This window comes from Myotis myotis, unplaced genomic scaffold (assembly GCF_014108235.1).
Source record: "Myotis myotis isolate mMyoMyo1 unplaced genomic scaffold, mMyoMyo1.p scaffold_m19_p_6, whole genome shotgun sequence".
Taxonomy (NCBI): domain Eukaryota; kingdom Metazoa; phylum Chordata; class Mammalia; order Chiroptera; family Vespertilionidae; genus Myotis; species Myotis myotis.
The window spans coordinates 14,063,888-14,208,066 of record NW_023416368.1 but is presented as its reverse complement, the minus strand read 5'-3'; the positions used below and the strand labels follow the sequence as shown (position 1 = coordinate 14,208,066).

Here is a 144,179-nt window from a genome sequence, read left to right as displayed (position 1 = left end):
TTCTCAACACTTCCCTTAGGCACCGCCCCTTCCTCAGCCTACCAGGTGCCCATTGCCTTGCACCTATATTTTCTCAGGTTAACATCCAGTTCTTCCCAAGTGCAGTTTCTTTTTCAGGAGAGACTCAGCTCCACCATGAATTAATTCTATGACACTGAGAGAAGTTCCTTCATCCACTTGGGCGTCAGTTTTCTCCTTGATAGAATGGGCATGCCCAGCCTATTTTATAGTTAGTGTGGGGATGAAATCAGTTTGTGTCCCCCTAACCCCTCAATACCCTGTGATGGGCATGTAATTGGAAGGGCTTCTCATGATGATGCAGAAGTGACTCACAGTCAGAGGCTCAAGCCCTGCCCAGGGACAGTGAGCACCCAGGAGGTCTCCACAAATAGGTTTGAGCAAGAGGTGCCTGCACCAGGGGCAACTCAGTACCTTCCAAACTCTGCTGGCAAAGCTTGCTCTTGGCCCTTTCCACGGAGAGAGGTCACATTCCACAGCCCGCAGCCCAGCACAAGGGAACAGTCCTGCCAGACACATTGGAAAAGTGAACATTAAAGGGGCTCTGTTTGTTTATAAAGGGTTATGGGCCTCCACGCTCTCGTGTTTGTTGCCAAGGAGAAGAGACAGGAGAGGAGGAAGATAGGGTCCAAGGGAAGCATGGAAACTCCTTGCTCTCAGCGCATAAACAGAGGCACTGGTCTCGCCAGGGCTGGGGCCAACAGCTTTCCCTGCAGGCCAGCTGCGCACTGCTGTGTTCAGAGCTCAGACTTGGGTCTAAGGAGAAAGGAGTCTGGAAGCAATAATCCTGGGTTCATGTTACTTCTGCTACATTGGTTTCCTGGAGCTTTTGTGACAAAGAACCACAGAGTGGGTGGCTTAGAGCAAGAAAACTTCATAATAAATTTCTAGCTCTGGAGGCTGGAAGTTCAAAATTGAAGTGTCAGCAAGGCCATGTTCTCTCTCAGACCTATAGGAGAAAGATCCTCCCTGGCCTCTTTCAGCCTCTGATAGTACTCAACAGTCCTTGGCTTGTAGCATCATCCCTCCAGGCTCTGCCTCCCCCTTCACATACGTTCTCCTTGTGTCTTCACATTATCTTCTATCTATGAGCTTTTGTGTGCAAATTTCTCCTTCCTAGAAGGACACAAGTCATTTGAATTAGGGACCACCCTAATATTAGACCGTATTTTTACTTGTTTACCTCTGAAAAGGTCCTATTTCCAAATTAAGCCACATTGCAAAGTGATGGGGGTTAGGCTTTAAAATATTTTTTTGGAGGCACAATCTGACCCATGATGCCTGCCTTCCTCAGACTGTAAGAAGGGGGGGGAAGGTCCAAAAGCTTTGGATTTGAATTTCAGTTCTGCCCATAATTTGCTTCTTGGTTTTGTTGAATGATTTCAAGTACAATTCCTCATCTGGCTGACTTAGGGAAAAGATTAAATGAGATCATAGAAATCACTAGTTTTATAGCTTGAAGTAGCCTCTGAGATCATCCAGTTTCCCAAAGTGCTCCTGAGAGTACTAATCCTACAAAGTCCTTTTGGAATAACAATGGGGACTATGCATCCTACTCAGAAGTTTTCCATGTGCATTAGTAGGGTGAAGGTCCTGAGAAGTCCTGCAGTAGAAAAAAGCCTTTTTGTCCCAGCATTTCCCAAGCTTATTTCACATGAAACCCTGTTTTTTTGGGTAATCCCTGCTAACACTCTTTGATCACTAATCCACACTCCAGATATGTTCATCTAGAATCTAGATTAACCCTTCTAGTTTGTTAGGAAACCAGGGACTTAGACTTTGTCACCTCCTATGTAAACTACCCACTTCCAAATCTTCATTTGAGGCTCAGCTTTGAATGGAATGCAAACTGAGACAGATCTTGGTTTCCCAGAATGAAAACAGCTTTACTACTATCTAAAGTTTTCTAAAATTATTTTTATGTCCTCAATAAATTTTCAAACACAAGAAAGATAGTTGAAACTCCCTTGAATCTTCGTACCCCAAAATAACCTGCTAATGTGAGATCTTATTACTTCTGCCATCTTTGATTACACAAGGCGGTGATGAAGTTTAGAAATGGAATAGGAGCTGGCCCCAGAATCAGTGAGCTCAGAAGCACATCCTGATGTTAGTTCTTGCTCATATTTTATGCAAGTCCCTTGGTCCCTTTGTGCCTCTGTTACCCCTTTAGGGAAAAAATGTGTCAGTCTATAGCAGAGCCTAACAAATGGTAATATTAATGGCTACCATTTATTGGGTACCTGCTAGGTACACACAATATTAAATTATACTAGAGACCCGGTGCACAAAATTTGTGCACGAGGGTGGTGGGGGGGGGTCCCTTAGCCCGGCCTGCACCCTCTCTAATCCGGGATCCCTCGGGGGATGTCCGACTGCCTCTCGCAATCTGGGACCTCTGGCTCCTAACCACTCGCCTGCCTGCCTGATCACCCCTAACCACCTCTGCCTGCCTGCCTGATTGCCCCTAACTACTCCCCTGCTAACCTGATCGCCCCTAACCACCTCTGCCTCACCCCGCACCAGGGACCCAGGCTTCCCTCCCTCTGACTGGCCACAGGCACCCAGGACTTGGGGCAGCTGCAGCCGCAGCTGCAGGAGACTGTGGGCGGGTGGCTTCACCTGGGATGCAGCCGCAGGCGCTGGCACTTGGGACCGTGGGGACTGCTGGGAATGCAGCTTGCCCCTCTCCCAGGCCACAGGCGCAGACATAGCCGCTGGCGCCCGGGACCGTGGGGCGGGCAGCTTGTCCCTCTCCCGGGCTGCAGCCCCAGCTGCTGGTGCCCAGAACTGCAGGGTGTGCGGCTTGTCCCTCTCTCGGGCCGTAGGCGCAGGTGCAGCTGCTGGCACCGGGGACCACGGGGCGGGCAGCTTGTCCCTTTCCTGGCCCACAGGCACAGCTGCTAGGTCTGGGACCGTGGGGCAGGCAGCTTCTTCCTCTCCTAGGCCCGCAGCCTGGCTGGTCCCCATCCCTCTCTCACGAGCTCATTTGTGCCTGGTTGGTCCCCATTCCTCTCTCCCCAGTGTTGAGTGTCTGAGCTGTTACGGCATGAGGGCATGATGGCATGAAGGCATGACAACTATTTGCATATTAGCTCTTTATTATAAAGGATGTTATCATCATCCCAGAAATTAACTTAATACCTACCCAAGAAGGCTGATGAAATCACTGAGGCTTTGAGAATTCAAGTGTCTTGCCTAAAGTCTTAGCTATAGCTGTTAGCAGCAACAGAGCCGATTTCCTATGAAGAGAGCAACTCAAGGAGATTTTCTGGGAGATCTATTTTACTGGCAAGAATGGTGCCAGGGGTCTGTCTGACTTTGGGGGTGAAGATGTTTGTAAGGTTGAAATCTTGGCAGCGAGGCAGTGGTGGCTTCCGTAAGGGCTTGGTGGGACAGCAGCAGGGGCAGTGAGCCCCGATCAGTCCAGTTCGATGAAGTGTTCTCATTGCTCCTAGAAGCTTAGCTTCAAGCCTGGCTCTCCATTCTCCTAACAATTCTGAGAGCTCCCAGTATCCTCTTGGTAAACAACTTCTCTGCCTTATTAGCCAAAGTCAGCTTCTGTTGCTGCCACCAGAAACCATGACTGATAAGTGCTGTGTCAGTGAGACAGGTACTTCTCACTACACACAACTCCAGTGGCTTTTTATGTCTACAAAGTCATGAACAGAGACAGTCAGATTCTGATCAATTACATTTTATCCCAAAGGGAACTTCTGGCCAAAGTTGTACAAAATTGGTTAAAACCATATTACCCATCAGTGGCTGAATCTCCAGTTCACATTGTATTTTGTACCTGGAGTCCAGGTGTCCAAAGCCAAAAGGCAACCAGACTTGCCTGAATAAGTCTTCTGACAGCAGTTTAATTGAAAATAGTACGTATCCTTTAATCCAACAATTCTCAAACTTTATGTCCTCAAAACACATTTTCATCTTAAAAATATTGAGGATCCAAACAGCTTTTTGTCTATGTAGATTATATCTACCCATACCTACTGTCTGCAAAGTTAAAACTGAAAAATGTTTAAATTGTTTATTATAAATTCATTTCAAAAATAATAAAAATATTATTTATTAATATAAATATATTTTAATGTATTTTCTGAACAACAACAACAAATAGTAAAAAGAGTGGCATTATTGGACATTCCTGGAAATCTCTTTAAATTTCTGGCTTAATAGAAGACAGCTGAATTTTCATATTTATTTCTGCACCAATTTGTTATGTGTCACATGTCATGTAGCCACTAGAAAACTCCACCATATACTTATGAGAGAATGAGAATGGAAGACCAAATATTTTGACACTACTGTGAAAATAGTTTCAACCCTACAAACCTCTTGAAAAGATATCAGGAGCCCCCAGGGGTTCCCAGACTACAGTTTGAGAACCACTGCTCTAACCTCTAAATTTTTTCATCCTAAGTTTCAGATCCAAGATACAGCTGATTCAGATGACAGACCACCTTTACATCCTAATTGTCAGCCTAAAAATGTGGCCCTATCCTTTAGAATTATTCTATTTACTGGTCCATAACCTCTCTGTCTTGAGGTGTAACTGATTATTAAAAGCTCTGCTCAAAAAGTCAAAAAGCCTGGTTCTGCCACTACCTACCTATGAATATATCAGTTGTCCCCTCTGGGCCTTAGTTTATCCACTTGCCAAATAGATACTTGTTTACTTCATAAGACTGCTTAAATATTAAATTGGATAGTAGGCATGAAAATGCTTTTAACACATCCATATAATAGGATATTATATCATTATTTTAAATAATTGTATTATTTAGATTGCTTTGGGTTGTCAGGAACAGATAATATGACTCAAATAGGCTTAGATTTATTGACTCATTTAATTGAAATGTCTAGAATTGGCACCAGCCTCTGGCATGCTTTCATCCAGAGGTTGGTGATGGAGTCCAGACTCTGATTTGTGTTTCTGCCACACTCTCAACTCTGCTCTGTATAGCTTCAGTCTCAGCTGGTCCCACCCACTCCTGTTAGTAACAATGACTGCTGAACTTCTAATCCCACCCTCTCATGCCACACCACCTGAGGTAAAATAGAGCGTCAATTCCAGAAGCTTCTATGAAAGACAGAAAAGCATTCTAATTCAGAGGTCCTCAGCAAATATCTCCTCTTCTTGGATCCAAACTGGGTCAACTGCTCACCCCTGAACCAATCACCAAAGTCTGGGTAATAAAATAAGTTGATTGGCTCAATCTAATCAAAGCCCACTCTGAAGCCAAGGTTCAGATGACCCACCCAAACCATTTGGCTTGGAAATTCTTCATTTTGTTAAGAAATGAAAGGATAGGAATAGTTGTTTGGAAAGCAATCAATGTATGTCCAGTGCAACATCACAGATCTGTATCTATTGACCAAGGAAGATGATCACAGCATACTGTTCAATAAGAAAAAATAGATTAAAGAAGGATATGTCTACTAAAATTTTCATCTACAAAATTCATATGTATGCATATATGTGTATAAATATCTTTAGTGGTATAATGGCTAAGGGATGGGATTACGGGTGACTATGCACTTTTGTTTGTTTATTAGTTTGTTTCTGGTCATCTAGCTTTTATATAATAAGTGTAATACTTTATTTTTTTAATATAGTTTTATTGATTCAGAGAAGAAGGGAGAGGGAGAGAGAGCTAGAAACATCAATGAGGAGAGAAAATCATTGACTGGATGCCTCCTACTGGGGATGGAGCCTGCAACTCAGGCATGTGCCCTTGACCAGAAATTGAACCTGGGACCCTTCAGTCTGCAGTCCCACGTTCTATCCACTAAGCCAAATCAGCTAGGGTGAAAGTGTAATACTTTATATAAAATTTCCACACTGGGACAAGTCTAAGATCCTGTACATTTATGAAGCATAATCACCGACCATCCCATTCTTCACTCTTAACACCTGCTGGTCTTCCATCCCAGCACTTGAGGCTGGCCTTAGCTCATGTCACCCAGTGGAACCCTGGGCAAAGGGCTGAACCAGTGCAAGAAGCTTCCAACTGTGTACATTTGCTTCAATACCCCTAAAGAATCATAAAACCAGGATCTCTTGCTCGGAATAGAAAGCAGTCTATTTTCATTCATATGCAATTCTAATTTTTATTGGTTCTTTTCCCTATCTCCTCCTCCTCTACCCAAATCCTCCATCAGCTCCCATGACCTCATCATGATATTCAGAATAATACTCTTTTCCCACAGGTCATCAGCTTCTAAAATAAATATATTTCCATCAACGGAAGCAGCAGTCACCAAAATTATTATACCTCGGTTCAGAGTCACAAGCTCATTAAAGACTGATTATTGTGCTTTTCAAAAAAAAAAAAATGAAATTGGAAGGAGCAGGATGATTCTTTTTTTTTTAACTAGGAAAAAAGACGCATAGGCAGATTAATGTAAAAGGCAGCCTTTGGAGGAGGTAGATGAGATAGCTAGTAAGTAAGAAAATGAGGGAACAACAACAACAAAATACCACCAAAGTCTTGGTAAACATTTCCCTGGCCTCTGAATTCCCCTGGAGGACACCAACAGCAGTGAGGCAGCTTGGTCAAAAGGAAAAAAACTCAAGAGCAGAAATCAGGAATTCTAGATCCCATACTGCACCTTATTCCAGGTGGGACTCGTCCGCCTCTCTGGGCCTTTGAAGTTGAATAAAATCAGAGATGGCAAATGATTGACATCCTTCCACCACCCCTTCTTCCTCTTCCTGGCAGGCATCACTAATCCTTTCCCAGGGAGCCCAGATGCAGCCTGGGAATCAGCGCCATGCTCCAAACAGCCTCCATTTATCAATGGACACATGAGGCTATCTGATTTCCCTGGGCTAATCTCTAAAATGCCCAGAAAATTCTGATGCTCTCCTTTCTCTTTGCTCACCCAGGCTTCCTTCATTTGCTAAATGCTCACAGCTGGCATTTAATAATCAGTCATAACATTAGCATCATTCATAAAAACAACAGAGTTATGAGTGCTTGCCATTGAGAGGAGATTAAAACAGCGGCAACACATCTGACTACTGTGCTTGTCAGAGGAATTGTCATGTGCAAGAGACAGGAAAATCTGTGTAACCCCAAGAGATGGGACTGAGGTGTTTCAAGGCCACACAGGCTGGCCCGTATGAGAGCATTTCTCTACCTCGGGATGTACTCTATTACAGGCAAAGCAGGTTCAGCCACATCCCAAGTAGGCTGTAGAAGAGGGTCACTATTATGTGAGATGGACCCAGTGTAAGTGATGCAGGGCATAGTGAGGCCAATGGCAACCAAGGAGCACATGTCTAGTCTGAAGGAGACAGGTACAAAGATGCTCCAAGCAAATGCAGCCCCACGTTTATCTCCTCCCTCCTCCTCCAGCTTCCAGCTGTCCTCCCCTCTGTCATGCAAGCCCCCTCTTATTGTCTCCCCACTAGGCAACTAGCACTTCTGCCACAGATTCATGTGTAAATAATGAGGAGGTGGCATAAGTGGCATAAACAAGGAGCCATAGGAACACAGAGCAAAGAGAGATGGGTTTGGTATGATGGGGTAGGTGGAGGCCTCCTGGAGACAATGGCATTGCCCAGTGGTTCTCAACCTTCCTAATGCGGCGACCCTTTAATACAGTTCCTCATGTTGTGACCCCCAATTTCATTGTTGCAAATTGAACATAATTAAAGCATAGTGATTAATAACAAAAACAATATGTAATTATATATGTGTTTTCCGATGGTCTTAGGCAACCCCTGTGAAAGGGTCGTTCGACCCCCAAAGGGGTCTCAACCCACAGGTTGAGAACTGCTGGCATTGGCTCTGGACTCTGAAGGGGGTTGGAGTCCAACATGCAGAGATAAAAAGGAAAATGCCCTCCAGGCAGGAAAATAGCATGAGCAAAGGCCTGGGGTAAGGATATGTTGGAGCAGAGGGAACATGAAGAGATAAAACCGGAAACATAGGTCCCAGGCAAATCACAACGGTGCTCAGATGCTCCACCAAGGAAGTTGGACTTTATGATTCCATTTAAGAAGTTTAACTCCTCAGCTTCCCAGAGCAACCCTCCTGGTCTCTTCCTCATTCTCACTCAGGCCTCCCCTGGAGGGCAAATGGGGAAGAGGCAAAACTCATCTGATTCTGTCACCTGCTACTTAATCTAATCCCAACTGATACACAAGGTTTATGAACCAACGTGTATTTTAATCATACCACTTCCTGTGTTGGGCTTATTCAGATTATATAGTCAGTCAACAAATTGAGGCCCCATAATGTACCAGGAACTGGGGACAAAAGGAGGGACAAAGCAAACTAGGTCCTGCCCTCTTATTGCATATATTCTATTGGTGGATAATTAAGGAAATAAATAACAAAATAATTATGAACTGTAGGAGGATCAATAAAAGAAACAATTATGGTGCTGAGACAAGGAATGGGGGAGGTGGCAATGATTAGAAGACCTTCAGTAAGCATGATAGAAAAAGGTTTCTGGGGATGTAATATTAAAGGGACCAGAAGAATGAAAAGGAACCAGCCAGGTGAAATGGGGGTGGAAGGAGGAGATTTTCAGACAGAAGGGATGCCATATGCAAAGGCCCTGGGGCAGGAAAGCATCTGAAAAAAAGAAACTGAAAATGGACCAGGGTAGCAAGATCATCAATGGAGCAAACACAGTGATTCTCACAGCAACTAGTATAGACCCATTGATAAGCAGAACAAATCTACTTGAACATGTGTCCTGTTGGCCCTCCTTTTATATTACATCTTATAGATACTTCCGTGAAGCCAAATGGCATGCATTCATGGCCAAAAGGAAAGGGCAAACAAGCTTTCATATACTATAGGCTGAGGGTGGTGGTGGAAAAACAGATGGTTTTCATGTTGGGAAATAAACTTTTAAGGCAAGAAGAACATGTCCTTTGAGTTTATTCATGAGTCCACAAAGCTCTGCTTTCTTAGCCAACACACCACACCCCAGGAACCTCAAGATACCAAATATTAGCATCTTTCAGGAATTTCCACTGGAAGGGCAGTGCTCAGTGTGGTAGCTTCTCAGGAGGGAAGGGAAAATTTTTTTTTTAATAAAAAAGGAAAGTTCCTGCCCTAACCGGTTTGGCTCAGTGGATAGAGCATCAGCCTGCAGACTGAAAAAAGGAAAGTTCCAGTGCCAATCAGAAGAAGAATGACATGGAACAGACAGACAAATCTTGGGGAAAGAGATTAACCAAAGAACTTATATGCATATATGCATTACCCAAGGACACAGACAATAAATAGGGTAATGAAGGCCTGGAGAGGGGTGGGATCTGGGTGCAGGGGGCAATGAGGGGAGGAAAAGAGAGGGACCATCTGTAATACTCTCAATAATAAAGAGAGATAATGAGAGAGGGGGGGAGGGGAGGGGAGGGGAGGGGAGGGGAGGGGAGGGGAGGGGAGGGGAGGGGAGGGGAGGGGAAGGGAAGGGAGGAGAGGAGAGGTGGGAGAAAGGGGAGAAGGAATGGTGAAAGAAACAAAACTTCCTGGCCATTTCTCCAAACCAAGTAGCTAATATGACCTAGAGCAGAGAATTAAGTGAATATTCCTTTTAAAAGCAAGCTGATGCTTCTAAGCCATTGACTGGGGGTACTAGGGCCCTTGCTTCATGTACAGACACTGAGCTCATCCCCAAAGATTTGGATTCAGTGAGATGGTGATAGGGCCCAGAGATCTGCCTTTTCAACCAGACCAAGTGTTTCTGCCATCACTGAAGAACGCTGCCTCACTTGGACTGGGGGAGAGGGCAGTTTGGGTAAGAAGGGAATGGGGCCAGAAGGAAGCCAGAGGTACAGAGAGACTCCTCAGGAAGTCTGCACAACTCTGAGCTGTGTTGCTGTGAGGCTGGGGTCACAGCTGCCTCAACACCTCAGGCTCCTCACTTCCTCTTGCCCTGCCTGTGATCTTTCTTGTCACCCCCTGCAGACTCAACTGCTCGGGGGGCACTCCCACTCTGTCAAAACCTCCTGGCAAAACCTCAGCCCTGAATACATGTATCTCCAACTTCCTTCCACGCACATTGTAGCTTGAAAAGAAGACACAGAGAAGACTTTAGGCCCACAAATCTCAAATTCCTACCCATGACCTGACTAAGGCCAATGCCTCCATCTGTTCAGAGAGCCCCATTGCTTCTCTCCTACTCAGGAATTTTCTGACATCTTTGACCCTGTGCTGTCCTGTATGAACAAGAGGTTCTTCTTCATTGGATCATTCCCTAGGCCTACAGACTCACTGCAATGTCTCCCATCACCTTGGCACCCACAGCTCCTCCAGTGACCACCCCCATTCCTCTTTCTTAGATCAATCTTTTTGGAAAAAGTTGTCCCTGCCCAGCTAGCATGGCTCAGTAGTTGAGCATTGACCTATAAACCAAGAGGTCATGGTTCCATTCCCAGTCAGGGCACATGCCCGGGTTGCAGGCTCAATCCCAGTGTGGGTTGTGCAGGAGTTAGTCGATCAATGATTCTCTCTCATCATAGATGTTTCTACCTATCTCTATCCTTTCCTTTCTGAAATCAATAAAAATTATAAAGAAAAAGTTGTTTCTGGCCACCTTCCATCCCTCCCCATGCATCATCTGTGTCATTCTCTGCAGTCAGGCTTCCAACCCTCCACTCTACGAAATGGGTTCCTCTAATATCCCTAACTGCTCCTAATACCATTGCATTGGGAGTTAGGATTTCAGCATATGAATTATGAAGGGAAACAAACATGTATCCAGTCCATAATATATGGGAATTTAAGCATCCAGATGTATCCCCAGACACATCTTAAAACAGGCAAAATTACTTTGCAAGGTTTCAGTTCAGTAGCCATCTTGTACCCACTGTGGACCTGCCAGGTGGTAGGTGCTCGGTGTTCAGGTGGAAGTCAGACCCAGGCCCCCTCCCCCACAATCGGACTTAGAGCCTCGCCTCTTGTTCCCATAGTGTGATTTGAGAAGACCTCTTATGGAAAGTGGTCTTTTTAAAAAGGTGAACACACTGTGTACTATTTTTCTTCCTCCGCAAGGATTCATGAACTTAGCTTAATAAAGTCATAAATACTAGGGTAGGAAAACCTACTCAACTTTGTTTAACCCAGTGTTTCCCCAGTTTATTTGCCTGCAGAATCCCCATTTTGAAGAATACCTATTTGCAAACTTGTATTCCAAGGTACAACCTGATATAAACAATACCCCACCCTGCTGTTTACACCTCACCCCAATCTGGCCAGTCATAGGGATGGGGCATGGTCTCCAAAACTCCCCCTTTCAAAATTGGCTAGGCCTGGAGTCCTTCTTTCCTCTGGTCCCCTTTTTCATTTCCACTAGCCTGGTGTCTTCGTCTGGGCTCAGGGGATCCTAGAGGGGAATAGTTTAATGTCGATCTAGCACCAGCCCTGGGTAAGTGGACTCATGTTCACCAGGAAGGTGCTTCCTGCAGCAGACCAGGAGATGGGGCTGTTTGGGTCCAGGCAGGCGATAAAGCTCAGCGAGGAGACAGCTGTCCACTCCTCCTCCTGTCAGGCTGCCCTGTGAGATGTTCTCACTCTCCGCTGTCCTCCTGCTGTTCTTCTCGAATGTCACCCTAACTCTGCAGTGTTGAAATAGAGCTGGGGTTACACAACTTGCCTGTGTAATGTATGCTGCCGCCCTTCTTTGTACTTTCCTTCTGCCCACAGTTACAAGAATCCAGAAGTAAAAAGAACTTACTTATGTCTAGAGTTCATAGATCCTAATTCCTTCACTGAACAGATGAGAAAACTGAGGCACAGAAAAGCCCAAAGTCAGTAATTAGGAGCAGTAGCCCAAGCTTGTGGGCCCCAAGTCCAGAACAGTTTCTATCCTATAATGGAGAGTCAGTAATAGCAAAAGGCTGGAAACCAGCTATGCCTGCACAACTGTGTGTGTGTGTGTGTGTGTGTGTGTGTGTGTGTGTGTGTGTGTGTATCTATATATATAAAAGGCTAATATGCAAAGTGTCCCCTGGGGAGTTCAATCACTCACTATGACATGCGCTCACCACCAGGGAGCAGCATGGGACAAAGGGAGGTCCCAGCTGGCAGCTGACAGCTGGGGAAGGGAGGCCCTGGCTGGCAGCCAGAGGCCCCGATCAGCCCTGATCCCCGGCCAGGCCTAGGGATCCTACCTGTGCACAAATTTTGTGCGCTGGGCCTCTAGTATGTGTGTGTGTGTGTGTGTGTGTATAGTGAGAGAGAGAGAGAGAATATATGTACATATCTGTGCATATTCTTTTTTAAAATATATTTTTATTTCAGAGAGGAAGGGAAAGGGAGAAGAGCTATAGAAACATCAATGAGAAAGAATCATTGATTGGCTGCCTCCTGCATGACCCCCTACCAGGGATCGAGCCTACAACCCAGGCATGTGCCCTTGACCCTTCAATCCACATGCCGATGCTCTATCCAATGAACCAAACTGGCTAGGGCTATGCATATTCTTTATAAAATTATCTAAAGAATTATACTTATGTTTCTGTGATTATTTTTGGTTTTTTTACTTACTAATGTTTTGAACATCTTCCTTCCCCCATGATCACAGTTAGATCTACCTCCGTACACAATCCTGGTCTCTCTGCCTCGGCTTTGCCTTTTCATTATCCTGCTAAAATGTAAATCAGATCCTGTTACCTCAGGCTCAGAAACCTTCAGTGGCCTCCTATTACTCTTAAAACAAAGGCCAAACTGCTCAATCTGATCTCCGAGGCCTTAGGTGACCTAGCTCCTCACTTCCTTCTTGGCCTCACCTCTGGCAGCCATATAGGACTTCTTTCAGTTCCTTAAAGACACCGGCTCCTTCCCCAACCCCCTTGACTAACTCAGGGCCTTTAAGAATGCTCTTCCCTCTCATTGAAATACCCCCATACATGCATATACATGTACACACATATGCATGCATGTGTGTTCACTTTTGCTCACACACACATACTTCATCTAATCTTGAAAGCTCAGCTCAAACATGACTTCCTATTTTTCCTGAAACTCCCTCCACTTCAACCCCACCCAGACTATATCAGATCTGTTACTACTCACCCTTATAGCAGCATCTATTTCCCTTTAAGTCTTTGTCCAAGTGTATACTTGCATTTGCATATTAAATATTTGCAGAACTATGTGGTGAACATATGTCTCCCCTGTGATACAGTAGGTCCATGTGGGGCAGGAGCCAGCTTTGTGCATCGTTGTATCCTCCATGCTTAACCCAGTACCTAACAAAGAGCAGACCCTCAATCAATATTATAGAATGAATGAGTAAATGGAAATGCCAAAGAAAGAGAGGATGGGTGCAAGTTGTAAAGGAAATGTTGTCAAAAGAAAAGATGAGTCTTTCCCTGGAAATATGAAGGCAAGTACACATTGCAGGCCTCAAATGCAATTTGACAGGAATACTAGTATCACCTTCTTTATTTTTTAAAATCAGCTTCCTTCCTATTCTGAGCCCTCAATCTGCCAGGGTAGAAATGGAGGGGTCAAGTCTTTATTGGAGGGTGGGTTCCTATTCCCTCCCGCCCATGAATAAGAACACAGTGCATTGCTATAATGCTCCAGAAACAGGAAAAGGTTCTGTAACCTTCAGCCTATCGTGGACACCACTGATATCTTAAAGGTCCACCGCCACAGTGATCCTTTAAAGCATGACAGGCTGCTTGGTCTCCATGCCCTGCATGGGGCACAGAACTCCCCTGTGACTCAGGTACCCAGTCTTAGGGTCCTGCCTTCCTGGGAGAAAGGGGGGGAGAGGTTATAAAGCTGCCATCCCCAAAAAGTCTTATCTCCTTAGGGAGTTGCCACAGGACCTCCCCATAGAAAAGCACCACTCTGAGAATGTGCCTAGAAGAAGTATCCCCTGCTCACTACCTCAGTCTGCCCCTGAACCAGACCTCTCTTCCCTTTTGTTCCAGAGGACACTTGCTCATTGCCTCCCCTTCTCCATGGAGATTCCATGGGGATTCCATGGACATACCATTGGTATCTCCTCACAAGATGCAGATGAGCTGTGGGCTGCAGGCTGCTTCTACTGACCGGAATCCCTGAGGTAAGAAGCCCAAAAGAGCCAAGCTACTTGCATAAAATAAGGATGGAAGAAGATAATTGACGGAGCTGGAAAACAAATTAATATTCCAATAAGTCAACTCACCTCACAAGTCACTTTGATGCCTTATACCCCCCCACACACACTTACTTCCTGTCTGAGCTGCAGCCAGCTGTCATTTGCAAAAAGGTTCTGATCACTGGGTTCAGACCTTATGTGGGGAGGCATGTCTGTCCCCCAAGGGAGAGGGTGAGTATCTAAGGAAAGGGAGGAATTTGAAGAGGGACTGGGGAAAAGGGAACTAAAAATATTGAGAGGCAGGAGGTGGAGCATCTGGTGGACCATTTCCCAGACACCTACACTAGCACATTCTTTCCTTCCTCATAGTCACAGTGCCGCACTGCCCTCATCCCTACTTCCTTCCTGTCTTGCTTTAAGGCACTCTTCTAAGATCTTCATGGTAGAAATGCTTACACCACCCTGGAAATCCAGTTGAGTTTAGCCTAAGAAGAGAAGAATAGCATAACTCAAGGACTCTTGCAAAGGCGGGTGGTGGGTGGTGGGTGAAGCTGGCTCTCCCGTTATTGGACTGCAAGACAGAATGCACCACAGGCCAGCTCCTTTACAGCTAATCAACCAGAGGATCTTCTCACCACCATGGAACAGAAAAGAGGGTCCCTGCTCACCTGAGTTACATAAATGCACCCAATGGGGAAATTCTTTTGAGTAAGCTAGGCCTCTCAGTAACTGGAAGATAAGCCAAGGGGTGGACTGTGACACCACGGTCTGAAGATAAGAGAGAGTCACACACCCTCAAGCCTAGGCATCCCCATCCAGAAAGCTTTCACTTGAGCTCAGCTGTTATCTCTGGCAGCTCCCAGCCATCCTAGGAAGATCTGCCCAGTTCCTATTCTGGCGCCAGCTCTTGGGTGAACCACAAAGGCTGGGATGACTTTTTTCTTAGCTAATCTGTAGCAGCCATTCAGTTGGCTCGTGCCTCAAAGGCAGAAATTCCTCCAGTAGTTCATCAACACTGGTTTCTGCCAAGAAGCAGGGAAGGGGACAGGCTCTTGTCTCCCACAGGTCCCTGCCTGGCATATGAGCCCAGACACAGACTGTGGCTAATGGAGCCACTGATTGCACAGGACCTCAGGCTTAGTCCAAGATATCATGTAAGGTGCAGGGTCTCCTTACCACAGGTCCTCCTTAGCTGGAAATCTGCACCTGGATCCTGGTGGTGATAAACAAGGTTATAAGGGCTTCACCTCACCTTGTCCTAGGCGGGGATAAGAACCCCAGAGAACTAAATACCAATGGCTCTGTCAGCCCTCAATGAATGATCGTTGAGTGAATGAATAACTGAGGAGAATATGTGGCTTTGCACCAGTAAATACTAATGATCTACACTGTTCCAGAACATTTTATGTGCTGTGGTTTGGGGTAATCTCCTTACAGGATTATGGCCCAGAAGAAGACACCAAACTCATGGAATGACTGAAGTTCATTTAATAAACATTTACTGAGCACCTACTCTGGACTGGTCACTGCTGGGACAATGTCTGTGACCAAGAAGACGTGGCCTCTGCCTCCATGGAGCTCACACTCTTATGAGCATGATGAGAAAGTAAATGAGTAATTTATAATAAAGTACAATGAATATTCCTAGTTCTATGAAATGCAAAAACAAGAGAACTTCACAGGAATGTGCTATTCAAGAAAAGTCTTCCTGTAGAGAAGGCAGAAGCAGGGAAGGGAAGACACGGGGCCTGTGCTACAAAGACTTGGAGAACAGACCATGGTGGACAGACCAGCTTAGAAGCTAGTGCAGAAATTGAGATGTGACCAACATGTCACATTCAAATCCCAGCTCCACTTCTCACCCTCGTTCGATCTCAGATGATGAGCCTCAGTTTCATCATCAGTGATAAGATGGGGATAATAATGGTACCTGTTTCCTAGGGTAGCAAGGATGAGTAAATGAGTCAGGTAATACAAGGAAATATCTTAGCAGAATAAATCTCAATACTCAATAACTAATATTGTTACTTTATCACAAGAGCTTAGCTGAGGCTGGAACCAGGAAAATTATAACAATAGGCTCAGCCCAAGACATCCTCATGGAATAAAGTCATAGGACTTAGTGACAGGCTGTCTCTAGGTATCAAGGAAGAGAAAGAATTGGCAATGATTCTCTCATTGTTGAGGAACAGTGTGGAAACTGCACAGAGCCTTGAATTAGGATGTCAGAAGGACTGGGCTCTAACATTTGGTAGCTGGTAACTCTGAAACATCACGTAAGGCTCTGAGCCTCAGTTTTCATATCTGGAAAATGAAGATAACACTGGCTTCTCTGTGTACCTCACAAGGTGGTACTACAGAGCAAGCAAAAGGTGGGTGTGAAGGCCCTTTAATCAAATTGTAAAGTGCCACTGATGTGTGAATTATTATTATCCTAAAGGTTCTAGCTTGCAGAACCAAAAGTACATTTTGGACTGAATGACTGAATCTCCAACAAAGAGAAGATCCTAGATTTCTTTTTCTTTGCTTTCAACTTGACTTTAATGGCTCTAAAGCTGTGATTCTCAAACTTATCTGTCTCTGCAAATCACCTGGGGATCTCAATAAGTGCAGGGTTTGTTTCAGTGGGTCCAGGGTGGGGCCTGAGGTTCTGCATTTCAAACAAGCTCATGACTGATACTGCTGCTGGCCCATGGACCACACTTGAGTAGCAGGTTCACTAGGGGGCCATTCCTCAGGACAGCATAGTCTAAAGGGAGAGCTAGGACCCTGTGAAAATACTTAGGATCCACAACTGTCATGGTTCAACCAGTCACCCCTCCTTTGGTGACAGTCACTCTATGGTGCTTGCACAGTGTCCAGCTCTGTTCTAAACGCTTGGCAAAAAAATTTAATCCCCATGGCATCCCTATTTTTGCCCCCTATTTTACAGATAAGGAAACTAAAGCCAAAGAGGTAAAATTATTTGCCCAAGGACACAGCGCAGAGTCTTTATACCTCCAAGTCCAGAACACAGAATAATAAAACAGCAATTCTGTGAGCAGTTGTCCCTCTGAACCTCAAAGCAGAAAAGCAGCTGCTAAAATATCATCCACTACGAAAGCTGGTTAAAGCTGAGTCCCTCAGTGGCAGAGGCCTAAAGGAACAGGCCCAGATCTGCCCTGGTTCCTGTCCTGACTGATGTTCCTCTCCCTTCCATCCTGTGAGCTGTAGAGGATCTGTCCAATAAACCCTTTGCTTTTGCATATCACAGGGCCTGCCTGGCTTCCAGTCCTCACTTCACCAGTTCCTAGTTACTTCACTACGCCAAGGCTCAGTTTTTTTATCTGTAGCATGGGTAAAATAACAGTATCCACCCCGTCGAGTTGTTGAGAGGTTTAAAAGTGATCATGCTCATTGAGCACTTAAGCCTACTGCCCAATCCACAGCATGGGCACCATAACTGTAATTGGTATAATTATTAAGGCAAAAGTAAGAACAGACCCTTAGCCCCTGTACTGTGAATTCAGCCCAAAACCACCTGACTCTCTTCCTCAGATGTAGCAGAAGCCACCCAGGGTGTCAGGGCGCAGACAGTGTGAATAGCTTGTGCTTCTGGCAGGAAGTTACAGGCCAGGCACCTGCCAGCCACATTCAACACTGCTTCTCTTAGAAAATGGGGAATGTGTCACAGTTGTGGGGGCCCTTTATTGCACATCAGGGAAGCGCTTTGCACAAATGGTTGGATCAACTCTTCATGTCACTGGCCCTGTGCCCACTATGAGTCAGCCTTGCAGTCCAACTCAGCACCACACTCCTCCAGAGGTGACCCTAAGGCGACTCTCTTCAGTGCTGCCTGCCTCCCACTCCTTCCCCTCCCTCCCCTCCCACCTGCCATCACCAGCCACCACCCTGAACCCCAAAGGAACCCAGGATGAAAGAGAGAGATGTTGAGTGATGTGAATGACAATTGTCCAGGAGCCACACTGGATTTGTTACCTGCTATTAAAAGATACTCCAATCAACCCAAACCACTATGCTCAATTAATATTTGACAAAGGAGTCAAGAACATACAATGGAGTTAAGACAGTCTCTTCAATAAATGGTGTTGGGAAAATTGGACAGATACATGCAAAAAAATGAAACTAGACCACCAACTTACACCATACACAAAAATAAACTCAGAATGGGTAAAGGACTTAAACATAAGATGGGGAACCATAAAAATATTAGAGGAATACACAGGAAGCAAAATCCCAGACATATGCCAAAGCAATTTATTCACCAATACAGCTCCTAGGACAATGGAAACTAAATAGAAAACAAACAAATGGGACTGCATCAAAATAAAAAGCTTTTGTACAGCAAAAGAAACCATCAACAAAACAACAAGAAAGCCCACTGCAAGGGAGAACATATTTGCCAATGTTATCACTGATAAGAGTTTAATCTCCAACATTTACAGGGAACTCATACAACTTAACAAAAGAAAGATAAACAACCCAATCAAAAAATGGGCAATGGACCTAAGTAGTTTTCGAAAGAAGACATAGGAAGACCAAGAGATATATGAAATGTTGCTCAAAATCACTAATCATCTGAGAGATGCAAATCAAAACAACAATGCAGTACCATCTCACAACTGTCAGAATGGCTATCATCAACAAATCAACCAACGACAAGTGCTGGCGAGGATGTGGAGCAAAAGGAACACTCATGCACCGCTGGTGGGAATGCAGACTGGTTCAGGCACTGTGGAGAACAGTTTCCTCAAAAAAACTAAAAATGGAGATTCCTCAAAAAATTAAAAATGGAACTCCCATTCAACCCAGTAATCCCACTTCTGGGAATTTATCCCAAGAAACTAGAAACACCAATCAGAAAGGATATATGCACCCCTATGTTCATAGCAGCACAATTTATCATAGCTAAGATTTGGAAACAGCCTAAGTGCCCATCAGCAGATGAGTGGATTTAAAAACTGTGGCACATCTACACAATGGAATACTATGCTGCGGTAAAAAAGAAGGAATTCTTACCATTTGCAACAGCATGGATGGAACTGGAGAACATTATGCTAAGCGAAATAAGCCAGTCAGGGAAAGATTAATATCACATGATCTCACTCATTTATGGAATATAATGAACAACAGAAACTGATGAACAAAAACAGATCCAGAGACAGAGAAGCATCGATCAGACCATCAGACCTCAGAAGGAAGGTAGGGGAGGGTGGGTGTAAGGGGGAGAGATCAACCAAAGGACTTGTATGCATGCATATAAGCATAACCAATGGACATAGACAACAGTGGGGTGAGGGCATGAGTAGGGGGTTGGGGGGCAATGGGGGGATAAGGACACATATGTAATACCTTAATAAAGAAAGACATTTTTAAAAAAATAAAAGATACTCCAAGTCATTATTGTGACATTATGGGGACTTAGCTGATTGCAGCTAATCTCAGACTTCCTTTGTGTTCTTAATAGAAGGGAGCACCCCATGTGAAAAATCCCATTTTGTGCCTATTTTCTAAAATTTCGTTTAAGAAAAATAACTAGAGCAAAATGTGATATTCAACCATTGAAAATGAGTAAGATAAGGGTTTGGGTACAAAGCAAGGGCATGACGGGATAGAACTATTTTCAGTCAGGTAGACACTAGGGACAACAGACACACAGGGTGAATTAAGGAGTAAGGCATATTGAATCACTTGGTGAGCACATCATCCTCTTTTGATTCTCTTCCATGCCTTCCTATTACAACAGTGAGAAACTCTGTTTTAGAGTAGTGTGTCTTTAATACCCTCTGACGCAAGCTAATCTCTCTTTTTAACAGAGAACTGCCCACAGGTAATAGGCAACACAGCACAGCCTACTTGGAGTAAAATCCCAGCTAAGGCACACACTGACTCTGGGACTTTGGGCACGTGGATTAACCTCTCTGTGGCTCAGCTTCTTAATCTGTAAAATGGGGATAATAATAGTCCCTCCTTCACAGTTACCTTGAGGACCGAATGAGTAATATCATAAGAATCACACTTGGCACAGAGCACTTGGCTGATACCATTATTTGGCAGTCAACAGAATCCCACTAGACTGTAATAGCTTTGTTCTTATTGTACTTATGTTTAATGTTCAATTCTATGTGAAGACACCATATTTATTTTTTATTATTAATAGTAATATAGAATATATTTGTAAATGAGAGGTACTTAAAATTTAAACAAAACCAGCATATTAACAATAAAACAGACAATATGAGGCTGTAAAAATATCACTGAAAGTGGTACTTGAACAACTGAATTTTGGGAAGCTTGATCCAGTCAAATTCATTCATTTTACAAGTGACAACCTGAAGCCCAGAGAGGGAAAGTGAGTTCCCTGAGGTCACACAGAAAGCTAGAGGCAGAGTGGTACTAGAGTCTAGAACCCTAACTTCCAGCCCAGTGATTTATCCAACATAATGTGTTCAGGTCACTAAATTGATAGTGACGAAAGAAAGGCAAAATTAAAAGGTAACTTAGAAATGAGTGGCTACTCCCTTTGAAGCCCTAGAACTGGGACTATTATTATGGAAGGCCTTAGCTGCAATGAACCACTTTGCTCACACACACACACACAAAGGAAATAATATGATATCAGGTTTTCAAAAACTTAAGGCAGGACACAAAAACAACTCAGAACCCAGGATACTGTTTTCATTGGATTATAGGCAAGATATGCCTTTGAAATCCTTTTTTTTTTTTCCTCATAAAAGCACATTTATGCCAAAGCAGAAAATACTGTAATGATTTTTTTTATAAAAGCAAAAAGAGCAGGCAAGACGGTGTCTGCCTCGTTGGAAAACAAAGGTGGAATTTATGTGGCCCAGAGTAACCACGGCATGAGGCGTGACAAGATTACGTCACTGGGGGAAGATCAGCCCACTGGCAATTGGAGAACAAAAAACAAATTGCTCCTCCGCCCTGGCCTGAGTGGTAACTGGCTCCAAAACTGAATATCAGACTTCCAACCTTCTTTATCCTTTCTCTTCTGTAGGCAGGCCTAGAGGTGTCTTTTCATTGCTAACTTTCCTTGGCTCTGATTATTTGCAAATGCTCTAGAGCCTAGTGAATGAGTGTCATTCTGTTAGCAGAGGAGAATACCCACGTCCACCAGCATCCACTGCAGTGAGCAACATACTGAATCTTGCCATGCAGAGGTCCTTTCCTTCAGGAAGATCAAACTCCCATCTTATGAATAAAATCGGAAGCAATGAAGAAGTGGACGTGACACCAGAGGAAAAGATCTCCCTTGGAGTACATTAAACTAAGAACATGAGTGTCGCAAACTGAAAAGTCCTCATGGAAATGAGAGGACCAGGCCCTCTGGGGACAGTGGGGACCTAGAGGTTGTGTGCCTTTCTAAAGGGGCAGCAGCAACTCAGCTCCGATGTTGATTGTAATGGGGACCTAATATTGCCAGGTCTTTTCATCATTAAAGAGACACCAGGAACCTAGATTTTATATAATTTTTTTCCTAATTTTTAAATGTCGATGACTACTTTGCTTTTTATCCAAAATTCCCTCTAGGCTCAACACAAGCATCTGAGCAGCAGACCCAGCCTCTGGGCACCTTTGGTCTGTACTCTCTCCCTGTGCAGCCTCTTTCCTTTCAGACCTTCAGGCACAAAGCATGAGCAATGACTCCCAGACTACCCTCCAGCCTGGCCCTCACCAGGACTCTATGTGATTCAGCCCCAGCATCTGATTTTATTATTTTGGACCAACATTTAAGGCGTGGATGGTGAAGGAGGCAATGAAGGAAAGATACAAGAAGAACCTAGTCAATGGCATCCAACATGGCAGAGAGGTCAGGATGGCTTCTTGTTCTCCCTTATAGCCTCAACCCTGAACACAATGCCTGATACACAGTAGGTGCTTAATAAATGTTTGTTGCTGGATGACAATATGAAGGGCTACACTGGAAGAAAAATGGAGTCACTGTGTTGTCCATAAGGAATAATGACCAGTGTCTGAAGCAGACATTACCAATCACTATAATGGAATCAGAAATGAAAAGACTTGAGCTTATGAAGTCAGAGGTCAAACAAGGAGAGAAAAGAAAGGTAGAGAATTTTAAATCCCATAAGAGCCTGAGCCAAAGTTGGATATATCATTCGGAGGCAGAAAGCTGGACTTGAGTCATTGTTCTGCTAGTTAGTAGCCACATGATTTGGAGAAGTCATGGGACCCCACAGGGTCTTGGTTTCTACATTTGGAAACTGGGGCCAGGATTATCTAGCTCCTAGAGGGTATTTGAGGATCAAGTGAGATAATGGATTTTGAAATGCTCTGTAAACTGAAAAATACCCCAGAAGTGGAAGAGGGGACAGGAGAGTCAAGTCACGTAGCGGATTATGAGTCAGAAGGACAGTGCAGAGCCAACATGTTTCTTGAGCTGTCTGCATCATGTAACGTGTCAAGACAGCTGTTGGCCTAACCCTTGGCTTGAGTCATCCTGATTGGCAGGTTCCTGGTTAGCCAGGAGTTTGACTCTAAGATGATTGGATGACTGAGTGAGGAGGAACTCCCTCCTGAACTTGACCAGTGATGGGAGAAAGCTAAGACAACAGCCAAAAGGGAAAGCAACCTTCCCCACCCAGCCCAAGGATGACTGGGTCATCTCTAAAACAGTCTGTCTCCAAGGGAATACATGTAACAGTTCTTCCAGGGTCTCAGTGGTGATGAAGAGGGCACTCCAACAAACACGCTCACCCAGGGTGTGAATTATTTATGTTCGTAACATGCAAGTTTACACAGACCCATTAATAAAAGTTACATCTGGCAACCACTTCTAAACAATTACAGTTAACTATGGTTTTAAGTAGTGACTGATACAATAAAATAGAGCAGCCATCTCAAGCCTGCAGAGTATCACTCCTTGACCTCAGCAGCTGGAAGCTAGATAAATGGTTAAGCACATGGGCTCTGGGGACAGACCTGATTCATTGTAGCGGCTGCCCTTTTAGAAAGGCACACAATCTCCATGGAGAAACATTACAGTTCCTCCAACTGAAAAATAGGAATAATAATTGTCGCTGCTTTTGAAAGAAATTGTTAGGATTAAAGGAGATGACTTTCACAAGATGCTAAGCATAGTGCTTCTCCCAGAGAAAGCAGTCCAAAAGTGGTAGATAGCATGTCTACTTCTAGAGCCACTTTAGAATTCCACCTTAGATTTAGGCCCCTTGTGACTGGCGCCTAGGGTACTCTGGACTGTTAAAGGAAGCACCATTAATTAAGGCTCCTGGAGACAGAAGGCTGATGTTTCGTTGGAGCCAGGGGGTATCTTGAAGATCCACAAGAAGCTCTTTTGGAAGAGAGAGAAGGTCCCAAATTAGAAAAGCTCTAGGTCACCCATGAGTTCTTCAACCAAAATGGGTCCATTTTTATCTGATTTCTTATATTGGAGCTTGGTGTGGGATTTTGCATGATGAAAAATTTTCACTAGTAAAAGTAATTAAACTTCATTTTATGAAGGGAGAAGTTGAGGCCCCAAGAGAAGTGGCTTGTCCCAGGATGCCATGTGACTATATAACAGACACAGGACTGGCTTTTATGTCTCCAAACATTTCTGAAGCTTAGTAGTAATTAATCTAAATTTTAATTATTAGATAATTAATATCCCTAATGCAACTACTCCATCCTTAATCATATCAAAGTTACACTCAGTCCAATATGCTTCTTTTTCTTTGAGAGCTAGGATAAAAAGACAGCCTCTCAAGTCCAGAGAAATGGAGAATCTCACTTAGGCATGTATACCTTGTGCCTTGATCTGCAGTATAACCCAAGAACCTTTACCTTCTGTAAGGTTTTTATTGGCCTAACCCTTGGCTTGAGTCATCCTGATTGGCAGGTGCCTAGTCAGCCAGGAGTTTGACTCTAAGATGATTGGATGACTGAGTGAGGAGGAACTCCCTCCTGAACTTGACCAGTGATGGGAGAAAGCTAAGACAACAGCCAAAAGGGAAAGCAACCTTCCCCACCCAGCCCAAGGCTTTTATTTTCAAACTAGTGGCCTGGTGCATGAATTTGTGTACATTAAAAGGAAATTAATTAGAAGAAATATTTTAATATTTGGCTTTTATTTTCAAACTAGTGGCCTGGTGCATGAATTTGTGTACATTAAAAGGAAATTAATTAGAAGAAGTATTTTAATATAGCTATTTGCCCTTTCTCTATAATAGAAGTGTCAATAAAATTCACAATCCACAATGACAGATTGAACCACACCCGTCTGATTGGCGCCAGTGAGAGCTCTATATGTATCACATGTGCACAAGTCAACTTAGCATTTTATCTATACAGAATAAACTTGCTTAAATAGACCTTCTTTTCTGATGTAGCTAACCTTTTTCCAGCCCAGTGAAGCACCCCAACTTCTCTTTCAGGTAATTATCAGCAAGACAGCAATTAATATCAACACAAAGCACATTATTATTATAGATCACACAGGAAGAACAAAGGGTAAAATATTTAACTACAGCTGAGTTTGAATATATTCTGTGCAGTGAGAAAACCTGAAGTCATTTTCAAGGTCCACCATTTCTTCTTTTCAGTTGGGTCAAGTTTTTAAGTTTTCTAAATCTCCATTTTTGGCTAATGAAGAGAAAATAGGATTCCACCGAGTCTCCTATCTACCTACTCCAGGACTTCTGTGAGGATTAAATGAGATGAGGCACAGGAAAATGCTTCACAGACATTTGGTTAAAGTGTGAAATGTTTCCACCTGGCTATAAAGCAAGCCATGTTCCTGGGCTGAAGAAACTGCAAGGAGAGGAAGGGACAGGAAGCTGAGCTTTGCTACATGACATCATTACCCAGATGGACACTTAGCATATTAGCCTTTTATATATATACTAGAGGCCCGGTGCACAAAAATTTGTGCACTCAGGGGGGAGGGGGGCCCCTCAGCCCGGCCTGTGCCCTCTCGCAGTCTGGGACCCCTCGGGAGATAACGACCTGCTGGCTTAGGCCTGCTCCCGGGTGGCAGAGGGCAGGCCCAATCCCTAGGTGCAGCCCCTGGTCGGGCTCAGAGCAGGGCCGATTGGGGAGTTGGGGCGCCGCCCCCTGTCATGCACAGAGCAGGGCGGATTGGGAGGTTGCGATGCCACCCTCAGTCACGCTCAGGGTAGGGCCGATTGGGGGGTTGGGGCACCACCCCCTGTCACACTCAAGGCAGAGTCGATGGGGAGGTTGCAGCGCCATCCCCTGTCACACACAGAGCAGGGCCAATCGGGGTTGGGGCGCTGCCCCCTGTCACTCACAGAGCAGGGCCCATCATGGGGGTTGGGGCTCCGTACCCTGTCACGCACAGAGCAGGGTCGATCAGGGGGTTGGGGAGCTCCCCCCTGTCACGCACAGAGCAGGGCCCATCAGGGGGTTGGGGAGCTCCCCCCTGTCACGCACAGAGCAGGGCCGATAGGGGAGTTGGGGCACCGCCCCCTGTCACACACAGAACAGGGCAGATCAGGGGGTTGGGGTGCCACACCCTGTCACACTCAGGGCAGGGCCAATGGGGAGGTTATGGCTCTACCCCGTCACACACAGAGCGGGGCCCGTGGGCGGGGTGGGGGTAGCGGGGGGATTGGGGCGCCACACCCTGTCATGCACAGAGCCACAGGGCGATCAGGGGGTTGGGGTGCCTTCCCCTGTCATGAACAGAGCAGGGTGGATAGGGTGGTTGTGGCCCCGCCCCCTGTCACAGAGCCACAGGGCGATCAGGGGGTTTGTGAGCTGCCCCCTGTCACGCTGATCCTGGTGCCAGGAGGCCTCGCAGCTCCGCTGATCCCGGTACTGGGAGGCATATTACCCTTTTACTATATAGGATAGAGGCCTGGTGCATGGGTGGGGCTGGCTGGTTTGCCCTGAAGGGTGTCCTGGATCAGGGTGGGGGTCCCCATTGGGGTGCCTGGCCAGCCTGGGTGAGGGGATGATGGCTGTTTGCAGCTGGTCACACACCCTTCAGGGTGGGGGTCCCCACTGGGGTGCCTGGCCAGCCTGGATGAGGGGATGATGGCTGTTTGCAGCTGGTCACATACCCTTTAGGGTTGGGGTCCCCACTGGGGTGCCTGGCCAGTCTGGGTGAGGGGCTGAGGGCTGTTTTCAGGCTGGCGGGTGACTGAAGCTCCCAACCGCTCCTTTTTTTCTTTTTTATTCTGGGCCAGCTTTAGCTCTGAGGCTTGGCTCCAGCTCTTAGGCCTCTGCTGCTGAAAGCAGGTATCTGGTTTGTTTGGGTTCTATAATCAAAACACTGTTTCAACTCCAGCTCTGAGATCCTGGCTGGCTGAAAGCAGGTTTCTGGGGTTTTGTTTAGCTTCTATATTTGTAACGATGTTTCAAACTGCAAGCTCAGAGGCCGGCAGCAGCAGGCGGGGAACATTGGAGTCTTCCATTGGAGTCCTCCATCACTGAAGCAAGCAAGCCTCATGTTCGCTTCAAGCTGCCTGGCTGCCGGTCGCCATCTTGGCTGGCAGTTAATTTGCATATTGCCCTGATTAGCCAATAGGAAGGGTAGCGGATGTATGGCTAATTATCATGTTTCTCTTTTATTAGATAGGACAGGTTGATGCAAGAGCAAACCAAGCCAATTTAAAATAAATAGGAAATAAATAGGGTAGGTGAAACAAGAATGCATGAAATCTCAAATTATAAGAGTTGTGGATGTACAGAGAGTGTCTAGCCCCCAGGAACACCATTAAATTATTATCCCCCTGTCCTCATGTGCATCCTCAGAACTGGCATCTATTGAGTGTTTATCTGAGCCAGGCCCCATGCCAAGCCCTTTGCACATGTTTTCTCATTTGACTCTCTCAAAAACCCTATGAGGTGAGTATTATTAGTCCCATTTTACAGATGAGAAAAGAAGTACAGAGATATTAAGTAGATGGACAAGATCACAACACAGGGGCAGAGCCAAAATTAGAATTCACATCAGTATGACTCCAAAACTCTTGCTCTTAACCATGGTATACTGTGGACTCATAAACCCTATAGCCATATGTAACTTGCATGGATTCAGCTAGATACATTAAACAAGGAAGGAAGAAAAACAACTAGAGAAAGAGAGAGAGAGAATCCAATAGTGTAGGTGGTTCCAACTGTCCTTCTAACCATTGACCATGACCTCCAAGGTGAGTGTCAAATTGAAAATGTGCACTGATGGTCAGTCCATGGCCAACTTTTCTAGCATTATCACCACTACATAGGAAAAGTGATTCTAGATACTTTTTTTTTATTTTACCTAAATGTAGGTTAGCTATGTCATCTGAAGCTCCAAGAAACAGCAATGGTCTGGTCCAGTACTGGGAGAAAAATGGCTGTGTTTTGACTCTTACATTGTCCAACAAGGACAAGTTGTTCTAAAGTATGTTCAAGGGAAATTGCAACCACACCCAATTTTTCTCACTTTAGAACACAATCCCTTTAGAAGTTATGCCTCCTGTCTCTGAACTGACAGAGAGCCTAGTGGAAGGCAGGAGAGCCAGCTTCAGGCCTTCACTATGCCACCAACCTGGAGGGAGACCCCTTGTAATTTTCTGCCAAATGAGGGTTGGATTAAGCTGATCACTGAGGAGCCAAATGTAAGGAAGATGGGACCTGGTGTCTGGGTTAGTTTCTGAAGGCTGCAGGAACTAGGTTAAACCAAGTTGAGGTCTACAGGAGGACTGTCCAAACCTGCAGGAGATTCTGGATTGTCACACAGTGGACACCCACTAAGCCACCCTTCCTGAGAACTCCATATTGTTTAAGGGTTGAACCTCTTCCTGGGTCTGTGGGCATATGAAAAGAGACAGCTTCTTGACCTGGAGACACCATTGCAGCTGAGCTGAGCTGCGCTGGGGCTCAGACTTAGACCTGAGGAAACAAAGACAGGCTGTGGAGCCTTTCTCCATCCAAACTGGCCCCCCTCTGTACCCCGGCAACCAGCCACTGATAGTTCATCTCGATGACAGAAAAGAGGTGGAGAGCCAAGAGAAGGAAATACATCCTTTCCAACAAACTGGGATCTAAGCTGTTGCATCCAGAAGTTTATTTTATTAAAAATAAAAAGGAACAAGAAAAAACTTGACCAAGTGTGATTATAGAATCTGAGACTACACGTGGCTGGGCTGCCTGGTGAAAGATGAGGACTTCCTCCTTCAGCCAGTGGTTTTGTCTTCATTTTTCCAAATAGCCAGCCATGTTGACTTGTTTTCTTTAAATGAATCAACCTGTTTTATTTGCACAAACAGACCAATTGATTGAGTGTCATTCAACATAGCCTTCATATTCTCCTGCAGCTTAGCAAAGTTTCTCACATAACAGCTTTGCACGCCTGCTCAAGCTGATGAAACATTCAACTTAATCATTGAGGGCCCTGAGCCAAGGTGGTTGCTGGAGGAGACAAACACAACAGTCTATGTGTAATGAAGGTCCACGGCCCCACGAAACTCAGTAGAAAACAATGCTCTTTTGGACTGAAACCTGTTGAGGAATTTGATCCTCCCCCAGTGGAGTTTCAATAATAAATGCTGGAAGGACCTAGAAACAGGCAGTTCTAGACTGAACCATTCTGCTACCCACTCAGACTCTGTAATGCAATACATCCAGCTCCTATGGTCTGCCCCTTGGAGAGGTACCTCTGTTCCCTAACCAGACATGCTCTGAAGACCAGCCTGCTTCAGAAACCAAAAGTTAAAGCTGGTACCCATTTGCTACTGGTGTACTTACTCTGCAGTTTTAGGACGTTTGTGTGTGTGTGCGCGCGTGCATACATATATAATTAATATTAATGTTATATTTTATACCTGTGAACTGTCATATTACCCAAGAACCTTCTTCTTTTTCTTGCTTTTGTTCTCAAACTGTTTTAGGGGGGTCATTTTTTCCTTCTCTTTCCAGTCTAGGAATATCTCTTGTTTCTCTAAATCAAGAGTATACCAGTGGGTCTTAAAGGAGGCCTTGTAAAGGTCCATTTTGCCATCCAGTGTTTAGCTCCCTGTCCCAGAGCCCAGTACAGGACTGGCTCACAGTTGCCACTCGGTAAATATTTGACCACTTAATCAGGAGTTTGGTTAAAAGGCTGACTGGGGCCTGCCCCGATCAAAGGCAGCTTCAGGTCCTTGGCTCTGCTTCCTTGACCACACCAGGGCCTCAAAGACCTTCATCATCATCTAATAAACGAGTACATACACAATTATACGCTCCACAAAGATAGTTTGGAATTCCCTCCTTTTCCAGGGCATCCCCTCAGCCGAGGACTCCAGGGCCAGTGGTTTATTTCAGAGGTTATTCCAGAAAAACTCCTTAGGGGGTCGGGGAGGTAAGATGGAAGGGAAGGAAGCCGAGACTGGAAGTGTTAATGAGCAACTAAGTCATATTCCCAATGGGAACCTCTGGGATAAGATGGAGAACATGCTCTAGAATTGCCCCCACTAAGGGGATATTCTCCCAACTCCCATCTGTGAATTCAGGGCTCTTCCTATAGATATCAGTCCTCAACTTGCCCTGCTCATGAGCTGAGCATGTGGCTGCAGCCCAGGAAAGCCCTGAGGCAGAGGCAGAGGTGCCACAACAAGAAGCTGGTGAGCAAGGGAAGGATCATTCCTGGGGATGAGGAGTAGGACACAGTCATTGTTACAACTAGACTCCCTTGGCCTCTAGCAGTGTCCGGCATATAGCTGGGGCTCAAAAGCAAAGTTGCACAAATGAGTGCAGTCATTCTATTGATTTTATAAAAATTTTTTTCCAAAGGAGGACACTTTCTTCCAAGGAAATCTTATGAGAAAAGTTCGGAATGTGTAAGAGATTACAGAGGAGTTGCCTGATTGAAGAACTGAAACCCCATCACTTCCCTCGACCATACACAGACAGCTGTGAAAAACAGCCAGGGTGCCTCGGATGATAGGAAATCCTGATTTACTTCATCCCATCCCCCTCATTTTACAGGCGGGATCATTAACGTGCCACCGTGGCGACACCCTGAGTTGGTGTTAGAAGCCAAAGGCAGCCCAGGAGAGTTGGTCAGTGGGGATGGACACCACTCAGAGCACTAGCTCGGTCTCAGCAGGAGCCTCCTCTGGGAGCACCTGGAAAGCCTTTGCTCAGGGATGGATGCACTTCCTTCAAGACTGGCAGGGGAGGAAAGAACCATCTATTGCAATATCATGACACCTCAACTGTCTCCAAGAGCACAAGAGGTTAAGTTTATTGTCATTCACAGCGCATCTCTGAGATATGGGGGTTGCCAGCAACTTCCATTGTCACCACCACTGAATCTCCGTTCCATAGCTGCCAGAAGGACTGTCATCACGGACAGGTACGCTCTATGCCCCATGTGGAACTGGGTCCCTTCTTCCCTGGGAAGACGTGCCAGACACATCTTGAGGGGGTGACTGAGAGCAAATATCCCAAAGAACTTAAAAACATATTTGTGCTAGAAATTCAAGTTGGAGGCCACTAAACTGGAGCAAAGTCATGGTTTGGACAGAGAAAATAACTGAGATGTGGAAGGAAAGATTTCAGCATTAACTTCCAGAAGCTCTTGAATTTCCTATGGCAACGTTTGGATCCATGCGGCCACCCCTCTGAGTCTAGGTCTCTCTCAGCAAACACTGAAAACTCCCAGTTCAGCCACCTTCCTTTAGTCTTGACATCAGTCAGAAAAAACCAGGTGAGGTAGCCAGGGCCACCTACTGGTTTTACCAATGCAAGTGGGAAATCCCCCTCTGGAAAACCTGGGCCTTCCCTCTGCTGACCACAAAGAGAAAATAAATAATAAAGAATGGTTTAATGTGAACCCCAGTGGAAATGAGCTCTCCTTCTTGGTCCATTCTCCAAAGAGGAACACTCAACGGATCATTCCAACCAGGGCAATGTGCCCACACTCCTCATTTTCACAGATGAAAATCTGAAGCCCACAGAGGGGTAAGTAACTTCATTAAAATCTGTTATTTAATAGAACATTTACAACTGAAGTAGCAGTTTTTCCTCATTCCTGATCCAGTGTCTTTTCTTCTATACTAATTTTAAGTACAATCAACCATTTTTTTTCTTTTGCTCTACGTTTTTTCTTTTCTTTCTTGTTTATTTTAATTTTAATATTTGTTTATTTATTTAATTTTTATCTCTGTGCCTGGTACATAAACCCTATCAAATATTTGTTGAATGGTTCTGGCCGAGTGGCTCAGTTGGTTGGAGCATTTCCCATACACTGAAAGGTTGTGGGTTTGATTCCACATATACCTATGTTGTGGGTTTAATCTCTGGTCAGGGCATGTATAGGAGGCAACTGATCAATATGTCTCTCTCACATCAATGTTTCTCTCTCTGTGTCTCTCCCTGTTCCTTCTACTCTAAAACCAATTGGGGGGAAATATCCTCAGGTAAGGATTAATAAACATATATATGCCGTTTTTATGCCTTTGTTATATGCCAGAAGCTGTGCTAAATGCCTTATATACATTATCTGAGACCTTTACAGCCAGTTGATAAAGCAGCTATTGTTGGGAAATGTGAAACCTATACAGAGGGGTTAAGTGACTTGCCCAGAATCACACAGCTGGTAAAAGGCAGAGCCAAAAAAGCAAATTCAGGATTTTTGAGTCCTAAGTCCATGCTCTCGACCAGGAAACTACGTGGTACCCTCCATTCCACTGGTTGAGGCAGATTTATGCACACATGGAGTCATACTCTGTACACTGTTCTGTAACTTGTTTTTTTTTTCATAGGTAAGGACATTGAGTTCTCAATCCTTGCCTTTAAACTTAAAATGACCTGACCCAATCCTGATCCCTAAGACCAACAGTTGGCCCCTGCCCCTCCTGGTGGTCCCTGCTACTTTGTCATAGCCCACACTCTGACCACTCGTCTCAGCCTTCTTGCTCCCTGTCACTCCTCAACTCCTCACATTGCTTTCACCTTCATGTTGTCATTTTAAACCTACTTCTCAAACCAGGTACTGTATACAGACCCACTGACCCAGACCTCAGGTTTCAAACCCTCACTCCCAGGATTAGGCCATCTGACCACTCTGGTGAGCCATCTTGCCCCATTCAGCCTGCTCCCCATTACTCGAACCCTCAACACAAGTTTTTGCCTTGCAAGTACTTGTCACCTTCCCAAGACTGGCTCTGGCTGAATAAACAAGTCAGCAACATGAATTCTACCCAGTAACCACTAAATTAGTTAAAAATAATGCCCAGTGTTACCACCTCCACTTAAATAAGGAGATGAGGATTTCTTGGTTAATATCACGGACTAGACTACCTTGAGGTTGGATTCTGTCCATTGCTCTGCTTGAAGTATCTTGCTGTGGGACTTTGAGCAAGTCACATTAGCTCTCTTGCCATTAATGTCTCTAGCTGTCAAAAAGCAGGTATAAAAAGATGGTCCCGGGCCCTGGCAAACTCTGAAATTCTATTATCCTATCATAAAGAAATGACAAGCCTGGTAGATATTACTCCCATCAGTGTTTTTGTCCAATCATTAACCAAACTAACGAGACCGTTTATGCAATCCAACTGCAAAGTTCACGTTGGGGGAGAAAGGGAGGAAGCAGGGAAGTGGGACATTCCAGGACTTCACTGGGGGCCAAATGTGAAGTTGATGGTAGAGTGCCGGCAACCGAGAAAGGAAATCAGGGGGATCCTTGCAGAAATGGGGAGCATTTTGGAATGAGGAAGCACTTTTGGTGAGTAAAAAACTGTTGTCTGGCTGAGGCGACAACAAAATCTGCTTTTTGAAAATGTTTGTTGTTTTAAGTTTGGCTCAATCACTTGTTTTTCTCTGTTCCTTATGTAATCTTGTGGGATGCGGCGTCGATAGTCATAAATCATTCATGATGCTCTGAACAAAAAATCACTTAAGCAGATGCAACTTAAAATGAAATGGAAGAAGTTTTTGCACAAAACACAAAGAAAAATAGAACTCATGTGGTTCATAGCCCACGCTGATCACTAATTCCCACAATCACTATGTGGCTTGCTTTGGATTCTGGCTTCTTGATGTGCTTCATTTTAAATGGAGGCTGGATTAAAGATATAGCTTGTCATAACTAAACTGCATTTTTTGAGGAGTCTGAGAAAAGATGTTGTAGTTGTGTATTTGCAGGTACGACTGAAACTGGAAGATTTTATTTTCTGCTTCAAGAAACCAAGAAAGCCCCTTCTTTGTCCAAAAATCCCTTTTTCAATATGCCTGTCACTGAGGTCCATAAGTCCATGGGTTAGTTATATCCCCTTTGTAAATATAAATACTCTTCCCCAAAACTCACCAAAAAAAATACCAACTAGCCCCCAGCAGAGGTATCCAATAAAGCTAACTCCCAGATACTAATGCCTTAAGTAAATGGTCTAGCTTTATAATTTTTAATATGGCAGCTAGCTATGAGGAGATTTCTAATAAACAAGAAAATTATGGGTTTCTAGAAATCTCTTTCATATTCATGAACCTGTTCGAGCTTCACAGGAGTAGCAAGGACAAGTATATGTTCATTCATTAATTCATTCCCACAACAAGTTTTATGCTGAGGTGCCAAAGGTACAGACAGACAAGATAAAGCTTCTTGCCCTTGAGCCACTCACAGTAGATGGGGAAACACTTAGCAGAGTTGTATGGGAGAGACTAAAGTTCTTTTAAGCTGCTGAGGGCAGAACAGCAGCCATAGGTACCGTGGAAGTGGGTTTCAGCTTTGTGTAAGGAAGAGAATCCCAATTGTTCAAGTTCCCCAGTTGGAAAAGTGAGTGAATCTGCATTGCCAGGAATGCTTCAGAAGGATCTGGAGAGCTAACTCTCAGAGTAGCTGTAAGGAGACATTTTTGCACAGGCTAGGAAGTTAGCCCAATAGAGATAGATAGATAGATAGATAGATAGATAGATAGATAGATAGATAGATAGATAGATATCCACCCAGCTCTGAGTCCCCGAAATCCCTCAATATTTATCATGTTTCATTCATTTATCCAACAAATATTTAGTGATAGGTAATGACTTTGGAGCCATCTTGGCTGGGTGTAAATCTCAACTCTGCCACATTCTCACTGACATGTTGGACAACTCAGCTTCTCCATATCTCAGTTTCCTCATCTATAAGATGGGAATAATAATAGTTCCTGGTCCTAGAGTTGCTGTGAAGATTGAAAAGAGGTGATTTATGTAAAGCACTTTTGAGCAGTATCTGGCACATAATACACAGCTGATTAATATTAGACATCGGTAGCAATAGTAGCATGTATCAGGCACTGAGCTGCACACTAGGTCACCAGGGTTAAGAAACAGAGACGAGCCCTACCTTTCTTGTGTTTAAAATTAGCCAGAATGTGGTAGGATACAAAAGAGATAAAAATCACAAAAAATACAAATATAGCTTCAAACTATGACAATAGCTATGAAAGGGGAAAAGAGAATGCCATAAGAAAATATGATAGAGAAAAGGGGGTCTCATTAGATTGGGAGGTGCATGGAGGAGTTCTTTGAAGACCTGTCATTTAAGCTGAGTTGTAATACAAATGTATTCCAGTCTGCAATGGTGTAGAGCAGTGCCTCAGTGCCAGGCCTTATTTTAGTCAGCAGAGAAAGGAAGCCAGGTAGCTCTCTGCAAGAGTCACCTGTCGATCTGAGTTCCAGTTTGTGCATTAAGCCTCACATTGTGCAATGTAGATGGGCTCTCTTTGCTTTAGCTATTAGTTTCCATTTGATGTTTCTCTTAACTCTGTAAATGCATCAGTTTATCCGTCCTTGTATTCATTTATCCAGTCTATGGAGGGCTCAAAGATATGTAGCCCCCAATCTCAAGGAGCTCCTATGAGGGAGGCTGACACGTACACAAGTTCCTATAAGAAAAGATACATCGGGGAAGATGGAGGGAAATGTTACGGAAGTGTGAGGAAGCTAGAAATTCAACACAGGTGAAGGGGTAAAGGGAGAATATTTTTAAAAGATAGCATGATGAAGCATGCCAAGGAATTCTAAGCAAAGTGACTTTGATGGAATCCAATCTTACTCAGCATTTGGGTTCTAAAAATCAATGCATAAAGCCAAAAAAAAAATCATGACTAGATGATAGTCAAACGTACCCTTGAAAATTCTTTCAGCAGTGACTGTGTTGGAAAAATGACATAATATCTTTCAAGAAATCCAGTACAGTGTTTCTTCTAGTTCTGAAACCAATTGCTGTTGCTTCAGTTGAGCATCAGACAAATGTGTGAGCTTGCCTTGAGGTGCCAAGTTGTGTGAAAAAATATGAATTTCTAAATGCAGAACTCACACATAGTGCAAAGTCCATCAGAGAGGAGAGAAGGAGCAGTCATTGCCAAGCCTCCTGTGTCCCCCCGGGCAGGCACTCACCATGTACCATGTGGGAAGTGAGCAGAACTGTCCCCAATAGCCTCACTATTAGTTCCCTCTTGCTTTCTGCCTCTCTCTGTCAATCTATCAATTAGCCTGTCTCTTTTTATATTTGCCAAATAGTTAAATATGCATGCATTAAATATAAATATGCATGCATTAAATATAAATATGCATGTCCAATATAACATAATCAAAGATCTGAGGTCAGCAAAGAGCTAGACTTTCAGAAAATAGCTCAGTGACACAATATAGCTGAAATTTGGGATCTGTGTTAGTTTCTAGAGCTGCCATGACAAACCACCACAAACTGAATGGATTAAAGAAACACATACACAGAAATTTATTCTCTCACAATTCGGAGGCCAGAAGTCTGTAATCAAAGTGTGAACAGGACCATACTCCCTCTGGAAGCTCTAGGGGAAATTTTATTATCTCTTCTAGCTTCTGGTGACTCCATGTTCCTAAGTTTATGGCAGCCTACCTCTAATCTCTACCTCCATCTTCAAATGGTTTCTCTGTATCTCAAGCCTCTCCTTCCTTTCTCTTAAAAAGACACCAGTCATTAGATTTAGGACTCAGTCTAAATCCAGAAAGACCTCATCTTGAGATCATTAACATCTTCAAAGACCTCATCTCCAAAAAAGGTCACATGCATAGGTACCTGGAGTTAGAACTTACACATATCTTTTGAGGATCACCATTCAACCCACCACAAGTTTCAAGAAAGAGTAATAAAAATGGGTCTAAGCTCTATTTTGACAGGCTTAGAATGCCAATTTCAGATGTCTTTGAGGGTCTAGTTCTTTGCAGAGTTCTGATGCTAACAACCTTGACTTCCATTGCTGCTTAAATGCCTTGTAATGTAGGGTCTCCTCCTCTGCCTCCCTGCCACCCTGAAGCCTTTCTCCCCCTACTTTACTCACCAGAGCCCCTGCAGCATAATAAACCTTGACATACTTTATCATCTACTTTTCCATGTCCTAATCAAAATTCCCATCTCATATCCCATCCTCTACATGAGTGATGGTTAATCAACCAAAATAATCTTTATTAAGGCACTGGCTTGTCAACATTGTTAAAACCTATACACGTAGCCCTTCAACTGTCATCATGTTAATACCAGCTCCACACTATGAGGATGCAGCTGCTGCCTGAGACGCACCTGAAGCTGATGGGAAAGGAGAAATGCTCCCACCTAGCCCCTTCTTCTTGTCCCCAGATCTCCTACAATTGGCCAAACTCAGCTAGAAGCCAGCCGATTCAGGAGCCTGGGAATAGTAGCCTGAGAGATCAGCTCCCTGTAACACAGAGCAGAGGAGGGGGGATAGGCATGGATCTGAGGACAAGGAGGCTCAGGATCCACACATATTCTTAATCCTCGTTTTACAGAGTAGGACATGGAGCTCAGAGAACGTTATTAACTGCCCAGAGTCACATAGCTAGTAGGTATTAGTGTGGACTCTGAATCCAGGTCAATCTGAATCTAAAGGCTGCGTTCTTGCTCTGCTCTCACTACTATTGCATTCATTTCAGTGGCTTTGTCCAACTGCCTTGGTCAGTGACATAGCTTGGGGTTCTGAGAGGCCTGTGTGGCTATCATATCAACAAGAGGACCTTCTTTGGGCTTAAGATTTGGATCTTGTGAAAGACACAAAGATGCTCCACTAGGATCTCCCTTCAAGGAAGAACTCACCATGCCCAACTCTGTGAGTGCTGTGAACTCATCTTGGCCCATCAATCTACACATACTAGTTGATGATGGATCACTGTGCATCATAGTGGAAGCAGTGGGGATGGTGTCACCTCCCTTTCTCTTAGACACTCTGCAGGCTTCCAAACCTGCCTTCACTGAGATTTTTCTGGATAATTTAGACAAGCAAGTGAAGATACTGTCAGATGGTGAGGCATTTGGTCATTTTCTTAATGATCATCCTTTGCTGATTCCCCCCAGAAATGGTCGCCAAGAAAGTGTTTCGTCTATGGAAACATACCACCAACTCTAACCTCCCCTCTGTTTCCTATGCAGAGGCCAAGAAATGTCTTCATAACCACTTACTATCTTGGTGGCAGGGACTAAAACACATCCTAACACTCTTCAGCACTTCTGGGATGTTGAAGTCTACCTAGAAGTGGCCAAGGTTAGGCTTTGCCTTTCTGCAGAATGTTCCTTCTGATGTGCCTGGAATGCTTGGAGAAATGCCCAAATTCACTTATTTCTGACTGACTGCCCCCTCTGCCGTGATAAAGGCCTGGAGCTTGAAGGGGCTTCTGAAAGCTATCAAGTCCACTATTCTTCCCTTGAAGAAAGACCCCTCTCTCCAACACATCCATAATTTTTTTCTTTAAAAAAAATGAAAGAAATTCCCTATTTTCTTGGCTAAACAATCAAATGGAAATGAGCTACAGAAGCTGGCCTCCCCCACATACTGTTTTCTTCCCTGCCAACTAATCCTGCCCTTAACCTTCTTAGGTGTCAGTACAGCACCTATTATTCATCCTTCATTGACATTTCTTCTCAATCCTGAAGCTGGTGGTGACTCACCTCTTGTTTCATCAAAGGGCAGCAGTGGGCTGTACACAGTACACTGCATGAAGTTCCTGTTAGCTCTTTTCTGATGCCTTTTAGCAGAAGTGCTCTAAAAACTTTCTAATTTGATGGTCTAGAGATGCAAACATGAAGATTTCCAATTTTACAGCCTGTGGACTTTAATTAAGCAACCTATCTGGGTCATATAGCCACCAGGACTCTGGACTTGCCCTTGGGGAGCATAGTCCCCAGGTCCATGGAAAGTTAGTTTAATAAAGGTTAGTTTGAACTTAACCACCCCTCAAAATTCTCTTAGCACAGAAGGGGAATGATATCTCAGTGCAAGTCTCTGTCTGAAAACAGTGTCCTTGGGTTTTCCATGGAATATTTTTACTTTGCTGAAAAGAACTGAGCACTTATTGGGCTAAATGGAACTGAAGAGGCTTGCTCACTGACAAAGCTTGTGTTTCTGTAGCACTAATAAAGTCATATAGAATGGCACTTTCCTAAGAGGCTGCATCCAACTTCCTAGCCTCATGGCTGTCTGGTGGAATAGACTCTCATCATCTCTGTTCTTAGAGCCTAATGGACTTAGTAGAGAAAGTCACAGTTACCCTTTTAGTAAAATCACACACAAGATTTTACCAATTTTGTGTGAAGAGAAGGTTTATCCTGCAGGGTAAAGGTTTGATTGTCCTTCAGATGCCCCACCTTAACCACTAGCCAGAGTTTTGGTCTTTGTCTTCCCTTTCCCCATCTTCTGTCTACCATTTCTGTTTCACCCGAGCCCACAACCACAACCCCACCCAACAGCAAAATCTGAAAGAACTCACTGACAGCCCACACTTGAGATCAAGCCCAGGAAGAGAGAGAACTCTGGGATTAAAGCCAGGTCACAAATATGTGCCCTCTGAACTATACACAGTGCTCAGAAGGGCTCGTTTGGTCCATGCAGTATATTATTTAAAATTTAAATGCTTATATAAAATTGAAAGATTCCACATAAGAATACAGTTTTTTATTTCAGTTAAAAAGTAAAAACACCTGGTCATGCCCTGCTAGGACTCCTGCATGGCCATCACCAGTTGGAGCTAAGTAGCCAGCACCAGTCCCTTTACAAGGAGTACTTACTCTCCAATTTGCTTCTCTTAAACTGGGCAGTTTCACCTTTTTGTATTACTTCCCTGGTCCCTGCAGGCAACCAAGTTTGAGTGCCTTGGATTATGGTAGGGAAGGGAGAAGGGAGAGAGATAGTCAAATAAAGAGGTTTCCCTGATGTATTACTTTGAACACTTTGGTATATAAGTAACAGAATATCTGACTAAAAGTTACTTAAACAATAAGGACTGTTAATACTTTAATAGAAAGTCTACAAGTTGGCTGTTGGAAGCAGGGTTAGATCAGGCACTCAACAATTTCAAGGATCTGGGTCAGCTTCTCTGCAGTGTTCTTGGCCTTCTCCTCATGGTGGCAAGTGGCTGCCACAGCTCCAAGCAGCACATCCTCACCCAATGACATTCAAAAGAAAGAAAAGAGAGGCCCAAGTTTCTCCTCCCATGTCTCTCTCATATCAAAGAGCAAAATCTTTCTAGAAGACTCCAAAAAACTTTTCCTCAGGTCCCATTGGCTAGAGCTGGACCACATGACCACCCATAACATTGGCAGTGGGGATGGAATTATTATGTTTAAGTAAGAGCAAACATGGTTCATCTCTGGATCTAGTGGAGGTGTCTGCCTTAGTACATTGCTGCCTACACAGTTCTACTAAAAAGGAAGATGGAGAGGTGTGGCCAGCCAGGGCATCATAAGATTCTACTATAATGGCCCCATGTCAACTGGGATATTAAAGAACTAGAATGTGGCTGAGGGGCATCGCCCACTGTGGTGTTTTAGGGGATATAAGTCTGGAATACAAAGTAAAGGACTATTGATCCCTTCTTCTGGACTCTCTGTAAGCCCAGCTGACAATAAGACCATTTTATTATGAACTCATTTAATGCTTTCAACAGCCCTATGAGACAGGAACAACATGTTAGTGATCCCATTTTATAAGTGAGAACCCAAAGTTCAGAAAGATGGTGCAACTCGCCCAAGGCCACACAGTTAGCAAGCAACAGAGCCAGGTTTCAAGTTCAGGTCTGTCTGGTTCATAAGCCTGGACTTTGAATAACAATTATAGTTTTCTCTCTGTTTAAGAAGTGGTGTTTTAATGGTGGCTTTATCTCTAGAACTAGAGGCCCAGTGCATGGATTCATGCACTGGTGGGGTCCCTCAACCTGGCCTGTAGAGATCTGGCCAGAATCAGCTCTCCGACATCCCCTGAGGGGTCCTAAATTGCAAGAGGGAGGTTCTCGGGTGACACACCCCGGAATCGGGCTCCCTCCTCTCTGGTTCTGGGTGCATCACCTGAGAACTGCAACTGCTAAGTCACCACAGCTCCGAAGCTCCTGCATTGAGTGTCTGCCCCCAGGTAGTCAGTGTGCGTCATAGCTACCAGTCAGACGGTCACTTAGGCTTTTATATATATAGTTAAGGCCGGGTGTTATACCATTAAGGTGACTGTCCTCCACTTCTTGATTCTTCCTTCTCTCCTAAGCCTCACTTCCTGCTGCTCTCTTTCGCACTCTGACCTCCTCCCCAGGAATAACTTCAGAATTGAAGTGCTGGATTTGGTGCTCTGTATCCTAGAAGATCAGGTTCAGTGTGCTTCAGCATGGTTCCATCAGGACTCCAAGGCAAAATTAGGCCCAAGAAATCAGAGGTGGAAACGGATAGGTGGGACCAAAGGGCAGGCCAGTCTCAGGCAACCCTGGCATGTTGGGGAGGTCAGGACCAGCAGATCCAGAATGGCCCACTTGAATCAATAGAGTTCAAAGACAAGTGGTGGTTGTTACCTAAGCCATGTCCAGAGCCAGGAGTCAAGGGCCAAGAGGAAGTGCATGTGTGGGTGGAGCACAGAGTCTGCACTGACAGATGGGGTGGAGCACAGAGTCTGCACTCAAAGAGCTCACTGACCCCACCAGCACCACCACCAAATTTTGCTGGTGTCCCTCAAAGCTCAGCAAAGAATCAGTGCCTCTTCCCACCCTGTGAAGGAAGGTTGAGTCCAGTGACATTTTCTTCATGCCACTTGCTCTGCTCATTACAGAAACCACATTGTTGACAAAGGCAGGACCGCTGGGCCAGCAGATTAGACTGTACCATTTTGAATCTAAACTGCGTCCTTCGTGATCAGTGTCCCCTGCCACCCCAGAGAGGTTTCTGTTTGCTTGGAGCTGGGAGGATTTGCCAGGATTAGCATAGAGATTGCCTGTGCACTGGGGAAAGGGGCCCAGCGGCTGCCGGTGGACCAGCTGGAACGCAGTCAGCTCAGTTCCTCCCCATGGACCACAGTCCTGGAGTGATACAGCACTTCTCTGGGCTCCTGCAGCAACAGGCACCTGCCCCTAAGGAAGCACGATGGTGGGAATGACGTCTCTTGGTTATCTTATCACTCACCATCACTGAAGCTCCTTAGGAATGGTTTCAGCCCCCTTTCCAGCAGCCGGGGCTATAAATAAAGGTTCCCCAGGGATGCTGAATCCTGCCCTTCATCCCAGGCGCCTGTGACTCATCCCACAGACAGATTCATCTTCCATCTTCTTGATTACAGGGAGAGGGAAGTGAACATCTGCCTGTCATTGTGCATGGGTGTGCATGGCCATGCTTGTCCGCATGCCATGTTGCATTTACTTAGGTGCAGTCTGTGTGCATGCACGTGTGTCTGTGCATGGAATTCTGCATGTACACATGTCTACTTGTGACCCAGTGTTTCAAAGGGTAGAGGAGAGGTGCCTTCTCATCCAAGCTTTGGTGTGGGGACTGTGACCCAGTGTTTCAAAGGGTAGAGGAGAGGTGCCTTCTCATCCAAGCTTTGGTGTGGGGACTGTAGCTAAGACTCCAGGTTAAATCTCATCTAATAGTATTTTTTAAGTCCCTTCTGTGCACAGTCCTATACTAAGCAAAGAAGACAAGACACAAGTTCTAGCATCTTTATGGGCTACAGCCACTTAAAGCAAATAAAATGCCTGAAGTGGCAGCAGCAATTGAGAAAGCAGCATTTCATGAAAAGAAAAGCCTGACTTATAACAGAAAAATCAAGAATACACTCACTCACTTACTGACCTCGCCTCTGTGCCAGGCACCAATGAAGTGCCGCACAATTTACTTCTCAAAACAACACAGCAAAAGAGAGTTTCTCATTCCAGTTTTCACAGATGAGAAAACAGCCCCAGAGAAGTTAAATAACTTGTATAAAAGCACATGAGCTCTGAAGATCCAGGGTAAAATTAGAATCCAGGCCTCTGTGGCACAGTCTTAAAGGTCTTCTCATCTGAACCTTCTTTTAATGTTTTATCTACCCTACAAAATCCCTGAAAATTGGTCATTTGGCCATTCCGTAGGAGAAACTCAACTCCTGAGCCAAACTGTTCCATCTTTAGGCAGTGCCAAACTGCTGGAAAGCTCTCATTTCGGCACAACAACTCCCTTATGTCCTCTGAGGCTAACAAGGCAAGTCTAATTCCTCTTCCTGTCACTTCCCTTCAAATAAAGATGACAGCCATCATCGTGCTGTTTCCTCACCAAGCCAGGCCCTTCAACCATTTCACACTTGAAATAATTTTAAATCCTTAAATATTTGTATATCACTGTATCCCTCCTGCTAGTACCTACAGTGCTGGCACATTTAGGTTAAGTAAATATCAGTTGAGTGAATAATAAGATGAATGGGCCTTGCAGAGTAGATGGTGCCATGACTTGTTTCATTAAGACTTTTGTCTTAATTAAGGATTGTCTGGTTGCCAGGAACAGAGTCTCTGGCTAGTGCAAGTAAAATTTCAGGTTTGAGAGAAGGATCCAAGGGACTCTAAAGAAAGCTAAATGTACGAAAATTGAAAGGCCTTGAGAAATGAAAACAATATTAGAAACCTCTCGCTCTCTTTATATTTTCTACTCTCTACATTCTTTTTGTGTGTCTGCTATGTTCTCCTCTAGCTGTACTGGTCGCTCTCCTGCTCAACTCAACATGACAGCTGTCCCAGCTGTTCCTATTTGGCTCCATGTCCATCAACATCTAAATGATAAAAGCTCTATTCCCACTATAGAGGAACTGATTGCATCAAGTGGCCACTCCTAGGCCAGTCCGTGAGAGCTGGCAGGCAAAGGGGAGTCATCTAGAAAAATACGCATCCTTCAATCCCTCTTTAGCAAGGACTTAAAGGGTTTGTCAGGGAGGAGAAAAGATTCTCTGGAATGGAGTATTAGTGAATAAAAATGCTGGCGTCTCTTGTACACCTTTAAGTACCAGTATTATGAATCCACCTGAAAGACTCAGAATGCTCTCAGAGAAGCATTTTATCCTTAGGATGTCCAAACACGGATGCTAGAACTTTAGGCCTTCAGAACTTCTTGTGCTTCTATAATTCAACCTCAGGACCGTGGAGCCATTAAAGGCCTGATCAGTGCCCACAGGTGGCCTGAAGAAGGCTCAAGGTTCCCTCCTGTGGGAGGTGTGCCACTGACATTAGTAATGACTCATTAGCATCTTGTCAGTGATTCTGGTCATTTCCAGGTTGCACCAGCAAGTGCTAGACACATAAGCAGCCCATTTTCTTCTTCCCTGTTTTCATGGAGAAGAATGATGTGTATAGAGTGATGAGGGTTATGATTAGGGAAGGGCTGGAGAAATGAGGGATGTGACTGTTTTGCAAGAGAAATTCATTGATTGTAGACTAGGGAGTCCCCTAGAGATCATCTAGCCATGTAGGTATCAAACCGTGTTTCTCGGACCTCTAGGATTTCCCAGAAGTACCTCAAGAACTGAAAGAGGAGGTAACCAGGGAGACTAAGTAGGCAGATTTCCACCCACTGCCACCACCTGGCCCACCAGTATTCTTCCAGCAACCAGAGCCATTCTGCTATCCTTAATATTATTTGTTGGATTGCTGTGTGTTATTTACTCTTTTATAGGTGAGGAAGTGAAGCAGGGGGTCCCGCGGGGGTGAGGCCGACGGAGTCCTAACGAAGCATGCCCGACTCCAGAGACCAGGTTCAGTGACGCAGATCTAAGTTTATTGTGTAAGTGCAGCAACATATATAACTTTTTGGACCAATCAGAAGTTTACACCATCCTTAGGGCAGCCAATAGTAGGAAAGATCAGGGTACTATGTAGGGGCTCTAGGAGGTTTGCTCAGGCGGGCGCCGCCACTTCCCGGTGTGCCGAGGAAGCTTGTATAGGCGGAGTGTGCTCACACCATTGCATCTGCCACTGCACTGAGATAAATCTCCTGAGCTCTTCCCACAAGGAAGCTGCAGGGGAGTGAAGTGACTTTCCCGTGGTCACATGGCTAGCCAAAGTCTGAACTTTGCTGGTTGCCCACTATGCTGACTCCCAGAGCCCTCCTTCCGCTGGCATAAGTCATATTGAGACAAGAAAGAGAGCAATGATTTTTGACAAGGATAAGTATCATGACAGGCTAACCATCTGTACCTTTAACCTTCAGTGAAGTGTCCAGCATGCACTACTAACACGTTATCATTGCCCAATAGCCCGAGCATACAGCTGTGCTTGGCAGTATTTAAGCAGCAGGACAGTGAGGAACTGTAGCTTCAGGGCTCAAGTCCCCTAAATAGTCAAACTTGCTCCTTGGGCATCTATCTACTTTGCAATTAGCTAATTCATAAAGGGACCTATAACAGCTAGGGTAATTTAATTTCAATCAACAGAATCCAACTCTAACTAGCTTAAAAGAGAGACTGCTGAGGAGCTCTCCAACTTGACAATGTCAAGGCACTGTGGCTGGAAAATATGAAGGTCAGCCAGTCTTCTCCAGATATAAGGTCCTCAAAAAGGGAGATTGATGGATGAGCTCAGTTTACATGACCACCTGCTTAGTGGCCACTGATGTTCTCTTGTCCAACTGCTATCCCAGACTCTCCATGCCACCATATTTACTGCTCCCTTGTGCCAAACCTTGAGTATCATGGTTGCAGCAGTCACAGGCTTTCTAGCTCAGAAGTTGTTCTGGCCCCTTCTCCCCTCTCTCAGTCTGACTTGGTTCTTGTCATGCTTCCACCACTCCAAGAATCATAAGGCCAAACTCTTGTCAAACTCCCAGAGTTCCCTTGTGTTCTTAAGTATTTTGTAGCTTGATGGTATGATTCTTTCATTTCACTCACTCATTTATTACATGCCCTCTCTTCTAGGAACTTGGGCGAGGTTTATTTGGGACTGGAACAGAGGGCAAGATCCAAAAGTGTAGCATCCAAAATTATCTCCCTTCTTTCACAGGCCATCCAAGCCTGGACTCAGTTCAATTCAAGAGTTAAGGGGCAACCCTTATTCCCATCTTGGTTCAAGAATTTTAGCCTAGAACAAACAGTCAGCTCCAACATATTCCCTCACTGGTTCTTCTAAAAGGCCTATGGAGACTTCATACAAACAGAATCTCTGCGTCAGAGTCCTTGCAGCAGACACAAATTAGACCCACCCCCATGGAATTTGCTGTAAAAACATTTAAACACATAACCTCCAAAGTCACTTCTAGCTCTAAGGGTTCATGATTCTCTGAGGAAGTGAAGGGAATTTATTTCTAAGAAGTGGGTAATGAATATCTTACTCAATGAACCATAATTCACTCTGCCGGATTCTGGAGATTTCCTGGCTTATCATTGAAAGCACTCCCATGGTGCTGAATTTCTGCCATTTGCCTGGGAGTTTATGACATCAGAGAGCAGGGTCTGGCCTGACCCTTGGAGGAAAAATGTGTTCTAAACTATGAGATAATAGAATCTTTCTCCCCTCAGAACCAAACACGTCACTTTCTGGTTGACTCGGGTCAGTTGATCAGCAGCTGATGGTTGATTCAACCGACCACTTGCAACAGACAGGAGAAGGTATCTGTGCCATCTGCTCAACAGCCATTATTGTGGCCAAAAGCCAAGAATAAATTAAAAAGAAAAATAATCAATTCAATTATGCATGTGGAACTAAGCTATGTTTTGGGGTGGGGGAGCTTAAAAAATTGGTCATTCCATGTAACTAAGGAATAGTTTCCCAAACCCCAAATGGTATACCATTATGTTTTGAGATGTTTTTTCGAAATGGGAATGGTTTTTCACCAAACTGTCCACACTGGTCCTTATAAAAAAAAAAAAAAAAAGCGCACATCTGTGGCCACGAAACACCGAGGAGCTATCTCAATGAGTTAGAAATGTTTAAATCTACCGTCCTTTAATCCAGAACACTATTTGAGATGGGCTTGTCATCTTGGGTAGAGGAAGGATTCCAACGTAGGTTCCTGAAGTAGAAAAAGGCAGATACTTTGGCATATAATCACCGGTACCCTCAGCTCAGTTATCCAACTCACTGTTGTGAGTGACAGATGCTTGGCTCTTGAAATCAATGTCCTTTGGCTGGTTTTTAGGTATTTCTGAGAGGGGAATAAAAATTGGAAGCAAAAATGGTACATTTCAGTTACCCTCTCATTAGAAGAGTTAGGGACCAAACTTAGCCCAGCATACACTGAGAATACCAAATAAGATCAGAGTCATGACTCTCAGAACAGGGAAGAGACTGGGAGAGCAAGCAGTCCAAAGCAGACATTGATAAAAAAGAATAATAAAAATAACAGTAGTGAATTTTACTGATGGTGGAGATTTCAGTCAGATGCCCAGCCCGCGTTCCTATCTCTCTTCCTCTTTCCCAACAGAACTTCAGTTTTGTTCAGGCAACCAATCTCCTTCCATGTAGCCTCGGGTGCAGCTGACTGTACCTATCGAGTCCAGAGTGTGTTCTATAGGTCAAATGCTTCTTACAAGTAATTGGTGAGAAAAAGCACGTGACCTAGTTCTGGCCAATAAGATAGGAGCAGGTTTGCTGGTGGGATACAAAACCAGTTTCTCTGCTTTAAATAGTCTGTGGAGACACATCCTTCTTCCCCAGGATACTGACACATTTAGATATGATGCCTGGGAATAAGGCAGCTATCCTGATACCAGCCTAAGGGTGGTGCCAACACTCAGGATCACAAAACAGAAACATGGGAAGAACCAGGTTCTTGATGACATCATTGAGGAACCAATTTAACCAACTTTGAATACATCCTCTCCTTGTTTTTCGGATTACCTGAGCTATTATGCTTTCTTTTATAAACTGTTCTGAGCTGGAGGTTCAATTACTTGCAGTCAAAAACATCCTAAATTAGAGAGAATGCTTACCATGTGACAGTGCTTATGCCCTACAGTATTATTTTCCTTAATCCTGTAGGAAAATACATATTTTGTTATCCCATTCTACATTTGAGGAAATTAAGTCTTGGGGAGATTAAATAACTTGTTTAGAATCAGTTGGAAGGGATGAAGGGTAGATTTAAAATTTAAGCAGTTCGACTACAGTGCCTGCACTCTTAACCTCCATGCTTTATAACCAGGAAAGGAAAAGACTTGCTCCAAAAAGCACCATAAGTCAGTATCATTCAGGAATTTAAACTGAGGCCTCGTGTTCTTTAAGTGCTCGTATGAATGGTGATGATTTCAGAGCTCAGAAACCAGTGTGGTCTCTTCAACCAACCTTTCATGAAGGCATCCCTTCTCATGGAACCCATAATCTGACTTAAATGACTGGCTCTTCTCTCTAACCATTGACTACATTGCTGTCTCTCTGTGCTCATTTCCCTTCTCATTTCTCTTTCTTCATTTGTGCCTTTTTAGCTCATTAATTGACTTTTTTGCAGCCATTGAAGAGAGATATGTCATTCTCCTGGAAAATCCCCCAGTGCAGAGCAAGATCATTGCCAGTGGGGAGTTCTCACCAGCAAAGAAATTCATTGGCCTGCTGGGGGCGTGGAGGATGAGTTGGCAGGTTTCCTGTACTAATTGGTTTCCATCTTGATTTGTGGGTCTACCAATCCAGGTGACTGTTCAGTAGTATCTAGCAAACACTCAAAGCTGCTTCAAGCAGAGTATGAGTTACCAGGAGCTTCACCCCAAGAACCTCACAGGCCTTGGATTGTCCATGAGTGAGAGGGCAGGCTGATGATAGCATAACAGACTGACATCATGCTAATGACACAAACAGAAATGAGGAGCCCACCTTTGCAAGGTGGGATTCTGGATGTGAAAAAGTGGTAGGATGCTGTGGTTATGAAACTGGTCTTGTAATTAAGCGGATGTGGATTTGACTCCCAGTTTAGTTAGCTGATGAAAGCAGAAAAAGTGAATAATGGAACTTGTCTAAACCTCAGTTTCTTCCTCTTTAAAAAACAAGATTAGGATGGTTGTGGGAATTGGATGTGCATTATGCCTGGCACATAATAATTGTTCCATATTTGAATATAATGATACTGGGTGCAAAGATGATGACAATAATGATGGAAACTGAGTGTATAGAAAACATGTGTTAATTCTCATGGTCAAAGTTTCTCCTCCTTAATAACAACTCCAGATAGGTCCCAGCCTCATTTGAATAGACTTTTGTCTTCTGTTTTGCCCCATGTTTCCATATTTCTTCCCTCCTTGAGGAAAGCACAATTCAGTGCACTTGAACTTTACCCAGTCAACTGGCTTTATAAAGATAATTTCCTATCAGGTCAAGCTGTGTTAATGGTGAACACCCACCTCAACTCAGTAGAACCAATTAGTCAGACTACATATAGAATTGGGAAAGGTGAACCAACACAGATAAGGTTAATTTCAAGATGGAATGTTTGTTATGGAGTAACTAAGCCTCAAAGCTAGTATAATGATCTTATCAGGTTTATGGTGAAAAGACTTGGGCTATGCTTATTCAGATATCTCCCTAGAATTCCATTTACATCTGCCAGGGAATGTGATGTGGTTATCCAGTTGGCCAAAATATGCATGGCTATTTGACATGGCTTTAGAGAAGATTTGTACCCCAGTTTCTAAATCTGTTTGTTGAAGTAATGCTGTATGCAGGTTATCATTTGAGCAATGCATGGGCATCGTATTTCACTAGTGACCCAGTGCATGGATTTATGCACATTGAAAGGAAATTAATTAGAAGGTGGCCGGCAAGGCAGGACTGGGCGAGTTGGGCCAGACACACCCTGCAGTCAACCTCCCGCGGTTTCCTCCCCAACTGGCCACACCTGGGAGGGCTCGAAGAGCATCTGCAGAGTGAGCAGGGTCCCTCTAGAAGGTGGGGTCCCTCGGCCTGGCCTGCAGGATCGGGCCGAAACTGGCTCTTTGACATCCCCCAAGGAGTCCCTGATTATGAGAGGGCAGTTCTTGGGTGACATACCCAGAATGGGACTCCCTCTTCTCTGGTTCCGGGGTGTGTCACCTGAGAACCACCTCTGCCAACTCACCGCAGCTCGGCAGCTCCTGCGTTGAGCGTCTGCCCCCTGGTGGTCATTGTGTATCATAACGACCGATCAGATGGTCACTTAGCCTTTTATAGAGAGAGGTTAGCTCAACTCCTTGTTCCTGTGTGTGAAAAGCTGAAATATATAGAAGATACGATAAAGTGCCACTATAACTTTGATCCATGGAGCCCTAGAGGTCATGGTAGAGGTGTCACCAAGGGTTCAGGACTGCAGGAGCACTGGCGTTCATAGAACTCTGGAATGCCCACCTCTGGCTTCACCCAGAGCATCTATTTCTGGTTTCCGTATTAGGCTTCCACATAATATTACTCACAACTTAAAAAAGAACATCTGGAAATCACCCTTCTGATTGAACTAAGTCATTTTTTCAGGAGAGGCAGTCATAGCCCAGAAAAGTCAACTGACTTGTCCAAGATTGCACAGCTAGCTACTAATGAAACCTGGACTAGAATTCCAGATTCAGAGATCATTACATCTCCCCAAAAAAAGATACTGACACTTTCTCTTGCAAATATACACTTCTAATCTTCATGACTGTCACTATATACATTGCTACTGTCATACACCTACCTATGAGTGTTTGGTACTGTATTTGCCACCTTGGAACTTAGAGGGTCAGAGTACAGGAATAACATCAGGATGGCTTCCAGGAGAATGAATGCCTAAACAAATTTTTGAAAAATGCATATGAGTTTACTAGATTAAAAAGGAAGAAATTGGAGCATTTCAAACATTCAACCTCTTTGATTGAGAATCCTGTTATAAATGTAAAGCATATTATTCTTGCCAAGTTACCATGTATATCAAAGCCCAGTCAGGAAACAGGAAGCACATTAGTATTTCAAATCAGGGAATTTGATGCAAGAAACTAGTTACAAAGTGTTGAAAATGCTAAAAGAACAAAAAGGGGAAAGTGAGGTAAGCCAGAGACTAGGAAAAAGCCGAAAGTAGCTCCTTCTCCCAGGGCTGGGACAGAGGTGAGAGCATGTTATTATCGAAGTGCAGGAATGCACTTATGAATTCACCACTGGGGGGTGCCAGAGAGTGTGATGGCACCACCAAGGAGAGACCACCGAATCAGTACTAGGAGCAATGGGGAGGGCTGTCCCAGGCCAGTACTAAGCTGTGGTGGCTGAAGTTGGAATTGTCAGAGATGCTGTCACTCCCAAAGATCACATGAGGAACATCAAGGACAGAGAGACAGCCCTAGCCGGTTTGGCTCAGTGGATAGAGCATCAGCCTGTTGACTGAAAGGTCTTGGGTTTGATTCCGGTCAAGGGCACATGCCCAGGTTTCAGGCTCAGTCTCCAGTAGGGGGCATGCAGGAGGCTGCCAATCAATGATTCTCTCTCATCATTGGTGTTTCTATCTCTCTCTCCCTCTCCCTTCCTCCCTGAAATCAATAAAAATATTTTTTTAAAGAGAGACAGAGACAGAGACAGACAGAACAACATGCTTTCTCATCTCCCACCTTCCAACTTCCTACTAATCCTTCCCATTGGCCAGACCTACCAAAAGTGGCCTGGAATCTGTGGTTTGCAGGGGTCCAGGCCCTGTGATGCAGGGCACAGCATGGAAGGGCAAGAATAGTGCAGAGAATAAGCAGGAAATAACTAGCATACCATATTTTCTAAATGTAATATTCTTCCCAGAAGTTCCCCCAGTGTCTGTTTTCCCTCTCCCCCACAAACACACATTGGCACACTGATATACCCACATAGGACTAAGTCTGGAACGGCCCAGTAGTGGACATTTATAATTTTTTATCAGCTCAGTACCTGAGATCTCTTCCTGTTTGGGGGAATCCCCCATTGTACAAAGATGAAACTCTAGGTCTTAAATCCCCTTGCAGCTAGGTGGTGGCACATGACCAAAGCTCTACCAATCAGATCTATCTGTTTCTGGATCAGGGCTCTACCAGTCAGCTCTATCTGTTTCTGGACTTGGTATTGGGAGCTAATGATACAAAGAAGTAGAGACATGGGGGTTACATCTTGATGGAGAAATAGCCACATCTAGGTTCCAAGGGCTATGGCAACTGTGCCTGTACTGAATTGGTCCTATCATGTGATTTTGCCTTTAATCTCTAGCCCTCCCAAGGTTTTAAGAACTATCTGAATCTTTCCAATAATTTTGTTTTTGGCTTAACTCATCCTATCTAATAAAAGAGAAACATGGTAATTGGCGTACGACTGCTACCCTTCCCATTGGCTAATCAGGGCAATATGCAAATTAACTGCCAGCCAAGATGGCAGCCGGCAGCCAGGCAGCTTGAAACTAACATGAGGCTTGCTTGCTTCAGTGACGGAGGACTACAACGTTCCCCGCCTGCCGCTGCAGGCCTCTGAGCTGCAACTCTAAGCAACTATGTAACAAATATAGAAACTAAACAAAACCCCAGAAACCTGCCAGGCTTCAGCCAGCAGGATCGCAACATTGTAAGCAAAGGCCAGAAACCTACTTTCAGCAGCGGAGGCCTAAGAGCTGGAGCCAAGCCTCAAAGCTAAAGCTGGCCCAGAATAAAAAAAAAAGAAAAAAAGGAGTGGTTGGGAGCTTCAGTCACCCCCAGCCTGAAAACAGCCCTCAGCCCCTCACGCAGACTGGCCAGGCACCCCAGTGGGGACCCCCACCCTGAAGGGTGTGTGACCAGCTGCAAACAGCCATCATCCCCTCACCCAGGCTGGCCAGGCACCCCAGTGGGGACCCCCACCCTGATCCAGGACACCCTTCAGGGCAAACCAGCCGGCCCCCACACTGCACCAGGCCTCTATTCTATATAGTAAAAGGGTAATATGCCTCCCAGCACCGGGATCAGTGGAGCCACGAGGCCTCCTGGCACCGGGATCAGCGTGACAGGGGGCAGCTCCCAAACCCCTTAACGCCCTGCGGCTGTGTGTGTGTGACAGGGGGAAGGGCCACAACCTCCCTATCCACCCTGCTCTGTTCATGACAGGGGAAGGCACCCCAACCCTCTGATCAGCCCTGCTCTGTGCCTGATAGGGGGGAGCTCCCCAACCCCCTGATTGCCCTGTGGCTCTGTGTGTGATAGGGTGCGGCGCCCCCCCCCCCCCCACGGGCCCTGCTCTGTGTGTGACGGGGTAGAGCCATAACCTCCCCATCGGCCCTGCCCTGAGTGTGACAGTGGCGGTGCCCCAACCCCCTGATCGGCCCTGCTCTGTGGGTGATAGAGGGCGGCGCCCCAACCCCCTGATGGGCCCTGCTCTGTGCGTGACAGGGTATGGAGCTCCAACCCCCCTGATGGGCCCTGCCCTGTGCGTGACAGGGGGTGGCGCCACAACCTCCCCATCGACCCTGCCTTGAGTGTGACAGGGGACAGTGCCCCAACACCCCAATCGGCCCTACCCTGAGCGTGACTGAGGGTGGCATCGCAACCTCCCGATCGCCTTGCTCTGTGCATGACAGGGGGCGGCACCCCAACTCCCCAATCGGCCCTGCTCTGAGCCCGACCAGGGGCTGCACCTAGGGATTGGGCTTGCCTTCTGCCACCCGGGAGCAGGCCTAAGCCAGCAGGTCGTTATCTCCCGAGGGGTCCCAGACTGCGAGAGGGCACAGGCCTGGCTGAGGGACCCCCCCCCTTCCCCCCGAGTGCACAAATTTTTGTGCACCGGGCCTCTAGTCTAGAATAACTGTCTATTGCTTGTAACCAAGAACCTTTACTAGCGTAAATTCCTCCCATGTTTTGTGACCAGAGAGATCTTATATCTTGCGTCTAGCACTTACAATTACCTATAGGTTTTAAGGAGCTTTGTCTCCTATAATATCCAAGAGAAATAGGCAATGGAAGTTAAGTAAGTCTTGGTATAGAACCTTGCAGAAGTCCTGAGGGGCTGGGGTATGCTGTGAGCCTCCATCACACAGAGGCATGAAAACATGCCATCTCCAGCCATCATGATGGAGAAGAATCATTTTTCTTGAGGACTATGTTCAAAACCCAATGGCAGAGTCATCTTCATGTCTCTCCCACAAAGATTCACTCCATCCAGGAAGCTCTCGGTTTTGTTGCATCTCCTGCCCTCTCCCAGACCAAGCACTGTCAGAAATGTTTGCCCTCTACTCCCCTGCAACTTCAAAACTTCCAACCTCCTAGAAATACCACCCAAGGATCTCCACGGGTTAGGATACTTACCCTACTCCTCCTATTCTAAATCGCTATTAAATTGGTCATCTGCTGTATAATGAATTCCCTCAAAATATGGTGGCTTCAAACAATAGTAGTTAGGTATTACCTCTCATGGTTTCTGGGGTGGGGGGCACAGTAGAAATGGCTTATCTCTGCTCCACAATATTTGGGGGGGAGGGGGGCCTCAGCTAGAGAACTAAAAAACTAGAGGTTGCATTCATCCGAGGGGCTCATTCACTCGTATATGGCAGTTGATGCTGGCTGTAGGCTGGCATGACTAACTGAAACAGCTCCCACACATGCCTCTCCCTGGCTTGTGCTTCCTTACCACATGGCAGCTGGGTTCCATGAGCCAGGCGGAAGCTGTATTGTCCCCTATGATCTAACCTTGGAAGTCATGTGGCATCACTTCCACCTCATCCTGTTGGTGGAGACAGTTACTAAAACTCACCCCACTTCAAGGGGAGGGAAGAGAGATCCCCACACACACTTCCCAATGGAGGATTGTCAATGTCACATTGCAAGACAAGTCTGTGGAATGGGAGATACATTGACGCAGCCACCTTGGGAAAATACTTTCTGCCACAGTCACGTTCAGTAATTCCCAGGTTAAGAAGGTCCCTTTCGCCTCATTCTCCTTCAAGTCATTTGCTACAATCATGTAGCAACTCACTCTACACCTGTCCTTCTGTGTATACTCACCCTCAGTGAGTCCAAGACACCCTCCAGCACCTCACTGAATCCAAAAGACCCTCCACATCCCCCTTCTAAGAAAGGGACTGCACTCAGTGAGTCCCAAACTGTCTTCTGGATCCTTGTTCTGAAGAAAAACAAATAAATGCAAATGTCATCTCAATAGCGCTCCCTGCTACACACGTGATCCCAAGGATACTAATTTCAATTACCCCTCAGAGCTATACACGCTTTATAGTTCACACTGTGCTTTTGCTTGCACAGGCTCATTTAATCAATAAACTACAAGATTACTTTTCTGACGAAAAAAAGTAAATGAATAAAACTACACAGTGTTAAGTACCAATGTGGCTTGAAAATCACTGATGCTACACTTCCCCAGCTTAACTTCTGCTGTCTTCAATTATATTCATGAAGACCCAGCCCTCTGAGGCTGACACCTCGGCAAGAAAAACTTTCCACATCAGCAGGTTTGTTGAGGTGGGAGAGGAAACCAGGTAGGGAGGTGGCTTATACAACAGGAAGAGGAGGCCCTAGCAAACCTGAGTTAATGTTCCCAAGCGAAAGAACTTGCAGGAGCTAGATAATTTGGAGGCAGAAAGGCACCAAATAAATTGACTGTGCTTTTAGCCCTCAGGCAAAACATCAGTGATTCATCGCTGAAATTTTTCACAACAACCTCCCGCAGCCATGCAGCTCAGTTCTTCGGCTGGAGGCCAGGCCTGACTCCATATGAGACGAGGGCAGGCTGGTGTTAGGGAAGCCTGGATTGGGTACAAACTCTAGGCTGCTCAATGGCGTAGAGTTTGAGGTGGGGGAGAGTCTCCTTAAGTTTCTACCATAACTGTAGAATAGAAGTCACTTGAATTTGTCAAAAAGCTTGAGTTATCAATGCTGAATTTTGAAATGGGTTCCTCATGGCAAATAAAAATAATTGCCATCCTTTGAAGAGGCTTGGTTTGTGCCAGTCACCCTACTGTGACCTTTATAGGTATTATAGGAGTCAGAAATTTGCTTCCTCTGCATGCCCACTGCAATTCCGAGCTCTTGTATCACTTCCCCAGAGCTTAATGGCACCAATCAATTTTAAGTGATCAAATGTGTCCCCAGAATTCTCAGCGGTCCCTCCTGATTCTGATAAAAAGGTGCGAGCTCAGAAAGGAAAAATCTGATGATCTACTGTTCACTGCATGTGGGTGTGGAAGGGTAGGGACGACATGAGTCCCTTATTTCACAGGGTTTGGAAACTTAATATGATGTGAAACCAATTGCAAGTTGAAGAGCATGTTAGGTCCTCTGTCAAATCCATTCTTGTTCTCTGATGTGACCATCTCAGGATAGACCACTCATCAGCCATGCTCTACTGAAGCCTCAAATCTCACAGTCCCTTCAACAAAATTCTCAAGAATAGAAAGTACTGCCCAGCACCGGGCAGAAAATTTTTAGTTCTCTGTCTCAAGACAGAAAGATGCTGGGTCATCATGCATATTCATGTGATAACAGGTGAGAGTGCCTAATGCAGTGCCCAGCACGGTGGAGTCTGAGAATTCCCTTCTGTTATGAAAGAGCTCAAAGTAACCAACTGTCCAGGTCCCAAATAATTATTTATAGAACATGGGACCATTTGGAAATTTCCCAGCTTTTTTTTCCTGTTTTTTTCTCCCCAGCAACCCTTTTAGGCAAATTGGCAATGGCTTTGCTATCCCCATGTAATGAGGAGGAAATCAAAGCTCAGACAATCAAGGGAGTGACCCACAGTTGCACAGCAAGGAGGTGGCATGGCTGGGATAGAAGTGCAGCTTTTTGGACGCCAGGGGCTATTTCTCTGGACTCCTCTGCCTCTCTCATTGACTGATTTGGTATCTCTTGAACCGGCCCCACCCATGGATAAAGCAGATGGTCATTTAAGCTGAGTGATTTTTTAAAATTTCTCTGCCCCCAAAAATGTCTCCTCCAGTGACCTTGCAAGGTGCCTGAAACGCTTGCTCACCTCTCTGCAAGGTCAAGTGTCCACAGGGAACCCTTCACAGAGCTGACCCATCTGAGACTTCAAAAGGGCCCAGGCCTATGCCTGTTGGTGAACATTTGAGTCAAGATTTTGCTTTTGGACTCCCAGTGTTTTCATCAATAAAATAAAGAGTCCGCATCACATGATCTTCAAAGTTCCATCCTGCCGGGACATTCTCTGTCACTCTGTTCTGAGCGGACATCTAAGGAGTTTGGCCACCTCTTCTTTGTTCACTCACAGAAGGCCCAGGAGCAGGATAAGGACTAGGGGCACTGGTGCCTGAAAAGAAATGTTCCTGCCAGAGTCTGGCAGAGCTCCCTATTCCAATGCCAATGAGCTAATAACACTCACCACCCTCCCTGCTCTCTCTCCTCACTCGCCTGGCCAGGCTGGCAAACCACAGGCAGAGAAGTCCCTGGCAAGGCTGGTCTGTGGTGTCTCCACTAGCTCTGGCTGGTTCCACTTAAAGAAACCAACTGTGCTTGTGTCTGTGGTCCTGCCCAATGTGCATGGCTGCTTCTGCTTTGCCAGTGAAAAGCACTGAAGGATGGCCTCCCCTGGCACCTGCCACTACCACAGCCCCACAAGTTCACTGGTTCCTATGAACACAGACAGCCAGGGGGGGGGAGAGAAAGAGAGAAGAGAGACCAACTCAAGAGATAGCCATAAGGCATAGGACAGAGAATTATCCCCCCTGGATTTTAAAATTTCACCTTTGACTTATGTTCTAACCTAGGGTTTAAACAAGAATACAAACAGCCCTAGCCGGTTTGGCTCAGTGGATAGAGCATCAACCTGCAGACTGGTCCCAGGTATGATTCTGGTCAAAGGCACATGCCCAGGTTGCGGACTCCATCCCCAATGATTCTCTCATCACTGATGTTTCTAAATCTTTCTCTCCCTCTCCCTTCCTCTCTGAAATGAATAAAAATATATTAAAAAGTACATAACTCTTTAAAAATAAATAAATAAGTAAATAATACAAACAGAGATTAGAAGCTATTAGGAGGTCAAACATGTGTTTATAGGTTTCAACACGGTGATTTTTAATATTTTATTATTCAATTACTAATTATTGACCATTTGCAAGATGTCAGTTACCATCTCAGGACTTGACTTGTATTATCACAATTAATCCTTAAAACATTCTATGATGTTGTCATGGCCACATTGACTGTTTTGTTTGGGAGTTTTCTCACTATCTGATGCTAGTATCAACGGTCAGATGCTAAGTAGAGGTTTGGGAGCAGAATCATTCTGAAGTGCGCTACTTACTTTAGTACAGGAAAGCAAATAGATTTTAGCTCAAGTGGCAGCTACAACTGAAAACTGGTGAGAACCTGGAAGGTTGCATTGAGAAAAATTCTGAGACTAAATCTGAGCTTAGTGGGAAATAGTGACATGATTGGTAGGCAATGCATGTCATGGTTACTGAAGGGAGACGTGTCACTACACGTGACAAGTATTTGCCATCCCTACTGAAGAACAAATTCCAGATCCATCCTCTTGTTATAGGCCTCCTAATTATGCCCATACAGGTCATGCTCTGCACAACTCTAGAAGTGCCATTCATATGGATTTTGGTTAAACAGAACCCCCTGAAATCGTGCAGTCCATAACCTGCACCACTGTACTTGGCAGCCCTGCTCCTCTGATCCCTCGTGGGGATGAAAACTGAGGTAGGAGATGGTGACCTGGGATGTAGAGGTGGGCCCTTAAAAGGTAATGCTTCAGTGCAAAGAGCTCCCAATGGGAAATAATGAGTCCTTGGCCCTGTTCTCAGTTTGTTGTGTGTCCTGGGGCAAGTGTGTTACCTTCTCTGGGCTTTAATTGTACATCTTACGAAATAAGCTATTTAGATCACAGGGACCCCAAATCCCTGCCAAATGCGTACTTTGTGGTGAACTTTGTTGTTGATTTTACCATCCAACATCTCTTCTGCCTCTTGTGATATCATAGCCCAATTTTGTTTGGAGAGCTGCCCTCCTCACTCTCAACTTTTACATTTTACTCCAGTCATGAGCAAAACTCCGACATAACTAAGCTAAACAGAGCAGTGTGTCTCATCCACCCCAAACCCACAGCCACAGTGACTGGGTCTGAGTTGAACCCATAGCCCCAACAGGGCCAATAAGACTCAAATCCAGGGATTTTTCTAAAGCAAGAGTATAGGTGAGCTTTATCTCTCCTACTGGGTGTGAACTCTCCTACTGGGTGTGAACCTGGAAGCATGTAGCCCAAGAAGTGTTGGCAGTAATTTTGGGGAGCATGAAGTTAAATCCTGATTAAAAATAAAGCCCTTACCAAAAAGCAAAATTAAAAAATAGAGAATTATATACAGGTTGTACTGTCTGAGTCTTGCATCACGCTTCCCCTGAAGCCAGACATTCTCTGATATAAACCAATAAATTCCTTTTGCTTACGTAGTCTAGTGTGGACTCTCCAATCACAGGATCCTAACTGATTGGATTTATAGATCAAAAGAATGAATGTTACACCCTCTACCTCTGGCTAAAATTAGTCTTGACAAGAGCCCAGTAGAAATGGGACATCTTCATGATGCTGTGAGATGCTCTGTATGCATCCCAGATCCCATGTGAGTGCTGCTTTCATACACGTCACACACACATAAGGGGACTAGGAAATGAAATAAGTTATTACTTGCTTTCTAAAACTTCCACTTCTAAATGAGTGCTATCATCAAAGCAGTCACCTGGGGAAGAAGCTGGGGATTTATTTCTTTATGTCAAAAATGCTTCCAGTACTCTTTTTTGAATGCCTGCAGATCCAGTGTGCAAAACCCCCAGTTAGAACACTCTAGATCAAAATTACAACAAACCTTTACCGACTACCTATCAGGTGTAAGGGGCTTTAACGATCACTGAGAGATGAGCAAACTGCAACAAAAGAGTCCAGGACCTCAAAATATTTATAATTTAGAAGGAAAAAATTAGGCATGTGGCCAATCCATCCAAACGCTGTACTCCTGCTGGCTCATAAAACTAATCTCCAAATGTTAAGTGATTTTTCTAGTTAAACCCTCAGGCTCTCCTCCATCCCATTTTGCATCCTGTGTGCTCTGTAGGGAATACCTATGAGGCACCTCTTTCTGAGAACTGTCTCTCCCCTTGTCTGCACAGTCACCATGGAAGCCATCCCAGAAGGATGTGACCTTTCTCCCCTGGCCAAGGTGGTTGATCCAGGGCTTGTCACCTACCCAAGCTGGGGCAATAATAGAACCATTGCCTCGTGACAGCTGATTGGCCCACATGTAATTTATCTGAACCCTTCCATAGGAGTTTTATACTAAGACTGGTATAAAGGAGCCATATTTTTTTGTGACTGCCTACATTCTTAAAATGTAAAAATTACGACTTTTGTGGTCTTGTTTCTCATCATGTTAATCAAAAGAAAAGGGTTTCATCCTGTGGGGAAAAAAAGAAGGAAACAAAGATGAGATGTGGTATGTGAGGAGTTATCCAAAAGTTCTTAAACCCCTGGGTCCAGTTGCTGCTGAAGCCCAAACACAGGTTTGAATTGTGTGTTACACTCAACTAACATAATAAATTCCTGGTTTTTGCTTAAGCTAATTGGAGCTAGTTTTCTAGAACCAAGAATCCTTGTAAGCACATGGTCCGATAGGTATGATGTCTCCGGTTCCAGTTTAAGTCCACACAGCCAGATTTGGTCCCCTCCCTAACTTCTGCACTTGGACCTGCATGGATGTGAGCACGCTGAGCCCTCCTGCAACTTGATGCCTTCCATTCTTTCAGGTGGTGCTTCCCCACCTTCATCCCAACCTGCAAAACTCCAGCTTGATTCCCCTGTAAAGGGAAGAGAATAGAACAGGAAGTTCCCAGGGAACTGTGACACCTGGTTGCATGTGTGGACTGTGCTGGAGCTGTGTCCACGGCACTGTGGGAACACTGAGGAAGGAGCAAGCAGATCTGGCTGCAAGGATGGGGAGAGGGCCACAGCGACTTAGCCAACCCTCGAAGGCTGAGTAGAACTTTCATAGGTAGAGAGGATTGAGATTATTAAGAGGAGAAAGGCATCTTGGAAAGAGTATTTCTAGCGAAAGGGGGGAAAATGGGCCAAAAGTTTGTGGGAAAAGGATAAGTACAGTGTAAGTAGACCTCTCTGTGAAAAAGCCTTCCATCTTGGCACCTACATTGCTTAACAGACTTGGCTCCAATTGACTTTGCCCTTTCAAAATAATTTTTGGAGGGAAAGATGGACAGTTGGTTACATATCTATTGTTTATAAAAGAAAAGAAAACTTTTAGAAAATATAGAAAAATGTGAAATCACCTGTAAACCTTCCACTTACTCAAATATAATCCCAGCAAATATATTTGTATATATGCTTATTACCTCTTTCTAATCATCTAAACATTTACATAATTATAAAAATGGCTTTAACTATTTGTATAGTTTAACACCCTCATTTTTTCACTTTCAATATTTCATGGACAGAATGTCATGGAATATATGCTATGTCATGAGTTGACATTTTTGTCATTTAAATGGCTGCATAGTATTCTCCATGGGGATGTACTATAATGTCTTACCCAGTTCCCTATTGGTAGACATTTACCCTGACATTTCCAATTAGGTGTAAGTGTATATGTGTGTGTGAATTTGCTTTCACAGAAAAGCTGTGATGAGCTGATCTTTGCACATTTGTTTGCTTATTTTCTTAAGATAAATTCCAACAAGTGGGATTGCTAAATTAATGCTATACATATTTTAGAATCTTTTGACACATTTTCTCAAAGGCCCTTTAGAAAAGTTCCAATTTACACGCCTACCAGCTCTGTATGAGATAATCAATTTTGCTTCATCCTTTTCCGATTTTTCACACTTAGTTTTATTCCTTTCTACCTACCCAGTAGGTAAAATCTAGATATCATTGTTGTGTAATTTGCATTTATTTTATTGCTATACAAAGCTTTATATGATTATTGATTTTTTACATATTTTATTTAAGATTTATCCCTTCTTGTCCTTTCCACATTTTTATTTGGAAGTTATTCTTCTTTTCATGATTGATCTAGAAAGATTCTTTAAGTATCTAGAATATTAATATTGATTATTAATGTAAGTTGAAAATATGTTTTTAATATATCCTTTGTTTTAGCTTGATAATGTGGGAGGTTTTACCACACAAGTTCCACATTTTTATTTATATTCATACTCATTTCTTCATTTCTTTTGTGGTTTCTGATGTTGATAACATTGTTAAAAAAAGTATGTCCCTAATCCTAAGAAGCTAAAACTATGCACCTGTCCTTTCTTCTAGAAGTTTTATAATTTAGATGTTTACATTTAAATCTCTAATTTATCTGGGATTTATATTTTATGTAAAGTGAAAAGTAAGGGTCTAACTATTTATTTATTTTTTCAAATATCCAAAATTGACACCACTTGTAGAGAGTGGAAATGTCGCATATTAGTTCTGGTGCATAGGTGGATCTGGTTTTAGGTGATCTATTTTAATAATCTGCCAGCCTAATCCTGGGCCAGTCACATTCAAGCATTTTAATTTGTAGGGAGTTACCTCCACATAACCCTTCTTTTTCTAAATTTGTTTGGTATTAAGCATGTATTCTTCCAGAAGCACGTTGGAATCATTTCATTAAGTTTCCTCCAAATCCCATTGATATTTTTTATGGAATTGCCTTAAGTAGATTCCATTATTTCCAGAAGCATAACATGTCTTTCCATTTATTTAAAGCTTCTTTCATGCTCTTCGCTAAAAATTTATCATTTTCTCCATATACGTCCTTAACATTTCTTTTTATAAAATGTTTTTATTGATTTTAGAGAAGAGGAAGAGAGAGACAGAGAGAGAAACATCAATTGGCTGCCCCCTACTGGAGATCTGCAACCCAGGCATGTACCTTGACCTGCAATCAAATGTGACCTTTTGGTGCATGGGACAACGCTCAACCAACTGAGCCACACCAGCCAGGGCCATCCTTTACATTTCTCGTTGAAGATATTCCTGGGTGTTGCATATTTGGTTGCTATTGTGAGTGAAATCTCTTTTCTATTATATTTTATAGCAAGTTCAAGCCATTGATATATATATATATATTTATTTATTTATTTATTTATTTATATCATACACACACACACACATATACACGAGAGGCCCAATGCAGGAAATTCGTGCACTGGTAGAGTCCCTAGTGGCTGCCGGCTGCCGGCCAGCCGGGTCCTCCCTCCCTTACCCCAGCCAACCCACCCCCTGGTTGAACTCCCAGACAACTCCTGGTGGAGGGGACAATTGCATACTACACTTTTATTATATAGGATTATTTATATATATTATATGTGTGTGATCTTTCTAGTGGAAAAGGAACCATGGAAGTGATGAACCTTTACCGGAAGTAGCCCCCAAGAAACAGAGAGGAGGAAGTGTAGGGGTGGGGAGAGAAATGTCCTGGCTTCTCCTATTTCTTTCCCTCCTGCCACACCCCCCACTGACCAAGCCCTGGAGGATAAGGAGTTAGCCCCTAGCCATTTAAAACAGCCTGGGGACATGATGGAAAGAATCTGGGACAGACAGCCAAGGATGAGAGAAGACTATGTGCCTTCATAAGGACTATTGATTGCTTCTAAAAATCACATCTGCTCTCAAACAATGAGTGCTTGACTCCACCATAATGTTCCCAAGAACATGCATTGGTTTGAGAACAATATTAAAAGAGGAGGAAAAATATAATTTAATGGCATTATTGAAACAGGCTTATCGCCTCTTGAAGTGACTACTCAGAAGCAGAAAATTTATATATGGACATATTGGTGGGTTTTTTTAAATAGGCACATTAATGTAGAATTATTCACAATATAAAGTATATGTGTTACTCCAACAGGCTCCCAAGTGGAGACCAAACATAGTTCGCTCTCTGAAAGGACCCAGTGAAATCTCTTTTCTCTGCCTTAGAGTAGCCAGCTCGACTCCCTGGGGGGAAAAGTGAGGGGACTTCCCAGGTGGTGCATCTCCTCCAGAACCACCCAAACAGGCCAAATAGGATTCCAATAGGAACAATACTTTAAAAATAAAGACTTGCTAAATGCCAGCATGAACTAATGAACCCACTATGTAATTTCAATTCTGAATCATTCAACTTTCTTAAAATCAACCTTGAGGAAAATCCAGCACCTTTCTAAAAGCTTCCTAAGGGATTTCTTGTTCATCTCAGCTGTCTTTAGCACCTGGTAGATGCTGAAAGAATAAAGTAAAGTTGAACCCATTTGAACACAAATGATTGACATTCCCACTCTTGGGGCTTCCCCACACTTTAAATCCCACCCTCATGATAGTTCCCTGTTCCATGACTTATTCGCCTGCATAATCAATAGTATTATTGATGACAGAGTCTATGTTTTTCCCACATTTGCACTTTCCACATAGTCTTAACACAGCCTAGCACAAAGCTCAACAAATGTTCGTGCAATAAGTGAAGGAATGGATGAAACAGGGCCTCAGTACCCCCATCCATAATATGGGAGCCTTGAATATCTGCCTTTTGAACAGCCTGTGTGATGGAGAAATTACTCTCAGTCTCCCTGCTTGTGGGAGGTGAGAAGGAGGGGGTTTTCTTTCTTCTGTGTCACCCATGGGTGTCTGTTCCCCTCCCAATGAGTCATCTGGGAGCCAGACACCATCTGTCTCGGACAAAACCTGTCAGGTACTTACTCAGGAGCAGCAGGGCCATCAATCTGTGCAGCATCCCGTGGTTACCTAGGGAACACTGGGGCACAGCCAGGAGGGGAGCACTGCAGGCAGACAGGACTCTGGCCAATGTCCCCGCCCTCTCAGTGACAACCCTGCAGGGGCTTCCCACTCTCTAGTTTGGAATCAGTGTCCTGTTCCCTGCAAAGAGCAAGATGGCCCCCAGGCAAGAGGACCTGAAACGTATCAAGATACCGCTACCAAACACTCAAAGAGGCAAAGGGATCAGTTAGGTGGCAAACTCAGGGGACAGCGGTGGGTACCAAGGGAGGTTGAACTGAGACAGAAATCTGGGCAGCTGGAATCAGGTCCTGCATTTCAATCCTTTACCTTTACACAAACAGCCAGAGCAGATCCCCCTTCCACTCTCTGTGGGTATGGAGATTAAATGAAACAATATATTGACCTGTTTATCATAACTCCTGACCACAGCAAACAACCAATAGAGGCAGCTGTAAATGTAATTGTTATTGGGATTAATAGAACTAGTAGCATATTTTCTTCACTATGACCTCCCAAGTAGTATCCCACTTTACAGATGAGGAAAACTGGGCTCAGAGAGATGAAGTGACTTGCTCAAAGTCCTTCTGCTAAGAATTGGATCCACTGGCCATTGGCACCTAGCTTCTCTAAAGCACTAGAGTTATCCTCATGGGAATAACTCCTGTGGGAGTGAGTGGGAAGGACAGACCCTATCAGTCAGCTCTGTTCAGCTCCACATTCATACGGGCACCCTCACAGTGGTCACATGGTAACTGTAATGCCTCAGACCTTGCTTCAAATCCTACTTCCCCTCATCTTCAAATCTCATAGCAAAGAAGTCCTGGGGCTCTCATTGACTATGATTGAATTAGGGTTCAACCCTAGAGCCATAGGAGGGGATGAGCCTGTGTCTGAGAGGTGGGACTCAGGGGACAGCTGTGAGTACTAAAGAGGTTGAATGGAGGTGAGGGGCCCAAACAAGATACACTTGTATGTGTGCATGGGTGCAAGTGTGTGTGCATGTATGCATGTGTGTGCATGTGTGTATGAATGTGGAAAGTCTAGAAAACATTTGCCAAAACATTTACAGTGATGCTCTCTCTGGACAGTAGAACAAAGAGTGATTCCCTTTTGTTCTCTATATCTATCCCTAGTTTTACCAAAAGCACAATTTACTTTGATACTTTTTTTAAAAGCTGTTTTCATTTGCTTAGGGATTAAATAATGTAAATAATATATAGTTATATTAAATATATTTGTATTTGAGAGTATTGAGCTGGACATTAGAGGCTTTCATTCTGGTTCTGGCTCTGAGTCACCATGGTCAAGTCACTTGTCTGGCCTCAGTTTCCCCATCTATGAAGTGAAGGATGGGCTACACCAGTGGTCAGCAAACTCATTAGTCAACAGAGCCAAATATCAACAGTACGACGATTGAAATTTCTTTTGAGAGCCATATTTTTTACACTTAAACTATGTAGGTAGGTACATAGTTATTAACTTAATTAGGGTACTCCTAAGGCTTAGGAAGAGCCACACTCAAAGGGCCAAAAAGCCGCATGTGGCTTGCGAGCTGAAGTTTGCCGACCACGGGGCTACACAATCTCTTCTGAATACCTCTCTCCTGTGTACACACAGCAAGTAAGAGTGTGGCTCAGCTGGATCCTAGGAGACCCACTTGAATGCAAAGAGAGTAATTGTTTTCAAACAGAAATCAATTCTGAATACAAGCGAGTGCATTTATGGAGTTGAGTTGAATATTCTCCCCAGAACCACAAAGAGAACACCCCTCCTCAGTGGAGGCCAGCTCACCTAACTCAAGCCCTGAAAAATCCCTCCTTCCGTTAGAGGGAAGAAGAATTAGCATGATTGAGTGGGCCTACTGTGTGTCAGGCCAAATACAAAGTACATTATACATGGAATCTAATTTACACTCATAGCACTTGTTGGTTACCATCATTGTTGGACAAGCAACAAGTGTCTAGAAATGTTATTTAATTACCACACTGTTGTTAAATGTGAGTCCATGACACCTCAATAAAGATCCTTGAGAGAAAAAACACACTCTTTATCTCTGTATGTCCCTCAGACCCTAACTCGGGGCTCAGTAGATATTTGCTGATCATTAGAATCCTCCTCCCATCATCAGTGCTTCTTGGGCTCCATAGAGGATGAGCCCTAATATCAAAGGTTTCACCAGCTCATTGGAGCAGCACAACTTTGGCTAAGAAAGTGATGAGCTTAGTTCAAGTTAAAGGGGAGGAGGGGAGGCAATAGATGAGGTCATGATCCATTGTTGGGAGGAAGCCATCGCTTTGAAGAGTTGTTGTAACACAGGCCTTCAGGAGGTAGAACATTGGACTGGTTGATTTTGACCAGGAACAGTTAGAAAAGTTCAGGATTCAGGGATGCCTAGAGGCAACATGGGGGCGTTGGGACCTTGGGCAAGGGTTAGAATTGAAAGGAAGGGAGGCTTGCATAGAGGAGAATGGATCCCCAACATAAAATTTACTGTAATAACAGAAAGATTAAAGAAATGATAGAGAAGAGAGACAGACAAACAAAATCAAGGAAAGTAAACCTCCTCCTACACAGTTTTGCCTCCCAGAAGCTCTGGTTTCAGGGATAGATGAGCAGTTAGATCACACAGCCACGGCCAAAAACAAGACACTCCCTCCCCACACCCTCCCCCCAACAAAAGGCCTCAAAAGAGAAAGCTCATTGAAAGGCAGATATGTCAGTTAAAACTATCATTCATTCATTCACTGACTATCTAATAAATATTTATTGAGTACCTACTATCTGTCCATCACACACTGTGCTAGGCCCTTGGATGAGCAAACTGAAATCCAGGGAGGCAGTCAGATATTGATGCAATAATCGCATGGAGGCTGTGTAATCACAAACCAGGGTGAATGCTGTGAAGGAGAGGGATGTGGTTTTCTGAGAGCAGAGAAGAAAGGAACCTCACCTAGACTAAGGTGGGGAGGAGGCAAGAAAGTCTTCCCTGAGGAAGTGACCCTTGATTGGAGCTGTGAAGAAGAGGATGGCCCCTGCCTAGCAAGGAATAAGGAACAGCACGTGAAGGCCAAAGTCATCTTTAATGTGTCCAGCTGAGGCAAGACTAGCAAGACAGGTCATCAAAAAACCTGGGTTTAAGACCTAGACCCTACAAGAACCCTTTCTGTGAGACATTCAGCCAAGTCATTTGTACTTTCTGGGCCTCCATTCAATGATCTGTAAATGGGGGGTAACAGGCTACAATAATGTTTCTCAAAAAGTCGTCTGCCAGTCTTCTGCAGTAGAATCATTTGGGTGACTTGTGAAAAATATAGATTCCTGGGCCTTACTTCAGACCTACTGCATCCGGGACCCAGGAATCTGAATTTTAAGGCCCCCTGTAGGTGGCTCATGCCCAGGAAAGTTTGGTATCTTTGGTTGTGTAGGCAAACCTTGGTCTGTTCAATGGCTCCATATTTCCTTCTTCCTAAATTCTTAGCCTCCCACGGGAGCAGCACCAAGAAGGGGGAACGTGGGCAGTCCCCCAGACGGAGCAAAGGAACATTCTAAAGTTTTCAGGTGAGAACAGAGAACTAAACTTTCACACCTAGAGTTGGTTCTGTTGCTTTAGGGATAAGTTTCGCAGATTGACTTGAGAGGGGGAAAACACTTCCAGACTGAGTACTTTTTCCTTTTCACTTCTCCACTCAGCCCCTGGAATTCAATTGAAGATGTATATTCACTGGAGTCTGTTCTCTGCCCTTTTCCCCCTTCTCTTCTTCCCCTTCTCATAGATCTGGACCTCTCTGAAGTATTAGGGAGAGGTGGGGGTTCTCAGGTGCCCCCTTCCTTCCCTGCCTTTCTAGGGCATGAATGGTTGGCCTCTGATGTGATGGTTTTTAGTCTGTGAGCCTCTTTGGTCTGATTTACAAGGAAAATTCCTGTTGACACTAATTGGACCAGGAACCAAGAATTATAGGCTGGGAGCCTGCCACCTGCCTGCTGAACCAAGCTGTTTCCCTTTCCCTCTGCACAGAGAGTTCACAGGGCCCACTGCCCACCACACCCCACTCCCCAAGCCCACCCACTGGCTTTGTCTCTAATCTTGCCAGGAGTTCTCTGCAAGAAGAAATATTTCCAGCAAGCTCAGGCTCTCTGGGTATGGCAGAAGCCATTTCAGATATTGCATCTCAAAGGCCAGATATATTACTTCTGCCTACCTAGGATTTTGTGTTAAAATGAGATAGTGTGTGTAAAGGCTATAATACAAACCTAGCACACAGTAGGATTCTCAACCAATGGTAGCTATTGTTATTTGTATTATTGTTATTTTTCCAGCCACTAATTTTTCAGGACTATTTATATCAGGAAAAAAAAAAGTAATCAATTATATCAGTTGGCAAGTAAAGGGTTAGAAGATTCACTGAGAGGTCAACTAGGAAAATCTTTACCTCAGTACCCCAGATTCTGAGAAATCTGTTTTATGTTTTTATAATTACACATAATTCAACGATAACATTTATTGGGAGGTTTCTAGGTGCCAAAGTCCCATTGAATCCTGACAACAACTCAGTGGGGTAAATATCATTAAAATATCCATGCAACAGATAAACAGACCGAAGCTTAAATAAATGAAATAACTTGCCCAAGGTCACAAAGCTAGGAAGTGCCAGAAACTAGAACTTGATCTGATGTTTAATAAGCTAGTTCCTTAGGTCTGACTAGCATCTCTCATACTGAGTTTACAGTCTATATTCTCTCTCTCTCTCTCTCTCTCTCTCTCTCTCTCTCTCTCTCTCTCTCTCTCTCATAGGTAACAGAGTTGGTTATCATCATGGGATCAATAGCCTTTGCAGTCCTTAAAGACAATTATGGGGTCAGGTCTTCCACTTTTCTTATTGGAAGATTTGAGATTCCAGCCTGACACATGCCCTCGAGCTCACTTGAGCTTCCCAGGGAGGACCCCACTCTAGAGAAGGGCCCATGTTGCACACACAGTCCAAAACAACTTCTGCCTCTGAATGCATGTACCTGGCTGGCTAAGGTTTGCCCAGAAATTCCTGTAATTTTGTTTAGCTGAGAGGTCAGCCTACAGCCAAATTTGGGTAGTATTGGGGAGGTGAAAAGTATCGATTTTGAGTCAAACTGCCTCTGCCCTAATCCCATCTCTGGGTAATCGTGGACATGTAATTAATTTTATCCTCAGTTGCCTCACCCGCAAATTGAAGACAACAATGTCTTCCGCAAAAGTGTTTTTGGAGGATTAAATGAGATGTTGCTTGTGAATTAGCACAATGCCTGATGCATGACTGCACTCAGTCAGTCACAGTTAGTTAAAATAGGGCCTGGGCAGAGACAGTGCCTACCTCTCAATGGATAGCACTCCAAAAGGCAGGGCAGATATTTGGAGGCCCCTCCAGGAACTTGTAATTCACAGCACGCAGCTAACTGCCATTTTACCAGGCTGCTCCTATCTAGAAGTTTTCACAAAATCTTCTCCAAACTCCATCCCCAAGCACTTACCAGGACAGTCCCCCAAGCGGCAGAAAAACCAAGGCTCCTCCTTTTACACCCTTCATCTTTTCCAGGACTCCCAAATCTGCCAGTTTAGTGTCCAGTAAACATCTGTGAAACGCTGGGCATTTCCTGTCCCAGCATTCCTCAGTACACGAAGGAGATGGGCAAAGAAAACTGCCTTTCTCACCCTCTGCCCTCTTTTTCCAGGCCCATGGGCCCCACAATAATGTACACACCAGTTCCCAAGCATATCCACCCCTATCCAGGGTCCTATGCTGTCATCTCTGCCAGAGAAGAGACGAGAAGGCACAAGTCACCCTCTGACATCACTTACTTGCCTTGCTCCCCAGGGCCCTAGTCTGTCCTCTCTGAAGCTGGGTTCTAACACTTTATCCAGATACCATTTTTAGATGCCCCCAAGGAAAAAGGTTCCACCGCTTCCTGTAGACCTTACTGAACTTGGTGGCCGCCACAAGTGAAAATCCTCCAAAAGAGTTGGATGGTTTGGTTCAGAGGGCCACAAGAGAGGAAGAAGAGGAAGTATGGAGAAATTTGAGACCAGCGTCATGTATTTTGTTTCCTTATTTAACTTGCATCCGTGTTCAATGTCTCACACAATTCTCCATGCATCCTCAGATGCACATTCTGTTATTCATCCTAGACCACAAACTCCAAAAGGACATTCACTTTATTCAGTTCAAGTTCTACTGCATGATGAATGGGGAACAGTGGGTTAGTTCTGTTGCCCAAGACTGAAAGAGGTGACACCAAGATGCAATTAGCAGGAGAGAGGCCCATCAAACAAAAACAAGAATTAACAGGGTGAATATCAAGTCATCAAGGGGCCTGTTAGGAACTTGGCAATGAGGAAGCCCCTGTCAGAAATTCAGGAAAAGGGTGGAGTAAAGCCATGTGCCCATAGCTTTCAGTAGGTTCTCAATAAGATCTAGAACCTAAAAAGGTAAAAAAACACTGGTAAGGAGTAGTCCTTTCCCTCATGAAATGTGGAATGGGAGGGTTTAGATTAATGCATATAAAATCACAGAGGACATCAATACAATAACAGTAGCTATTTGGGGTTGAATGTTTTTTTATGAGCCAGATCCCAGCCTAAGCATTACAGGCTCCTTTAATTGTCACAATCACCTTGTATGTGCCTTATCTCAAGAAAATAGAATGCATTATCCCCAGGTCTGAAAGAGTTTATGTAGCTTGCCCATGATCATACATCTGGTCAACTAAAGCTATAATTCAAATGCAGAACCTGCTCCAGACTGTGGAAATGGGTGACAGCAAAAAAAGGAAAAAAAAAAATCACATTGGTGGAATCAAAATCCCAGGCTACTGACACTGGCTCTGCCTTAGGCAAATCCCTCCCCATTTCTGAGCCTTTGTGTCCCCACATGTGAAATAAGAGGGATGGACTAGCCCAGCGGTTCTCAATCTGTGGGTCGCAACCCCTTTGGGAGTCGAACGACCCTTTCACAGGGGTCGCCTAAGACCATCAGAAAACACATATATAATTACATATTGTTTTTGTGATTAATCACTATGCTTTAATTATGTTCAATTTGTAACAATGAAAATAAATCCTGCATATCAGATATTTACATTACAATTCATAACATAGCAAAATTACAGTTATGAAGTAGCAACGAAAACAATTTTATGGTTGGGGGGTCACCACAATATGAGGAATTATATTAAAGGGTCGCGGCATTAGGAAGGTTGAGAACCACTGGACTAGCCCAAAGTCAACAAAGGATTTCTATGAAGGGTTAGAGAACAAATACTTTAGGCTTTGCAGGGCATAGGGCCTCTGTTGCAGCCACTCAACTCTGTCACTGTAGCATGAAAAAGCACCCATAGACAATGTGCAAGCAAATGGGTGTGGTGTTCCAATAAAACTTTGTTTACCAAAAAATAAATAAATAAACAAACAAACAGGCACAAGTCTGGATTTGTTCCAAGGACTATAATTTGCTGAGCCCTAGACTAGACGGTCTCTAGGGTCTTTCTGATTCTGACATTTCTCAAGTCCATAATCCTAACTACAACAGTGTAGCCTTCAAAAGTCAGCTGTAAAGAGCCTATTGCCATAAGTTTTGTTTTGTTATGTCTTACTTTAACCTTTAATGGTTTCAACAGTGTGATTAGAAAGTACATTCTGACAGTAGCAATACAGAGGCACCTTGGGAGAGCTTTAGTGCCAGTAAAATCTCCATCAGCTTCCTGCCCTCAGTCTTTGATATGGACAAAGACATCTGTCTCGAGGAGAGCATGCTGCAGACACTACTGCCCACCCAGCTCCAAACCAGATCACAGCCTAGAGACCCTTCCTAGATCCATTTTGGGGTCACCATAGATTCCTGGGCAAAGTGATAGACAAAGTCCATGACCCTAAAGAGACAGCCAGAGTCATACAAGAAAACGGCACACTCTCCCTCCTGGCCCTCGACTGTACAGCACCACAGGTTGGTGTGGGCAACCTATTTATCTTGTCCCACCCACCAGAGGAGCTGCTGGGGCCCAAGGGAGAATAGACCCCTTCTCCAGCTCCTGAGTTAGCAGGTGTTTCACATTTCACACTGCCCTCACACCCCAGACCTCCAACTCAGGGCTCTTCCCAAACATGTGAAGTGAATTCAGCCCTTGGATGACGTGGCAATTAATCCTCACCAGCCTGCTGCAAAGGGATACTCCTGAGTTCTCCACCTTCCGAAGGAAGGCTGTGCAATGAGAATTCCTGAGTTGAGGGAATCTGTGCTCAACAAAAATTGACAAATTGTCATTACCAGAGGGAACTGAAATCCCTCACGCCCGGGATCCTCTGACCTGCTGCCTTTGGAGGTGGAGGAAACGCCTGAAGTGTCCCCTGCCCAGGAGAAAGGGTGCTCCTCAGCCTCCCTTCATGACCCCCGTGTAGCTGGAGCAGATGCCTTCTACCTCCTCTTTTTTCATTTTCAGCCTCATTCACTGAGTGCTTTGTAGTCCAGCTGTGCTGGCTAACCCCTGTGGCCTTGGGCAACCATTCTGAGACTCAGTTTCCTCATCTATAAATGTTGATAGTAGCATCTACCTCATAATATTATTATGAGGATTAAATCAGATCATGGCCATAAGGCATTTGGGGCACAATGCCTATCACCTAGCCAACACTTAATAACCTTAGCTGATATTATTACTATTACTCTGTGCTGGGCACGTGACACACATTATTGCATTTAATCCTCACCTCAACCCTATGAGGCAGGGACTATTTCGATCTTCATTTTACAGATGAGGCAAGCGGGGCTCCGAGTGATTAGATAGATGACTTGCCCAAGGAGACACAGCTAATAAATTAGTAGAACTGGAACATAAATCTAGGTCTGTTGGATGCCAAAGTTCAGGCTCTTAATCACTTTACTCTCCTGCCCAAGGTCACATTAGTAGCTATTAAATGAGGGAGGCGGGATTAGATTCCAAGTCGGCTCTCAAATTCTCAGCAGACCGGGTGTTGCCCAGGAAGCCCGACCTGAGCAGCTCCTCGGCCGGACCTTCTCGCCTGGCCGGCTCTGCCTTGCCGTCCGCTCCCTGACCTCTGCCTCGCTCAGGAACCTGATCACATTCTGTCTTCTGCTGTAATTTCCTTCAAGGCGAACACTGAACCTTCTGCTGCCTTTTTTTTTTTAAATCTCAGTCTGGTGCAGAGAGAGGGATGAAGCTTTGGAGCCTGACAATAATGCTCTGAATACCAATGCTGCTTACTCACTGAATAAGCTTGGCCGTGTCACAGAACCTCTCCGAGCCTCAGTTTCCTCATTTGTAAAATGGGGGTAATTCCTGCTTTGCATTGTTGCGAAGATTTGCATAAATGCACACAGAGTACCTACCTAGCACAGTGCCTGGCACATAGAAGGTACTGTGAAGGGTGCTCTTCCATCTTATTCATTGCCCATAGCACCTAGATCAGTGCTAAGCTATTGGTTTGATTTAATCTTTGATTCACCCATAGCACCTAGCATGGTGCCTGACACAGGGTAGATGCCCCTATATATAGCTGCTTGGATGCAAAACTGGAGAGAGCTGGAGAGGGAGAACCATGCAAAACTGCATGGTCCCATGTGAGAGCTCTCCTCCCATAGACCCTCGAAGCAGATCTCTGAGTCTCCCATTGCCTTGGTCTCCCCAGAGGTCAAACTCAGTGGCAGCTTCACCTAGAGGGCTCCCAGAAATCAGAGTTTGCAACATCAGAGGATTCTAATGTAATCACCGATAATGAAAAGGTTCTTCTTCCCCAAGCCTCGAGTGAGTCAGAGCTCTGTGCTTGGCTTTGCCCCAGGGAGTACCGAGAAAATAAAATAGCGTTTGTATCCTCATGACACCTAAACAAACGGTCAATTCCATCGGTCAGATATCAGCCAGGAGGGTTAAGAGGCATCTCCAAGGAAGAGAGGGGAGGAACAGCAAGGAAAGGACCATTAGCAAAGGTTGCTTTAGTGGGGTCCTGGTATATGGCTGCTATTAAAGATAATACCGGTTTGCCTTATGGTGGGATTTTTGTTTTGTCTTCATGAAAGACACTGGTAAATGACAACATGTCTGAAATCTACAAGGATTTTGAACCTCTAGATGTGGCTCAATAATCTCATCCACATCCTGACACTTGAATGAAGACATAGGTCTCATCTAGGTAACTTACTTTTCTCTTTTCAAAATAAGTCTAAACCAACTCTGAATCTCAGATTTGCTCTTTTTCTTTTCCTGGCCTTTTGCCACCACAGGAAAATATCTGATAGGCTGAGTTTTCGCACTGCAGCTGGTTACTGTGATTATGTAGACACAGCCTCTGTAAATTCAATGGTGTGTTGCTGGCTGTTCAATAGCTGGTGAGATTAGTGCCCAGGGAAGTGGGAAATGGGCCACCACTATCGAAATGTGGGCTTGGGGCTTGCTCTCCGTTCTGTCCCACTCTTCCTCTCCCACATCCCTGTCTGTGTTAATTGCCAGCTTCTGCCGATTTACTGGCATTCTCTTCCTCCTCCCACTCACCCTTGGGAATAAACCAGTTCAAGAGAAGCACCATCATTCTTGATCTAAAGAGGAATGAAAATGGTGGGAACTGAGTGTGTGACCATTGTGGATGGAAGGGAGAAAGGACAGCAAGGTTGCCTTCAGGGGTCACTTCATCCAGCAAGGGAAGCTGGTTACCTAGATCTAGGCCATCTGGCCCAACCCCTATCTTCAGACAGGCAATACATAAGCCACCCTGGACCAAGGACAATCTCCCGTCTTCATAAAGACCCTTGGCAGAGAGTTGTCCCGGTCTCACACCCTGCTGTGTAAGTCATGAGTAGCTATCCTGTGTGGCTTCCCTCTGGAGCATAGGAAGGAGCGCAGCTCTGTGAGCCATGGAACCCCTGTTTGATAACCAGCTCTGCACCTGACTAGCATACTACTTGCCACTGGGCCACCTCCAAAATGAAAAATGGACAAGTGAGGATTATAATAGTTCTTGCAGAGTGAAGTCACTATAAATCTGTGAATCTCTTATTTTAAAATATCAAAAAACAACTTAAGCCAGTTTAATTAAAATAGGAAATAAATCAGTTTTCAGAGCTGTCTTTACCTCAGGTATCTTAATCCAGCGGTTCTCAACCTGTGGGTCGCAACCCCTTTGGAGGTCGAACGACCCTTTCACAGGGGTCGCCTAAGACCATCAGAAAACACATATATAATTACATATTGTTTTTGTGATTAATCACTATGCTTTAATTATGTTCAATTTATAACAATGAAAATACATCCTGCATATCAGATATTTACATTACGATTCATAACAATAGCAAAATTACAGTTATGAAGTAGCAACGAAAATAATTTTATGGTTGGGGGTCACCACAACATGAGGAACTGTATGAAAGGGTCGTGGCATTAGGAAGGTTGAGAACCACTCTCTTAATCTCACGGAATCCCTTGAAATTGTGTGTTTTGTGCATTTGGGAGTGCATTTTGGTGGGAAAAGATTAAAACCTTAGATGTATAATAACCACCTACCCCCCCCAAAAAAAATATATGTATAAAATAAATAAAAAGAAATTCAGAACCTTTCTCTAGGTTGAGGATCCTAAATGCCAATCACCCTGAGTGATTTCCTTGTTCCCTAGCCTTGAATATCAGGTTGTAGTGACAGTGGGAAGCCCTAGATGCAGGCTTGTGGACAGGAGTAAAAGAAAGCATGAGGCTTTACTTTTCAATCTCCAGCTGTGTGACTGCTCATTAATCTGCTACATGTGTACTGGTCATGTGACCTCAGAATATACAAACACTCTCTAAATCATGGTTTTCTCACCAGTCAATGGAGAATGGTTATACTTCTCTCAAAGGGTTGTTGTGAAGAATAAAGGAAAATTAGTAAATGCTTGGCTATCGGTAAGAGTTCAATAAATGTGGGTTCCCTCCCAGCATGAGTAGCTCAGGGTCCCAAAATTGACAACTGTGCCTTCTATAACAATCAGTCCACCCCCTATCTCAAATTTACATTGGTACAGTCCTGTGAAAAACCATATGGAAGTGCCTCAAAAAATTAAAAACAGAATTACCATATGATCCAACAATCCCACTTCTGGGTATATGTCCAAAACAAATGAAAATAGGAATTCAGAGAGAGCTGTATTCCATGTTCATTGCGTCATTATTCACAATAGCCAAGATATGGAAATAACCTAAGTGTTCATCAATTGATGGATGGATAAAGAAGATGTGGTGTATATATACTGTGAAATTTCATTCAGCCATGAAAGAAGGAAACCCTGCCATTTGCAACAACATAGATGAAACTTGAGGGCATTATGCTAAATAAAATAAGTTAGACCCCAAAAGAGACATGCTGATGATATCACCTACATGTAGAATCTAAAAAAGCTGAGCTCATAGAAACAGAGAATTGAGTGGTGGTTACCAGGGGTTGGGAGAGTAGAATGGGAAGATGTTAGTCAAAGGGTACAAACTTCCAGTTATAAGATGAATAAGATCTGGGGATCTAATGTACAGCATGGTGATTATAGTTAATAATACTGTACTATATACTTGCAAGCTGCTAGGAGAGTAGATCTTAAAAGTTCTCACCACAAAAAGAAATGGTAATTATGTGATGTGATGGAGGTGTTAGCTAACACTGTGATGGCAATCATTTTGTAATTTATAAGTATATCAAATCAACATGTTATATACCTTAAATTTACACAATGTTATATGTCAATTATATCTCAATAAATTTTGAGGGGAAAAAGCCACCCCCTTCTTTGCTTCTGGGAGAAAGGTGTGACACAGCAGCTAAGTGTCAACTCGGCATAGACTCAACATTGGGTTCAGTTCCCAGCTTCTCTGCTTGATGGCTGTGTGGACTTGGGCAGAGTTAAACTTTACTGTATCTTGGTGTCCCATTCACAAAATGGAAAGGATAATGCGAATAATCCTTTCATATGCAAAGAGTACTTAGTATACTGATTGGGACATACTAAGTATTGGATAATTGTTAATTAGCATAAGGCTCTCCCTCAGCATCTTTGGCCTCATCCCATCTCTCCTAAGTACCATTCACCCACCTTTGGGAGTGTGTCCCTATAGCTGAATGTCCAACATGGATAATGGGCAGAAAGGGGGGGGGGGACCAACAACTAGATTTCCCAAGTCCTGTCCCCCGATGCCAAGAGGTCTCTAACCCCCACCATCACCATCCTCACCCCCAGATAGCCCACTAGCTTGTTCCTCATTTCTTTCAGGTCTTGACTCAAATACCACTTCAGTGACATCCTGAGCACCCATTCAAAATTTCAAATGCCACCCCCCTACACACACCCCATTCCATTTCCCCGCTCCTTGCCATATTTTCTCCATGATATCTGTCAGCATAGGACACCCCTCACAATTTGCTTATTTTTTTAATGACTGTCTCCTCCCACTAGAATGTAAGCTCCTGGAGGGCAGGGGTCTTTGTCTATTGGTTCAATTGCTATGTCCACAGCGCCTAGAACAGAACCCAGGGCAGGCCAAGGGCACTTAGTTAACAATCTGTTGAATGAAGGAGTGAGTGTCTGAGTGAATAAGTGAATGAATGGATGGATGAATGAATAAAGAGAAGCCTTTTTATTTTTATGGAGAGGTAAAGGATGGATGTTGGTCTCAGATCTGACTCAAGTCCTTCCCACCTGCCTAACCTAGGCATTCTTCCTCTTTTAGGTGTCACACAAGTTGCATATTCCCCCTAATTCTGGGGGTTGACGCCAGATGCCATCCTATTAGAGGTAAGCACCCCCACCCCACTTTTTTAAATGAGGAGTAAATAGGAGGGAAGAACCTCTCCGGGCCACCTCGGGTTGGGGGCAAAGGGGTATTCCCACGCTCAAGTCGTGCTTTTTGCCCACCCCCTCATCCCCACCCCCACTCACACACATCAGGTTTGCCGTGGGAGGCGCGGGGGCGCGGGGGGGGGGAGGGGGGCGGCGCAGCTAGCTAACCAGGGTGGCGGCGTCGGGGCTGCGGGCGCCTTCGCTGGACCCGCATTGCCCCCTAGTGCCGCGCGGAGTCAGGGCGCCGGGCTCCCCCGCCTGATGTCACCAGCGTGCAGTCAGCCCAGAGGCGGCTCATTGAAAGCGGACCCTCCTCGGTGCTGGCTGGGCGGAGACGCTGCTGCCCGCAGACCCGCAGCGGGCGAGCCCGCCAGGAGCCCGGCGCCCCCCGCCCGCACCCCACCTCCCGCTGCTCTGCTCCCTCGCGAGCCGGCCGGCGCGCCTGACGTGGACCATTAACTTGGAGCTGCCGCCTCTCCCCTCTCTCCTCCTCCCTCTGACAGGCACAGGCGAGCGAAGGAGCAGCGCGGTGCAGGAGACGCACTGCCGGCTGCTGGGGGAGATGCCTCCTCGCCAGGAGGGCGCCTCTGGGAAGAAGCCCACCGTGGGGGAGGCAAAGTTTCAGGGCAGCTGAGGAGCCTTCCCCGCAGCCCTTCCAGCCCTGTCCACCCGCTGGCTATGGAGGGCGGACTCTAAGATGAATCCCGACCTGGACACCGGCCACAACACATCAGCACCTGCCCACTGGGGAGAGTTGAAAAATGCCAACTTCACTGGCCCCAACCAGACCTCCAACAACTCCAGACTGCCCCAGCTGGACATCACCAGGGCCATCTCCGTGGGCATGGTGCTGGGCGCCTTCATCATCTTTGCCATCGTAGGCAACATCTTAGTCATCTTGTCTGTGGCCTGCAACCGTCACCTGCGGACACCCACCAACTACTTCATCGTCAACCTGGCCATCGCCGACCTGCTGCTAAGCTTCACCGTGCTGCCCTTCTCAGCTGCCCTGGAGGTGCTGGGCTACTGGGTGCTGGGCCGGATCTTCTGCGACATCTGGGCCGCCGTGGACGTCCTGTGCTGCACCGCCTCCATCCTGAGCCTGTGCGCCATCTCCATCGATCGCTACATCGGGGTGCGCCATTCTCTGCAGTACCCCACGCTTGTCACCCGGAGGAAGGCCATCTTGGCGCTCCTCAGTGTCTGGGTCTTGTCCACAGTCATCTCCATCGGGCCTCTCCTTGGGTGGAAGGAGCCCGCACCCAACGATGACAAGGAATGCGGGGTCACCGAAGAACCCTTCTACGCCCTCTTCTCCTCGCTGGGCTCCTTCTACATCCCTCTGGCGGTCATTCTGGTCATGTACTGCCGGGTCTACATAGTTGCCAAGAGGACCACCAAGAACCTGGAGGCCGGAGTCATGAGGGAGATGTCCAACTCCAAGGAGCTGACCCTGAGGATCCACTCCAAGAACTTTCACGAGGACACCCTCAGCAGTACCAAGGCCAAGGGCCACAACCCCAGGAGTTCCATCGCTGTCAAACTGTTTAAGTTCTCCAGGGAAAAGAAAGCAGCCAAGACCTTGGGCATAGTGGTCGGAATGTTCATCTTGTGCTGGCTACCCTTCTTCATCGCTCTGCCACTTGGTGAGTTGGGGTCTCGGTGGAGGGGCCGTGGGCATTTTCCGATCTTGGCTTTACTGATGAGCTTACTGTAAAGTTTTTTTCTGTGTTTTTTTTGGTGTGTTTTTTAGTGTGTGTTTTTTCCAGTTTGTGTGTGTTTGGAGATTAGAGAATACTGTTTGTTCTGCAAAGGCTTTGCAGATTGGATAGCTGGCTAAGAACCAACTCAGGTGTTAGTAGAACACGCTAAGTCGCTTGAAATAGAACCACAGGAGGAAAATCTGGTATGCAGAATAATTCATTCAGCAGCCTCAGTTTAATAATTAAAAAGGCCACTGGACTTGAACATCACACCAGCATTATTTCAGTAGTAATCATGTGTCAGCTAAGGCAGCCTCACGAATGCAGCATACAAAGTAGTTTGTAGTTACCGCAGACGCGGCACTGGAGAGCAGGGAGACAGCTCATACACAGAAAGGCGGTTTCATTCAGCATTTCCAGGGCTCTTTGCAGAGATCCCCACGCTGCTCAAGAGCTTTGCAGAGACTGCGTGCTCCCCTCCTCCCTGCACGGCTTGCTATCACCTCAGTGCACTCCTTTCATTATGAGTTAATAAGAGCATTTTACAGTCACACAGCCCCAACTTGCCTTTAAGTTATCTAAACCCTGAGATTTGAAAGAGAAGGGAGATGACCTGAAGATCACATATTCTCAGTTTTCACCAAAAAATGTTCCTAACTCTGGTGATTTATGAAATGACCAGAATTAAATTATAGTCGCCCCTCACCATTAGCTGCCAGACACCAAATCCTGCTAGGATGAAATTGAGTCCTTCCCCTCCTATAAAAACATGCCCATCTTTTTTTTTTCTTTTTTTGGTTGGTGGTCCTACTCAGTTATTCAAAGGCTACCTGACTGATTTCTTCTAAGGAAGAAGAGGTCTGGTTAAGAGGCAAACCTAGAGGATAGTGTGACATGCTGTCCACATTGGCTGGGAAACACTTGTCCCTCCTCTGAGGCACTGATCTGCTTTGATTTCTTCTATCTCTGGGGGACGCTCCAGAAAAATGAATGGAGGGAGGCGATCACGGCAAAGTCATGTGCCGTGGTATCAGAAAACGTAGCAACTGCTGTATGACATGGACCACACATGCCTGCAGTCACACCAGGGGCTCAGTTAGAACCCTACACAACCAAATTCCACCAGAAACTACAATTCTGAAGACATGCTGCTTTAAGAGAAAGTGGCAAATGGAAAGAAAGCAAACTGGTATCAGGAGTTTCCCTTTAAAAAAGATAAAGGGAAAAGGCTGTTTAACCTACTCTCCACGTTATCATTTCTAAAGCCCGGCTAATGCCCGTCATGAATGGTTTCAGTGTGTTAAGTGGAAAGAGTTAAGCTCCGCCCGCCCCAACCCTGAGTGATCACATCCCACTGCAGAGAAGCTTTCTTTTCTTTCCCAAGGTCTCAAGGTCCCTTTGCAGGCTTGTCGGGTTAACATGGATGACAGTTCACACTGCATTGAGCCATCCAAAGCTCCTAATTGTATGTGGAAGTGATTTGGCCACGGATCATGCGCTAAGTGACCTTGGGCAAAGACAGCTCTTCTGCGAGCCTCAGTTTCTTCATCTGCAAAATGACCTGTTTACAGTTTGCTCCATGGGGTTTACACTAGTGCATGGAAAGGATTTAATGCAGTGTCTGGTGCACAGCAAATGCTCAAGGAAAGTTAGCTATTGGTACTACAAACCTAACCTGAGTCACCCCTCAGCTATAACTGTGTATTTCCTCCTTCTCTACTCATTTGCCAATCCCCACACCTGTTACTAAAGGCTCAGAAGAGAACTGGGCCTTTCTTCCTTCTGCTTCTGCCCACTGGCAGGCAGAGGCTATGACCAGAGTATCCTCAGGAAGGAGCAGGCCCCCCGGCAGGATGCAGGGATGGATCAAAGGGGCAGGCGCTCACAGTAGGGGGCAAGGGAAACAGCTCCAAATAGGTGAAGAGGCTGCCAGCATGTTGGAATGCTCTGGGAGTCAGGAGGAGTCTAGTTTTTCATGCTTTGCTCTGAGGATCAGGAGCCATCTAGTTTTCATGTGAGCTTTGCCATCAATTAGATCTGTGACCTTAGGCTTGTCGCTTTACCTCTGTGGGCTTCAGGGCTCACTTTCAAAGAACCACGGGGTTCTAGATGAAGGGCTCGCAAACTTTAATAAGGACCAGAATCATCTGTGGAACCTGATAAAACATTCAGCTTCTTAAGCCTAACCCACAGACACTCTGACTCAGTAGATCAGATGGATCCCAGGAGTCCACGTGGTGATTCTGAAAAGGTGGCCTGCTGATCAGGCTTGGAGAGCCACTGCGGGGGCCCTTGTCCAGCCTGCTGGGGGCCATGGTTTTACACAGTGTAAAGTCTCGTCATTCCCCAGCCACACGGTGATGCAGGATGATGTGGCTTCTCTCGGGCCCTGCTCTTCAGGACCCCCCTCAGTTTCTTCCCACTCCCGCCCTCCCCACTTTCCCCCTTGCTGTTGATGCCTTTCTGAGACCTTATGGCCATAAGTTTCCACATCACAGAAAGTGAGACGTTCTTGCCACCATAATGCTCTCAAAGCTCCTTTCTCCTATCCTTGCCATGAAAACTTTCTGACCATCCATGCCATTATCTCCCAGAGATGTCCCAGTGAGCTTCCCCTGAACTGACCCCACCCACATCCTCTCCCCTGGCCCCCTCGCCTTAGCAGATGAGGAATATGGACTCCAGGCTTTGGGTTTGGAAGGTACACAAGAGCTTCAAATAGAGAAGGTGCTTAATTAACATGTTCTTAATAATTCAGCAAGAGCATCCAAGCAAACCCTAGATGTGGGTTTCTACTTCCTCTGAGTTCAAATAAAACCCAAATAAGAGTAGCATGATGTGGAACAATAACTCCTTTGGAATCTGAAGAAGGTTCCAAATTCTAAATTTTCCATGAAAGGCTTTCTACTCATAAGGAGAGAAAGCAGATCTGAGAAGACAGTGGTTGGCAAACACAAGTGCAGGTAGGAGTAACTTCCAATTGGCGATAGGAGCCTGGATGGCAGGAGATTTCCATAGCTGTGCTTGTCTTCTCCTTGGGAGAAGAGGGTTGCTATTCCTCTTGGGAAAGAGGGAAAATAGCCATGCCCCCTGCAGAGTCCTAGTTAGGAGCCCCATTTGTTTACCTTCCTCCCTTATTTTTATTTTTGGAAGCAGGGTTGGGCTGCCTCTCATATCCTGCGGAGCCCTCCCCACCTGTAACACCCTCCATCCTCCCCACCCTTTCCCTGTGGCCTCAGACCAAGTAGGGCCAGGGACCAGCTCTCACTTACTCTGGAGCAGGGATGGACTCCACCAAACAAGGACCTCTTTATTTGGTCCCTGGAATCAGGCCATGGAGGGACAGGAAATAATTGGAATATAATAGAGCAGCATTTCTACTCATTTGGGTCATGTGCAAGATGTCCAAGGAATCTTCACCTGCCCAGTATTATAATGAAGGTCAGCTCCCACCCGCCTGGGGAAGGCCTGGTCAGGGTCTCAAGAAGTGACTGGGCTATTGAGGGAAGTGCATTGCATTGGGGGGAAGGCTGGGATGGGGAGCGGGTAGCAGGAAGTGCTGGGCAGCCAACTAGTAGCTGGGCTTAGTGTGTTGTTTAGAAAACACTGGAACCTTGCCGTGCTCCAGATCTTTCTTCCATCTTTTAAAATGCTGAAAGGCCCCAGGAAGCCCTTATTGAACTAACCGCTTTCCCCTCCAAATAAATGAAGGTTCATTTCAAAGAAGCAGTTGTGTTCTCTACAGAACTGGAACCAAATAGGAATTCCTCTTGCCATTGATTTGTTTCTCCAGTCCTCTCATTCCAAATGGGGCTGATGAATCCACACCTCCCACAGGAGTATAAGGGAGGGTGAGGGTCTCAGAGATGACTCAGGACAGAGCTCCCCCCCCACACACACACACACACACAAACTAATCCTCCAGCTCAGAGGTTTCAAAGCACAAGGATTTGAGTTGCTCACAAGAAAAGCAGTTGATTTGAGTTAGGAGAAATTTTCACACACAGGAACCCTTCCTGCAAGAGGGAAATCCTACAGAAGGAAAATACATTTGACCATTAATGAAATCATTAATAAAGACTTTCTAAAGCACCTACTAGGTACCAAACACTATATTAATTACTGGGTTGTTGGGCCAAAAATAAACATGGCTCCTGCCTGCAGGAGGCTTACAGCCTAGTGAGATCATACTAACATGGGACACATCTTATAAGCCAGACATTCTGCTAGGCCCTCAACAGACATTATCTCATTAATCCTGATTGGGGAGAGTAATTTCTCCCTCTCTACAGAGGAACATACTGAAGCTCAGAGAGGTTAGTCTTCCTGCTCAGAGTCACACAGCAAGTAACTGATGATGCCAAGAGTTGAATCCAGGTCTGTCAGAGCAGGCACATACCTGTTCCACTGCACCCAGATGTCTGGCCTTTCTGCTCTGTGGTTCCAACCTACTCTCATAGCAATTGGTCTCCAGGAAACCCAGAGCCACCTGTCAAAAGTGGGTTCTTGTACTTCTGTACAAAGCCCTGCCTTTCTCCTACTCCTCACTCACTCCTGAAAAAGGATGCACCCATAAAATGTTAGGGAAGTTCATCCAACATTCTAGAGTATCTAGCTAGATTTTCTGCATACCTCCTGCACTGTATAGGATGTGAGTGTCTCAAGGTTGGGCCTTTCATCACCCCAGCCCGAAGGAAAATGTGGGGCCTTGCTCTTCCTCTAGGGTTCTAGCTCTACATATTTAATCATCCATCCATTCATTCATTCATTTCACTGACTAAGTATGTATTTATTGCATGCCCACTATTGTGATAAGTGACTTAAAGAAAGGGGGTGAGATGCTATTAGAAGTCTATAATGGGAATCAGTATATCATAGGGGTCCCTGAGTGACATTTAGGGAGAATCCTGGACAGTTTCGAGGAGCTAATTCAGTGAAGGGGGAGGGGACAGGTAGAAGGGGAGGAGTGTAGGCAGAAGGAAGGGCACACCTGTAATTCCTGAGGTAGGAGTTGGTAGGAAAATAACAGAGCCCAGAGAATGGAGGGGAGGCGGGTGCAATTGGAGGCTGGAGGTGTGGGCAGAGGCCAGGTCATGCAGGAAATTTTAAGCCCCATAAAAACTTCAGATTTTATCTTAAGTTGCATTGGCCACTTCTGAAGGATTTAAAACAGACAAGAGATAGAATCTGAATTATGTCTTTAAAAAGACAACTCAGGCCAGCATGTAGAAGACAGACCAGAGACAAAGCAGTTAGGAGGCCACAATCCCAATGAGAGCTGGTGGTGACTTAGACCAAGCTGGTGAGGTGGAAATGGAGAGAAGGAGGCAGTTCAAAGACTTGGGGATGGGTTGGTTATGATATAGGAGGGTTCATGAGGGCAAGAAATGTGTCTGGAATAACCCTGAGGTTTCCGGATGGTGGAGGTACCATTTGCTGAGATGGGGAAGATAGGAAGGGGGATGGTGGGGTGAAACATAGCCAAGAGAATTCCTCCCAGGATCATCTTCAGACCCCATTCATGAGGGCCCATAAGACATCATTATCTGCCAGACACACTAATGAGTTTAGTGATCAGAATGTCCCAACCCAAAAGCCAGAGAGTCATGGTCAACAGCTAACTTAACTGCTCATCGGAAACGTCAGGCAAGGGGGTCTGTTTTTAAAAGTAAAGCTTCTTGACCACCATCTGCAGACTTATTGTATCAGAATCTCTCCTGATGGGCCTGAGAATCTTGATTTTTAACAAGTTCCTGCAGGTGAATCTTATGTAGCCAACATGGATAACATCAGCCCCCCCCCCGCCCCGCCCCCATGCCTGGGAACCCCTGGAATCAGCACCCCATGCAGGGGCCAGAAAGCTTGATTAAGTCTCCCCTGGTACAGCCAGAAGCATCTCAATCCTGCCTACATCTTGAACTAGTCTACATGGTGGAAGACAGGAAGGCTGGCAGGAGAGAAGGTGAATTCTTTAACCAAAGCCTCCCTGGGGAAGGGGAGGAAAATGAGCACTGTGGAAATAGCATCGTCAGTGTAGCGGGTGCTCTATTCTCACAGCCCCTCTGCAGAGCAACATCCTTGTGTTTATAGGCAAGGGAACAAGAGTTCAGAGAGGTTTGGTAACTTGCCCAAGGTCACACAGCTAGTAAATGGTAAAGTCTATCAGACTCCACAGTTGGCACTTAATAAACAGTCATTATATCATTCCTTTTGTAATTACAGTGCCTCCCAAACATTTGTCTGAGGTCTGGTGCCCATGGGTGATAAAATTTTTGCTGCTCATGATGAAACAAGAAAAAAATTACAAAAATTCTGTGTTTTTCCAGTTGTATTCAATATAAAATGACTGTTCTTTTCTATTTCGGGACACTGAAATTGCAATTTTTAATGGAACCATTAGGTTTTTTTAGAAAGGATGATGATAAATGGTGGTGATAGTCATTGTGTGTGTGTTTGTTTAATGCCTTACTTGCAAAACAAAAAGTTGGTAACTCTATTTCCCCACCAAAAAATATATTTTGAATTTTTATTATGCGTCTCCTAAAGTCCTGAAATCCTGGGAAACACCATGGTAGTTGGACACAATGAATATTTGTGGGAAGAAGCAAGGGGCAGGGCAGCAAGCAGAAAAGAAAGGAGGGAATGGATGAATGTTAGCCTCAGCTTTGCCGTGGGGTTCAGAGGACTGGGGCAGAGGGTGGGGAGGGGGAAGGTGATGTAAAGGGCCATGCTTCCCAGGTACAACAGGATGAAGGGCCATTTGTGGAGGCACCAAGTCCTGCTGGAGCAAAACAGGCCACAGCCATGCCAGCGGGTTGTGTGTAGCTGTGGTGACATCACAGATGGGCCTATTAAGATCTGTAATGCAAGAGATGCCTTTACCTGAGCATGTGCGTGGCTCATAAAAATAACTGATGACCTCCAGGCCACACTGGGAAATTGCTTTCTGCCATTTCTGCAGGGTGTTTCCACAGCCACTGTGTTCCCGACCACGTCTGATAATAATAATACTAACAGTTACCATTTATTAGGTCGGCCGCGTGTGAGGTTCATTGTGCTACACCAGGCAGGGGGTGCTTTCTATGCATTCTCTCACTCACTCTTCTCCAGAGGCCTATGAAGGGGGCACTATTATTGTCGCCATTTTATAGATGAGGAAGCTGACACTTGGAGAGACTTGCCTCAGGCTATCCAGCTGATTAGTGACAGAACCTGGATTTTCTAGGACTCAGTGGTCCGCAAACTGAGGCTCGGCAAACCGCCGCTCGCGAGCCACATGCGGCTCTTTGGCCCCTTGAGTGTGGCTCTTCCACAAAATACCGGCTCTTCCACAAAATACTGACTTCTGCTCATGGGCCACGAAGTTTCAATCACACTGTACGTGCGCGCCCGCACGTGGTATTTTGTGGAAGAGCCACACTCAAGGGGCCAAAGAGCCGCATGTGGCTTGCGAGCCGCAGTTTGCCTACCACGGGTCTAGGTAATCAGGTAATGCTAACAGTTGATCACTAGGAATACCCTAGGTGTGGGGTTCTGAGCCCCTTTATGGAACCCCATGAAGGAACTGGGGAAACCAGAGCCTACTCTGAGAAGGAGGAAAGGAAGGGTAGGGGCGGCCTGTGGTTTGGCCACCAAGAGGCACAGTATCCTGGTGAGAACTCAGAATATAAAAATAATTGAGTCTTCCTTCCCTAGCAAGAGAAGTCAGATTTTCTCTTTTATTATGGACTAGAGGCCCAGTGCATGAAATTCGTGCAGTGGAGGAGGGGGGGGTCCCTCAGCCCAGCCTGCACCCTCTCGCAGCCCGGGACCCCTCACTCCTTATCGCCCGCCTGCTTGCTGCTCCTTACTGCTCAGCTCGCTGTTCCTTAGCACTGCTGTGGAGGTGGGAGAGGCTCCCGCCACCGCCATTGCGCTCACCAGCCATGAGTCCGGCTTCTGGCTGAGCAGTGCTTCCCCTGTGGGAGTGCACTGAACACCAGGGGGCAGCTCCTGCATTGAGTGTCTGCTCCCTGGTGGTCAGTGTGCATCATAGCAACCGGTCATTCTGGTCATTCTGCCATAACAGTTGCTTAGACTTTTATAATATAGACTAGAGGCCTGGCAAATGAAATCGTGTGCAGGTACGGTCCCTAGGTCTAGCCTGTGATCAAGGCCATCTTGCTGCCACCTACCCCAATTCCCTGTTCGCCATCAGGCAATGGGAGCCTGATGGCTAGGGGAGGGACCGAGAGGTCAGCCATTGCTGCTCACTCACCGGCCCCACCCCTGCCACGGTTCACCCTCTGTGTGGGGGACAACCAGCGGGGCAGGTGCCTTGTCCTGGCACCACCCACATCCCCGCCACCCACCCCGATTCCCATTTGCCATTAGTGATCAGAACCCGTGAGCCAGGGGGAGGGACCAAGAGGTGGTCAGTGTACCTCATAGTGACTGGTCAAGCAGTCGTTCTGGTCATTCTGCCATTATGGTTACTGGGCTTTTATTATAATACTCCAGATTTTCTTCAGCTTCACAACTTATTAGTAATGTCACATAACACTTTTAAGATTTTTATGAAATTTGGGGAAACATCAAATTTGGAAGTCTTTTTTACAGTTTCATTTCTGTCTGCATATATTTCACCTCCATCACCCATATCCATACAGCCCTAGCACCACAGGACTCTCCTATGAGGAACCAGTCTCTGGTCCTACCACTCGATGCCACAAGGCCAGGTGAGTCAGCATGATGGACCACAGAGTATTTCTAGAAGCTGTTTGTCCACTGTGCCCTAACTCTGGCTCATGATAACCTAGTTATACAGAAAGAAAAAGTTGCAAACCACATATGTGTATTCAACAGAACCCAGATAACATGTACCTTAACTTTCAACTAGTTCCCCCAAATGCCCATGGCTCCTATACTAACACCCACATGAGGGGAAATCTGGCAGGGGGGGAGGGTCAGAATGGAAGTAGACAGTGGTCCTAATAATTGCAGTTAATAGATCCTACTTTTGAAAACTTTACAAAATCATACAATCATGAGAAAACACGCTGGGTTCCCTCCCAGGACCTTGGAGGACCACTTGAAGAGAGGGGGTCTGAGGCTCAGTAAGTCCCCTCGTCCACACCCAACACCACAGGGATGGCTTTCTCTGGCAACCTCATGTCTGATGGACTTCCCTGTCTCCTCTCCAAACTGTGACCTTCTCATAAGCAATGACCACATTTTTCCTCACTGCCTAACCCTGGTCACCAAAGCTAAAGAAATGAGTGAATGCACAGCACTGTGACTTTCGCAGAATTAAGAGCATACTCTAACTCATATAGCCCAGCCTGCACCCTCTCCAATCTGGGACCCCACAGGGGATGTCCAACTGCCGGTTTAGGCCAGATCCCTGGCAGTCGGACATCCTTCTCACAATCCTAGACTGCTGGCTCCTAATTGCCCACCTGCCTGCCTGCCTGGCCACCTCTAACTGGCCCCCCTGCCGGCCTTGTTGCCCCTAACTGCCCCCCACTACCGGCCAGGTCACCCCCAACTGCCCCTTTCCTGCCGGCCTGGTTGTCCCCAACTGCCCCCCCTCCCCCCGTCAGCCTAATTGCTCCCAACTGTCCCCCCTGCAGGCCTTGTTGCCCCCAACTGCACCCCCCTGCTGTCCTGGTTGCTCCTAACTTCCCCCCCACCGGCCTGGTCGCCTCTTACTCCCCCCCTGCCGGCCTTGTCACCCCTCACAGCCCCCCCTCTGGCCTGGTCACCCCACGCAGCCTGCTGTTCAGTCATTTGGTCATCCCTCACTAACCCCCCTGCCAGCCTGGTCATAGGCAGCCATCTTGTGAGGGCATGAGGGTTAATTTGCATTGTGCCTCTTTATATATGTTGGTACTTGCAACAATTGTTTGTGGGGATCAGGACTGATATGCACATCTTTAACAGAGTTACCTGCCTGCAAACCTCTGGAGGGCAGGGTCCAGGTTTGACACATCTTCTTGTCCCCCCAGCCCAGAGACGTGTACCTAGGTGACTCTCAGTGAATTATGGCACTTGAAGCTATAATTCAGTGTGTACCCAATTTTTGAACGTCCCAGCAGTCCATCAGATAGATATCAGTGTTACTCCCATTTTATAAAAGGAAATGGGCTTAGAGGGGGTAAGTGACTTGTCCCATGCCTTGAAACCACCACCAGCCCATTGAAAGGAGCCTGAGATGGGGGAGAGAGGGAACCTGGCACCCACAGCTGCCACAATCCAGGGAAAGATTAATAACGAGAGAATAAAATGAACATCTATTTAAGGAGAAAAGATGTATGGTTTTTTGAGGGAAATAGGAGTTATTGTAAATGCTAGTTTGATGTTTTTAAATCTTCAGTTAATTTACCCTGGTTACCCTGGGATCTGAATCCGTGGTTGGCTGACCCTATATACTTAGCAAATGAGTAAATGAAGGAATGGGTCCATTTCAGCACAAGGCAATTGATGTGATCAGAATGATGAGCATCTCAGGAATGTAGTGGGGACGGAAAGAAGGGGGTCTGACAAGAATTGTGGGGAGGAGAAGGAAGTGAGCTGTGTCTTAAGGACTTGTAAGGCTGGAATGACTGTAGGGGGAGGGCATCTCACCCTGTCCATCACCCTCCCTCCTGGCATGGCACAGTCCGCACTTGTAGGCTAGTGTTCTTAGGACTCTGTCAACAGCCCACTCGTGACCACATCTACCCACGGCACATCGGAGCCCCCTTTGAACACTCAAGTGCCCCTCTCTGGTGTGAGTACACAAATTGTGCTATAAAAGTTGCACCAATAAACAGTTCAGGCCAAAATGTTCAGAAACAGAATGTCCTAGCACATGCGAGTGGACCATTCCTCACCGAGCCCTGTTTAACTTTTAGGCCCTCAGTGACTTGTTCCCCTGAAGTTGGAATGCATGTGAGGCTTGGCCTTGCACGCTTTTTGAAATTCTTTAAAATAGAGTTTCCTGTCAGGCGAACATGCATCAGTTAGAAGCTGAGCTCAGCACCCTGGCCCCAGAAGGAGGTTAACATGGGACCAAGGACAAGCCGAGCTCACCGTCATTCACAGGCATGGGCCCCAGGCATCATAGCACCAGCACAGGGCTGGTCAGGGATCCAGGGAGACAGCTGGTAGCGGGGAGGGGATGGGGGAGGTCCACCAACTGGAACAAAAATATTATACCTCCAATTTCTATATTCAGGCCATAAATTGCCCCTAGCATCAAGAGAAAGTGGTAGGGCCCCCTCTTTCTGCTTGCAGGTACACCCTCACTATGTCCATTTGGAACTTCTTGTCCCCAACCCTTCAGAATTGATCTTAACAAAGGGTTCCATGAGCCTCTTTGGCAATCTGGTGAAGCCCCTTTGCACAACAGACATAAAATAAGAGGTGTAGGACTTCAAAGAAAACCAATTAGGTGGAACTAGTTATTATGATGTTGCAAAGGCAAATTTATTAGAGTGAAACAGTGTTCTTCGTTACTAACATATTAAGTAAACAAAGATCTAGTAGCAAGTCAAATAAATAACTTCTACAGTTTTGAAGTAGTGACAAGTGGAAATATTTCAAGATACCTGCAAAAAAGGTAATGTGATATCATAAATCTGATTTATATTGGTGAAAAATTCTGCTAATTCTACTATGGCTTGTAGCCTACATTCTTATTGAAGAAAATGCTAACTTTCAGCCAAAGGTTAGTTTGGGGTTGTTGTTGTTGTTGTTTTTAAAGTAATTTTTCCCATCCAAGTTTAGGGATCCCCAGAATAAGAACCCTGCCTCCGACCTTATGAAGCTGTACTACAGGCAGTAATGATTTCTTCCTTTCTTCCTTTCTCCCTTCCTTCCTTCCTTTCTTTCTTTCTTTCTTTCTTTCTTTCTTTCTTTCTTTCTTCTTTCTTTCTTTCTTTCTTTTCAAAAATACAGGAAACTTGGACTATGCCATCATGCTTTGCAACTGTTTTGCACGACTGCTTGTGGGGATTTTACTTTATTAAAATAATGCATAGATTTATTTAAATCAGAAAGAAAAAGAAAGCAATGAAAACAATTCTTCTGCCCTCCCCAAACCCAGGTCCATTGCCATTCTGCATTTATGTGGTTTTTCTCCAGAAGCAAACACTGTTACCAGATTACTTGTGTGTGCTTCTAGAAACATTCTATTTACGTGTTTGTAAACATACATATGCAAGTATGTGTGTATATTTGAGTGTGTATGTGTATGGGATATGTGTATTTCCACCCTGTTTATTTTTACAAATGGGATTTTATAATCATGACAGTGAAGGTTACATTTTCTACTCAACAGCGTATCTTGGACATCACTATCAGAATGTTTAGAGTTACTGCTTTCCTTTTTGTGGCTATATAGTAATTCACTTTATGGAATATTCTATTTTACTTAACAATTTCCCAATTCATATTTTTAACCTTTTACTACTATAAACAATGTCTGTGCCCACGTATTCAGGATAAATTCATAGAAGTGGAAGCACTGGGACAAGGAATATTTGATATTTCAGGTTTAGCCTAATTATGTTCAATTTTACTAAATAAGGAATTTAAAATATTGTAAAATGTAAAGTGGTGTAAAAATACATAGGTTAGATCTGTGTCTACTAAACTATCATTTAGAAGGATTATTCATGATATTTACATTTTAAAAAGTAATTCATAGAGTAATATGTAATCAATCTATTCTTAAAAGCTATTAACTTAGTCACCTCAGAAGATAAAATGAAGTGAGCAAGAGTAGATTAACTTTTTCTACATACCTCCACATTATTTCCTGTTACAATGAGCAAATATTCTATTTGTGATTAAGAAAATATGATAGAATATAAATTGAGTTCGAATAGAATTATAAGGGAGACTATTACGTTTTTATGATTTTTTAGAAGAAAAAAAATCAAGAGCCAAGAAAGAAAAGGTAGTTGTCCTTAGTCATTTTTTTAAAAATATATTTTATTGATCTCAGAGAAGAAGAGAGGGAGAGAGAGAGAGAGAGAAACATCAGTGATGAGAGAGAATCATTCATTGGCTGCCTCCTGCTCACCCCACACTGGGGATCTAGCCCTCAATCCGGGCATATGCCCTGACCAGGAATTGAACCATGACCTCCTGGTTCATAGGTCGACTCTCAACCACTGAGCCTCTCCGGCTAGGCATCCTTAGTCATTTTTAACCTTGACACACATTTTAATATAATTTTAGTTGATTGAAATACATACACACATGTCTTGCTATGTGACCACCAGCTCTAGAACACTTGAAAATTACTTTGACCCCTTCTTCTGCTGGGTACAGCCCTGCCTACTCCCCCAGTTAAAAAACATGTTGTTTGTTGACTTTTGTTTTTATAATTTTTAAATGAGAATTTTTCTCTCTTGATAGCAAAAAAAATAATTCACACACAACAGCAAGCTATAAAAAAGAAAGGAAAAATCACCCAAATCCTACCCTCTATATAACTATGTTTAATATTTTCCTATGGAACTTTTCAGAATGTTCCATATGTGCATGTGTGTGCATATACACAAATCAGATCACCTAGTGCTTTTATTACTAAGCATCAAGCATGGATTTCTTGACATTTCAATAAATTAGAATGTTTTCATTTAGTTTTCACATATTTTTAATGTTGCATTGCATTCCATGATAGAAGGTATCATTATGTACTTAACCACTTATGGCAGTGGTTCTCAATCTTCCTAATGCCGCGACCCTTTAATACAGCTCCTCATGTTGTGATGACCCCCAACCATAAAATTATTTTCGTTGCTACTTCATAACTGTAATTTTGCTACTGTTATGAATCGTAATGTAAATATCTGATATGCAGTATGTATTTAGGCGACCCCTGTGAAAGGGTCGTTCGACCCCCAAAGGGGTTGCGACCCACAGGTTGAGAACCGCTGCCTTATGACAACCCATTTATATAAATAGGTGAAACATACACAAGGCCCAAGTGTGGAGTGAAAAGAATGTCCCTCTCACTTCACTGGGCCCCAGCCATCCAATTTCACCCCCACCAAGAGATAACTACTATTACCAGTTTCTTGCATATCCTTTCAGTGATATTCTGTGCATACAAAAATATATTTATATGTTCTTTTTTTTTTAATGGAAATAACACTATAAACGTTCTCCTGTACCTTGCTTTTTTTAACTGAATAATGTATTTTGGCAATTTTTTCATTTCAATATAAATAGAGCAATCTCATTCTTTTTAATAGCTACATGGTATTCCATTGTATTTTTTTTTCAAATAGACCTTTTATGAAAGATATTTATGTTGTTTCAAATCATTTGCAAACATTTTTTTAAATTTATTTTTTATTTTTGAAAGTATTACAGATGTCCCTCTTTTTCCCCCATTGACTCCCTCCATCCTGCTCCCACTCCCTGCCCCAGGCCTTCACTGCACTCTTATTCATGGGTTATGTATATATGCATATAAGTTATTTAGTTAATCTCTTCCCTCTCCCCTCTCCCCATCCCGCCGAGATTCATCAATTTGTTCCATACTCCATGTCTCTGGATCTATTTTTGTTGTCGTTGTTTTGTTGCTGATCTTTTAGAGAGAGTGGAAGACAGAGAAAAATATTAATGTGAGAGAAACACATCGATTGGTTGCTTCCTGCACACACCCCAACCCTGGCCAGGAAGAATCCTGCAACCAAATACGTGCCCTTGACCAGAATCGAACCTGGGACCCTTTGGTCCACAAGCCAGTGCTCTAGCCACCAACCCAAACTGGCTAGGGTGCTCTGGATCTATTTTGTTCATCAGCTATTTTGTTCATTAGATTCCACATGTAAATGAGATCGTGTGATATTTGTCTTTCTCTTACTGGCTTATTTCCCTTAGCAGGTCCCTCCATGCTGTCTCAAAGGGTAAGAGATCCTTCTTTTTCATAGCTGCATAGTATTCCATTGCAAACATTTGTACATTCCTCATTTCCCATATTATCTGTAAGATAAAATTCTGGAAGTGGACTATTCTGAGGTAACTTTTTTATTTTTATAAATATTGCCAAATTGTTCTCCATAGAGATTTAAATATCCATAGCGAACATTTGAGAGTGCCCACACATTCACCAAGAGTGGGTTATCAGACTTTTAATCTTTGCCAACTTGATGGGTGAAATGTGTGTGAATGAGGTTAAGTTGATCTATCCCCTCTTGGTGCACATTTGGTTTGGGTTTTCAGCTGTGACAAAGATTCTCACACACACATTTTTAATATCTTTTGTGCACTTGCCCTTTAGGATCTCCTTAGGGTATGAATGGCTAGGTCAAGAGGTAGACTCATGTGAAAGGCCTCAGACATATATTGTCAAACAACCCTCTGGAAAGAATGTGGCAATTTGCACTCCAGTAAGTGTGTCTCAGCACAGCCAATGAAACTGCTTTTTATACATATAGTTCCTCTCGGCCTGAGGCCCCAGAAATTTCAGGCATCTGTGTGACAAGTCAGCTTCCCCTCCGAGGTGATAAGATGGCTGGAAAGCTTCAAATCCTTCCAATGCACTTGGTGTCAGCTTCCCAAGTTCAAGGCTAGCAAGCTGCCTTCTTGGAATACAACACCAGTCCATCAGGGGAGCCAGAGCAGGCAGTGGCCTTGGAATGTGTGTATTTTACCCCAGATCTGAGAACAAAAAGCAGTCACCCACAGTGTGTAAACGCATTTGATCTTTCTCAGGGCTGCCAGGCCCGCCGCGGTCCACATCAGTGGTTCAAGGCTCTGGGGCTGACATCCCGATTAAAAACCATAACAATATGAAAGAAAAGGCTGAAAAACAATCGAGTGTGCAGCATCCGAGCTTGCCCCGCCCCACTGTGGGGGCCTGTGAGGATCCCGGGAACGCAGTGGACAGCCTATATTTAGACAAGGGCATGGCAAATGCACCACATTTTAGTTGAAAAATTCAAGTTGGCTCTGGAAGATGCCAGCCTCACGAATTAAAAATTGAATTGAGCACCATTCAAGAAGCACGGAGATGGCCCGTTGAGAGCATTCTGCCGGGGAAGGAGTTTTGATGAGAGACAGTCAATGGGCCCTGGTTGGTCAGGGGCATAATTTAATCCTGACCTTGAACGGCTGCCCTGGAAAGAAAAGCAGAGTTATTTTCAGACTGTACTAAATCTAGAGGTGTTGGAACTAACATCTAGGACAAGGCAGGAACGGCATGAACTTTGACCCACTGCCGCAGGGGCTGGAGATCAAGTTGATGTTAAACCAGGGTCCTGGGCTCACCCAGGGATTCTCAGAAACTGACCAGGAAAGCCTTTTCTGCCACCTATCTCTGTCACTGCCACCCAGTGAAGAGGACTGGCACCTTCCCTTCCCTGGGGCATCCTCGTTAGCCCTTGATGACTCCTGTTTGAGTGGCAGCTTACAGTACTAGGAAGAACAGGGACATAGAAATCAGACAAATCCAGGTTGGAAGTCCTGGCCCTGCAGTTCATTTCTCTAAGCCTCGGTTAATTTGTCTGTAAAATGCGGCTGAACTCATCTGCTCATAGGATCGTAGTGGGGAATAAATAAAAAAATTAATGAAAAGGACTCAGCCAGGTGCCAAATATGACTACATATTTCATAAACATCAGCTGTTAATACATGTGAAGCCTCTAATACATTATTGACTTCAGAGGCGATATTTAATAAGTATCAGATATTGTGATTATGACTAATTCTATGAATGGGCTATACCTTTGGGGGAAACAAAAATTGGACCAATTTCTTCTCATTAAAAGGTTAGAGGTCCCACACAGCTGGTGTGGCTCGGTGGTTGAACATCAGCCTATGAATCAGGGGGTAAGGGTTCAATTCCCGGTCAGGGCACATGCCCAGGTGTGGGCTTGGTCCCCAGTGGAGGGGGAGGCGGGCATGCAGGAGGCAGCTGATCAATGATGATCTCTCATCATTGATGTTTCTATCTCTCCCCCTCCCTTCCTCTCTGATATCAATTTTTAAAAAAAATTTTTTAAAGGTTAGCGGTCCCTCTGTTAAAAAAGACAAAAAGAATAAAAAACTAAATAGAGTGCTGAATATGATGGTCACATGCTCAGAAAATATCAGATTTTAAGCTACATTGCTACTCATGTTTCTCTCTTCTTAAAATTGTTTTGACATTTAATTATGAGATATCTCAGTCATTTCCAAAAATAATAATTTAAGAGAGACGCCCAAGATTCCCTCACCCAGATTTTACAAATGTTAACATGTGCCTGGATTTGCTACATATCTTTTTTCTTCTAAGAAATAAAATATTACAAATACATCTAAAGCCCCACTCCTCTTCCCAGTCATCTCTCTCCTTCTCTGAGGCAGCCACCAGGATACATGTGCACCTTCTTAAAAGTGTGCCCTCAGAAGCAAGGAGAGTGGTCAAGACTAAAACTCTAGAGATTATGTCCGTCCTGAGCTCCAATTCTACTCCTGCTCCTTACTAGCCTGTGCGGTCTTTGGCAAATTGCTCAACCTCTCTGTTCCTCCTTTTCTCCCTCTCTACAGTCGGACAAATAACATTTCATTGGGTCATTGTGAGGATGAAATAAGATTACTCATGTAAAGCAATGGTTATCAGTCAAGTGTGATTTCCCCCCCACCCCAACCCCTCTGCCCAAGGGGACATTTGGCACTGTCAGGAGACATTTCATTTTTTTATTGTCACAACTGAGGTGTGCTACTGGCAGTTAGTGGGAGAAGCCAGGGACCTAGCTGAACATCCTATAATGCACAGGGAGCCCCCACAACAAAGAATCATCTTGGCTCAAGATGTCAATAGCGCCAAAGTAGAGAAACCCTAACATAAAGCCTGTGGTCACTATTTCATAAGGGCTCAAAAATATTTGTTCTATAAACATAAGAACAGAATATAATTCTTTAATTTATAAGACATCATGCTAGACACTTTCACATATAATATTCTTTCACTAGAATTCAGTGAGTTGCCTCTTCCTGGTTTAAAAAAAATAAAAGAGATAGAAGGCAGGCACTGTTTCTTCTGCATGTCTGAGAATATCCTATTCATTAAATCAGTGATAAACTTACTAAAAATGTAAAATTTCAGGCTAATAGATTAATTGGAAGTTGCTACTCAGAGCCCAACCCTCATTGCTCTCTGTGAAGAACAAATGGCATCAGTACTTTCAGCCACAAAATTGGTTCATTTAAACCACAAATATCCCTTCAGCCTAAGCAGGCCCAGGACTGGCATGGCAACAAATAAATAAATAATGAAGTGAACATTTTGGGCCTCTGTTTGCAAGGACTGGCTCCCAAAGGCTCAAGAAAGCACAGAAGCAAAGTGGAAAACGAGGAAGGGAAGAGAGGCCAGCGCGCCGCTTCTCTGAATCACCCCAGACTCGGTGGACTCAGTATTCTGCCCATGGCCGCCCGAGGGATCGGAGCTGCTGTGGTGGCCAGAGAGCACTCAGTGGGAGCATCCTTAACGAGTGGGCCTCCCAGTGTGGTCCCCAGCCCAGCAGCATCAAAATTGCCCAGGAGCTTGTTAGAGATGACAATTCTTGGGCTCCACTGCAGACCTACTGGATCAGAAACTGGGGTACTCCCCTGACAATCTGGGTTCTCCTGAACCCTAAATGTGATTCTGATGCAAACTCAAGTTTAAGAACCACTAGCCCAATAAGACCAGATCCCATATTCCCTGTGGGTTGGTCTCCTGTTGCCCAAGGCCTTCCCGCCATAGCCAACGCAGCTCACCAAGGCCAGTTCAGAAGGGCAGGAGCCACTACTTACCAGCATTCGGCTTGGGCTGGGTGCTTGAGAGATATCCTTTAGCTTTCACAACAAGAATATGAGAGAGAGAGACCAAGATGGGAACAGCACAGTTGAGAGAGATTAAACAGCTTGCCTAGGGCCATACCTACAGAAAAGGGCTGGAACCAGGATCTGAATCCAGAGGCGCCAGTGCTACCCTCGTAAGGATGACATCACACTGCCATTGATGACAAGGGAGACAGAACACAAATAGATCAGCCCTGCTGGGGCCAAACTCTGAGCCCTGCCAGGTTCGCCCTTAGTGCACCTCAGGCACCTGTCCTGGGGTTCACCTGCCCACAGATAATCCCTCAGGGTGCTTACCCACCAGTGTCCTAATACTGCCCCCTAGAAGCCAAGGCTTCCCTCGCTGCAACCCTCTCCTCGCCTTTGCCTAATGTTCTGGGACTTCTAATCACCACTCTCCGTCTTATTGGCTGTGTGACTTTTAAGTTGACTCAACTTCTCTATGCTCCTGTTTCACCTGTAAATCAGTTATACGAATACATTCATATCAAGGTCACTTCGAGAATGAAATGGGATAATAAACATGAAAATATCTAGCTCAGTGCCTGGTGCATAGTAGAAACTAGTTAATTCAGTTTTTTCCCATCTTGCCCTACACATCACTGTCAAAACTACACAATCCAGGATTGACTCTCTTGAAGTCTCATTTACTAGTATTGGCCATACTATTAGCTAATATGATGCGCTAATCCTCACCAAAGTGTTAATTCATAATAATGGTTTCCTGTGTTTGCCTCCAAAATACCATCAGCATTTCAACCAAGGGCCCTTAGTCCTCAAAATTGTGCAGATTGGGGATGATTAATGGTGGAAATATTAGGGAAAATGGACAGCCAACAGGGAAGGGAGCCTTTCCCCATCCTCCACATAGCTCCCAAACAACTCCAATGGGCAGGAATCCCAGAGAAATGGGAAATGAGATTTTTTTAAAAAGGAAAATATGCCTTCAAAGTTGCACCTGGCTTTGAAGATGAAAAAAAATTACAGGCATTTGAATATCAGATGGGATATTCAAGTTGGGAATGATGCAAAAAAAGAAGTGAAATCAAAGACTAATGGGTCGTTTGCCAATATTTAATACAATTGTTTGGAATCTACGTACTTGAATGTAATAAAGCTTCATTAAAGAGTAGTTATAACAACTAATAAGCCCCTAATTAAATTAGCTTTCACTGGGCAAGCTGCTCCGAAGTCCTAATTAGGTTATTTGCTGCCATTGGCACAGCCTGAAAACAAAGGAAAATCCTGACCTGTCTTCAGTGATGCCTGGAAAGCCAGGTCCCTGGCTTCGTGCAGGAAATGCTGAGAGTCTCTAAACTTGGGGGCAGCCAGTCTGCAACTATCTTAGCTCCCCAAAAGCCATAGTATATGGCCAGAGTGAAATACTGCAATAGTTCCCACTGCTCTTAGGAGCCAGCCAGTTTTAAAGACGGAAAGGGCATTAGAGATGAACATTCCCCAAATTTCATTTGACAAAAGAGGAAACAGGCCATGATAAAGTGATGTATCTAAGATCCCCCAGTCTTCGTCGCAGTGCTCTGGAGTAGACCAGAACTCCCGCTGCTGGCATGGATCTCCATTTGGGAAGAGAGAGAACCACAAAGGGCTGGATTCCCAGAGGCTCTATCTTTAAAGCCATGTGTGTGTGTGTGTGTGTGTGTGTGTGTGTGTGTGTCTGTGTTTTCTGTGTGTTTGAGTGTATATGAGTGTGAGTGTGTGTATGTGTGAATGAGTGTGAAAGTGAGTGTATGTGAGTGTGTGTATGAGTGTGTGTGTATGTGTGAGTGTGTTGTGTTTGGGTATATATGAGTGTGAGTGTGTATGTGTGAGTGTGTGAGTGTAAAAGTGTGAGTATGTGTGAGTATGAGTGTGTGTGCGTAGAGTGGTTCAGTCCCAGGTAAACTGCTGACCTGTGGGTTGAGCTCTCTCCAAACCTGCCTTTGCATTGCTGCCACAATGAGCTTCCTAAAACACAGACCCTGCTGAACTCCCAGGGTCACTTTTGAATTCCTGCACATGGCAGAAAAGTCTCGTGGCAACTGGGCTTCAACCTACCTCATCCCTCAGGACTGAGGTCTGCTCAGCAAACTGGAATCCCAGCCCCGACCCTCACAAGCAGTGCGACCTTTAGCAAATTACACCCTCAGCTTCCACTTTCTGCCTGTAAAATGGGGGTGACATCTTACTTATCAGGCTACTGGGAGAACTAAATGGCAATCCTATATAATAAAGAGGGAATATGCTAATTGGTCCTAATGGTAGCAGAGTCGCGACCAGTCAAATGTGCGCACACACAGGAGCTGGGGGGCGGGGACGGGGGGCGGGTACTCGCGCCACCAGGATGTGAGGCTGCTGCCAGGGGGCGGCCCCCCAGCAGAAGCATGCTCAGGCCTGCGGGTGGCGCTGCCTGCCCCCCCCCCCCAAGCAGGGCATTAGGATGGGGGCGGGGTCTCAGCGGAGAGCTCTCAGGTCTCCTGGGGTCTGAAGGCGAGGAGAGGAGGAGAGAACACATAGGCAGTTAGGGGGTTTAGGCCAGGAGGGGAGTGCAGATAGGCAGTTAGGGGGATCAGACAAGGAGGGGAGAGCAGTTAGGGCCATCAGGCTGGCAGGGGAGCAGTTAGGGGCATCAGGCAGGCAGGCAGGGGAGTGCTTAGGAGCCAGTGGTTCTGGATTGCAAGAGGGATCCCAGATTGGAGAGGGTGCAGGCCAAGCTGAGGGATCCCCCCCATCACCCCCCTGCACAAATTTCATGCACCGGCCACTAGTAAAGCAGATAAGCCACACGTGACCACACAGGAGCAGTTCCCCTTCCCTGAACACGCCTGGCTCATGCCCAAAGCCCTTGCACATGCTCTTCCCTCACCCCCTTCTCTGTGCCATGAATTCTCCCAGTTCCAATGTCCAGCGCAGGTATCACTCCCCTTTGTGGTCTTCCACAACTCCCCCACCAAAGACTGCTGCTCTCCTGTCTTTCTCTACCCTCCTCTGTCCCTCCCAGAAGGTGGTCACGCTGGCTGGGAGGGGGTTTTGATGTCTGTCTCCCCAGAACACTGGGTCTCACCAAGCACAGGCCTGGCACACAGTGAGAACGCTAAGTAAACAAAATCTTATCCCAGGAACTATGAGGAGGGACTGTGAGGAAGGAACATGATTGCTTCCAATGTCTTTTCTGCTCCTGCCCCCAAAACTGAAACATAAATCAATTCTATGTACACACACACACACACACACACACACACACACACACGATATTAGAGTAATACTGCTGGCTGTTGTTTTCTGCTCATGCTTTCTACAGTGAACGTGTATTACTCTTGTGATTTAAGAAACAAAACCATAAAGACATTTCTTTCTCCGGAGTGAGCTGAAAGCGTAGAGGAGGTGCACAAAGCATGACTTTTCCAAACACATCCCTGAAAAGGTTGGAAATTACCTGAATTTCAGTGTGGTGCGTCTCCGATTTAAAGCATCACAGTCTCTGACTGTCTTCTTTGTGATTCTGTGGCAAAGGCTGGTGTGGAGCTGGGAGGGGCAGGCCAGAAGGAGGGTCGCTCCCCAGGATCTAAAGGTGCCTTTAGGGGACTGTGAGTGTTCACACACCGGAGAGCATCCGTGTTGTGTGTCCAACACAGTAGCCACTGGCCACATGAGGTGAATCCAGTGTAAATTCATTAAAATTAAACAACATTTAAGATTCCCTCCCTCAGTCATACAAGTCCCATTTCAGTAGCCACATGGGGCTAGCAGTTTAGGCCAACGGCACAGATTTGGAACATCCTCATCACCGCGAATGTCCTACCCGACAGCACGGAGTCAGTGTTTCTCAGATGCTCCAGATGTGGTGGATGATGTCTCGAGAGGATAAATGCACCCGCTGGTCCCGTGAATATGTTCTTTCTTATTAAAAAAACAAGGAAGCCCTAGCTGGTTTGCTCAGTGGTTAGAGCGTCGGCCTGCGGACTGAAAGGTCCCGGGTTTGATTCTGGTCAAGGGCATGTACCTTGGTTGCAGGCACATCCCCAGTAGGGGGTGTGCAGGAGGCAGCTGATCGATGTTTCTCTCTCATTGATGTTTCTGACTCTCTATCCCTCTCCCTTTCTCTATGTAAAAAAAATCAATAAAATATATTTTAAAAAAACAGGCAAACATATTCTTTGTGGCAATGCAAAACGATGCAGCCACTTTGGAAAATAGTCTGGCAGTTCCTCAAAAAGTTAAACATAGAGTTGCCTTCTGACCCAGCGATCCCACTCCTGCAGAATTGAAAACATCTGGTCACACAACAGCTTGTACACAGTGCGTGATTAACAATCAGTTTTAAAGCTCTTTATTAAAATAAAAGCATACATTGAAAGTTTCTGTAGGAGGTAAAGAGAACTGGAATAAAGAGCAAGTTTTGGTTTTTGGGGGGTTTTTGTGTGTTTTTGTTTTTGTTTTCAAAAAATAAACTACCTAAGGGTAATCAGATACTTTGTTAATAGACCTCTTACAGTCTCCCAAGGAAAACAAGCTTAAACTTTGCCTAGCCCTGAACTCTCTGGGGCTGCAGCTACTCCCACAGGGCTATTTCCTCTGATTTCCAGGCTAACAGAGCCCCAGACATGAAGGTCCCCAAACCCCTAGCTCCAACCTGATTAAAAGCTGTTAGTTGGATGATATCCTGTCTCCATCACCTGTCATCGCCTCTCACTAACCAGATCTCTCCAGGTAATGCCTGGAAACGCTTTTATGCTTCTGTACCTGTCCTCGGCCGAGATGATTGAGGACACTGCGTGTGACCTACTTAGGGGAATTTTGTTCCCAGGGGTCAGAGAAGAGATTTGCTTTTCATTTGATTTTTCCCCAATTTTTTTTTTCAGTCTTTTCTTCCCTAGATCACGAGGGGGGAAAAAAAAGATAAAATGCAGAGGAACACAATGGAACAAACACTTCTCATTTTGTAGCTAAAATTCTGTGATGATGTCCTTCCAATCAGGATGGTATTACCTGCTGACTGACAACCACAATCGGCTCTCATTCTCTCTTTCTGACTCTCGCTCCCCACTTTTATTTTCCTGGGTTTTCTCTTCCTTTCTAATCAGTTAGCTCTTATCCTTCGGTGAGGTTCTTTACCCAAGGTTTGCCCATTTATTTACATTGACGTCTTACAGAGATCACTTTTGCCTCTGAACTCCTTACAGCAGACGGGTCCTGTTCCCCCTGAACCTTTCTAGAAGTTTTTCCCCCCATTTTTTAAACAAGACACTTCTAAAGACATTTACTCAGGATGCCCCAGGAGCAAATGGCCCCATTTGTTCCAGCCAGAGCCTTGGCAGCCTGCTCTCTCACTGGCCTGAGGGTCATGCTCCTGTGTCTTCATTTCTTACATGCCCGACTGGGGTGCAGTGTCCTGCGGGCTGCTCATTCTTCTAGGTACAGATTCCATCTGCCCTGCCTTTTGAAGAATGATCGAAGTGGCACAAGGTCTCTGTTAATCAGTCAGTAATTACACAGCACACAGAGAAGCACTAGCCCTTCGCCAAAGACACGTCAGAACAAGTTTGGGGAACCTGGTCTCTCGACACGCCATGTTGCAGTTTTGTCATAATAAAACATGATTGTTTGTTCCTGACAAATGAGTCCGAGGCCTCTGGTTGGTATAAGATGAACGAAGCCTTGCATTTGGCACCCTGGGAGCACAGCTGGGCACTGTGGGAAGGCCTTACATCCATTGTCTCCTGTAAAATTTACAACAACTCTGGGGGCAGATGGAGAGGCTGATGATCAGTCTAGCTTTACAGAGACGGACACTGAAGTTCAGAGGTTGAGAAGCCTATAAGATCACACAGCCAGATAGCTATTGAGTACCCATGATGTGTTGGGCACTCTTTTAGGCATTGATAATACGAGAGTGAACAAGATAGGCAAAGCGTCCACCTCCATAAGGCTTTCGGTCTTGGAGGAATGGGGGAAAGAAACAAATAGTATGTGTATACACGGACAATGTGATACAAGTCCTTCTAAGTACTATCTATATATATGAAAGCCTAAGCGACTGTTAGGACCAACTGACCAGAACGACCAGTCAACCAGTCGCTATGACACGCACTGACCACCAGGGGGTAGACGCTTAATGCAGGAGCTGCTCCCTGGAGGTCAGTGCTCTCCCACAGCCAACCTCCTGTGGTCCCTCCCCCCTGCCGGCCAGCCCCCCAATAGGCCCCAACCTGGGGGCTGGCTGGCCAACCTCCCGAGGTATCTTCCCCCAGCTGGTCAGTCCCCCCCCCCCCCCAATAGGCCTCAATCGCCAGCCGGGCTGAGGGACTCCACCTATGCACAAATTTTTGCACTGGGCCTTTAGTAGCAGAAATGAGACAGGGTGGGGAAGATCATGGAAAAGCACAAGAACATTGAGAGGGAAGGGTTCCTTAAGACCACAGACAGAAGCTTGAGTGACTAGAAGGAGCCAGCCATGCATGCATGCATGGATCTGTGGTAAAAGCATTGCAGGCAGCAAAACAGTGAATGCAAAGGGCCCCAGTGTAGAGATGTGCTTGGCCTGTTCGAGCAGGAAGAATGGCAGGCAGAGTGCTGGCCTGAAGCAGGTGACAGACGATGTCAGGTAGAAAGATAGCATGAACATTTCGTGCAGCCTTGTAGATCAGGATAAAGAGCTTAGAGACTTCACTAAGTGGAATACAGAGTCACTGCAGGGCTTTGGGAAGGGAGGTAATATCATCTGATTTACGTTCTTTAAAGACCTCTGTGGATAAACAGAGAATGGATTGTAGAGACTTGAGAGGGGAGTCAGGGAGGCCACTCAGGAGGCTGGAGCAGTGGTCCAGGAGACAGGTGATGGGGGGCTGGGATTGCACTCTCATCTTACCTATGAAAATCTAGACCATTCAGGGAAAAGCGTGATCTAGGGTTTTCAGAGAACTCTCCACCTTCCTGAGGAAGGACACCTCCTCAGGCCTGTCCCTTCATACTGAATGGGTGCATGTGCCAAGTGTGTGCCACTTATTTTTCTTTAAACTTTTTATTAAAACCTGACATCCATACAGAAAAGCGCACCTATCGTCAGGGTAAGGCCTATCTGTTTCCACAAAGTGAACACATCCCTGTAAGCAGCCCCCCGAACAGGAAAGAAAAGATTACCCACATCCCCAAAGCGTCCCTCATGTCCCCTTCTGGTCAGGCTCTGGCTTCCAAGTGTGTTTTGCCAGAATGACATTCTGTAAATCATTTTTGTTCAGTCTGGCTTAACCCATGACCCCTTTTTCTAAACTGAAAGTCACATGCCCTCTGCAATCAGAGATTCTCTTATACCACCAGCCAAGAAGATTCAAGCTTTGCATTCCGCGATGCATATAACGAAAACAACAGGGTCCTCGCATTAAAGGTTATAGAATAATATTGACTATGCTTTTTTCAACTTTGACATATGGTGCAAATTCTGGAAAGACTACCAGTCGCCTTCGTCTGGAAGTATAGTCTAGAAATCCAGTGTCACAGAACGACAGCATGATTCCGGGGCTTTGTTCAGGGGGCAAGACACTGGCAGAGAACTAATATTTACTGAGCGTTGATTGTGTCCCGGGCCCTGGGCTAGGTGTTTCCATATGTTATCTTATTTAATCTTGAACACCCTTTAATGGTGGTAGCAGTCTCTCCATTGTACGGATAAGCAACCCAAGGCTCAGAAAGGGAAAATAATTTGCCCACGTTCTCAAGGCTCCTAAGGGACCAGCACTGAGCTTAGAACCAGCACAGTCTGCTCCCGCCTCCCCTGCTCGTTTGCCTCAATGACATCAGCCTCTCTCGTGCTTGTGTTCCTTTGATCTAGACTGAGTACATTGAAAACGTTGGCTTCCGCATTCGGCTGCTGCAATAGGCCGCATTTCTTCTAATGGTTTCCCTTCTCCGTTCTTTTTTAGCATAATGACTTTCAGATTAACAGTAAGGCTATTCATACATGAAATAGGGCACCCGGCTAGAACTGCTTCCTTCCAGCAAGCAGGGCTCTGTAAGCCTGGATGAGGTGTAATGCTTGCTGTAAGTCCAGGAAAGAAGTGAATGAGCACAATTTAAATCACCCGACCCAGAGTCTGGCCACGTGAAGGACACGGGAGCCACTATGCGTCACCATGTCATCAGTTACTGAGGAAAGAGCCAGCAATTAGCACGGCAATCGAGATTAACCATGTTAACATCTCTGGGGGAGCAATTCGTGTTCCCGGCTTTCTGGAATCTCTTCCAAGCCCAAGCTGTCTCTGGGTTCTTTGGCTTTGCATCATGAAGGGAATTGATTTGATCAATTACATCGCTGCTGTCTCATTAAGTAAGCATGGCCACTCGCATCAGTGTCACAGAATTAAATCTGGGATCCTGACTGCAGACCAATCTTTGTAGCTGAAAGTCGCTGTACCTTTCATCCTCCGTCCATACCAAGGTCCCCAGAGTCAGTCACACAGGACGGTAGCCCAGGGCTGGAGGCAGGTTTTCCACGTGCAGAGAGCTGGGCCTCTGGGGTCCTCCTGCCTCACCACAGACTGTGTCTGAGGTTAAGAACCCCTGCTTTCCTCCGCCTGCCGCGTACCACACCTTCGCAAAGCACTTTCCCCCTCGCCCTTTCCTTTGAGTTTCCCTTTGTCTCAAGAAGGAGAGAAGGTACAGCTTTCATTTTTGACATGAAGGGAGGGCCCTTCACAGATATGATTACTCAAAGCCACACAGTGTTTCTCAACTCAGATTAGTCATCCTTTTTTTAAAAAGTAACTTTTATTGGGTTAGTTTTGTCTTATTGCTACAAGTTATATGCACTCATTGTAGAAAATATAGACGATACAGAAAATCAAAAAGAAAAAGCCATCCCGCAAACATAACCACTGAAATATTAAATGCTTATTTCTTCAGCCATTTTTCTAAGTGATGGTATCATGCATACTATGCTGTCTTTTGATAATTTATGAAGATTTTAACTAATCACATTAACTAATTTGATCTTTAATGGTTGAGTTGTATGGATCATTAAACCAGTCACTGATGTTGGGTAGGTATTTGGGGTTGTTTCCAATTTTTAGTTATGATAAGTCATGTGACAACAAAACTTTCATATTTAATCATAATGAACATTTATTTAGTATGTATTGTGTCTCAGGCACTGTACTAAGTGCTTAACATGTATTATCTAGTTTAACCCTCCCCAAATCCTATGGATAAATAATATTCCCTCCATTTTACAGATGAGGAAACTGAGACCTAGAGAGCTTAAGTAACTTGCGCACAGTGACATAAATAACGACTTCAGAGCCAGTGCCCTTAGCCATTAAGACAAATTCTTAGAATTGTAATTTCAAGGTAAGGTCTCTGAGTCACATTTACTTCAGAAAGTGTCCCAGTTTATACTCCCACAATCAAGGTATGACTGCCAACCCGTTCACTTACATCATCACCAACACGGAGCACTATTAATTTTTATTATTCATTAGAGAAAGGAAGCCCAGACTTCTCATAGCTTATTCCCACTATTTAGAGCATGCATGCAACCCAGTTCCCGATCGAAACATTGATTTTCTTTCAATGAATGCTTCCTAACCTTTTTTATTTTTTGTACATGGGCCCCTTTGAGAATCTGATGGAAGCTATGAAGCAGCTACCCAGAAAATGCATATCAAATGACCCTTTATTTCTCAGGGCTTCACAGACACCATTAAGTACTCCTGTGCTTGCTAGAGGATTGATACATCAACAACATTGAACCTAAAACTAAAAGCAGGACTAATAAACCCAGTACAATGCTGGTTTGACCAGATTGTTCTTTCAAACAATCCTGGAGCGTAAGGAGGCGGCTCAGAAGAGGCTGAAATAAAATGACAGTGCACTATAATGGTGCGTTTGCCGTGTGGGGAGGAGGTACCTTAGGTCGTGCTGTCCTCTACCAACCTGGCAAGAGCAGATGGATGGGCCAGCACCGACCTGCCTCCATTTGTGCACTTGACCAGCCTCTAAAGAACAAGTCTGGGATCCTCCTACCAAATGCACTTCTTCACATGCTGGTGTTTTCTATTATCTCCCCTTGCATCCCGCTCCTTTGTGATTTGGAAAGCCTCGTCCCAGATCAGTCAAGCCTCCTCCAACCTACCCACACCCTCCTGTTACAAGCCCTGGATTAGGACAGCGGGGGAAGAAAGCCCCAGAGCCAGAGCCAGAGCCTTGCCCGTCCATCTGCTGTGGATGCTGCTATGCCTGGCAGGTTTTTCTTGGAGCCCTCCTTGGCGTGAGCACATGCCTCTGAGAGTAACGGGGCTGTTTTTCATAATGATCCACCGAGGCTCAGTGACACTTTCAGAATGGGGGTGGGACATCTGTCCCAGCTTGTGAAGGAAGGAGGTGCACAGAGCAATTAGCACACGCGAGTGAATTGCCAGACCAAGGGGAGACACACAGGAAGAGGTGGCAGCTCCCTGGCTGGAACCTAAATTGCCCTGGCCTCCCCACCCATCCAGGGCCACCTTTAAGAGGGTTTCGTTTTGCATACAGCTACCACATCCTTTTTGGAAGCACAGGGAGGAGTGGTGATGGGAAAGCGGCTGTCCTGTCCTTTTATTTCCTGGTTTAAATCTATCTTCTGCCCTCTGTTTTTCTCCATCCTATGAAAACTTACCCTTTGCCCTATCCTCTCACTCTTGTTCTTGGCATTGCCCGTCTGCAGATGATGGAAGAATTCCTGTTAAATGTTCCTTCACCCGTCTCCCTTCCCCCCACACTCTGCCTTCTCACGTGCCCAGGACTTATTTTCACGAGGCCAGGAGATGGCAGAAGAATGACTTGTCAATTCTAAATAATTACAGTTCCTCCCGAGTTGGATGGGAAGGTGAATCATCTGAAAACTATATTCACACCCAAGCCCAGCTCTTCTTTCCCCCGTACCCTGCTCTCCCCTGTGGAATTTGCTCCACTTTTTACAAGGTTCTTTTAAGCCTTGGTTTCTGGGTGGCCCCTCCTCACAGGTCAAAACAGCAGAAGATGGGCAGGGAGGAACTCGTGGGTTCTAATGAGACTCTACTACTTGATAGCTCTGAGCAAATTGCTTCTCTTCTAAGCCTCAGTTTCAGTGTCTGTAAAATGGGGACAGTAATTGTATTAGCCACATAGAATTCATTGTTTTGGGTACTGAATGAGACATGCATGTTAGGAGTTAGGTACAGCACTTGCCACCTATAAGCTCTCAATAGATGGTAACTGCTATTGTTAATGTTGTCATCGTCATTGCTGTTAAAATCAGATCACTACATTTTCTTTGAAAACATCATTAAGTTTGTTTTTTCCATTATTTTAGCTTATATTTTTTCCTATTTATTTTTATTGTTTACACTATTACAGATGTCCCCATTTCCTCCCCTTTAGCCCCCCTCCACCCAGCGCCTGCCCCCCTTCCCTGTGGCCATCACCACACTGTCGTCTGTGTCTATAGAAAGACTGGATCCATTTCTAACTATTGTGAGAGTCAGCATGCATGTTCCCTTGTCATTAGGACACTGTAGGGAGTCAGGCCTCCTTTCCAAAGAACTAAATAAGCTCCTAGCTCTCTGAAACACACTTGCCCCATTACACCCTCACCCACCAAGGGGACGGGGTGCTACTCCTGCCTGTCCACCTTCTGTCTTCTAAAATGTAGGAAGATAGAATCATTTTTGCAGGGAGGTTCTCTGAAAGTATCAAAGTCAAATAGCACTCCCTTCCTCAACTATCTCCCACGCACCTCGCTCCATCCCTACGGGTAACCAGCTGGCCCTGATTTTCTTCTAGGCACTGCACACGGAATGTTCCAGGGAAATAGCAGGTCGTCAGTCTATGGGAATCAGCATTGGGCTGGCAGAAACAGCTATTGCTCTGGGTCAGGCCAGGAGTTGAATCCTGACTCCCACACTAAGTAATCTTGAAGCAATTTCCTTAATATTTTCATCCATAAAATGGACATTTTCTGAAAATCTAGATTTTCTTTGGGAAAATATCTTAATTAAAGCTGAAGGGGGAAAGTGAAACCCATCTCCCCCATCACCACCCCATCCATCTCTCCTCCCTGCAGCCCTCAACAAGGCTGATGCCAACGCTACTGAAGGGAGAACAGAAATACTTACCTTAAATAAAAATTTAAAAAAAAAAAAAACAGTAAAATTTGGAACTCTGGAGCAAGCTGGGAGGCACGGATCTGAGAAGGGAAAGGGTGAGGAGGGCTCATTGCCTCAGGTGCTAGAAGCAAGCGGGCTGTCCAGGGACTGGAGCTGAGGAGGGACAGGAATGAAGTGAGTCCTCTGCCCCCACTCTACAGACTCCACCGAGGGCTCGGGACTCCCCAGGGTTATGGGAAGGGACACTAAGGAGAATCTCACCTCGCTTTCAAGGGCAGGAAGGCCCCCAGCTGATGTGTGAGCTACACATGAATAAACAGCACAGGCAGTAATGTTGAACACTGTCCTGTGGCCACAGCCATCCCAGCCAGCTCCGTCCCACAGCCCATCTCCGAGTGGTGAGACGTCTCGGAGCTGGGAGAAAGGCAGACATTTCAGGGTTGTTTGATGGCAGGCCATGGACCTGGGCTGAGAAGCAGGAGGAAGTCCCGCTTTGCTAAACCTGCAGAGCAGCACGTACGCAGCAGCACAGACTAATCATTTCCTTAAACGGTATTCAAGATACCGGCCACGCGCTCGGCCCTCGGGGTTCAGGCAGGCAGGAGAGGGCTCTGGGAAGAAGACAGGACACCCTAGAGCAGTGATGGCGAACCTATGAACTCATTTTTTTTGGTTGATGTTTCTTTGTTAAATGGCATTTAAATATATAAAATAAATATCAAGAATATAAGTCTTTGTTTTACTGTGGTTGCAAATATCAAAAAATTTCTATACGTGACAGGGCACCAGAGTTAAGTTAGGGTTTTTTAAAATGCTGACACACCGAGTTCAAAAGGTTCACCATCACTGCCCTAGAGAGCCAGCTGGCATCTCTCACTCTGTGGCCCAGAAACTTTGACAGCTGCGAGTGACAAGGAGGGCGTGACCCCCAAGTGTGGCCCCCTCAGGTAGGAGTATGTCCAGATGAGGCCGGATAAGTAAAAAAGAAGGCGCAGAGCCTTCGGGGGGGGGGGGGGGGGAGTGCCCAGGCCAACCGGAACCTGGCCAACCCGTTTGGATGTAGGGCAACGTTTTGATTACCACCAGCCAAAGGACAGAACAGAGGGATGAGTCAGGGAAGTCTGTGGACCACTGCTGGGAGAGGGGATCAAAGGCATGCGCGGAGCCTAATGGGCCCAGTGGCCCAATCCGGGCATCGTACCTTCTCATTTGCCAAGGCCAGTAATGGTCCCTGCTCCCTCGTGGAGCCTTTCATCCCAAGACACTGGGCCTCTCAGCCAGCCAGCAGGTTCATCTGCTGCCTCAGAAGGAAAGATCAAGTGATGTGTGATGTTTGTTCCAGATCTAGGCTCAAAGGCACTCTGGCCGCAGGTGCATTTGTATCTTCTTCCTAATTCCCGTTCCACCTCTATAATGGGGTGAATACAAAGCTTACCGTCTGAGAAGGAGGGGGGCCTAGTGGCTAATGCCCCCTTGTCTCATACATGAGGAAATGGGCACCCGGGAAGGTGGTGATCGGGCCTAAAGATCGACCAGCTTTTCTTCCCATGTTCTCAGCTTCTCTGAGATAACTATGAACAGTTTGGTGATTTTTTTTTTCCTATGAACATACTAACACACAACGTTTTTTATAAAAATCAGATGATACTGAAATTTGCTTCAGGTAGGAGTATGTCATTCTCTCCTGGAGTTTGCATTTTTTACTTAATTCTGTCATGGACATCATCCCATGGGGAATAGCTTTCTGTTGTCACAGACGTGTGGGTGGTGTTTCGTGGTGTGAGTGCCGCATGGTTTATTTCCCAATCCCCTGTGTTGGGATTTAGGCCATTTCCCATTCGGGGGGAGCCTCACTGCAGTTCCTTGTGTGTTTATCTTTGCTCCCTTTTCAGAGTGCTGCTGTAGGATAAACTGCTGGGTGTGAAGGCACTTAGATCAAAAGCTGTGCACGTTTTCATTTTATTAGACAAAACCAATTTCCTACCCAAAATGTATACCCCTACCCAGAATGGATGAAAATCTGTTTTCCCACACCTTTGCCAAATTCAGCACAGGAAATTTTGTTAGGTTTTATTTTATTTTCCCCATCTCTCCCTGATACTTTGACTTCCCTCACTCCCAGGAACACCCGAAGTTCTTTCACACATAGAGCTCTTTGCATATTCTGATCCTCTGCCTAGAATACTCTCCCCTGCACCCTCTCTGCCTGGCCAGTTCCTTCTCAATTCCTTTGGCCTTTCCCTGGCCAAAGAGGACCACCCTACCTCCACCCCACTTCTCTTTGGTTATGATTTTCCCCCGTTAAGTTAACAAACCTTTATGCTACCTTCTAATTTCAATATCTGGGTATTCTCAATTTTAGTTTTTTAGCATCTCGAAGCAATTTTTTAAAGATCTCCCAAACTAATAGATTCGTAATATTTTGCCACTTTTTAATTGGCATCATTTATTCTCTGAAAGAATTTTATTGTGTTTTTATTCATGCATTGGCTGTTCATTGTCCTTCTTTGCTCATCCATATTATTTGCTTTGTGTTGTATTAAGTTGTTTTTCTTCTTGATTTGAAACAGAGCTTTGTGTATTAGAAATATTATTCCTTTTATTATTGTTTGAATTACAAATATTTCTCTCAGTTCATCTTTTAGCTTTGCTTTTGAAGTTTGCAACTTACAGAAATGTCCAGGCAAACTCACCAATATTTCTCTTTACAGACCCTAACCTTCTGTCATGCTTAAAAGGGTGTTTCTTATTTCAAAATAATAAAAATATTCAGAGACCTTCTAATATTTTAATAATTTTTATGCTCAAAACCTTGGATCCATCTGGGCTTATTTTGGTATAAGAAATAAAATAGAACTCCACTTTTATTTTTTTCTAAAAGACTAGCTCAACCATGTCAAGGGCTAACAAGGGCCAAATAAATGACGCATGTGGCCCGTGGGCCGCATGTTTGACATGCTTGGGCTAGCCTGTTGGTCCAGTAGTGTTGATAGAATAATCTCTTCTTTCCCACAAACATTGAAATGGCATATATGGTGTTCTTTATAAACTGTGTAATTTCATTGATCTAGCTGGCTCTTCTTGCACTTCCTGCTCTAGTATTTTTTTAGTTACTGTGATTTTATAATAGGTTTTAATATCTGTTACGGTAGATCGACCCATCTTCTTAATACCACCTCCACCACTCCTCTTATTTATTTTAATTGACCTTGCTGGTTTGTTGTTTTTTTTGTTTTGTTTTTTTCATGATTATTCTTTCATATCCCATATTCTTCCATATACTTAACTTTGGATCATTTAGGTTCCCCCACTCCAAGAAAGTAATTATAATAAACCACCTCCTGTTGGAATTTTAATGGGGTTGTCTTCAATTTCCAAATTGGTTTGGGGAAAAACTGAAGTCATTTTGGGTAGAGACTTCCTGTACTAAAGCAGGCCATGTCTCTCCTTTATGCGTGTCTTCTTTTATGCCCCTTTATAAAGTGTTATAGCTTCCTTCACGGAGGCCCCACCAATGCTCAATTTCTAAAAGTGTTCTACAGGGAAATTGCTATTTTCAGTGAGGTCAAGGCATGGAACACTCTCCGTTTGGCATCAAAGATGGACCCTTAAGTGCTACACACACCACTTCACCCCATCTGCTCTCAACTCTGGGCCTCAGCCCGGAGGTAGCTTCCCTTCTGGAAGACGGAATGGGTCACTCCATCAGCAAGTACTTGATGGCATTGACCATATGCTCAGCCCTGTGCTAGAAATATAGGACACAGACCCCATCTTTAATTTTAATTTATATTTTTATTGATTTCAGACAGGGAGGGAGAGGGGGAGAGAGAGATAGAAACATCAATGATGAGAGAGAATCATTGATCGGCTGTCTCCTGCACGCCCCACACTGGGGTCCGGCCTGCAACCCGGGCATGTGCCCTGACCAAGAATCGAACTGTGACCTCCTGGTTCACAGGTTGATGCTCAACCACTGAGCCATGCTAGCAAAGCCAGACCCCATCTTTAAGGAGAGTTGACTGTCTGCCTAAAAAGTCAAGCATCATATCCCGTAACAATAACCTTTCATGTTAATCCATCTGCTATGGACTCTGGTTTTTATGGGACATAAAGGAGAAGAGGCCTGGAGCAGTCAGGAAAGCTTTCGGGAAGGAGATGGGGGGTTGGCTTGTGTCACACTTTAAATAAATAAGTGAGAGGAGGGAAAAGTAAAAGTAAGCACCTACTATGCACACAACACATGAAGAGGAGGTCATGTGCTCAACAAATCTTTTCACACCGTCACTATAAGCCACGCTCTGCATTTGGTGCTAGACAAACCCAGACAAGTAAGATCAGCCCTAGCCTCAAGGAGCTGGTGAACAAGGGAAATAGAATCTTAAATAAGCAAGTCCAATAGCTGTTACAATAGAAATCTGTGGAGAAAACAGCAAGAGACCCTTAATCTGGTGACCGTGCACCTCATGGGTGTACCATGAATGGGATTCAGCAGGTTTGTGAGACCCTGAAATTGTATGATGCTAAATTATTTGCATAATAAGTATTGTTGAGTAAAGAACCACTGGGGTACAGTGACTCAAAATTCTTGGCCTCTAGACATTTTGTTTGTTGTGGAAATTGCCCAGGTTTGGGACCAGGCATATTTGGGTTTGAATCCCAGCTCTACCATTTAATGCTGTGTGACACTGGATGAGTTCTGTACATTCTGAGACTCAGTTTCCACATCTGTAAACAGGGAATTGAGAATTACAAACCCATCCCTCCCTCCTGCCCACTGTGAGAGTAAAATTAGTTAAGGTGTGCGGGTCACCTGGCTTTTGGCAGGTCTTTGAGGCCTGCACATCCCTTCCTCCTCCTCTCACACTTCAGAGGAAGCTGTGCATCCTGGGCTGTGGTTATGAGAAGAAGGCATCTGAGCCAGGCCTGGAAAGGGTAGAGAGGAGGAGGGGAAAGGAAAGGGCTTCTCACACCAGTGGACAGCGTGAATAAAGGGAAAGGGGCCAGAAAGTGAACTCATATTGCGAAGAATCAGGCATTGCAGCCAAGTTGAGCAGGTCTTACATTCCAGCCTAAGCAATTTGAACTTTATCCTATAAACTCTAGGAGCCGCCGGAGTGTTGGAGGCAAGGGAGTCGGTCCCGTGGTGAAGTGGCTCTCAGCCCAGCCTTTGCTCATCCATGAATCCCAAGATACCCAGGAAAACCATTTTGAAAGTAAAATTGAAATGTGGGCTAAGGCCATGCTTCTCATTTTGGGATCTTGTTAAAAGGCAGATTCTGAGTTACTGGATCACGGAGATTCAGTATTTCTAATAAGCACCCAGGGGGTATCCATGCTGCTTCTGCAGGGGACCACACTTTGAGTAGCCAGGGGGGAATTTTCAGTTTTCCCCCCCACTATTATTCATGTAACACAGGTTGGCTGCGTGCCTGTCCTGTGTCAGTCTCTGTACTAGGTCCTGGGAGAGAGCGACAAATCAGACATGAATTCTCTTTCCTAGAGGTTCACAATCTAATCAGGGGACGTGAGGCATAGCCCTAAGCAACTGTAATCCAAGGCAGAAGGAGATAAAGTGCTGTGACAATTCAGCAAAAAGAGAGATTGTTCTCAGTTGAGGGAGAAATTACCTGGTGCTTAAGGAAGTAAATAGAAGCTTCTTTTTTCTTCATAATAAACAATGAAGCCAGACTTCAGAGCTGGATTTTAGTCCTAGCTCTACCACTTACTAGGCATGTGACTTTGTCTCTGAAACCTCAATGTCCTCCTCTGTGCAATGAGACGCCATAAAGCAGGGCTGCTGGAAGGACTGTGTGAGCAAAGGTTGTAGACATAGTGCCTAATAACTGGTTCCCACTTCACTGTAAATGGTGCCTCTGGTGATTCTTATTGTTTTCAGCATTTCTTTAAAACTTCACTTGGATCTGTTGGCTACAAAAATATTGTATTTGTTGGATAATTTTATGATCTCATTCCAGGGTTAAGTGACAAGTGAAAACGAAAAAACCTTGAAGGAAATTTCCAAATCCTAAGAACCTCCCCTCCCCCCCTTTATAAAGCTGGTGCTGAAAGAATCAGCAACTGTATAGCCAGTGCTCCTAAGAAGAGAAACATTGGCCCTGGCCAGTGTGGCTCAGTTGGTTGAGTGTCGTTGGTTGAGTGTCGTCGGTGTACCAAAAGGTCACCGATTCAATTCCCGATGGGGGCACATGCCCAGGTTGCAGGTTCAGTCCCCTGTGTGGGATGTTTCTCTTTAACATCAATGTTTCTATATCCCTCTCCCTTCCTCTCTCTCTCTCTAAAAATCAATAATAACATATTTTTAAAGAGAGAGAAAGGCCCTGGCCGGTTTGGCTCAGAGGATAGAGCGTCGGCCTGTGGACTCAAGGGTCCCAGGTTCGTTTCTGGTCAAGGGCATGTACCTTGGTTGCGGGCACATCCCCAATAGGGAGTGTGCAGGAGGCAGCTGATCGATGTTTCTCATCTATGTTTCTAGCTGTCTGTCCCTCTCCCTTCCTCTCTGTGAGAAATCAATAAAATATTTTTTTTAAAAAAAGAGAGAGAGAGAGAGAGAGAGAGAGAGACACATTGCAAAGGAATTCCGCTCTATTTATAAGCTGACCAGTTTCACCACCCACTGTCTCCACCGCACCCATCAGCTTATCTGATGCTGACTATGAAGTAAGTCAAATCAAGTTTATAAGCCTAGAGTCCCAGAATGTCAGAGTCCAGAGGGATGTTACAAACCACCCAACCCTGTGTGGACCAGATAAATGATGCATTAGGTCCTCATGCCGCACTACAGTCTCCAAGCCCTTCCATTGGTCATTCCTTCATCCAGTGTTTAATAAAGGCCTATGGATGTAGGGACACATAAAGAATTAAAAGGGCCTCCTTTCTGTCCTAACCAGTTTGGCTCAGTGGATAGACCGTCGGCCTGTGAACTGAAAGGGCATGTACCTTGGTTGTGGGCACATCCCCAGTAGGAGATGTGCAGGAGGCAGCTGATCGATGTTTCTAACTCTCTATTCCTCTCCCTTCCTCTCTGTAAAAAAATCAATAAAATATTTTTTTTAAAAAAAAGGGGTCCTCTTCTGCCCCCCACTAAGGGTTTCATAGGCACAGTAGGAACTAACAGAGGAGGCTGCTGAGCTTAACTTCAAACCCTCTCTTACCTGCACAGAACCCTGGGGCAGTGTGGCCCTCCACCTGTGCCTCTGTTTCGTCTTCACTCTTTGCAGTAGGGATAATCCACTTTGCTCATAGGGCTGTTATGGGAATTACTGAAATAGAACATAAAGTTGGCTAACACATGACAAGCACCCCAATAAACATGGTATCTTTAAAAAAAATAACTTTTGTTTTGGGTTGTTGTTGTTGTTTTTAATATTGCTATTAATTTTAGAGAGAGAAAAAAGGGAAAAAAAGAGGAACATCCATCAGCTGCCTTCTGCATGTCCCCCCGATTGGGGATCCAGCCCATAACCAGGTCATGTGCCATGACCAGGAATCAAACCAGCACCTTTTGGTGCATGAATGATGCCCAATCAACTGAGCCACACTGGCCAGGACTATTTTTTAAATAATATTCATTGGATTTTTACCAATTAAAAAAGTAATTCGTGTTTATGGAGAAAATTTAGAAAAACACTGAAAAACACATAGAAGGAAAATTATCCCATAATTTCAGCACCCAAGGATAAAATTGTTGGTTTCCTTCCATTATGTCCTTCCAGCCTTTATACATGTCAGCATACAAATTGTGCTTTCCCATGAGCTGTATCGGTAGTGATTAAGAGGTTGCCCATGCTAACAAATTCTAACTCTGTCACCCACTAACTAACTCCGAGACCTTGAGCAGGTTACCTTCCATTCTCCTCCCCACATCCCTGTCCCCCGCCCCCCGCCCCCCCCCCCCACACACACACACCCGTGTAATAGTAATGGCCTCCAGCAGACACATGCAGGTTGGACACAGTCACCAAGGAGTACTGTCGTAGACCACAGTGTGGAGACTACAGTGCAGAATGGCGACCCGAGAGCAAGGCACTGTCATGCCAGGCTGCCTTGGGAACAGTGACTGTTGAAGGAGTAACTGGGAAATGATGGTTATTAAGCATTTAGCCCAGTGGCTGGCACAGAGTAAGTTTGTTAAATCATAGCTACTATTCCACAAACATGCCCCATGGAAGAGTGGAGATTCACAGAGACCTGTGTTCCCTGTTCAGATTTGATGAATGGCACCTTAAGGATGACTTGCTGGGACCACGTTCAGCCAAGAAATGCTTCTCCCTGTGCCAATCCTGCTCAGCCTTAGCTATTGATCCTTGAACTTCACAATCCCTCTAAATCGCCTTAAAGCAGGCAAGGCCCAAGTGCACCATCTGCTTTTGGCTTTATCCATCCCCCTCAAACTCGACCTCCTCCTCATCCCATCCAGGTGTCCAGCTTCCAACCCCTCCAAGCCTTTTCAGAAGTGTTGTCTCATTTGATCTGCTTTAAAAGCTTCAGTAAGAAGCTACGGGAGGCATCAGAATGGAGCCATGGCTGCCTCCGGCAAGTGGTTTCCCAGGACTGGGCCTACACTGCTACTCAGGTTCAGTACAGAGTTGAGTGGTGTGCAGAGTAACTTGAAATGACAGCTAGACATGGCACAAGAGTCTGTGAATCGCATAGTCGCTCAGTCATTGAGCAAATAATTTATTTAGCCCCCTACTGTGTGCCAGGGACTGGGTTCTCCAGTGAGAACAGTATTCCAGGTTCACTTCTCTTTCAATCCTTCAGGCTCCTCAAAGAGGAATTCCTCTCAATTTAGGGCAGCAAGTCTTCAACACCCTTCAACCCTAGCTAATCTCCCTTTCTGAAAAAGAGCAGACCTTGGGCCCACCACTGTGTGGAGTGATCTTATTTTTCTCTACCATGACATTCTATTTATAGCAAACAGTACAGGTTTTTAAATAGTGATAAAAGCTTCCTTAAATATTTTTTAAATATAGATACCAAAAGTGAGTTGACTCAGCCCTGGCCAGTTTCGCTCAGTGGTTAGAGTGTCAGCCCACAGACTGAAGGGTTGCAGGTTCAGTCCCTGGCCCCAGTCTGGGCACGTGTGAGAGCCAACCAATGTGTGTGTGTGTGTGTGTGTGTGTGTGTGTGTGTGTGTGTCCTTCTCTCTTACCTACCCTCTAGATAGATAGATAGATAGATAGATATGATAGATATTTCTCTGTCCCTCTCCCTCCCTCTCTCCCTTCCACTCTTTCTAAAAATCAATGGGAAAAAATATCCTTGGGTGAGGATTAAGTTTTTTTAAAAAGTGAGGTGCCTTTAAAAAAAGGCAGTAAAGCCCTAACCAGTTTGGCTCAGTGGATAGAGCATCAGCCTGAGGATTGAAGGGTCCCAGGTTCAATGCCAGTCAAGGGCATGTATCTTGGTTGCGGGCACATCCCCAATAGGGAGTGTGCAGGAGACAGCTGATCAATGTTTCTCTCTCATCAATGTTTCTAACTCTCTATCCCTCTCCCTTCCTCTCTGTAAAAAATCAATAAAATATATTTTTTTAAAAACACACAAAACAAAACAGGTGGTCCAGGGGTAGAGTGACTGATGCTTGGAAACCTAACCAAGTGAGGCCTAAACCATTTGAGAGTTGTTGACTCCTTCAAGCCCATGGTGACAGCTGTGGATTCTCCCCCAGATAAATGGGTGAAAGTCACATACAGTTGGGGTGGGACCCATCCTTGGGTCTATCTTGAAAAGAACATGCCTGGCTGGTGTGGGTCAGTGGTTGAATGTTGACCTATGAACCAGAAGGTCACAGTTCCATTTCTGGTTAGGGCACATGCCCGGGTTGCAGGCTCTATCCACAGTAGGGGACATGCAGGAAGCAGCTGACCCAAGATTCTCTCTCATCATTGATGTTTCTGTCTCTCCTTCTCCCTTCCTCTCTGAAATCAATTAAAAACATTTTTTTAAAATAAAGAGCAGTGTAGTAAGAGTCCCAATACGTGGTTAGCACAGATCTCAACCTCTTCGCCTCCTTCCTCATCTTTGTAGCAGTAATACTGGCAGAGACGGCAGTGTTGGCAGTAGTAATAGTAGTTGTGTTTGAAGCAGTTAGAATAGCTGCACTTGAGTGCTCTCAACATGCTAGGCACTTCCCAAGCCTAATAAGCTCATCTCATCCATGCACAGAAGAACTATCACCCTCCCTATTTTCCAGGAAACAGAGCCACACCAGCTCATGTAGCTTCTCCAAGGCCACACAGCTGCCTACCTGTGACCTCTGAGCTGAACCTTAACCACTAACCCCAATGTTCCAATAAGTGTTTGTGGAACCAAATGAGCAACTTAAACAGGTTCTGATGGTCCTTCTGCCATTTACCAGCTGAATGCCCTTGAGCAAGTCACCTGTCCTCACGGAGCTCCATGAAGGAAGGTTCCCCAGCCCTGGCAAGCCATGATTCTAAGACACAGGGCAGGCAGCACCGGACCATGTCCTAAGCAAGAGAAGTGGAGCCAGGCTCAGGGACACGCACAGTGAGTTTGTGGCGCTGTCAGAGCCCAGCACAGCTCTGACTTCCAGCAGAGAGCAGGCTTCCAGGAACCCTCAGTTCCTGGTGATATTACTCCCCTCTCCTGGCAGCACTGTGGGCTCCCCGAGGTCTGTTTGGATGCCCAGGTGAAAAGATCCCTGCCACCCATCCTCTTTCATGCCAAAGAGGCTCTGCGCCTTCCTTAATTAACTAGGCTTAACAGGGTGGGCCAGGGTGGCAAACAGGGCCCCTATTCCCAGTAACTACTATGCTGCTAGGGGGAGAAGGAGGAGGGAAGGGGCAGAATATGCAAGGAATCCCAGGCACCAGCTGGTCCAGTCCCAGACCTACACTGCCCCTGTGTGGTGAGTCTAGAGAAACTGATACACCCTGCAGGGATGGACTGGGCGGGGGGGGGGGGGGGGGGGGGGGGGGGGGCTTCCATCTCAGACTTCACAGGCTGAATTCTAAGGCCAGAGAGGACCCAGATCAACCAACTCACCCAAAGGAGGGAAACTGAGGCGTGGAAAGGGAAAGCAGCTTACCCAAAATGATATAGCGAGTCACCAAACAGAGGTTTCAGACACAGGCTTCCTGGAATCAGGTTTCCACTACAGTGATTTACAAAAATAATAATCATTTGCTGTGTTAGTGCAGAGGTGACTCAGGTGGCAGGCCCCTGGTACTCATACACAGCCAATGTGAGAGTGAACTGCTGCCACCCACCAGTTCAGAAGGCAGTCTGCTGGCTGTCAATGCTTTTGCTTGAATGTGGAACTGGCCCGGTGATTCCTCTGATAGGAATTCATTCTCCAGAAACACTCAAACGTGCAGAAATCAAAATGCAAGGGGCTTTTTGTGACTGCAGTTTGTAACAGCTAAAAATTAGAAGTCGCCTATTTGGCTATCATTAGGAAAGGGTTAGGAAAACGACTGTGTATCCAGACAGTAGGGTGTAATTCAACAGGAAGTAGGGGGTGGAGGAGTGGTGTGGCACGATTATGTCCTGACTTGGGAAAGTGTCTTATATATATATGCGAAGCAAAGAAAGCAACTTGGGGAAAAGTATGTGTATGACTCCATTTTTAAAAATATCCTAAGAGGATAAAAACAAAACTATTAACTCTGGTCCCCTCTATTTGAACTCTATATTCTAAAGTGTTTTTGCAATGTATAATCTTTTAAAATTCAGCATGTATTGTATATTTAGTTTAAGTGAGGTTCTCTTAATAGGCTTTCTTTTTAGAAGCAATTTTAGGTTCACACCCAATTTACAAAAAGGTACAGAGACTTCCCATATACTCCCTGCAGCCACATGTGTACAGCCTCCCCCATTATCAACATCCCTCACTGGAGTGGTTCATGTGTTACAGTTGATGAGCCTACATTGACACATCACTGTCACCCAAAGTCCATACTTTACATTAGGGTTCACTCTGGCTGTTGTACATTTAATGGGTTTGGACAAATGTACAATGACATGTATCCACCATTATAGTGTCATATGGAGTAGGTTTTTGGCCCTAAAAATTCTCTGTCCTCTACCTATTCATCCCTTTATGTATCATTTTGGAATAAAAATCTGGACAGAGGAAAAAAAGGAAATAAAGATGTGGTTCCTGCCCAGCAGGAATTTAATGTCTGGTGATGAGCAAGGACTCGGCCAGTCCTGGGATTGCTTAACAACACTTAGGACTAACAATAAAAAATAAAAAAAGAGAGAGAATAAGATCTGGTTGTCGATGTTCTGTGGGGCAGAGAATAAAGAAGTCAATCTGAGATAGGTGAGGAGCAGAATTCCTGGAAGAGAGTGATGACTAGGCCAGGATATAAAGTATATATGGAAAATGGCCACCATTTATTAGTATTATTTTCAAGATGCCAGGCCCTGTGTCAAGAATTTTACATGGATGTTTTCATCTATTGAAACTACCCTATGAAACAGATTATTTGTCCCCATTTTATGGATGAGAAAATTGAGTCTGAAAGGGCCAAATAACTTTTCTAAAGTCAAACAGCCAACACACAAAAAGGTGGGGTTCAAAACCAGGTCTTTGAGTTCCCAAACCCTGTCCCCATCCAATGGGGACCTGCCTAAATCTGCTGAGGGAGAAGAATAGCCGTATTTGCATTTCAGCTGGGGCCTCTGTGCAGTGTCTCAATCCAAAGAAGTATCTGGGGTGGTGAGATGCAAACCTAATGGTACAAGCCTTGTCACAAAGTAGACCTCATCTACCTCCCCTAAAGCTAACCCAGAATGTAGTCCACTCCCACAGCTCCCCTGAGTTGAGAAAAGAGGTGAGTGTACTTAATTAGCATCGGGGATGGATAGCTCTCTTCCCAAGTGGAACCCTCTCTGACTAAGCCCTGCACCAGGAGCCCAGCCATCTCCCCCAGCCACCATCCCTGGGTTGCTAAGCAGAAAAGTAGAAGGCTCCCTGTGACAATAGGTTAAACCTCAAATAATAAGAAGGTGAAGTGATGCGAGGGAGTAAAGGGGGAGGACTCAAGTGCAATCCAGAATCAAAGATAGGAATCTTTTTTTTTTAATATATTTTATTGATTTTTTACAGAGAGGAAGGGAGAGAGATAGAGAGTTAGAAACATCGATGAGAGAGAAACATCGATCAACTGCCTCCTGCACATCTCCCACTGGGGATGTGCCCGCAACCCAGGTACATGCCCTTGACTGGAATCGAACCTGGGACCTCTCAGTCCGCAGGCCGACGTTCTATCCACTGAGCCAAACCGGTTTTGGCCAAAGATAGGAATCTTTGTGGCATTTTTGCCACCATCTACCTGTGGACTCTTCAGCCACCCTTTGGGTTTTGGTGTCCCCGCCTGTAAAACAAGGAATTTGGACATGATTGCTGAAGCCCCTCACATCCATATATTCTAGAGGTTCATGCTCTCTGTTAAACAAATGGATTCACAGGAGATCCTGACGACCAGGCCCTTGGGAAGCTCACAGTCTAATAGAGGAGATAAGACAGGAATACAAAAGTCACTGTATAAAAGGCAGAGTAGCATGGTTAGAGACACAGATTGAAGTTACAACATATCCTGTAAAATATAATCCCATTTTTTAAAAAATATCCTATAGAATAAAAGCGTAATATGCAAATCGACCAAACAGCTGACCGACCAGTCAGCGAGGGGGCAGGACCAGTGAGCAGGCAGTGCCAGGCCAGCCAAGGCACATGCCAGCGGGCAGAGGGAGGGGATGGTGATGGGGGGTGGCAGCAACCAGTGGGCAGTGGAGGGGCGATGGGGGGACCAGCTGGAACTGTCCCCTGATCTGCCTGCCCGGTTGCCTCCCACAGAGGGAAGCCAGACTGGACTGCAAGAGGGTGCAGGCCAGGCTGAGGGACCACCCCCCCCTGCCCCCCTCTGTGCACAAATTTTCATGCACCGGGCCTCTAGTTTACATATAAAAATTCTGAAAGTGCATGCACCAAAATGTGATTTCTTGGCATTGAGAGGTTATGTATACTTTTAAAATATTTTTTCTTTTTGCTTTCATATATTTTCTCATTTTCCACAAAAAGTATTATTAGTAGCACTTTTTAAAAAGTACACACACACAGTGTATTTTGTATTCTAACAGAATTTAGTTTAAAATTCCAGCTATATTACAAACATGCTGTGTGACCTGGAGCAAATCACTTAACCTCTCCAAGTCTCAGCTGCCTTGCGTTTCAAATGGAAATTGTTTTTAACTTAATATAAACATAAAATGTTTGGGACCTCACATTCAAAGGGATTCATACCATCTCATCATCATAGGTCTGTGTTGGGCATCCTTCTTATTTTATTGACTTACTTCCTTTTATTCCCATTGCTCGTTCCCGTTTCCCTCTGCCTCCACCTTAAGTCATTCATTTGTGTTTAATATGTATTTTTTTTAATTTGAAAGTAATTTTGCAAAATGTGTGTGGTTGTCTGGCATGTTACCTAAATAGTATTGTTATAAATCTCATTGTGCCCTACTTTTTTTTTTTTTTTCACAAAGAACAATGTACTTAAGACTTTCCATATTATGATATGGACTTGTCAACCGGGGCCTCTACATGCTACACAATCTCCAGGCTGTGCATCTCCTGATGGTCATTATATGGAACCCTGCCATTCCATAATTCCTTGAGGAACACCCAGGTTTTCTCCAATTCCCTGTCACCACAAACAACACTGCCCTGAGCATGTTCATACGTGTCCCTAATGGACGTATGTAAAATTCTGAGACCAGTGCCCTAGAGCAGAGCTGCTAGGTTAGAAGGTGTGTTAGACTTAATTGGACCACACGGTGTTAGAGGCTTGTCCAGTCTTCACAGCCTCTGCCCCCACCAGCCATGCAGAAGGCTCCCCAAGTCCCCACAGCTCTCCCTATACTTGGTGTCGTCCATCTTCCTAATTTTTGCCAGCCAGATATAAGTTATATAACAAATATAAGTTATATTTCTATATGGTTTTCATTGTAATCTATTTGGCTATCTAATATTTTGAGCTTCTTGTCATGTGCTCATTAACCCTCAGGTTTCCTGTTTTATACATTTCCTGTTCATTTTCTTTGTCCATGTTTCTACTGGGAATGCCTTGTAAATATCAACCCTTTGCCTGTCTTATTAGACATTGTAAATATCTTCTCCAACCCTTTTCTTGTAGTTTATCTTTTTGAGGAGTTGGGTCATTTTTCTTCATTCCTAGATCAAAAAGATCTTTGTTTTCATTGTCTTCTTTTGCCTTTAAAGTTTTACCTTTCTCAGGAAGGTCTGTAATGTATCTCATATTTGCCATGGAAGTAAATGAGCGTCTACTTCATGGTGTTTTGTGATGGATAAACAATACAAGTAAAAGTGCCCAGCAGAGTGCCTCTGACCCGAGAGAAGCGTGCAGTTGTGGGTGACTAGTACCATTTTAGTAGAGACTGGTGAGCGCTGCCCTCGGAAATCTAGAGCTATAGGAGCTTAGATGTTGTTCAGCTAGAGCAGGAAAGCTTTCGTGGGCGAAGGCGGAGTTTTCGTATTGGCCCTGAAAGTGAATGTAGCATTCATTCCTCTTGAGACAGACAGGCGAGCATTCCAGACCCAGGGAGGATCCTGCGGGCGGGTGCTGCTCGGGCGCAGACACTGGAGGGCCTGACGACTCACAAACCGCTGTCTGTCTTTCTGCCTGTGCCCCCCACCCTCCCCCTGCAGGCTCCCTGTTCTCCACCCTGAAGCCCCCCGACACCGTGTTCAAGGTGGTGTTCTGGCTGGGCTACTTCAACAGCTGCCTCAACCCCATCATCTACCCGTGCTCCAGCAAGGAGTTCAAGCGCGCCTTCCTGCGCATCCTCGGCTGCCAGTGCCGCGCCCGCCGGCGCCGCCGCCGCCGCCGCCGCCGCCTGGGCAACTGCGCCTACACCTACCGGCCGTGGACGCGGGGCTGCTCGCTGGAGCGCTCGCAGTCGCGCAAGGACTCGCTGGACGACGGCGGCAGCTGCCTGAGCGGCAGCCAGCGGACCCTGCCCTCCGCCTCGCCCAGCCCCGGCTACCTGGGCCGCGGGGGCGCGCCGCCGCCCGTCGAGCTGTGCGCCTACCCCGAGTGGAAGGCGCCCGGCGCGCTCCTGAGCCTGCCCGAGCCCCCGGGCCACTGCGGCCGCCGCGACTCGGGCCCGCTCTTCACCTTCAAGCTCCTGGCCGAGCCCGAGAGCCCCGTGACCGAAGGGGACGCCAGCAGCGAGGGCGGCGAGGCCGCGGCCGACGTGGCCAACGGGCAGCCCGGCTTCAAAACCAACATGCCCCTGGCGCCCGGGCCGTTGTAGGGCCCCGCGCGCGCAGCTCCCTGTCCCTGGGAAGGAAATCCTGGTGGGGGAGGGGCGGAGGGGAGGGGAAGGTCCGCGCCTGGGAGAGCCGGGCCCAAGGGGAAACGGGGGGAGGGGGGTGGGGAGAGGGGCAGCTGCTTTTCTGGCAGGGGCATGGGTGCCAGGTACAGCGCAGAGCCTGGGGGACCCGACGCCGGCCGGGATTACGCCTCTCTCTCTGTGTATATATATAAAAATGAGTCCCTCTGTACATGTATTTAACCGTGGGTACACGTGCGTGTGTCTGTGCGTGTGTCCGTGCGTGTGTACGTGTGGTCTGCATGTGTGTGTGTGGCGCGGGCAGAGCGAGTGCGCGCCCAGGAGGCAGTGGGAGCCTTGTTTGTCTCGTGACTTCGTACCTCTCAACCCCTCTTTGTACTACACTGAACGCTGGCACTTTGGCACTTTGGCGGAGTTGGAAACAAAGCCGGACATTAAAGATCATTTCTCCTGTGTGGCTGTGAGTAATTTGTGATGGGGTGGGGGCTGGGGGGTGGCAGGCAGGGTCTGGTGGGTCCTTTTCTTTCCCCTGCAAGTGTGTCCCAGTCCCTCCAGCCTTGCTGTGGGGAATAGTTGTGGGGGCCCCATGGAATCCATTTCTGCCTTTGCTATTACTGCCCCCCCACACACACACTCCCCAGCTAAACAGATCTGGCCCTGTGGCTGCAAGTGACCCCTTGCACTTGTCCCATAAATCCTGCTTGTCTGCCTTTGACTCAGCAATATCTAAATCCTCCTGCTGTGGGCTGCACTGGGCAATGTCTGGCCTGGCCCTGACAATTGGACCCCAATCCTGGACAGGACCGTAGGTGGGTCTGTCACCTGGGAGGAATGGGACCCAGCAGAGAAATGGGCTGGTTTCCTTGACCTCCTCCCGGCAGCCCTAGGCCAAACACTCCATTGTTTGCCTGTGCCCACAGAACCTGAAAAAAATCCAGACCGCAGAATTTTCTGGATAAGATATGGATCCATGTGGCCAAGCAACACACCTGGGCACAGGATCCCTCCTAAGCTCTTCTAACTGGCGGCTGCCTGGGAAAGAAACACTGAGGAAAGTCACACAGAGGTGGGTCACCTCAGAGAAGGTAACCTCCATTCTGGCATCAGGCCTATGACTGTATGACCTCCAGAAAGTCACGGACCCCCTCTCTAGGTCTTGGTTCCCCACCTGTGTAAAGATGGGGTTGATTCCAAGGTCTTTCCTACTTCTAAAAGCCCCCAGTTTGCTAAAAGAATAAAGGGTAGGGAGCATTTTTCTTACCTGCAATTCAAAAAAAAAAAAAGGCATGAGGAATATCCATTCCCACCTCAATCCCCTTTTCTCACTGCTTTCCTTTTTCTAAGTTGAGCCTCACGATTTTTTCAAATGGCAAGGGCCTCTTATAATAGTAAATCTATCTGGGGTCTCAATCTATCTTGTATTCTATAGGCGACTGAAGTAGAAATGCTTTCAGAGAGGAGAGACAGTTGTTCATGTAGCTGAAAAAAAGTGAGGGGTATCAGGCATGGCTGGATCTAGGGGCTTAAACAAAACGTATGGGCTCTTACTCTTTTATCTAGCTCTACTTATCTTTATATGTTGCCCTTGTTTCCTTTCTGCAAATAGCTTTCTCATATCATTCTTACTACTTGAACACCCCTCCCCCCAAAAAAAGATTTCCCAGCAGTTCTGCCAAAAAAAGAAAAAGAAAAAAGTCCTGGGAAGCTAGAGGTTCTTTATCGCAGTCTGCTTTAAGACTCTGATGAAAACTATAGATATACTTACAGAAAAATTCACATACAAAAAAAATTTACATTTTCATGTCATTTCAGGTGACTCACCCCTGTTTAAGATCTGATTAACTAAGCCTGATAGCCCAGACCCCCAGGTTATTTAAGCTAAACTGGATTTTCAGAATTATGTAGGCCAAGCCCTCATCTCTACAGAGGGGGAGACTAAGATGAATAATGTGACCACATCACACTAAACGGAACCCAGTACCTTTTACAGTCCCACGTGTTGCCATCTTGGAGTTGAGTGCATCATCCAACAGGAAGCAGGTCTCTTCTCGCCCCTGTAGAGAAAGAGGAGCCTGAATCCAATTCCTAGGGAAGAAGAAGTTTGGGGAATCCTCTGAAAATACTTCGTTAGCAACACAAATATTTCAAACCAGCCTTCCACAGAATCCTGATGTAGGTGTGGCCCAGAGTGAAGTGGGCCACTTCTTTCTCCACCTCCTCCTCAGTCCTTGCCTCTGGCCTGCCCAAGCACCCTAGAACTCCACACAGTGCGGTTTGAAAACTGCTGGCCCAGTGCAAGTGAATGGGACTGGGAATCAGTGGGGCCTGGGTTCAAGTTGGCACTCTTCGTGACCTTGAGCACTCACCTTGCCTTTTCTGGTCCATTTCCCCATCTGTCAAATGGATATGACCATCACAGTCCACCAGGACGCCAAAAGGAGTCAGTGAGATCATTTTGGCATAAACGCTGAGCTGTAAATCACTGGGCAGATGCAAGTTATAATTTGGACCTCAGATATCTGAAGCCACAGGCACCAAAGGCATTTCCTGAGCCACTCAGTTCTGATGACCTCACGCATTACTGGTACTTGGAGGCCACACAGGCAGCAGAGGTAGGCAGTGGCAGCCTCCTGCCTCTTTCCAGAAGGGAGGTTTACCAGGCCGTGGCTCGCATCCCCCAAAAATGCTGTGTTCCAGATCTACCCCCAGCCAGACCCTGCAATACGCTGACCTCTCCAGGTCATCTCCCGGTGGTCAGGCCCAGGAGGGCCCACAGTTCAAGAGCTCTGGGGCAAACAGGTCCTCTCTACTCTAGTTGGCAGCAAAGCAGCCCTACTTTATTCTCCCAGGCCACCCAAGCACTGCTGAGTCATTTGTTGTCACTGAGGCACAAGGACACATCTGCCAATCAAAGAGGTAAGTGGTTCGGGAAGGTGTGATAACTGTTAATCCTCCAGATCTGGGCTCAAATCCCACCTCTGCCATGTAGTAGCTGTGTGACCTCGGGCAACTCATGACCTGGGTCTAAATCTTAGTTTCCTTAACTAATAAATAAGGTTAATAATAGTACCCACTTCATAGGGACATTTGGAGGGTCAAATAAAATCATGAGGGTAAAACACCATGCCAGTCACTTGGATAACATCCGACAAACAGCTATTAGCAGATATATTAATTATTCAATTATTTATTTTGATATCAAAAGTTTAGAAAATCTGAATAAAAAGACAAAATAAATTTGGTGATTTTTTTTTTTAATCAAATTCCAGTGTTTTAGGATTCGGGGTCTACCTTGAAGAAAAAAGACACAAGCTTATGACAGTACAAGAATTTTGTGTCCTACAGTGTGAAGAAACATATTACTCAATGCCGGGGTCCTGCCCCAGCGGGTCCAGGGGTCCCCAAAGGTGTGGACGGAGTCGGTGAAGAAGGAATGACACGGAGGCAGTGTTCAGTTGATCAGCAGCCTTGCCAGGATCTCCAGCCAGGATCTCCAGCGAAGTTCTGGTTAGGATCTCCAGCCAGGTTCTGTGTCCATGTTCTCTTGCTAGGTTCTCCAGGTTCTCCAGCCAGGTTCTGTAGCCATGTTCCCTCGCTAGGTTCTCCAGCCAGGTTCTGTCCAGCTTCTCCAGCCAGGTTCAGTCACCTGGTTCTAGTCAGGTTCTCTTGCCAATTTCTGTAGTCAGGTTCAGACCAGGATCTTTTGCCATGTTCTCTCCAGCGAAGTTCTTCTGTCTGTAGGTTCTGTGTAGGTTCTGTCTTCTTAGTTCTGTGTTCTAAGCTCTGTATTCTAAGTTCTGAGTTCTAAGTTCTGTGTTCTAAGTTCTGTGTTCTAAGTTCTGTGTCTTTCTGTCTTGTTACATCTGTATTTATACCAGTTGATTCAATCCTATCAATCTCTATTACAAAGGTTAGGGCGTTTCTTATCTCCATTCCAGGGAGTAAAGATTATGTAGCTTAAGCATGATTGTTCGTAGTTAAAGTGATTAATTACCCACCTGGCACTTAGTTGAGGGGTTTTATTCCCTCCATAACTTCAGGGGAAAATCCCTACTTGGGGAAACAACCTTTCTCAGAGAGGAGACCTTGGTTAAAACACATAGTGCCAAGAAGGTGAGCAAACATTTTAAGAACAGTATGCCATATATGCCAGGTCCTTTGAAACAGCAAGGATGGACCGGCTCCCGGCAACTCAAAGAGTTGATCGACCTAAACTAAGGGTAAACATGAAGTTTAGTAAAAGTTATGAGTTCGTTATACCATAACAGATTACTAGAAACAAAGGGAAGACTGGAGATTTCTACTTGGTCTGCCCCTGGAATTCACTTTCATAACCGTTACCCTCGTACCTAACTGGTACCCAGCAAGTGTTTGTTCTCTCTCGACAGAGCTGGTAAAATGCGGGGCAAGGTTTGAGGTCTGGCACCTACTGGCCTTGAGTTGCAAAGTAGACAGAGGGCATGCCAGGAAGGATATGCTTTGTGGTTTCATTGTTTTCCCCCAGCTTTCCTGAGGTATCATTGGTAAATAAAAGTTGTACTAGTATATATTTAAGGTTACAATGTGATGTTTTGATTGATATACATATAAGTTGTGAAATATCGGGACTACCACACTCCAACCAATTCACATACCCATCACCTCACGTAGTTACCTTTTTTGTGGTGAGAATGTTTAAGATCTACTCCCTTAGCAAATTTCGTTTTCCATCTGGTGCTGTTAACCATCGTCACCATGCTGTGTGTTCAGCCTCCAGAAGCTATTTGTCCCACATGATGGAAACTTTGTACCTTTGCACTTTCCTTTTCCCCTCCCCCAGCCCCTGGCACCCACCATTCTACTCTCTGCTTCTACGAGTCAGTGTTTTTAGATCCCACATGTAAGTGGGGTCATGCAGTATTTGTCTTTCTATGTCTGGCTTATTTTACTTGGTATAATGCCCTCCAGGTTCATCCACATTGTTGCAAATGGCAGGATTTCCTTTTTTTAAGCCTAAAAATATTTTAAATTAGGACAGGCAGCTTTCTGCTGCTCAACCTTGAGGACCTTCGAAGTTTGTTTAGGGTTATGTTAGTTTGCTAGGGCTGCCATAACGAAGTGCCACAGACTGATGGCTAAACAACGGTAATTTGTTATTTCACAGTTGAGGCTGCAAGTCCCAGATCAAGGTGTTGGCAGAGCTGATTTCTTCTGAGGCTGATAGATAGATGGACGTCTTCAATGGGTGACTTCATAATCTTTCCTGTGTGTGTGTTTGTGTCCAGATGTCCTCTTCTTATGAGGACAGTAATCATACTGGATTAGGGCCCACCCTGATGGCCTCATTTTACACTATTTACCTCCTTAAAGACCCTGGCTCCAAATACAATCACATTCTGAAGTACTGGGGGTCTAGGACTTCAACATATGAATTTTAAGGGGGGTGGGGGGGAGACACACAAATCAGCCCATAACAAGGATCAATATCTCAGAACCTTGGGACTAAAGTCTTAATGTTAGGGCACATCAGTGAGGTAGGCATTAGTATTGTCTCATTTTTAGGCTTAGAAAAGTTTAAGTAATAGTCCAAGATGGTATGACTTCCAGGTGGAAGAGACAAGGGTTTGAATCAAAGAGCCGACCGACCTTGCTCTGCACACTCCTAGCCTGGATAAATTTCTGTATGGAAGGAAGCTCTTCTCACCTTCTTGTTTCTTCAGGGGCCCTTCTCCCCCACCCCACCCCACCCCAACTCTGCCCTCTCTCTGGTCTGGGACTTTAGAAAACAAAAGCCAGGAAACCTTGCAACTTCTGAATCCCCTCTGTTCACGCCTCACCTGAAACTTTGAAGCAGAAAGCCTGCTGCCTGCTTGAATGAAGGGAACGTGATGGGGGTTGGGGATAGAAACATGAATGAGCAGCACGAAATACCATCCAGCGGCACTACCCAAAGGTCCCATGGATCCCCATCTGAAGGGTGAATCAGTACTGAGATGCTTCCTGTATGTACATGCTGCCTCGAGCAGGTGTGGAGAGGGCCAGTGCATATAGCTAATGCAGCTCCAACGCCCCCAGCCTCCCCTGCATCACCACCACCACCCACCACCACCACCACCACCCCCCGCCAACACCACCACCACCACCACCACCACCACCACCACCACCACCACCACCACCACCACCACCACCACCACCACCACCACCACCCACCACCACCACCACCACCACCACCACCACCACCACCCACCACCACCACCACCACCACCACCACCACCACCACCACCACCACCACCACCACCACCACCACCACCACCACCACCACCACCACCCACCACCACCACCACCACCACCACCCACCACCACCACCACCACCACCACCACCACCACCCACCACCACCACCACCACCACCACCACCACCACCACCACCACCACCACCACCACCACCACCACCACCACCACCACCACCACCACCACCACCACCCACCACCACCACCACCACCACCACCACCACCACCCACCACCACCACCCCGCCACCACCACCACCACCACCACCACCACCAAGCTCTTGCAGAGCAGGAGCTCATGCAGGGTTGAGGCGGCCTCCTACTTCCCCTGCTGATTCCCAGGTGGTCCTTAGAACACTGTGCTTGAGCCTGCACCCCCTCAGGAAAAGGACCACTTTTTACTCCCCCTCGAGATCCCCTGCAGGGACCCACTTGGCTAAACACTGAGATGGAAAAGCTGCTCCCCCCCTCCCCCGGGGCCAGTGTTGTAAGCAGCTCAGGGAGCCTGTTTCCAGAAATCAAACGGCAATTGCTTTCGGGCCTTTTAAATCACGGGAGGTTGCCGTTTCCTCCTTTTGCAGGCTTGTGCATATTGGTGTCCAGTTTGTTTTCTTCCACCGCCAGAAGCTCTGACCGCGGGTCCGGCAAAGTAGATGCAGCACAGAAGACAAAGCCTCTCGGAGCTGCTCCTCGCCTCCCCGAGCAGAGCGCGGGGTCCTTCCATGGTTCGTGCGGAGACTGGGAAACAGTTCTTTAGGCACCGCGGTGACCTCCGCGCCCCTTCCCTCCGCAGGTGCTCCGAGCGGGACAGACTCGGCCTTCAGGCGGACCCAGGCGCCACCTGCTGTCCGGCGAGCCTGGGCGACTAGGAACAAAGTTGCTTTGCAATCCAGCTTGCGCTGCTCTGTCCACTTCCTCGGAGCCCCCATTGGAGTTTCAGCTGCAGCCAGACATTCTAGAAATCTGGGTTAAGAAAACTTAGCTTGGAGTTACTAGTATGTGTTGGCTTCAGGGGATCTGAGAACCTCCTGAAACGGTGGGCAGAAGGTAGCACCTTGGAAGAGTGCGGTACAGCTTTCATGAGTCGATCTACTATTTTATGATCTGGGGACTATGTGCCCGGCAACGTGCAAGCCATTGGTAGTCAGTGGTGACCAAGCAGACAGGTCACTTCTCCTCTTGGACCTTACCTGAAATTTACTATAGTCTGTAGTCGGCTGGATAAGGGCCTCCAAAAATGTGCACCTCCTAATCCCTGGACTCGAAAATGTTACCTTTCCTGGCAAAAAGGACTTTGCACATGTGATCCAATTAAAGATCTGGACAGAGCTGAGCAGATTACCCCGGGCTATCCCGGTGGGCATAACGTATCACAGTGTCATTCTAGCAGGAGGGACACAAGCCGAGGCAGAGACAGCCCAAAGGCGATACGTGGCAACAGACCCAGAAGGGTGGGATGGAGAGAAAAACATTTGAAGATGTTGCGTTGCTGACTTTAAAGATGCAGAGAAGGGTAGCGTGACCCTTGGGCAAGGATGACACACACACATTCGTGATCCGTTCCATTTTACAAAAATAAAAATAAAGATGTGGAAAGAGGGCCAGGACCCAAAGGATATCGACAGTGTCTGGACCCTGGGAAGGGGGAGGAAACAGATTCTCCCCTGGAGCTGCCAGAGGGACCTGCTGTCATGTTGACTTGAACTCGGGGAACCTGCTTTCAGGCTCCCAGCCTCCGGAACTGTCAGAGAATGCATTTGTGCTGTTCATGCCTCTAAGCTTGTAGTGATTTGTTTCAGCAGCAATAGGGAACCAATACACATCTCAGCAGGCCTCAGACCCCACAGGTGTGAGACCCATGCTCACAGTCCTTTTCAAAGCTGAGGGGCTCTGCATCGCTGGCCCTCCCCCTCTGCAGGAGGAGACAAGTCAAAGAGGCAGAAAGTGCACCTCACACTGAGGAAGTGGCTTCGCCCACCTCGTCCCCTGGGCCAGAGAGGTGAGCCTGCCTCTGAGTCCCTTCCCAGGAGAGCTGTGGGACTAGAGGGGAAGATGAAATTCAGGTTGCATTTTCTTACCTGGGCTATCCAGAGCTGAGCCAGGGACTCCACAGAGCTAGAGGACAAATGTGGGCTTCTCCTCAAGCACCAATTTTATTGGAAGAGACAAGATTGAAAACATTTTTAATAGAGGCACACCTCTGCGAAATTGCAGGCTCTCTTTCAGACCACCGCAATAAAGCGGGTCGTCATCTTTTTGCGGGTAGGGGGTCCTGCCTTCAACTAGGCCCAGAGCTCAAATGTAATAATCCTGCTTTCATTGTATTTACTTTTACTGAGAACTCTTTTTTTTTTTTTTTTTTGGTATAGCAAAGGTGGGAATTTATTGAAGAACAAGTACAGACTCCCACATGGGGAAGGGGAAAGAATCAGAACAGACTCCCACGTGGGGAGGGGAAAGAGTCCCCGAGAACTTCTCTTTAGAGCAAGTGGCACTGGTATTATGCGGATGACATAAAATTTTCCTTTTAATATACATTTTATCAAGTCGTAAAGGATTGAAATATTTTAAGATTTATGTCAATAATAGAAGACCACAGAAATAGAAAAAATCACGATGTGAATATGCTAATGACTGAAGTACACTCTTCATGTACTGCTGTCACTTCTTAGAAACTGTAACCCATCAAACCTTGAGAAATACAGGCTGTGGGCAAGTTCTGGCTAAGAACTCAGATTGTACCAGCCCCTACTCACCCCACCCTGTCACTGTGTCACCGTAACGGGGCAAGGGGAGCGGCCCGAGAGGCCTACAGTTTGGAAATTAGAGCTGAGGACACAGGAGCTGGCTTCTGGTCCAAGGCCTTTCGAGCTGACCCTGAGGGTGATTGGGGATCTGCTGCGACTCCTCAGAATTCCCCAGCAGGGGAAGGGATGGACAGACAAGAAGAATGCCTGTCAGCGTCACTGCCTCCCCAGTCCCACCTCACCCGCCAGAAGGGGGCACATTAGCCACCCCTGAGCTAAGGAATTGCAAAAGCTGACTGCCTGCTTGGTAAAAGGAGGAAGGGAAAAATAGAGAGGTTAAGCACAATGTAGTATTTTGAGAAATGGTCCTGCTCATGTATTTATATAATTAAGTATATTAGTCATGTACTTGTATAATTAAGTCAGCATGTTAAGCCAGGCTGCCACAATACAATATCACAGGCTGGGTGGCTTAGAGAACAGAATTTTATTTTCTCACAATTCTGGAAGTCTTATGACCAAGATGTTAGCTGGGTTGGTTTCTACCAGGCCTTTCTCCTTGGCTTGCAGGTGGCTGCCTTCTACTGTGTCCTCACATGGCCTTTTCTCTGTGAGTGTGTATCCCTGGTGCCTCTTCCTCTTTTTCTTTTTTCTTTTCTTTTAAATACATATTTTTATTGATTTCAGAGAGGAAGGGAGAGGGAGAGAGATATTGAGACATCAATGATAGGGAATCATTGATTGGCTGCCTTCTGCATGCCCCCTACTGGGGATAGAGCCCACAACCCAAGCATGTGCCCCTGACCAGAATCGAACCTGGGACCCCTCAGGCTGACGCTCTATCCACTGAGCCAAACCAGCTAGGGCTCTTCCTCTTATAAGGACATCAGACCTATTAGATTAGGGCCCCACCTTTATAATCTCCTTTAACTCTCATTATTCCTCATAGCTTGATCTCCAAATACAGTCACATTGGGAGTTAGGGTTTTAGCACATGATTTTGGGGGGAGACACCGTCAGTCCATAACAGACAGGGCATGGAAATGTCCTGGAAGGACACACAACACACTGTTGTTAACATCATTTCTGGGGAGTGGTGATAGGTTCCAAGTTAGTCCTATTCTTCCACCTGAAGTTTTAAAATGGTATTACTTTGAAAGATGATGATAAGAGGATATTAATTGAAAGGGGTTACCAGTTTTAGCCTGCCCGGTACATCTAAAGCAGCAACCCAGCCGAGTGTGAGAGTCCCCCAGGAAGACTACTTTGCAGGCACTAGCTGCCAAGTGGGCCCCAATCTGTCAGTGCTAAGGGAGGAAAAGGGCCCTGTGGGGAAACAGCTCCAGACTGTAGGCCAGACGTAGGTCTTTAAGAACCTCCAGTCCCTCTCTACCCTTTGACCCCTTCTTAGGCCCGTGGGCTTACACATGCCCGCACACCGCTCCCCCCTCCCCCCGCCATGGGTCCCCAGCTCTGATGGCAGAGGTCCAGCAGAGTGGCCACTGGAGCAGCAAGTAAGGGAAGAGGCTTTGAAGTCTGAAGGTCCTTTGCAGCCTCCCACAACCTCTGCACTCACTTCTCACCCCACGTCCTCCCTGTGAAGTCAGCTTTGTGGCAGAAATAACATCTCTGAGGCTCATGCAAGAAATCTGAGGAATAAATGAGAAGTTGCCTCAGTCCCCTGGATTTATATAAACCTCCTAATTGCTTCCGTGTGTGTGGTTGTTTGCCACTAATTATTAGGTGTTTTGTCTCTGTCAGCGCTTTCATAAGCTGTTCCTTTCTGTGATAGGATTTTAATCCAGGCTGAGTTGCCATGTTTTGAGGCTTGGGGGGAGAGGGGGGTTGAAGCTGTGAGCCAATGTGGTAGAAAGCACGAACAGCAATGCACTGCAACAGCAATAACAGCATCTGCATTTAATATGCCTGGCACTGCGTTGCATCCTTTGATTCCTTGAATCCTTGCCAAGAACCCCTAAATGCTGCTCTTCTAGATGCGGGGCTCAGAGAGGCTTGGTCACCGGCCAGGAAGAGGTGTGTGTCGGTCAAGGCGTGAGTTTGGCTGCACATAGCAGATACAAGTAGTAGTGGTTTGGACGAGTCAGAAGATTTTTTTGTTTCTCTCACATGAAAAGTCCCCATGTAGGCAGTTAAGGAATAGGTAGTGTGGCCGCTTCGTGGGGTCAGGAGAGGCCCGTGTCCCTTCTATGTGGCCATAATGTCTCTCTTCCGGGCGGAGGGGAAAGGGACAAGGGCAAACGGTACATACAGGTGACTTTGTCCCCCTTTTAAGGAGATTTCCAGGAAGTCCTATCTGTGCGTCTGCTGTGTGTGTGGTCACTGTTTCCGCCTGACGGCTACCGCATGTTTGATTCTGTGCTAAGCATTACATAGATTATTGCATTAATTTTTTTCATAACAGCCTTGAAGAAGTGTCTTTTCAACCCTGAGATTCTAGTTTAATGCCTGCTATTACTAGTACACTGCTCAGTAATCCCAGATCAGCGGTTCTCAACCTGTGGGTCGCGACCCCTTTGGCGGTCAAACGACCCTTTCACAGGGGTCGCCTAAGACCATCCTCCATATCAGATATTTACATTACGATTCATAACAGTAGCAACATTACAGTTATGAAGTAGCAACGAAAATAATTTTATGGTGGGGTCACAACATGAGGAACTGTATTTAAAGGGCCAGAAGGTTGAGAACCACTGTCCTAGATAAATCAACTTCCTGCTCTGCCCCTCGGTTTTCTCATTTGTTTTATGAGGAATTAGACTAGATAAGGAGTTCTTAACATGGGGGTCTACAGGCCCCCACAAGGCCATGGATAAAATTCAAGAGAGAAGGTCATGAATTTGGATGGTGAAAAAATATTATATTCTTGTTTCCACTAACCTCTAGTTAAAATTGAGCATTTCCTTCTATTATGACTGTAGGCAGCAGATCACACTAATCTTAGCAGAACCTGTGACTTTTCACCAAAAGAAATCAGAGATTTTTTTTAGCATACTACAGTAGCTTAGATAGTGTTTTTTGATCATCACTATCTCAAAAGTATGGTATTTATTACACCTACCATATTTAATGTGCTTATAAGTACATGTATCTCAAAAATGTGATTAAATATTTGAGTAACTTATTGCAATATAATTTATTTTCCTCATAATCCTGTGTGTTTTGTTTTATGCACACACAAAAACATTTTCTGGCCTGGCCAGTGTGGCTCAGTGGTTGGGCATCAACTCATGAACCAGGAGGTCACGGTTTGATTTTCAGTCAGGGCACATGCCGGGGTTTCAGGCTCAATCCCCAGTAGGGGACATGCAGGAGGCAGCCAATCAATGATTCTCTTTCATCATTGAGGTGTCTATCCTCTCTCCCTCTCCCTTCTTCTCTCAGAAATCAATAAAAACATATTAAAAACCATTTTTCTCAAAAGGGCCCATAAGTTTCGTGGCCAAAGGAACTCTTGGAACAAATGAGACCACCTCCCTGGCTAGAAGATCTCTTTGCCCCTCTGGCTGTAAGTGAAACTCTGCCACTAGCTACCATGGTCATCCTGAACAAGACCCTTCGGCTCTCGGTCTCCCCAGTTTTCTCTTCTGTAAAATGGGTATCATCATGCTTTGTCTAGCTCAGAGCTGCTAGGAGAACCAACGTCATCTACATTAAGCTCACTCAGTTGCAGAGCGTATGCATATTCACTTACATGGGGTCAGCTTCTGAAGTGCTAAGCAAACACTGAGTGTTACTAAATTATTCCATTTTAGTCCCATTTCCCAGAGATGCTGATGTTTTTCTATTACTTCCAGATAAGTGTCCTGCTACAGCCATATAATTGCTGATGCCAGATTGGGATAGAACTAAGACAAAATTCAATAATAAGGAGGAAAATGCACTTTAAGTGCACTTGGATGAGCCTACTTAAGAACACAGGAGGTAAGATGAGAGTTCACCATGGGTCATATAGCTTCAATTGTCTTGGAAAAACGTGAGCCAATATACCATGGTTAAAAAAAAAAAGTCATAGATCAACAAGTCATTTTCTCTGCAACCTCTAAACACAGGGATAATTGGACAAATGACAGGAAAGTTGGTTTCCTTCCTAACTGGTAGCTTTGTCCATCCATCACCAGCATCAAAGGCCTCATCTTTAACCAGGCTCTGAGCCATTTGCCTGACACTGAAAAATGGCTGAATTTTCCTGCCAAGTGTATATCCATATACATTTGTATAGATATAGATCACCTTCCAAGGCCCCTTCTCCTTCTTGCAGTTAAGGTTACTGTATCTGCCACCTCTTTTGAAAAACATACTTTGTGGCTAGACCTGGGATTGTGTCCTTGGTCTGTTCTATTAGCTGTGTGACCTTGGAGAAAACTTTTAACCTCTCTGAGCCTCCACCTTATAATTCGTAATAATAATACCTAACAATGGCACCCATTTATACAATATTTGAATGTTCATTGTGCGCCAGGCACTGTGCTCGGCTCTAGGAATTTCAAAGAAAGGAAGAAGGACAAGCTCTCGATCCTTGTGGCTCTTACAGTCTAGTAGAGGGAATTATAATAATCAAGTAAAGAAATACTCAAGATTGTTACAGATGTGATAAAAGATACGAAGGAAAAGGACAGGGTGGCATAATAGAGTGAGCTGCTTACATGACATTGAGGTAAGATCTGAAGAATGAGAATGAGCAAACCCTGGGAAGAGCTGGTCACAGCACCAGGGAGAGGGAACACTGAGCACAGGGTCTGGAGATGGGAGAGACTGTGTTTCAGGAACAAAGAGTAGCACAGTGTCCAAGAGGGTGTGGTGCAAGGTGAGGTCAGAGAGGCAGGCAGAGACCAGACCGCATGCGCCTTAGGGGTCGTGATAAGGAATTTTAGATTTTATTCTAATCAGAGTGGGAAGTCAATGAAAATGGTTAAGACTTGTTTGGTATTCGTGTTGTTAAAGGATCGGGCTGCTTCCTGATTGGTGAAGGGAGGATAGGAAGCAAGGGTGAAAGCGGGGAGGCCAGGGTTATTGTGGGTATTACCTACAATTACAAGTTGTAGGTAAGACTTACAATAATGAGCACAACCCTTTACATAATGAGCACAGACCCTGACACATAGTAGTTCTCTCGGAATGTCCATTAGCTACTGTTCTGGAAGGTCTAAGCCTGTCCCATCTAATGCAGTAGACACCAGCTTTATACAGCTATTGAGCATTTAAAATGTAAGTAGTGCAACCATGGACTTAAACTTACCATTTTATTTAATTTTAATTAAGTTAGACTTACATTTAGCCCTGGCTGGTGTGGTTCGGTTGGTTGGGCATCCTCTTGTGCACGGAAAGGTTGCCTGTTCGATCCCGGTCAGGGCACATGGCTGAGTTGCGGGTTCCATCTCTAGTAGGGGGCATGCAAGAGGCATCGATTGATGTTGCATCAATGTTTCTCTCTCTAAAATTCAATAAAATAATATTTTAAAAATAAACACATTTAAAAACTAATATTTGATTCAGTCATTGGGAAGTATATTTTTTAAAACCTGGATATATGAATCTACTTTTCTAACTATAAATGTTATGAAATCTGAATATAGATTTAAGTATTTTCAATGAAAACTTAATGTCCAGGTTGAGATAACAGTAAAATACACACATGATCCCAATGACTTAGTATGAAAAAGAGAATGTAAAATATTCTGTTAATTTTCATGTTAATTACATGTTTAAATAATAATATTTTGGACATATTGGGTTAAATAAAACATTATTTAAATTAATTTTTCTTCTCTTACTGTTTTTAATGCTGCTACTAGAGACTTGAAATTACATCTATGACTCATATCTTATTGCTAGTGAACATGCTAATCTAGGGGAAAACAGAAATATAGATATTTAAATGCTCAGAATGTTAACTCTTGATTGTGTCTCCTATGAGAAATCTCAGTTTGAGGATTGGAACTGGAAAAGAATAAAGAGCAATAGCATCTTTGAGAAGTGCTATACAGGCTCTCCATCTAAATTATGTATTTTACATACATCTCACCCTTGAGGAACCTTTTGGCATCCCTGACTGTTGCTGGATTTGGACCTGCTATGGCAAGTTCAGGTACCCCAATTCTGGGGGAAGATGAAGAATGGTCTCAGAGTATAAAGCTTTATTCCCAAAGCCAGGCTCAGTAAGCCTCGTGGTATTAATATATCCACTTTGGGCACTGAAAGGACTGAGCCAGTAAAGCATAGATTTATTAAATCTCTATCCAGGGAGCATAAAAGCATAGAACCTCCCAATAGTTTAGCACAGTGTGGGCGTAATAAGTCACTGGGGAGGCAGGAATGATTTCCATGTCTGCCTGCAGATTCTCTACAAAACAATTTCTTTCCAGTTAAAGTGTGTGCCAGGTTTAGGTTCATTATCCCACTTAAGCCTCATGAAACCTTACGAAGGAGACATCAAGGTTCAGTGACTTGTCCGAGATCAGATCACACAGCCGCTAAAAGGCAGAGCAAACTCAGGCCGTCTGATTGCAGCACCTTCACTCTTAACCCCCATACTGGGCAGCAATCCTATTGTCTTGCCGTGACACAAAGGACCACCTTGCATATAAGGCTCCTTCTCCTGTATCCTCCATCACTTTCCGCCATGCTGACACTTGCTCACTTCTCCCTAGTCCCTGCCCTGCTCCCAGGAGAGCTGGCCACAGACCAAGAGGGCAGCCCCTTACTGACTGTAACACTAAGAAATCACCCGCTGCTCGCCCAGAAAGAAAAGCAAAGAGAAAATGGCTCCTTCACTACCCTCCTGATTTATTGCTGTACCCACCACAGGGTCTAACATGGTGCCTAGCATTCATTCATTCCTTATTCATTCATGTTCAGCTTCCTCCTTCTTTCCACAAACTTAGGTGCTCAGTCTCCTGTCTTGGGGGATGTGAATGAAAGCTGCACAAATATTATCACTATTAATAATATTGTTAATTATCATTAGTAGCACTAATAATAGTTAAATTCCTATCACTATTAATAATTGATCATAATGGTGGTGATACTGTGAGGCCTTCGTGAGTAATAAAGATTACAGTAACAGCAAACGTTTATTAACCACTTACTGTGCTAAGTGGTGTTAATAGGGAAACATTTTTTTTTCTTTTTTAAGCACTTTCCTTTCTGTGTTTTAGATAAGCCATGAAACCATTTACAAGAATCCTATAAGGTAATTCCAGAAGTCTCAAAATCTCTTTATGCAACTCACCAGAGCACTGAATGGACAGTGTTCGGACCATAATTCCTGAAAGATCATTCATCCATGGGCTAAGAGGAAGTTCACTGACAACTTGCAACTGTAAACAAGACACACAAGGTCTCTACCCTGGGGAATAACCCCAGAACTGCCCTTTCGATGAGAAGCCTTTCTTCCTTTTCGAGTGGCCATGAGTGCTAAGAGACGAAATCGCCTCGGTCCCAGGAACTGACAGGTGGGCTTCCATCTGTAAAACTATGGGTCTTGCTTTATGTTCTATACCAGTGGTTCTCAACCTTGGCTGCACATTAGAATCTTGCTTTATGTTCTATACCAGTGGTTCTCAACCTTGGCTGCACATTAGAATCACCTGGGAATCTTTTTAAAATCCTGATTTCTGATGAGGCCCAGAAATTTCTGATGAGGCCCAGAAATCAGGATTTTAAAAAGATTCCCAGGTGATTGTAATGTGCAGCCAAGGTTGAGAACCACTGTTATACTTTAGCATCATTCACCTACTTATTGTTCAAATGAAAAGCAAATGGAGACCAGCCTTGAGAGTTCCCTGAGCAGATAAAACCAGTTTAGTCATTAATTTAGCTTATTGCTAATCGCTGCGGAGAAAAAACAGTCGCTGCTTCCTCGTTCGCTATATAAGCTGCTTCATAAGAATGGATCATCCCTGCGCCTCATTCTGTGTTTTGGTTTGAGTGCGTCTGGTGTGTGCACGATAAATTTTTACTAATTTCTACTTCAGTGATTCATGGGTTTTACTTTGGCTATTTCTGAACCTTTGACATTTCATGGCACCTGAAAAGGGACCCAAAGAAGACGAACCTCAGCAACCCAGAGGCCGGTGAGCAACCAGGTGCTGGTACCCACAGAGCTCTTTGCGCTGGCTACTTTCTCGTGGAGTTTTTGGGTGTTTCTTGGATCCAGACTCCCCTCTGTCTGCCTTCTGAGCTTCTAACTGTATTGTGCACACTTACTTTCTGTTTCTGTTTTGTTTTCTGGTATCTGTTTCTGTTGAAGTTTCTAGGCAAGTCACCCATCCTGTTCAAAAGAGGGGAACCGTTGCTTGTGTCTCCTCCATGCCCAGCATTTGGGACAGCTGTAGGTAAGACGCGTTAGGGGATCCAAAAATAAGATAGGTCCCCCCTTGTTCTTG

At 45.3% G+C, this 144,179-nt stretch overlaps 1 protein-coding gene across 3 annotated transcripts; it reads left to right on the top strand.

Moving 5' to 3' along the window:
• The first annotated feature begins 32,640 nt into the window (after positions 1-32,640).
• Positions 32,641-126,787, top strand: ADRA1B (adrenoceptor alpha 1B). 3 transcript variants are annotated; one of them, XM_036315136.1, is made up of 5 exons: positions 32,641-32,776; positions 56,927-57,002; positions 77,656-77,720; positions 78,269-79,411; positions 126,116-126,787. In XM_036315136.1, exons 4-5 carry the CDS (start codon positions 78,463-78,465, stop codon positions 126,721-126,723), a joined length of 1,557 nt encoding a protein of 518 aa, XP_036171029.1. In that variant the 5' UTR covers positions 32,641-32,776; positions 56,927-57,002; positions 77,656-77,720; positions 78,269-78,462; the 3' UTR covers positions 126,724-126,787. The 3 variants fall into 3 exon arrangements, with proteins under 3 accessions (XP_036171029.1, XP_036171027.1, XP_036171028.1); XM_036315134.1 differs by lacking the exon at positions 56,927-57,002; XM_036315135.1 differs by lacking the exons at positions 32,641-32,776; positions 56,927-57,002 and adding an exon at positions 62,081-62,223.
• Positions 126,788-144,179: the final 17,392 nt, after the last annotated feature.

Coding starts and splice junctions, on each gene's coding strand:
- ADRA1B (XM_036315134.1), top strand. CDS start 78,463: ATGAATCCCGACCTGGACACCGGCCACAACACATCAGCACCTGCCCAC. Junction 79,412..126,115: donor CTTCATCGCTCTGCCACTTG/GTGAGTTGGGGT, acceptor CTCCCCCTGCAG/GCTCCCTGTTCTCCACCCTG.